Raw genomic sequence first — 127,062 nt, 5'->3', positions numbered from 1 at the left:
GCAGCCATGAAACAGTGGAGGGCCCCTCGGAGGCACAGAATTCTGCACACATCTAGCCTGAAGAGTTCCAGGGCATGTTTCCACCTATAAAAAAGGAGTTATTGTGAGATCGTTGGCTGTGAAACCAAGGGTGAACTGTCGCGGGGTGGAGAGGGAAGCATGGCCTGGAGAATAAAATTGTTATTAGGACGTAAACTAGGAACGTCCCTGTACAAATAGATTTCAGCTCTAACCCCACCCTGCCCCTGACTCCTAGGAGTGCCCAGGCCCAAAGTTCAAGGTCAGAGACATGCCCGGTAAGGGCTATACCAAACAGGATCGGACCCAGGAGAGTGGGCTTGGCCCCTACCAGTCCCGGAATCAGGCAAAAAGAGGTAAACAGAGTTGTAAAACCCTCCCTTAACACCAGGAAGTTTGGGAGCCAGTATCTAGCCGCAGAGATGGAGATGCCAACAAGCAGAGTACAGGAGGTGGGGGACTAGAAATGAAAGGAGAGAGCGAACAGGAAGAAGGAGCCGGCTAGGGTGTGTAAGGTAGGGAGCTGAGACACCTGAGGAAGAGCTCAGCTACCAGTAGCTAACTCAGCCCTTAAATTACACCATACACAGTGCCCAGATGTACATTTATTCCATTCATTCTTACAAGTCAGTGAGGCGGGCATGATCCATCTGGGAAGGCTAACCACATATGCTGGTTTGCCTGGGACAACCCCAGGAGACACCTGCTTCCCCAGAATGCATAATGGACAGCTCTGAGGTCAGTAACACCCAAAAGACATTGGGCCTGAGAGAAGGCAGATTAAGGGTGGAAAAGACACTGGAATAATGAGCTGATATCACCAGGAAGACAGCTGCTTGTGTCCCAGGGACTAGAGGGAAGGATAAAGTTGGATATAAAGGAGCCAAGGAAGTAGCTGAGCTCACTTGAGGCTACACGGGAGAAGTACATGGATGTGAGCAGGGGAAGGAAAGAACTGAGCACCAGGCCTCCAGGGGGCTTCCCAGGTGGCACTAGTGGTAAAGAAACTGCCTCCCAATGCGGGAGACATTGGAGACCTGGGTTTAACCCCTGGGTCGGGAAAACCCCCTGGAGGAGGGCTTGGCAACCCATTCCAGTATTCATGCCTGGAGAATCCCATGGACAGAGGAGCTTGACGGGCTATAGTCCGTGGTGTCGCAAAGAGTTGGACATGACTGAAGCGACTTAGCACACACACAGGCCTCCAGGGGTGCTATCCAGACCTCAGCTGTGTGGAATCGCTAGCTTTCCATTGCAGAGAGAGAGAGAAGCCAAGGAATAAGACTCATTACCACTCATTTTACATGCCCCTCCAGAGAAGATGTGTTTTTGTCCCTCGGGAGCTGGAACCCTCAGAAGGGCACAGAAATTATCCCCTGTCGGTGGTATGGCTCCCAAGCTGTTGGGGGCAGGGCCAGTCCTGAGACAGTCTTTGCCTTGTCCTAGTTCCTTCTTGGGAATTCAGCCTTAGATCCCTGTTCAAGGGGCCAGGATGGCAGTGGAGACACCCCGACCAGTGTTCCTCCCTTGCTCCCATCAGGGAGCTGACAGTCGTCTTCTCGCTTCCTTGCTTAGGGGGACTATGAAAGAGGATATTCCTTTCACTCACCTACACAAGCGTCCTACCCTTGGTTCACCTTCCTGTTATCTGGCCCCCCTCACACGCTACCTGCTCAAACCCGGCCGGGTGTGCGTAGCAGTATCTAAAGGAAATCAGGAGGGAAGGGATGAGCTATGTAGTCACACACTAAAGGAAAAGAGCCTTAGTTCTCACTGTGGGTAGTGATTAAACTAAATTAAAAAATTTTTTTAATAATTTTTAAAAACTGTATTTATTTATTTTTTAATTTCTGGCATATGAGGTCTTAGACCCTTGACTAGGGATCAAACCCATGCCCTCTACAGTGGGAGTATGAGTTTTAACCACTGGAACATCAGGAGATCCCATGGATAGACCTATAATTGGTCAAAAATGCTCACCATGACACTGTATTTAAAATGGATAACCACCAAGGACCTACTATATAGCACAGGGCACTCTGCTCAAGGTTATGTGGCAGCCTGGATGGGAAGGAGTCTGGGGGAGAATGGATACAGCTATATGTTATGGCTGAATCCCTTTGATGTCCACCTAAAACTATCACAACATTGTTAATCAGCTACACCCCAATACAAAATAATAATTTTTTAAAAAATGTTCACTTATAGTTTAGTATCGAGTGAGTGAAAGACGCTCAGTTGCGTCTTTGCAAGCCCATGGACTGTAGCCCACCGGGCTCCTCTGTCCGTGGGATTCTCCAAGCAAGAATACTGGAGTGGGTAGCCATTCCCCTGGTGCTGGCAGTTCATGGCCTTTTTGTCCATCAATCACCAGTTCCTATTGTTAGCAAGTTTCTTTGGCCATCCACAGAGCTTTTTGGGTGGTCAGTTTTTTTTTGGATCCTTCCAGATAGGGCAACGAGTGTCCTTTCTGGTACTTCAGAGGGACCCAGGGACCTGAATTCTTGAGAAAGTCTGTGAGAACAGACCATGAGGTAAAGCATCAGGCGGCAGAACCTTCGTGTTTCCCTGCACACACACAAGCATCATTATTCAAACACATTTTCCCCCTCCCACTTCTGTCTCACTAAGCAGAGAATAGCACAATTTTTGTGATAGAATCAAAGCCCAGGGTCTTGATTAATGGGGTAGGAGTTGAGATATTAGGAGAAATAGAGATTATTCAACATCTTAAAAATTCGTTTTCTTTTTCATTTGGCCACGCCCATGTAGGATCTTGGTTTCCCCACCAGGGATCAAACCCACACCCCCTGTGGTGGAAACACGCATTCTTAACCATGGGCCACAAGGGAAGTCCTCAAAGATTCTTTTTCACTTAGGCCTTTTTATTGAGAGGCCAAGTGTAGTGAAAAGAACACGGGCTTTGAGCAGAGCCACCTCTGTCTCAGCTGCTTCTCTGAACCTCAGTTCTCTCCTCTGTAAAATGTGGATAATAACATCTGTCTTGCAGGGGAGCTGTAAGAATTTAAAATTATGCATATAAAAAGTGTATGGCCATATTAAATAAGTTTGGTGGAACAATTATTATATGTGCATGAGCTTATATTTAGCATTAGGAACAGATACTGACTACAACTTTTAGAAACCAATGGCCATTATACATGTGGAAAAAATACAGGCACCAGAGGATCAGAGTCCTTAAAAAGTGTCGGTGGACAATGAGGTACCATCTCACGCTGGTCAGAATGGCTGCTATCAAAAAGTCTACAAACAATAAATGCTGGAGAGGGTGTGGAGAAAAAGTAACCCTCTTACACTGTTGGTGGGAATGCAAACTAGTACAGCCACTATGGAGAACAGTGTGGGATTCCTTAAAAAACTGGAAATAGAACTGCCACACAACCCAGCAATCCCACTGCTGGGTATACACACTGAGGAAACCAGAATTGAAAGAGACACGTGTACCCCAATGTTCATTGCAGCGCTGTTTATAATAGCCAGGACATGGAAGCAACCTAGATGTCCATCAGCAGACGAATGGATAAGAAAGCTGTGGTACATATACACAATGGAATATTACTCAGCTATTAAAAAGAATGCATTTTAATCAGTTCTATGAGGTGGATGAAACTGGAGCCTATTATACAGAGTGAAGTAAGTCAGAAAGAAAAACACCAATACAATATATTAATGCATATATATGGAATTTAGAAAGATGGTAATGATGACCCTATATGTGAGACAGCAAAAGAGACACAGATGTAAAGAACAGACTGTTGGACTCTGGGGGAGAAGGCGAGGGTGGGATGATTTGAGACAATAGCACTGAAACATGCATATTATAATATGTGAGACAGATCGCCAGTCCAGGTTTGATGCATGAGGCAGGGTGCTCAGGGCTGGTGCACTGGGATGACCCTGAGGGATGGGATGGGGAGGGAGGTGGGAGGGAGGGTCAGGATAGGGAACGCATGTACACCCATGGCTGATTCATGGGAATGTATGGCAAAAACCACCACAATATTGTAAAGTAATTAGCCTTCAATTAAAAAAAAAAGTTTTGGTGGATATAACAGAATAGATTCACCTGAAAAGTCTTTAATATCCTGTGAGTGTGTGTATAGGTATGAATGCATAGGCATGTGTGTATGTCTGTGAGTGTATACAACTTCACTCACCGAGTTACTGTAAGCATTATGATAACACACGTAGAATAATTGGGGGGGTAACAAGAATGGATTTATGGGTTGAGTCAAGTGTCATGAAAATGAAAGGTGCTGAAATCTTAAGAAGAGTTGCTTTTAAACTTCTTCCAGCCAATACAAAAAAAAATAGATAAACAAGGTGGCCGTGTATCCAAAAAGGTTTTGTTTCTCAATAAAAGACAATGTTTTGGGAACTTTCTTGCACTGTTGGTGGGAATGCAAATTGATATAGCTACTATGGATAACACTATGGAGTGCGCAAAAAAAAAAAAAAAAAAACCACTAGGAATAAAACTACCATATGACCTAACAATCCCACTACTGGGCATATGTTCTGAGGAAACCATAACTGAAAAAGACGCATGTACCCCAATGTTCACTGTAGCACTATATTGCTAAGACATGGATGTCCATTGACAGATGAATGGATAAAGAAGTTGTGGTACATATACACAATGAAATATTACTCAGCCATAAAAAGGAACACATTTGAGTCTGTTCTAATGGGGTAGATGAACCTAGAACCTATTATACAGGGTGAAGTAAGTCAGAAAGAGAAAAATATCATATATTAATGCATATATGAGCTTCCCAGGTGGCGCTAGTGGTGAAGAACCCGCCTGCCAATTGCAAGAGATACAGACAGTTTTGATCCCTGGGTCAGGAAGATCCCCTAGAGAAGGGCATGGCAACCCAGTCCAATATTCTTGCCTGGAGAATCCCAGGAACAAGGAGCCTAGTGGGCCAGAGTCTATAGGGTCACAAAGAGTCGGACACGACTGAAGCAACTCAGCACACATGGAATCTAGAAAGACGGTACTGATGGAACGAGCTGCAGGGCAGCAAGGGAGACACAGACGCAGAGCACAGGCTTGCAGACACGGTGGGGAAGTGGGACAAACTGAGAGAGCAGCACCGAAACATACACATTACCATATATAAAGTTAGACAGCCAGTGGAAAGCTGCTGTATGACACAGGGAGCTCAAACCTGGTGCTCTATGACAACCTAGAGGGGTGGGAGGGAGGTTCAAGAGGGAGGGGACATATGCATACCTATGGCTGATTCATGTTGATATATGGCAGAAACCAGCGCAATATTGTAAAGCAATTATTCTCCAATTTTAAAAAATTTACATTAAAAAAATTAAAAGAAATAAATCCAAAACATAAACAAATAAAAGACAATAGTTTGGAAGCTCTTGGCAAAGAAAGCTCCAGCATTGATAAGACTGGTGAAAGGGAGGGGCTTAAGTCTACTCAAGACTCAATGGCCTTAAGAATGGGCTTTTGAGACCACTAAGAGTGAAACACGGAGAAGGCAATGGCACCCCACTCCAGTCCTCTTGCCTGGAGAATCCCAGGGACGGGGGAGCCTGGTGGGCTGCTGTCTTTGGGGTCGCACAGAGTCAGACATGACTGAAGCGACTTAGCAGCAGCAGCAGCAGCAAGAGTAAAACAAGGCGAAAGCCCTGCTCTCACACCATCAACCAGTGGCAGCAGATATATATAAGGAGACAGACTGCAGGAGGGAGGGAGCAGATTGGGGAGGTGGTTAAATTATTATGGTCTCTCAGGACTTCCCTGGTGGTCCAGTAGATAAGAATCTGCCTGCCAACTAAGGGAACATGGATTCGATCCCTAGTCCAGGAACAGTCCACGTGCCGTGAGGCAACTAAACCTGTGTACCACGATTACTGAGCCCATGCTCTGGAGCCTGTGCTCCGCAACAAGAGACTCCAACACAATGAGAAGGCCATGCACCATGACGAAAAGCAGCTTCTGTTTGATGCAGCTAGAGAAAGCCTGTGTGCAGCAATGAAGACCCGGCACAGCAAAAGACAACTAACTAAATAAATAATTTAAAAAGTATTATGGCCTCCCAAAGTCACTTTATTCAAGGGAGAAAATAAAAAAGGAATATATAAAAGGCAGCCTCCCGGAGTCTGCTCACACAAGCTGAGGACAACTTTCAGTTGCTCTAGTATCTGAAAGTAACAATTCATTCCTTTATTCATTTAATCAACACTTTTTGAATGGCAGCTATGCGCCAGGCGTGCGGCTCTGTGCTGAGGATATACTGATGAGCAAGAGAGGCATGGTCCTAATCTCAAAGTCACAGTTGAATGGGACAGAGATGTGTAGAGATATAATTCCACCTCAGAGTCCTAGGAGAAGTTGTTGTTGTTTAGTTGCTAAGTTAAGTCCAACTTGTTTGTGACCCATGGACTGTAACCTGCCAGGCTCCTCTGTCCATGGAAATCTCCAGGCAAGAATACTAGAGTGAGTTGCCACTTCCTCCTCTAGGAATCTGCCCCACCCAGGGATCGAAGCCAGGTCTCCTGTGATGGCAGGCAGATTCTTTGCCACTGAGCCACGAGGGAAGCTCTAGGAGAAGGTACCACTTATACAGGTATGTTCATACTCCTAAGTATGAACATACTCCTAAGGTGGCACCGACAAAGGATCAAATAACTCTGGAAGAGCTGAGAGCATTCACGGTACCTCATATGAGAAGCAGATGTGAACTATAGCTGGGTGTGGGCCAAGTGGAGAAGAACAAAAAACTGGGACCTGCAGAGTGCCTGGACACCAGTGTGTGCAAAATGACAAAGCAGGAAAAAACGTGGTCTGTTCAAAAAATGGTGCATAAAAAATTCTGTTAGCTGGAGAGCACGCCTGCACAGTGAGGTGTTCCAGAGGTTACAACCACAGTCCCTTGTGGTGAAATAACCTTAAACGTCAGTGTTAATGGGCTGGGATCTTGTTCTTTGGATAGCTGGATGTAAAGAAAAGGTTTTCAAAAAGGATTGAGAGGTGATCAGATTTATGTTCTTAGAGGAGAAATGGCCATTTTTAAGGCCTGGTGGGCATCTGGTTTTTGGATCAAATGGAATAGACCCACTGCTCCCTATTGTACTTGGTGGTGGTGGTGATTTAGTCACCAAGTCGTGTCCGACTCTTGTGACGCCATGGACTATAGCCTGCCAGGCTCCTCTGTCCATGGGATTCTCTAGGCAAGAGTACTGGAGTGGGTTGCCATTTCCTTCTCCAGGGGATCTTCCCAACCCAGGAATCGAACCCAGGTCTCCTGCATTGCAGGCAGATTCTTTACCGACTGAACTACCAGGAGGAAGCCACGCCCATTGCTAAGTGCTAAAACCCCTGGGCATTAAACACACAGCACCATAAGAAAACTCTGAAAAAGTAGAGAGAAGAAGCAAGATTAGCTAGGAACCTCGAGATCTGGGAGAAGACAGAGCAGTGATTTGTCCAGGTTTCCTTTTATTCTGGACTGGGTACTGGAGAAGCCTGCAGTCCAGAAGCACAACAGCACAGACAGAAAAGAGAAGGAAAGGAAAAAGAAAAACACACCAAGAAAAGCTGGCTATTTAAGTAAAGGCTCAAGAAAAGGGTAGTCTGTGCAAACCAAGTGACAGTGGCAGTTGCTCAGTCGTGTCCGATTCTTTGGCCCTGTGGACTGTAGCCCACCAGGCTCCTCTGTCCACGAAGTTCTCTGGGCAAGAATCCTGGAGTGGGTTGCCATTCCCTTCTCCAAGGGAACTTCCCCACCCAGAGACTGAACCCAGGTCTCCTGTATTAAAGGTGGATTCTTTACTGTCTGAACCACCAGGAAAGCCCCCACATACTGTATGGTTCCATTTAAATAACATTCTCGAAATGACAACATTATAGAGGTAGCGAGGAAATGAATAGTGACCAGGGCTTAGGGATCGTGCAGGGGGGTAGGAAGGTGACTCTCTAGGAGTAACATGAGAGGGAGGTCTCTGTGGTGATGGAAGAGTTCCGCGTCTTGACGATGGTGGTGTTTACATGAATCAGCGCATGTGGAAACAGCAACATAGAACCATACATACTGGGTTGGCCCAAAAGTTTGTTTGGGTTTATCCGTACCATCTTACAATACATACTGTACTAATGCCAGGTTTCTGCTTTTAATATTGAGCTATAGTTATATTAAAAGGAATCATTGGGGGAAACTGGGTAAATTTCCTCCCTGAACTATTTTTGCAATTTCCTATGTGTGTGTGTGTGTGTGTGTGTATACATGAAAGTGAAAGATGCTCAGTCGTGTCCGACTCTTTGCGACCCCTTGGACTATAAAGTCCTTGGAATTCTCCAGGCCAGAATACTGCAGTGGGTAGCCTTTCCGTTCTCCAGGGGATCTTCCCAACCCAGGAATTGAACCCAGGTCTCCAGCACTGCAGGTGGATTCTTTACCAACCCCACAAGGGAAGTCCATATATAATTACTTTATAGAAAGTTTTGTAAAACATGAAAAAAAAAAAAAAAGCAACTCTGTCAACTTTTAAATTCTAGTAGTTCTCAGTTTGCTAATTCTAGAAATGGGATGGTATGACTGCCTTTTAAAAAAACTATATATATATTTATATATTTATTTGGCTATGTTAGGTCTTAGTTGTAAGCACACAGGATCTTTAGTTGTAGCATGGGGGGAATCTCAGTTCCCTGGCCAGGGGTTGAACCTGGGCCCCCTGCACTGGGAGCGTGGAGTCTTAGCCACTGGACCACCAGGGAAGTCCCATGAATTTACCTTTTAATATAAATCTTTTCTTTTGAGAATATGCTGTGGAGTGTCAAAGGTCAGCTGTCCATGCTAATTCAAGTTAACATTTAATTTTCCTTATTCATGATTTCAGAATTATTCCCTTGATTCCAAATGGTTCCAGCTCTGTTTTTACCTAACACTTATGTCTGTACCACTTCACAGCTAGGAGATTATACTCCTCCCCATTCCAAAGATGAGAAAATTTAAGCTTTTAGAAGAAAAAATGCATGTACTGAATCACATGATGATGGTGGTGGAAAGAGAAGATATCAACTGTTCCCCAGGCCACTCCGAATATATGGAGATCAGATCCCTTTGTTCTCAGCCCCTGGGGTGACGGTAGGATGCCTCCCTGCCTTCCACCGCTGCTCTCTTAAATCTATACTCGGGAATACAGTTTTACTGCATCATTGTGAAACAAGAGGAATGAAACAGGGAGAACAGGTTGGACAAAGGAAAATTGGAAGTTGGATTTAGAAATCAGAAGCATGTGACATCAAAGAACTATGATGCTTTTTGCAGACAAGAATTGGAAGGTCTTTTAGGGAAAAGTTTACTAGTAAGATTAAAGGAAGCCTGGATAAAGAAACTAGTCTCCTACAATAAAAACTGGAGACGTTTCTGCGACCTTTAGGTGCCCATGGCAGCAAAGGCAGGCCCCACATTTGGACAAACTCTCTTTATATCGCCTTTGGCCCAGAAATACCTTCATCCTACAGTTTCCCCAAAAAACTCTTTCCTACGGGAGTCAGATCCCTAGTTCCTAGCACACTGTTGGCATTCCTTGTAAAATATGTAAAGGACAGGCAGGAATTGTGCTTGAGATCGAAATTCCTGGGACAGTCCTAATCCTCGTGCTTCTGAGAAGCTCTTAGGTTACTTTCATCTTTTGGCTGCACCTTGCGGCATGTGGAATCTTCTTGCCCCAACCAGGGTTTGAACCCACAGCCTGTGTATTGGAATCTTGAAGTCTTAAGCACTGGACCACCAGGGAAATCCCAGAGAAACTCTTATTTTAAACCCCAAAATTGGGTTTGATTCTTCCCCTTTTCAGAATCAAATATCATCTATGTGCTCTCACCATATGCTAAAATGTGCTCTAGCAACTTCTATTGATTGAGCCCTGTTTCTAACCTTTTCCCCCACTTTCCTACTAATGACTTTGTGTAGGTCTTTCTAGTTTAGAATGACAGAGCTTCAGCTGGTTGTGGGGGGCGGATATGCCCACACATCTCTGGGAAAAAGAAAAAAAGTGAAACAGACAATTCATCAGTTTCTTTCAAAGTCTTTGTGTTACCTTGTCAAGTCCTTCAAATCTTAGGCTTCTCTGGTGGCTCAGCTGATAAAGTCACCTGGGAAGCCCAAAACACACACAGACACAGAAGCCTCAAAATTTAAAAATAAAATCAGGTTGAAAACAGATGAACTATGAATGAATATTCAGTCTGGTTAATTAACAAATATTTTAAAAGTCAAATATGAAACTCCTTATAAAAACTTCCAACAAAGCAATCTTAAGGATACCTGGATCATGAATTAACACTCTTACTGTACCTATATAAATAATTAGACACAATCCAATGAGACCAGCTTTAGGTTATGATCAAGAATAGTCTTTCTTTAGGGCTATTTTTGATCAAAGCATAGGAGGCTGTAGAAAAAAATGTTATGCTTCAGTGGAAAATTATATATTGTTTAGAGGACTCCCTTCAAGGTTATCTGATTTTAGCCTATCAGACCAGATCAGATCAGATCAGATCAGTCACTCAGTCATGTCCGACTCATTGCGACCCCATGAATCGCAGCACGCCAGGCCTCCCTGTCCATCACCAACTCCCGGAGTTCACTGAGACTCACGTCCATCGAGTCGGTGATGCCATCCAGCCATCTCATCCTCTGTCGTCCCTTTTTCCTCCTGCCCCCAATCCCTCCCAGCATCAGAGTCTTTTCCAATGAGTCAACTCTTCGCATGAGGTAGCCAAAGTACTGGAGTTTCAGCTTTAGCATCATTCCTTCCAAAGAAATCCCAGGGCTGATCTCCTTCAGAATGGACTGGTTGGATCTCCTTGCAGTCCAAGGGACTCGCAAGAGTCTTCTCCAACACCACAGTTCAAAAGCATCAGTTCTTCAGTGCTCAGCTTTCTTTATAGCCCAACTCTCACATCCATACATGACAACTGGAAAAACCATAGCTTTGACTAGATGGACCTCTGTTGGCAAAGTAATGTCTCTGCTTTTGAATATGCTATATAGGTTGGTCATAACTTTCCTTCCAAGGAGTAAGCGTCTTTTAATTTCATGGCTGCAGTCACCATCTGCAGTGATTTTGGAGCCCAGAAAAATAAAGTCTGACACTGTTTCCACTGTTTCCCCATCTATTTCACATGAAGTGATGGGACCAGATGCCATGATCCTCGTTTTCTGAATGTTAAGCTTTAAGCCCACTTTTTCACTCTCCACTTTCACTTTCATCAAGAGGCTTTTTAGTTCCTCTTCACTTTCTGCCATAAGGGTGGTGTCATCTGCATATCTGAGGTTATTGATATTTCTCCCGGCAATCTTGATTCCAGCTTGTGTTTCTTCCAGTCCAGCGTTTCTCATGATGTACTCTGCATATAAGTTAAATAAGCAGGGTGACAATATACAGTCTTGACGAACTCCTTTTCCTATTTGGAACCAGTCTGTTGTTCCACGTCCAGTTCTAACTGTTGCTTCCTGACCTGCATACAAATTTCTCAAGAGGCAGATCAGGTGCTCTGGTATTCCCATCTGCAAATTTTAAATAACTATTTAGAAAGAAATCAGGTTTGTCTCCAATTGAAATTTCACAACATTCTTTTATTCATATAAATATGAGTATTTTTTTTTCATTTACTTTTTCTTGGAACTAGTTACAACATCTGCTTATTTCCCTTGGACTTTCAATCTTTAACACATGCTCATTTTAATATCAACATGTTCATTTTATTATCTGTATAAGAGGCATAAGTTTACTTTTTCCTGAAAATTGTCTTTTAATGTATATAAACAATTACCATGTAAGGCAGAACAATATGTGCTACATAAAACTACAAGTACTGTACTATGATTGGGCATCCCAGGTGGCACTAGTGGTTAAGAACACGCCTCCTATGCAGGGGACATAAGTGACGTGCGTTCAGTCCCTGGGTTGGGAAGATCCCCTGGAGGAGGGCATGGCAGCCCACTCCAATATTCTTGCCTTGAGAAACCCATGGAAAGAGGAGACTGACATCTGTTGGATCATAAAAAAAGCAAGAGAGTTCCAGAAAAACATCTACTTCCGCTTTATTGACTATGCCAAAGCCTTTGACTGTGTGGATCACAACAAACTGTGAAAAATTCTTAAAGATACGGGAATACCAGTCCACCTGACCTGCCTCCTGAGAAATCTGTATGTAGATCAAGAAGCAACAGTTAAAACTGGACGTAGACCAACAGACTGGTTCCAAGTTGGGAAAGGAGTACGTCAAAGTTGTATATTGTCACCCTGCTTGTTTAACTTATATGCAGCGTATATCATGAGAAATGCTGAACTGGATGAAGCACAAGCTGGAATCAAGATTGCCTGGAGAAATATCAATAACCTCAGACATGCAGATGACACAACCATTATGGCAGAAAGTGAAGAAGAACTGAAGAGCCTCTTAAAGAAAGTTAAAGAGGAGAGTGAAAAAGTTGGCTTAAATATTCAGAAAACTAAGATCATGGCATCTGGTCCCATCACTTCATGGCAAATAGATGGGGAAACAATGGAAACAGTGACAGACTATTTTGGGGGGCTCCAAAATCACTGCAGATGGTGACTGCAGCCATGAAATTAAAAGACGCTTGCTCCTTGGAAGAAAAGTTATGACAGCCTAGACAGCATATTAAAAAGCAGAGACATTACTTTGCCAACAGAGGTCCATCTAGTCAAAGCTATGGTTTTTCCAGTTGTCATGTATGGATGTGAGAGTTGGGCTATAAAGAAAGCTGAGCACTGAAGAATTGATGCTTTTGAACTGTGGTGTTGGAGAAGACTCTTGCGAGTCCCTTGAACTGCAAGGAGATCCAACCAGTCCATCCTAAAGGAAATCAATCCTGAGTGTTCATTGGAAGGACTGATGCTGAAGCTGAAGCTTCAATACTTTGGCCACCTGATGCGAAGAACTGACTCATTGGAAAAGACCCTGGTGCTGGGAAAGATTGAAGGCAGGAGGAGAAGGGGATGACAGAGGATGAGATGGTTGCATGGCATCACTGACTTGATGGACATGAGTTTGATCAAGCTCCAGGAGTTGGTGATGGACAGGGAGGCCTGGTGTGCTACAGTCCATGGGGTTGCAAAGAGTCAGACACAACCGAGCGACTGAAATGAACTGAACTGAACTGAGAGAAAACAGACATGTTTTCATAGAGCAGGTGGTAGTAATAGGCTTCTCTGATGGTTCACCAGGTACAGAATCCACTGGCAATGCAGGAGACAGGGGTTCAATCCCTGGGTAAGGAAGATCCCCTGGAGAAAGAAATGGCAACCTACTCCAGTATTCTTACCTGAACTATCCCATGGAAAGAGGAGCCTGGCAGGTTATAGTCCATCGGGTCTCAAAAAGTCATACAAAACTAAGCATGCCTGTGGTAGTAATACTTGGCTTTAAGGGTGAGTAAAATTTTAAGACTGAGAACTGGAAGAATAAACAAAATGACTAGTAATCTTAAGGGGCTCTCCTGACCCAAATGTTATGAGTCAGCACCCAGCACCCTTGGGTCCCAAGGAAAGGCCAGAGTCAATCCTGTGAGATTCATGTAGCAGCAATTCCCAGTTTGGAAACAATATCAGGGAATCTCCCTGTATATCTGACCTGGCAAGGCTTACAGTCCCACTGCTCAGCTGATGAAAGACTCCTGGCAAGACCAGGAGTGTGAGGCATGATGTAACTGGGATAATCCGGTGAGAGTCAATAAGTTTAGACTTACTATAGACTTACCTTACTTACTGCAAACGCTACAGTATAATCCACTTAGACTATATTAGTCTCCTAGACTAACAACAAATACCTCCACAGTTTTCAGAAACCCATGTCTAGCTAAACCATACTTCCAATTGTATTGGCTCAAATTGCAATCACATTCTACTTCAAACCGTCTTTCCCCTTCGTCTTCTATCTCAGTCTCAACCTGTTTCTTGCCTTCTGTCTATGTGGTACCCCTCTCCCAGTCTCAGCTCTGTTTGTTTTTTTTTTTTTTTTTCTGTTGTTGTTGCTGTTTGTTATTTTAAATTATTTTTTATTAATTTTTATTTTATATTGGACTACAGCAAAGAGTCGGATACGACTGAGTGACTAAGCACGTAATTGATTTACAATGTTGTATTACTCTCAGGTTTACAGAAAAGTGATTCAGTTCAGTTCAGTTCAGTTCAGTCACTCAGTCGTGTCTGACTCTTTGCGACCCCATGAATCACAGCACGCCAGGCCTCCCTGTCCATCACCAACTCCCGGAGTTCACTCAGACTCACGTCCATTGAGTCAGTGATGCCATCCAGCCATCTCATCCTCTGTCGTCCCCTTCTACTCCTGCCCCCAATCATATACATATATTTATTCTTTTTCTAATTATTTTCCCGTTTAGGTTTTTACAGAACATTGAGCAGAGTTCTTTGTGCAATGCAGTAAGTCCTTGTTGGTTATCTATTTTAAATATAGTCTGCCTGTGTGGATGCTAAATCACTTCAGTCATGTCCAATTCTTTGCAACCCTATAACCTGTAGCCCACTAGGCTCCTCTGTCCATGGGATTCTCCAGGCAAGAATCCTGGTTTGGGTTGCCCTTTCCTCCTTCAGATCTTCCCAACCCAGGGATCGAACCCAAGTCTCTTACGTCTCCTGCATTAGCAGGCGGGTTCTTTACCACTAGCGCCACCTGGAAAGTCCCTAAATAGAGTACATCTGTCCTTTAAATTTCTTTTGTTTTACAAAAATTTTCTAGTTGTATTGCCATTGTTTTCTTCCTTTAAAATTTTTTTTTAATTTTATATTGGAGTATAGCCGATTAACAATGTTGTGATAGTTTCAGGTGGACAGCAAAGGGTCTCAGCCATACATATACACATATCCATTCTCCCCCAAACTCCTTTCCCATGTTTTTTGTCTTTTTACAGAGCAGGGGTCACAGGCAGAAAGGCCCTTGTCTACCATCCCTGACCCAAGTTACTGGTAAGAAAAGAACAAAGAGTTAACTTATGTGAAAAAAGACTCATGAGGCTGAACCCTTAGAGACTGAGCTGTGTGACAGTCAGGTTTTATGTGTAGGCTATAAAGTCTCAATAGTGACAGGAAGAGATGTGTTGTTAGTCAGCTCAATGGCAATTGCTTTGAACTCCTTAGAGAAAACACACAATCCATCTGGGGAAACAGGGTAAGACATGTTCCTCCTCCATCTGAACTGCAACTCAGTCTTGCCAGTGTGATAAGGTGGCCAAATCCTGTGAGAGGAGGTACCTGCAGTTCTAAGCTTGGAAGGATTTTAAGGTAGGCATAATCTTATCCTTTGGTTGAGCAATAAACAAGGCGTGCTAATTTGCAACTTAAACAGCACACCCATCCATTTGGCAACTGGGCAAACTCTCTTTCCTTGATTCTCCACCTCAAAAAAAAAAAAAAAATTGGCTTTAGTGGCTAGATGGCATCACTGACTCGGTGGACCTGAGTCTGAGTGAACTCCTGGAGTTGGTGATGGACAGGGAGGCCTGGCATGCTGCGATTCATGGGGTCGCAAAGAGTCAGACACGACTGAGCGACTGAACTGAACTGAAGCTCACAGGAGGATGGAACAATGAATACAAATACCCAAAAGCTTCCCTGGTGGCTCAGTTGGTAAAGAATCCACCTGAAATATGGGAGACTTGAGTTCAGTCCCTGGAGTGGTAAGAGCCCTTGGGGAAGGGAACAGCTACCCACTCCAGTATTCTGGCCTGGAGAATTCCATGGACTGTATAAGGAGTCGCAAAGAGTTGGACACAACTGAGCGACTTTCATTTCACTTCAAATAAAGGTAAATGTCATCATAACCCTGGGACTTAGAAAATCTTTTCTCTTCGGCATTAATACGAAAAGTCAAATGAAATGCCTGAACTATCCCATTGAATTCTCACAACTCTATGAAGTAAGTACTATTATTATTCCCATTTTGCAGATGATGAAATGGAGGCCCAGAGAATTCAAGTAACTTGCTTAAGGTCACAGCTGATAACGTGGTACAAGAATTGAACCTGTGACTGTGACCTTAACCACAGCCCAAACTATCCCACAGAAGTAGGGGCTATGAAGACAGAGCAAGAAAGAGATCTGACAACAAAAATCAGCCTCTAGCAGATCCTATTCAGAGGCAGGATAGAAATCTAAATGACTTTTCCCATCTCTGATTTGTAGCACATAAATACTCTTAGTCCCATTTTACCCTAAGATTTCAAAGCTTCTTTTACTAAATTACCATTTTGTTCTTTTTGTTATTTCTACCCTATTTCCTTTTGTAATTTTAAAAATTTCTACCCTATTTTCACTTTGCTGACAAAGGTCCATCTAGTCAAAGCCATGGTTTTCCCAGTAGTCATGTACAGACGTGACAGTTGGACCACAAAGAAGACTCAGCACTGAAAAATCGATGCTTTTGAACTCTGGTGTTGGAGAAGACTCTTGAGGGTTCCCTTGGACTTGCAAGGAGATCAAACCAATCAATCCTGAAGGAAATCAGTCCTGAATATTCATTGGAAGGACTGATGCTGAAGCTGAAACTCTTAATACTTTGGTCACCTGATGTGAAGAGCTGACTCACTGGAAAAGACCTTGATGCTGGGAAAGATTGAGGGCAGAAGAAGAAGGGTTTCATCAGAGGATGAGATGGTTAGATAGCATCACTGACTCAATGGACATGATTTTGAACAAATTCTGGGAGATGGTGGAGGACAGAGGAGCCTGGCGTGCTACAGTCCACGGGGTCACAAAGAGTGAGACACGACTTATCAACTGAACAACAACAACCCTATTTTTCATGGTCTTTCATCCCTGATTTTCCCAACTTTTATATGCCTGGGAATTTACCAAATAATAAAACCAAGTGACTGACTGCCCAGTCTTTCTTATAGAAAGACCATAAAATGGGAATTCCCTGGCAGTCCTGTGTTTAAGACTTTGCCTTCCAATGTAGGGGGTTTCAATCCCTGGTCAGGAAGCTAAAATCCCACATGCCTTTTGGCCAAGAAACCAAAATATAAAACAGAAGCAATATTGTAACAAATTCAATAAAGACTTAAAAAGGGTCCACATCAAAAAAAAATCTTAAAAAAAAAAGACCACAAAATGCTTCAGCCTCTAGGTTCTAATCACCACCTGAAAATAATGATCATGTCATAAGTCACACAACTATAAAAATTAATTTTTAAAAAGTCATGCAGCAAAACTAATACAATTATGTAAAGTTTAAAAATAAAATAAAATTAAAAAATAAAAAATAAAAAGTCATGCAACTAAGGGATATTACTTCCCTACCTAAACTTCCTATTATTGGGGAGGGCAATGGAAGGGGAAGGGGAAAGGGAAGGACATTTTATAAGGCTAACAAGTTTATTTTAGCCCCAAGTTTTTAAAATTACTTTTTAAAAATTATACAAAAATAGAGTGAATAGCATAATAAAACCTCAATATACCTGCCCCATGGGTTTTCCTGGTGGCTCAGATGGTAAAGCGTCTGTCTGCAATGCGGGAGACCTGGGTCCATGGAGTCACAAAGAGTTGGACATGACTGAGTGACTTCACTTTCACATACCTGCCCCTTAGACTCACTATTATCAAAGTGTTGCTGCACTTCATCTATATCTTTTGTCCCATTTTGCTGAATTATTCCAAAGCAAATCTCAAACATAATTTTATTTCATCCCTGTATACTTCAGTATCCATTCCTGTATAGGTATTTTCTTATATAACTATAATACTGCTGTTATCTTAAAAAAATGAATAGCTTAGACTATTCAAAATTGCTTCATACACATCTTTTTCAGACTCTTGTTTTGTTTTACATCAGGACCTAAGCAAGGTCCATACATTATATTTGAGGGTTGTAATCTCTGAATCTGTCTTGATGTAGAGCTACCTTCCCATTTTTCAAATTCAAGCCATTAACTTGTTGAAGAAATTGGGTCAATTTTCCTATAGAGTGGTCTCTCCTCTGGATATCTGCTTTCTCATGGTAGAATTCATTTCCCTCTCTCTCCCTATCTCCTATAAAGGGAATTCTCACCGTTTTCCTCTTTACATATTCTTTTCATCTAAACTAGAAAACACAGAAAATGATTTGAGACTGTTTTCTCAATTCTCCCAAGGAAAGTACACAGCTCGTGCCATTCTAAGTGTGTAACTAAAGTGAACTTGGGTCTTATTTGCCCGCCGGGGAGCAGAGCCCATTCACTAACACTGGGGTGTCATGAAGGAAATGACAGCATTTATTTGTAAGGTGCCAAGCAAAGAGTGCAGGGTAGCTGGTACTCAAAAGACCTGAATTCCCCAGTGGACTTCAGGGAATGATTTTCAAGACAACCTTAGGGGCGAAGGTTGCAGGGGGCGTGATCAGCTCATGGACTTTCTTCTGATTGGTTGGTGATGAGGTGGTAACAGGGTGATGTTTCAGGAATCTTTATCATCAATCGTCTGGTTCCAACCAGTCTGGGGTCTGTGTGCTCATGTTCAGCATTTAGTTACCAGCCTCCACCTGGGTGGGTGTGGGGTTCTAAGCCCCAGCAGAACAACTCAAAAATACATGTCAGGATTCCTGGAGGAACTAGGACTCTTACTGCTGAACTGGTTGACTGCTTTTCCTTTGATTCTGCGCTCCCTCACTTCCCTAATTAGCAACTGATTGAGCCTGCTCATTAGAACTCAGGGAAGTTTTAGTAGATGAAAACCTTTTTCTACAAGAAACAGGGGACACAGAGGGACTTTTGTGCCCGGGAGGGCACCACCGTCCACGGTTTCAATCCCCTTTTCTTTGATACTCTTCAGTTGTATCCAGTTCCCCTAGGGGACTAGAGGCAGGACAAGAAAGGGAATAACGTTTTAGATAAAGGGGTTAATCATAAATTCCGCCAGAGAACTCAGTTTTCGGGGGCCTTTGTTTCAATTGAAGGATTCCCTGGTGGCTCAGCTGGTAAAGAATCCGTCTGCAGTGCAGGAGACCTGGGTTCGATCCCTGGGTTGGGAAGATCCCCTGGAGAAGGGAAAGGCTACCCACTCCAGTATTCTGGCCTAGATAATTCTATGGACTGTATAGTCCATGGGGTCGCAAAGAGTTGGACACGACTGAGCAACTTACACACACACTGGTAGCTCAGACGGTAAAGCATCTGCCTGCAATGTGGGAGACCCGGGTTCGATCCCTGGGTCGGGAAGATTCCCCTGGAGAAGGAAATGGCAACCCACTCCGTACCCCTGCCTGGAAAATCCCATGGATGGAGGAGCCTGGTAGGCTATAGTCTATGGGGTCACAAAGAGTCAGACACGACTGAGCGGTTTCACTTTTCCTAGAGAAGGGAATGGCTACCCACTCCAGTCTTCTTGCCTGAAGAATTCCATGAACAGAGTGAAGAGAAGTTAATTTATTATACATAGTGGATTCCTTAGGGCAGTAGAACTTAAATTTCAGAACCCAAATGAAAAAGGTCTAAAGTCTTGATTATATTGTTTCAACTTTTTTTTTTTTTGGCAGAAATAAATACTTCATTGAAGGCACTGAATGCTTCATATTGAAGGTTATCAGGAGGTACAATGTCTATTCTCGCTTTTAGTGACAGGTGAAGATGAATTAATGGGTTCAGATGATGACAGTTAAGTAATAGTTTCATCCATTAATGATTGCCATAGATATTTTGAGGGAGGGGGAGGAACCTAAGACAAGAATTGAGTGAAACATTTACCAAAGGTGATCTCATCTTAGGGCCTGGACAGGATGATGACTCATGCAGCACATACACCACCAAACTGTCTTCATCAATCTTAATCAAAAGAAATCAATTTGACTTCTCCCCATCAGCACACCCAATAATAGTGGTCAGTAATACTGAGAGCAAGACTAGACACAAACCATTCATTTATACCCTAAGAGAGGCTTAAAAATAAAAATCAACATATTCAAAGTCTTTTACCTAGCAGAACGGGTACAGCTGGCCAGGAGAACATTTGCATTTATCTTCCTCTATAGTATTTTCCAGGCTTCCCTGGTAGCTCAGCTGGTAAAGAATCCACCCGCAGTGAAGGAGACCCTGGTTCAATTCCCGGGTCAGGAAGTTCCCCTGGAGAAGGGATAGGCTACCCACTCCAGTATTCTTGGGCTTCCCTGGTGGCTCAGATGGTAAAGAATCTGCTTGCAATGTGGGAGAACTAGGTTCGATCCCTGGGTTGGGGAGATCCCCTGGAGGAAGGCATGGCAACCCACTACAGCATTCTTGCCTGGAGAATTCCATGGACAGAGGTGCCTGGAGGGCTAGTGTCCATAAGGTCGCAGAGTCAGTCATGACTGAGTGACTAAACTCTGCACAGGATTTCCCTGGTGGCTCAGATGGTAAAGAATCTGCTTGCAATGTAGGAGACCCATATTTGATCCCTGGGTGGGGAAGATCCCCTGGAGAAGGAAGGTTGAACTGCCTAGGAAAATGTCACGCATCAGCTTTTTGACCGTTATTGCATGAAAACAAGTACATGAATATCCTCTGCAACTACCATAATCCTGGAATTGCCTCTATCACATACATATTCCGTCTCTTGGCCCGAATTCTCTAAGTTGATACAGGTCTCTCTGGGGAACAGCACACCTGAACCTGAGGTACTGAACCCCCCTTGCCGGACACACACCTGTAGTGTCCTACACCCTCCTGTCCTAGTCCACTATGACCCTACTGAACTTGCATTTACTCTGACAAGATTAATATTGGAGTCAGAGTTGAAGAGAGTGAACTTGTCTAACACTATCGTGCTATCTACAAGTAAAATGTACGAGTCCACGACTCGTCATGAAGAGCAAATGAAAATGGAGAATTAGTGAGGTCAAAGGTGTAAAACATAATTAATGAATTTGTAGAATGTTAGAGCTACAGGGGAGATTAAAGTTCACTTAGTATAACCCTCTTTACAGAAAACTGTAGCCCAGAGAAATTAAATTACTTGCCCTGAATTAGTCATAATTACAGAATGAAAAACAAAGTAACATGATCTCTGTAAGGACATCAAAAACATTAGGTAAGACTACTAATCATGTAGACGCATTTGGAATTTAAAAAATTCAAGTCTGTGTATTTATTTAACATTTACTGAGAGCTTGTTACGTGCCAGATACAGCATTGAACAAAAATCCGTGTCCATGGAGTATACAATCTAGTAAAGAAACTAAACATTAAGTAAACTATACAGTATGCCACACAGCTGTGGAGGAGGAAGTGGCAACCCACTCCAGCATTCTTGCCTGGAGAATCCCACGGGCAGAGAAGCCTGGCTGGCTACAGCCCATGGAGTCACAAGAGTCGGATACAACTTAGTGACTAAACCATACAGCTGTAAATATAATGAAGAAAAATAAAGCAGGGGAAGGGGAGGGGGGACCTAAGGGGAGCAGGTGGATAGGAGGGTCACATTTTAAAACAGGTGGTCAGGGGCTTCCCAGGTGGCACAGTGGAAAAGAATCTGCCTGCAAATGCAGGAGATACAGGAGACACAGGTTCAATCCCTGGGTCAGGATGATCCTCTTGAGAAGAAAATGACAACCTACTCCAATATTCTTGCCTAGACAATTCCATGGACAGAGGAGCTTGGCAGGCTACACAGTCCACGGAGTCACAAGAGTCAGACACAACTGGATGACTGAGCATACATGCATACACACACACACACACACACACACACACACAGAATGTCCTCTAATTGAAATATACTTGATAAGGTAATAAAGTGATCCAAAAAATTATCTGAGAAGTGTCTCCAGACAGAGAAAGAGCTAATAAAGAAGACTTGAAGCAAGAGTCCCTGGAATGTCCATACAAATACCAGGTCAATGAAGCTCAGCAGAACAAGCAAGGAGGAAAGCAGTGGGAGATAAACATTTCAGAAGTGGGGCCAGATTTTGTCTCTGTGTATGTGTGTGTGTGTGTGTTGTGTGTAGAGAGTGGGGGTCATGAGGTTTGGTTTTGGATGTGTTAAGTTTGGCTGCTGTATTGAGAAAGTACACAGGTACAAACAGAGATTATTTTGTTGCTGTTTAGTTGCCAAGTCATGTTTGACTCTTTTGTGACCCTTTGGTCTGTAACCCACCAGGCTCCTCTGTCCATAGGATTTTTCAGGCAAGTATACTGGAGTAGGTTGCCATTTCCTTCTCCAGGGGATCTTAACAGCCAAAGACTGAACCCGCATCTCTTTCATTGTAGGCAGATGCTTTACCACTGAGCCACCTGGGAAAAGATTACTTAGGAACTCTTAAGATAATCTATGAGATAGACGATGGTGGTATGGACCAGGCATCTCACAGCAGAAGTAATGTGAACTGGAAATGTATTTTGCAAAGCTGACACAATTTGCTGATGAAGTGAAGGATGAAAGAGACAGAGTGGGGAAATTCAATGATTTCTTCAAGGTTCTTGGTCTCAGTAACTAGACACATGGAATTGCTAATTAACCAATACGGGGAAGACTATATAAAGAGCAAATTGAGGGGAACCAATGATGAGGAAATGTGAAGTAGGCAGTTAAGGTTAAAAGTGTGGATTTTCAGAGAGAGATCTATGCCAGATATAGAAAAGTAGGAGTTATCAGTATATAGATAAGAGACCCATGGGACTAAAACAGATCACCCGGAGAGCAAGTGTACATAGTAAAGATGTCCAGGGACTGAGCCCTGGGATACTCTTAAAAGCTTTGGGGTTGTGGAAGCCAGGTATAAGATATTTCAATAAAAAATGGAGTGATCAATTGTGTTTAATTCTGATGGCAGGTCAAGATAAACTTTAAGAATGACCGTTGGATTTAGCAATGTGGAAGTCACTGATGGGTTTGAAAAGCCTCTTCACCAGAGAGGGAAAAGCAGATAAGTCTTACTACAATGTATTCCATGGACGGAGGAGCCTGGTGCAGACTACTGCCTATGGGGTTGCAAAGAGTCGGACACGACTGAGCGACTTCACTTTCACAATGTATTCAAGAGATAATGTGATGAGAAGAACAGGAACAACAGACATTAAAAATTAGTTCAGAAAGGTTACAAGACACAAGACTGAAAAATGAAAGTGAAAGTTCTCAGTCATGTCTGACTCTTTGTGAACTCATGAACTATAGAGTCCCCGGAATTCTCTAGACCAGAATACTGGAGTGGGTAGCCTTTCCCTTCTCCAGGGGATCTTCCCAACAAACCCAGAGATCAAACCCAGGTCTTTGACAATTCAGGCGGATTCTTTACCAGCTGAGCCACAAGGGAAGCCCAAGAATACTGGAGTGGGTAGCCTATCCCTTCTCCAGCAGATCTTCCCAACCAGGAATTAAAACAGTGTCTCCTGCACTGCAGGTGGATTCTTTACCAACTGAGCTATCATAATATACAAAATTCACCTGTATTTCTACACACTTATGATGCACAATGAGAAAATAAAATTAAGGAGATAATTCCATTTAAAATAGTATCAAAAAGAACAAAATATTTTGAAATAAATTTAACAGAAAAGTACACATTATATGCTCTGAAAATTATAAAACATTGTTGGAAGAAATGAATGGAATGACATCCCACGTTCATGAATCAAACTGATTTATAGATTCAATGTGACCCTTATCAAAACCTCAATTTTTGCAGGAAGGTGATCTTTAAATTTCATATAAAAATGCAATGGACTCAGTATAGCAAAATGATCTTTAAAAAGAAGAACAAAGATAGAAGCCTCATGCTTCTCAATTTTATAACTTGCTACAGTAATCAAAACAGACTACTTTGGTTTAAGTATAAATACATAGATTAATGGAATAGAAAAGAGATTTCAGAAATAAACCCTAATATTAATGGTCCATTGATTTTTGACAACAGTGTCGTATCAATTCAGTGGGGTGAATTAATAGTTTTTTGAACAAATGATGCTGGGACAACTAGATATCCTCATACAAAAGAATGAGGTTGGATGCCTATCTAACTCTATGCATAAATATTCCCAAAACAGATCATAGACCTCAGTGTAAAAGCTAAAACTACAAAACTCTTAAAAGAACACACAGGAGTAAATCTTTGTGAACTTGGATTGTGTGCACACGTGCTCAGTCACTTCGGTCGTGTCTGATTTTGCGGCCATATGGACTATAGCTCTCCAGGCTCCTGCCCATGGGCTACTCCAGGCAAGAATACTGAGGGGGTTGTCATTCCCTCCTCCAAGAGGTCACCCAGACCCAGGGACTGCATCCATATCTCTAGCACTGCAGGCAGCCTCTTTACCCACTGAGCCACCGGGGAAGCCCTGAACTTGGATTAGGCAATGACCAAAGCAACAAGAGAAAAAGTAGATGAATTGGACTTCCACAAAATTAAAAAATTTTGTCCTGCAAAGGAAACTATCAAAAAAGTGAAAAAACAATCCCCAGAACAGGAAATATTTACAAACCCTAAGTCTAATAAAGGACCTTATGCAGAATATATTAGCCATTCTCAGAACTCAATAATCAAAAGATAAATAACCCAATTAAAAATCAGAAAAATAAAGATGCTCACCATTGTTAGTCATCAGGAAAATCAAAATCACAATGAGATACCACTTCATACCCTTTAGGATGACTATAATCAGAGAGATAGATAAGGATAAGAGTTGGAGGATGTGAAGAAAATCTGAACCCTTATACACAATTGGTGTGAATGTAAAAATGATGCAGACGCTTTGTAGAAGTTTTCAGTTCCTTAAAATGTTCAACATTAGGCTACCATAGGACCCAGCAAATCCCCTTCAGGGTATATAGCCAAGAGAAATAAAAACACAGCAAAGCTTGTAAACAAATGTTCATAGCAGCATTATTCACAGTAGCTAATTAGTAGAAACATCCCAAATGTTCATCAACTGGGTAAATAAAATAGAGTATATCCAGAGTGGAATATTATTCAGCAATAAAAAGCAATGAATTACTGATACAAGCTACAACATACAGAAATCTTTAAAACATGATCCTAAATGAAAGACTCTAGTCACAAAAGACTATTTATTACATGACTCCTTTTAAATGGCAAGTCCAAAATAGGCAGATCTATAGAGACAGAAAGCGGGCTGGTGATTGGCTGAGAGAACGAGGAACAACTGTTAGTGGGTATGGGATTTTTCTTTTCTATACTAAAAAAATTTGATTATTGTTAAAAAAAAAAAACTATAAAATTTACAGTTGCAACCAATTTTTAAGTATACTTTTCAGTAGTGTATCTTAAGTGTATTTATATTCACACTTGTGAAAGAGACCTCTGGAACTTCTTCATCTTGCAAAACTGAAACTCTACTCATTACTAACCTTCCATTTCCTCCTGGCAACCACTACTCTGCTTTCCTTTTTTTAATTTTGGCCGTGCTGGGTCTTTATAGCAGCACGTGGGCTTTTTCTCTGGTTGCGGCATGCATACTTCTCTTGTTGAGGAGCACTGGCTCTAGAATGCGAGGGCTCAGCAGGTGCAGCCCACGGGCTTGGCTGCCCTACAGCATGTGGGATCTTAGTTCCCAACCAGGGACCGAAGCCGTGTTTAAAGCATTGGAAGGTGGATTCCCTCCACTGGACCACCAGGGAAGTCTCCATCACTGCTTTCTGTCCGCGTGGTTTTCATTATTCTCGGTTCCTAGAACGAGTGGAATCACACAGTATTTGTCTTTTTGTTCCTAGCTTACTTCACTTAGCACAATGTCCTTAAGGCTAATACAGGTTACACTACATGACAGGATTTCTTTCCTTTTTGGGGCTGAGGAGTATTCCATTGTATGTATATAGCACATTTTGTTTATCCACCCATCTGCTGATGGAAATTTAGGTTGCTTCCACCTCTTGCCACTATGAACATATCTGTTGAAGATTCTGCTTTCAATTATTTAGGATATATACCCCCAGTGGGATTGCTGGATCACCTGGGCATCTCCTTAGAGTGACAAGTGTTCTAAAATTTGATAGTGGTAATAGTTGTACAACCATAGAGTATAATAAAAACCACTGAATTGTACATTTCAAGTCAGTGAATCAAATGATATATGAATTATATCTCAACAAAGGTGTTAAAAAACACAACTCAGAAAGGCTAAAGCAAGGATTTAGTTGCATAAGGATTTTGACTGAACTGGATAATTAATCTGATTAAATAACCAGTCAATCTTGTCACACGAGTAATTCTGACACTTATTTTCAATGACCTGGCTAGATGTTTAGGTGTTTTCTGAGACATAACTTCAGTGCTTTTTCAACACTGACCATTAGAAGTAGGAAAAAGAAAATGTCAGTACCTCACCTTAATTCACAATATTAAAACTTTTCATATTGTGTCAAGAAACACTGTAAAGAAATAACAAATTCATACTAACTATAGCAATTTTTATTTCACCTGCTCTGTAGGTATGGCATTCACCAGATTTTTTATAGATAGGAAAACATAGGACTTTACTCTCTTTGACTTCAGATTCACTTTTTGAAATGTCACTCACAATTATTTCACATAAAAGATGCTCAAAAGGCAGAGGGTTTATTTGCCTTTTTTGCTATAAAAATTATAAAATTAAAAAGTCCTCTGTTCATCGTCACTGAATGGGGAAAGAGGTAATAAACTTAAAAACACGAGAGAAAAAATTTTGAGGAAAAAACGTACATCAAATTCAGATTGTTCTCATCTCTAACTGCTGTACACAACTAGAAAAGATAACAGCAATATAGATGGCCACTGGTGTTCAGAAATTCATTTCTGCATCTTCTCTTCTTCATCCAAACATTTTCAATTTTGTCAAGATTCAAGTGGTACAGTTATATAAAGATAATAAATCAGATAATCTCAAAGATTTCTAATAATATCTTCTGAGCAGAGCAGAGCAAAGTGAGAGAAAACTCACCAGCCTGAGTGATCATTTTTAAAACAATACGTACCAGATGGTTTACGGTAATGACACAAGTCTAGAAGCCAGTTTTCCATCTTGGTCCCAAGCACAGAGTGAAATAATGGTCATGATTTAATTAAAAAGATACCAATTGTGTGGGACAGTCTTTCTTTCCAAGTTACACATCTTATACACTTTGACAGTTTTTCCTAAAATAATCTCTTGGGGTAGATTTTAAGTAGGTTGAAATACTAATGGTTGATTTCAGATTCTTATTACAGGTTTTTCAAAGTCCGTCTATGTGCAGAAGCAAAATTATGAATGGCAACTCGAAGATCTGAGTTCCCCTCAGGGATGTCACAGGAGTTGATGACTGAATGGAGTGCCCGGGTATACGCTGCAAATAAAGATTAACATAGTGATCAATGAAGTAGGATTCTAAACATTTCTCCCAACCTCTTCCTATTAGTACTGCTTCTCTGCCTAGTCTTAAAGGCATTAACTTTAACAATCCATTGAATAAGTATTGAGTATTTACCACATGCCAAGTACTCTGTGATTACAGAAAAGATCATGAGAGGATGGACACAGAAATTAAATTACAGTGTACTATTTCCAAACCAGAGGCATATACAAAATGTCATCACAGCATGAAGTTCAAAACGAAAAAGAAACTAGGAGAGGATGAAAAAGATTCCCAGAAGTGGCAACATTCTAAAAAAAAGAATCGGTAACATTTAAGATGGTCTTGAAGGATTAATAGAAGTAAAGGAAAGAAGGCCTTCTAGGCAAAGAAATGAGTGTGTGGGGGTACAAGGATACATTTTTTATGTGGTGTGTACTGACAATAGCAGGTTCGATATGGCTGGAGTATGGCCTGGAGCCAGAGAGAAAACATGCCGGTTATGCGCTGTATTTTGTACTTCAGTGGTAAGTCCGACAGATCTGATGATAAGGGATGGCACAATCAGATGTGTGTTTTTAAAACATAATTCGCAGGACTGATAAGAAACTCATATCGCAGATGGAACATTAGGGATACAAACACCACCACCATTTTCGGTATTTGTATGAAGACTCTATAATCTCCACACTATGTATATCAATACATTTAAGAATGGACAGGAAACAGACATATTAGTGACAACAGGAAATGACTCCATTTCTTCTAGCTGGTATTCCTAACAGAGTTTATATTGGTCCTCATGTTTCTCAGTGACCCCTAGCAGAACTGGCAGTCTAATGTGGATATACACACATTATAAATAATATACAGATGGTAAGTCTTTGTTAGATAACATTCAAGAATTTGGATAACACGGTATTCAACTGGACAGAGGCCTAACTTAGATAGCTATAAACCTCTAATCTTCTTCATTTACAGGAGGACATGCAACCCTAGTCTCGTTACTATACAATGGGCTAGGACTATTTCCCCAGCATAAATGAAGACAAGAAGATAACATATCTCAAAGAGAAATATAACTCACTATAATTATTTTCATTGCCTCAGAGTTGTTTTGTAAAGGGGGGGTATAACAGTCTTTGATATATAATAAGCACTTAGTCAATAAATGCTAAATTTCTACTACAATCACTACTTTTACTCTTGTTATTTTTTATCTGCTACCAGGCCCCAACCATTCCTTAATGATACTTACCTTTGTGGTTTTTATAGAAAATACAATTGTTGGCACAGGTATCTGGATGAGCATCCCAAAAATCAGGACCACAGCAGCAGAGTGGAGGTAAAGTAATATTATATAGTTGCATTTTCTCCTGGATCTGGGCTCTTAAAGCTTCTACATATCTATAAAAATACAGTATGACCAAGCAAAGTGAACCACCAGGAAGAGAATGCGCATGAGTCCTTATTTTACTCCTAGCTCAAACTGTGAAACAATTTCTTATCACTGTGCCTCAACCCTTCCTCTGTATACTGAGAAGCAGTACAAGGAAAAATGCAGTGCTATTCCAGAGAGGTATTAGGCAATCAAGAAATCCGTTTACCTTCTGATGCACAGGGTGAGGGTTTGATCCCTGGTTGGTAAGCTAGGATCCCATAGGCCTCATGGCCAAAAACAGCCAAAGAACACAAAACAGAAACAATATTGTAACAAATTCAAGGACTTTAAAAAAGGGTCCACATAAAAAAAAAAAAAAAAGAAATGTGATGAAGTTCTGTGCCTCCTAAAACATAAGAAGACACAGTCAACTCATTTTAGGGAAAATGAGAAGCCCGACTTCCTAACAGGTCTCCTCCAGGGCCAAAATTTCATGCAGAACTTTCCAAAGTACCTTTGGTATTCTTTTTCTTTCTGCTGTTGTTTTTCTCTGGCTCCTTTTATTTCCTCAAGTTGTAGTTGGGCTAATATCTCACTCATCTTCTCCCCTGAACATGGCTCTTCATGGGATTTCATTCTTAATATCCTCTGTTCTTCAGCATAACGTTGCTGCTCTTTCTTTTTCTTAATTCTGAGGATAAAATCATAACATGGTTAGGAATTTCATCAAGTCATTATTTAGAATTAGCTTTTTGATCCAAATACCTCAAGAAATTCCCAGAAAGAGGGGAATCAGGAAATCAGTTTAACAACCCTAGAAAAGCCTCAAAACCCCCTGCTGGCTGATTTAAGTTTATCTTATTGCTCATTCTCTTGAATGGAAATGACCAATAGTTACTACTAAAAGAGTGTTCCTGGAAGAATTCTAACACAAGAACTTTCTGAGGTTAAAATTACAAGCAGACAGGACTTCAGCTTTTAGCTAAAATGGATTAACGGGGACTGGATTTGCCCTACCACCTTAAACAACCAAATAAATAAAACAACAAATCAACCCAGAAACCAACCAAACCAAAAACAAACAAACAAACAAAACAATGGTTTTCTAGACACTGGATATTCATGATGAAAGACAGTGATCCTTGACAGACGGAAAACAAATGAAGTGAGTCTTACAAGTGTCCAAGTTCACTGCCTTCAAAGTTTCCAGGCAGCAGCAGCACAGGGCAGGAGAGTTGAGGTGGAGCCTGATAGACTTTCTTTTTTTTTTTTTTTTTTTTCTGATAGACTTTCTGAGTTGGGGCGATGACGCTGAAAGTACAGGGACACAAAAGCAACTAGAGTACTTAAGACAGAAAACCCAGGGGCGAGAGCTGCTCAGAGAGAGAACCCCAGAGATCTAGGGGGTCTCCTAATACACAGCAGAGCACTGAGCATGTATGTGAGGACACGATCTGAGACCAAGGACAGAGCCATCCTAAAGAGGGACAGGGAACAGTGTCTTGTGCTCACACAGAATGGAGACTGTTCCCACCACTTAAGCCTTGAAACACTCATAATGTACAGGCACTGGGTAGAGTTTTCAGGAAGACTTTACCTCAGTAGTGGGGAATAACGGTTGTTCCAGACACAACCAACACTGTAAAAGCAAGGCCCCAAAATAACTTAAATAAAAGTGTTAGTCTGACTCTTTGTGACCCCAAGGACTGTAGCCCACAAAGCTCCTCTGTCCATGGGATTTTCCAGGCAAGAATCCTGGAGTGGGTTACCATTTCCTTCTGCATTCCTAAACAAAGCTCAGAAAAATTTTATAAGAATACAAAAATAACCAGTAACCAACCAATGAAGTAAATTCAATGTTGGATGTCTAATCAAAGATTACCAGGCATGCAAAGAGGCAGACAAATACAATTAATAATGAAGAGAGTAATCAACCACTCAAAATCAACCTAGAATAGACAGTGATTAGAATTAGCATAGAAGGAAATGAAAACAAGATAGAACAACTATTAACAGATCCTATACATTCAAAAAGTTTAGACATAAAGAAGACTGAGATCAACTTATCAAGATGAAAACTACAATTTCTGAAATAAAAAATACACTGGAGAATAATTCTGTATATTAAAGAAATAGAATTAATAATTAGTAACCTTCCAAAACAGAAAGCACCAGACCAAGATGGGCTCACCAAACAATTAAGGAAGAAATTACACCAAATCTCTTCAGTCTCTTTCAGTGGACAGAAACAGAAAGCATGCTTAACTCATTCTATGAGGTCAGCATTACTCTAAAATCAAAACCAGATAAAGATATTAGAAAGTATTACCAATATTTCTCATGAACAAGAGGCAAAAATCCTCAAAATATTAGCAAGTCAAATCTAAGAATGCACACATATATCACAATCAAAAGGAATTCAGGCCAATAATAAAAGGCTGGTTCAACATGAAAAAAATCAATTAATGTAATAGATCATATCAAAAGCTATATAGGAAAAATCACAATTCTATAAAAAGATATACAGAAAGCATTTGACAAAATCAAACACCATACAATCCAGCAGTACCCTTGGTATTTACACAACTTACACCCACACAAAACCTGCGCGTGGATGTTTGAAATAGTTTATTTGCCAAATGCTGGAAGAAAACCAAGATGTCCTTCAGTAGATGAACGGATAAATAAACTGTTGTACTTTCAAACAACAAAATATTATTCAGTACTAAAAAGAAATGAGCTATCAAGACATGAAGAGACATTCAATGTAAATGCCTATTACTAAGTGAAAGAAGCCAATCTCAAAAGGCTACATATTATATGATTCCAACCATATGACATTCTGGAAAGAGGAAAACAATGGAGACAGTGAGAGATCAGTGGTTGCCAGAAGCTGGGGTTGGAGAGAGAGAAAGAAGGTGAACAGGCAGAGCATAAAGGAGTTTTAGAGTAGTAAAACTATTCTCTATGATACTTAATGATGGATACAAGTCACTATACATTTGCCCAAACCCATAAATGTGCAACACCAAGAGTGAACCCTAATGTAAATTATACACTTCGGTTGATAATGATGTATCAATGCAGGCTTATCACGTGTTAACAGTTGTACCACACTGGTGGGGGATGTTGATAATGGGGGAGGCTCTGAATGTCAAGGGATAGTACATATGAACAATTGCTCTACCTTCCTCTCAATTTTGCCATGAACCTAAACTGCTCTATAAAAATAAATTCTTTATTTAAAAAAATACACTGGATGGGATTACTAGCAGGTTAAACACTGCAAAACTAAATCTGAAAGCATAATGATAGAAATATCCAAAATAAACCACAGCGAGAAAATCCAAAAATTTAAAAGGAACACAAAAAAGCAATGAATCCAATTAAAAATGGGTAAAGGACTGGAAGAGATATTTCTCCAAAGATGATCTATAAATGACCAACAAACATAAGAAAAGTTGCTCAACATCACGAATCTTCATTCAAATGCAAATCAAAATCTCAATGAGATTATCACCTCATACTATATTCACAACAATACGGATATGTTTATTTGTTTATTAACACTACTGAACTGTACACTTAAACGTGGTTACAATGGTAAATTATACATTATATGCTTTTACCATCAAAAGAAAAAACCGTGTCACATAAATAAATGAATAAATGAAGGGAAAAAAATGAAATCAAGTTGTTTTTAGACGTACAAAACCTGAAAGAATTCATCCCCAGTATGGGCATAACGCAGAGACAGTACAGGCTTGGTTCTAGACCACTGTAATAAAGGGAAGATTGAGATAAAGCAAGTCACATGAAGTTTTTGGTTTCCCAGTGCATATAAAATTCTGTTTACACTGTAGTCTTTTAAGTGTGTGATAACACAATGTACATGCCTTAATTTAAAACTAATTGGCATCAGCAGACTAGCTCAACACAGGGTTGCCACATACCTTCAATTTGTAAAAAGATGCAGTATCTACAAAGTACAGTGAGGCGCAGCACAGTAAAACAAGGCATGCCTGTATACCCACAACTGCAGGAAATGTTAAAGGTTATCTTTCAGACAAGAACAAAATGATACTTTAGGTAATATATATAAGATTCTTATTAGTTAAATCTCTTTTAAATAATAACAGACTTCTTGAACAAAAATAACAATGTATTTTATATGTAAAAGTAAAATGTATAACAATAGTATAAAGGTTGGATGAGAGAAATGGAAGTACACTACTCTAAGATTCTTATACTAAAATTTTTATATTATTTGTGAAGTAGTATAATATCATTTAAAGGTAGAGTGTGAAAAGTTAAGAGATATACAACTATAAATCCTAGTGTGTGCATGCTCAGTCTCTTCAGTTGTGTCCAGCTCTTTGCAACCCCATGGGTTAGAGCCTGCCAGGCTCCTCTATCCATGGAATTTCCTAGGCAAGATGGAGTGAGTTGCCATTTCCTACTCCATGGGATTGAATCTGAGTCTCATGCATGCACTAGCAGGTGGATTCTTTACCACTGAGCCACATGGGAAGCCCTATAAATTCTAGAACAACCAATAAAATAACAAAAATGTCATAGTTTACAGGCCAACAACGGAGATGCACTAGAATCATAAAAATATAAAAGTAATTCAAAAAAGGTATAAAAAGAGAAAAAAGAGAACTAAGAAGAAATGGGACAAACAGCAAGATAATATATCAAACCCTACCAATAATCACGTTAAAAGTAAATAGTCTAAACACCCAATTAAAAGGAAGAGATTGTCAGATTTGATAAAAATTGTAGGATTTGATTCAACAACACATTGCTGACAAGAAATGCACTTTAAATAGAAAGAAACAGATTAAAAATACAAGAAATGCGAAATATATGCTAGCACTAGTTAAAAGAAGTTTGGAATAACTATATTAATATCAGACAATGTAGATGTCAGAGCAAATAAACTATCAGAGATAAAGGTCATTTCATAATTATAGAGTCAATTAACTGAGAAGACATAACAATTCCAAACATTTATGTATCTAATAAAAGAGCTTCAAAATACATGAAGCAAAGGCTTATAGAACTGCAAAGAAGATACAATAAATCCACAGTTAAGGCAGAGATTTTTAATACCCTCTCTCAATTATTGACAGAAAAACCAGGCATAAACATGGCAAAGATATAGACTTGATCAACATCTTCATGAAATTAAAAGATGCTTGCTCCTTGTAAGAAAAGCAATGACAAACCTAGACAGTATATTAAAAAGCAGAGACATTACTTTGCCTACAAAGATCCATATAGTCAAAGCTATGGTTTTTCCAGTAGTCATGTATGGCTGTTAAGAGCTGGACAATAAAAAAAGCTCAGCACTGAAGAATTGATGCCTTTGAACTGTGTGCTGGAGAAGACTCTTGAGAGTCCCTTGGACAGCAAGGATATCAAATCAATCAATCCTAAAGGAAATCAACCCTGAATATTCATTAGAAGCACTGATGCTGTTGAGTATATTTTCAAGTGCTTATTAGCCATTTATATATTATTTCCTTAGGAGAAATGTCTATTTAAATCCTTTGTCTACTTTTTAATTGGGTTATCTTTTTATTACTGAGTTGTAAGAGTCCTTTTATATATTCTGACTACAAGTTTCTCATCAGATATATGATTTGCAAATAATTTCTCCCATCTTTAGAACACCTAAAGATGTTGTTTTTTTCACCTTCTTTATAGTTTTTAATTTTGATGAAGTCCAACTTATCAATCTTCTCTTTTACTGTTCATTGGACAATTGATTTTTGACAAATGCACTAAAGTATGCAGGGGAGAAAGAATAACTTCAGCAAGAGGATATCCATATACAAAAAAACCACTTCACACTACATGTGAAATGAACTCAGTCTGGATCACAGACTTAAATGTAAAACCTACAATGATAATCTTTCTAGAAGAAAACAACAACAAATTTTTGTGACCTTGAGTTAGGCAATGATTTCTTAACTATGACACCGAAAGTACAATCTCTTTAGTCATTTAAGAAATGTAAACTAAAACCACAATGAGGTACCACTACATACCTATTCAAATGGCTAAAATGAAAAAGACTGATCACACTTACGTGTTGGCAATGATGTAAGGGGACTTGAACTCTCTTACACGGCTGGTGGCAACATAAAGTGGTACAACTACTTTAGAAAACCATCGGACAGTTTCTTTAAAAACTGAAATATATACCTACCATGATGATCCAGTCCACTCTCAGGTATTCACCCAAGAGAAAAGGTAACAGATTTCCAAAGACTTGCACATAAATGTTCACTGCAGCTTTATCTGTATTAGCCCCAAACTGGAAGCAACCCAAATGTCCATCAACCTTTGAATGTATAAACAAATTGTGGTATATCCAAACAATGGAATACTATCTATAAGAAAAAGGAATAAACGCTTGATACCACCACAACAAAGACAAATCTTCAAAATAATTACTCTGAATAAAAGGAGGTAGGCCAGGACTTCCCTGGTGGTACAGTGATAAGAAGGAGTCTGCCTGCCAGTGCAGGGGACAGGGGTTCAATCCCTGGTCCAGGAAGATTCCAACTGCAGCAGAGCAACTAAACCCATGAGCCTATGCTCTAGAGCCTGTGAGATGCAACTACTGAGCCCCTGCACTGACAGCCTGTGCTGCACAGCAAGAGAAGCCACTACAATGAGAAGTCCGCATGCTGCAACTAGCGAGTAGGCCCCACTCTCCGCAACTAGAGAAGCCCATGCACAGCGATGATGACCCAGTGCAACCCCCACAAAATAAAATTGATTGATTTTTTAAAAAAGGAACTGGGCCAATCCCACTCCTAGGTATATATCCAGAGAAAATCATAATTGGAAAGGATGCATGCACTCTTGATGTTTATTGGAAATAGTCAGGACATGGAAGCAATTCAGATGTCCATTGACAGAGGAATGGATAAAGAAGATGTGATACATATATACAATGAAATATTACTCAACCATAAAAGGAACAGAATAGTGCCATTTGCAGAGATGTAGATGGATCTAGAGATTGTCACACAAAGTCAGTCAGAAAGAAAAAAACAAATATTGCATAATATTGCTTATATGTGGAATCTAGAAAAATGATAGAGATGAACTTATGTGCAAAGCAGAAATACAGTCACAGATATATAGAACAAATTTATGGCTACCAAGGCGGATGGGATGAATTGGGAGACTGGGACTGACACATATACACTACTATGTACTGAATAGATCACTAATGAGAACCTACTGTAGAGACAGGGAACCCTACTCAGTGCTCTGTGGCGACCTAAATGGGAGGGAAATCCATAAAAGAGGGGATATATATGCATATGTATGACTGATTCACTTTGATATATAGCAAGAAACTAACACAACATTGTAAAGCAACTACACTCCAATAAAATTTATTTAAAATAAAAGGAGCTGGGCACAAGAGTACATGTTGCAGAACTCCAGAAAATGCAAACTAATCTACAGTGACACAAAGCAAACAAGTAGTTGCCTGAGGAAGAGGGGGCTGTGCAGGTAAGAGGTACTACCAAGGGCATGAAGCAACTTTTGAGGATGACAGATATGTTCACTGTCTTGACTATGATAGTCATCTCATGTGTGTGTCTATGTATGTGTGAAATTTTATATGTGTAGTTTCAGTTCAGTTCAGTTCAGTCACTCAGTCATGTCCGACTCTTTGCGACCCCATGAATCGCAGCACGCCAGGCCTCCCTGTCCATCACCAACTCCCGGAGTTCACTCAGACTCACGTCCATCGAGTCAGTGATGCCATCCAGCCATCTCATCCTCTGTCGTCCCCTTCTCCTCCTGCCCCCAATCCCTCCCAGCATCAGAGTCTTTTCCAATGTAGTTTACTGAACATCAATTATACTTATTTTAAACAAAACACCTTCTAGCAGAGAGCAAAAAACACCTTCTAGTTGCACAATGAGAAAACTGCCAAAAAACCTAATTTAAGAGCTTTTGTTAAGAAATATAACTATTTGGGACTTCCCTCATGGTTCAGTGGTAAAGAATCTGCCTTGCAATGCAGAGAACACAGATTCAATCCCTGGTTGGCAAACTAAGATCCCACATGCCACCAAGCAACTAAGCCTGTGTGCGCACTGCAACTACTGAGCCGGTGCCACGAGAACCCGTGCACCCCAACGGAAGACCCTGCATGCCACAACTATGATCTGACACAGCCAAATAAGTAAATATTTTTTTAAAAAGCAATATAATTCAAGACTCGAACTTACAGATGTATGCTGATAAAGTCAGTTGCTAAAAATGACTTTGAAACAAATGAGCTGCTATTTTCTGAACAGTAGTATGAGGTCAATTCAAACACCTCTTCAATAAAGCATGGTCTGCTGAAAATTCTGGGCTTCCATCCATTTGTAGCAGCCTGTTTACTCCAGGCGAATTCTGGGCTTCCTTTGTTAGATTAATACAGGTATATACTAAAAACCAGGAAGCTGTCCTACAAAGGCTTAAAGATCAGGCACTGGAAAAGTACAAGAAACTTGATGTGCGACTAAGTTCATCCAGATTCTGTCACCTCCCGTAGAGGTGACAAGTCCACTCTAAACAAGGATTTTCTTATAACTGTTCGGCACACTTGCCATTCTCTCTTGAGCTGTAAGTCTACTAGGAGTATTCCTCAAACAGTCTAGAACATAAAAATAGCTTATATGGTATATTGTTGTTGTTCAGTTACTAAGTCATGTCTGACTCTTTGGGACCCCATGAACTGCAGCATGCCAGGATCCCCTGTCCTTCACTGTCTCCCACTGAGTTGGTGATGCTATCTAACCACTTCATCCTCTGCCATGCCCTTCTTCTCCTGCCCTCAATATTTCCCAGCATCAGGGTCTTTTCCAGTGAGTCAGCTCTTTGCATAAGGTGGCCAAAGTTTTGGAGCTTTAGCTTCAGCATCAGTCCTTCCAATGAATATTCAGGGTTGATTTCCTTTAGGATGGACTTAGGTTTGGACTTTAGGTTTGATTTCCTTGCTGTCCAATGGACACTACTCAAGAGTTTTCTCCACACCAGAGTTCAAAAGCATCAAGTCTTCAGCGCTCAGCCTTCTTTATGGTCCAACTCTCACATCTGTACATGACTACTGGAAAAAGCATAGTTTTGACTATACGGGCCTTTGTCGGCAAAGTGATATCTCTGCTTTTTAATACACTGCCTAGGTTTGTTGTCGGAGAAGGCAATGGCAAGCCACTCCAGTACTCTTGCCTTGAAAATCCCATGGATGGAGGAGCCTGGTAGGCTGCAGCCCATGGGGTCGCTACGAGTCAGATGCGACTGAGCGACTTCACTTTCACTTTTTACTTTCACACAATGGAGAAGGCAATGGCAACCCACTCCAGTGTTCTTGCCTGGAGAATCCCAGGGACAGCAGAGCCTGGTGGGCTGCCGTCTATGGGGTCACACAGAGTCGGACACGACTGAAGTGACTTAGCAGCAGCAGCAGCAGGTTTGTTGTAGCTTTTCTTTCAAAGAGCAAGTGTCTTTTAATTTCATGGCTTCAGTCACTGTCTGCAGTGATTTTGGAGCACAAGAAAATAAAATCTGTCACTGCTTCCACTTTTTCCCCATCTATTTGCCATAAAGTGATGGGACCGGATGTCATGTTAGGTTTTCAAATGATGCGTGTTAAGCCAGTTTTTTGACTTTCCTTTTTCACCCTCATTAAGAAGCTCTAAAGAGCTTCCTTCACTTTCTGGAAAGAGGAAAGAAGTTCCTCGTCACTTTCTGCCATTAGAGCAGTATCATCTCCATATCTGATTGTTGATATTTCTCCTGGCAATCTTGATTCCAGCTTGTGATTCATCCAGCCTGGCATTACGCATGATGTACTCTGCATAGAAGTTAAATAAGCAGAGTGATGATATATAGTCTTGTTGTATTCCTTTCCCAGTTTTGAACCAGTCAGTTGTTTCATGTCCAGTTCTAACTTCTGCTTCTTGACCCATATACAGGTTTCTCAGAAGACAGGTAGGTCTGGTAGTCCCATCTTTTTAAGAATTTTCCACAGTATGTTGTGATCCACACAGTTAAAGGCTTCAGTGTAGCCCAAGAAGCAACAGTACAAATTTCTCTGGAATTTCCTTGCCTTCTCCAACGAATACTGGCAATTTGATCTCTGATTCCTATGCCTTTTCTAAATCAGCTTATATCTGAAAGTTCTCAGTTCACCTACTGCTGAAGCCTAGCTTGAAGGATTTTGACCATGACCTTGGTAGCATGTAACGTGAGCACAACTGTACAGTGATTTGAACGTTCTTTGGCACTGCCCTTCTTTGGGACTGGAATGAAAACTGATCTCTTCCAGTCCTGTGGCCACTGCTGTGTTTTCCAAAGTTGCTGACATACTGAGTACAGCACTTTAACAGCATCATCGTCTAGGAAGATGCTAGGTAGGTTGCTTCCGTCCTCACTGTCGTGCCCATCCTTACATAAGGGTTTCTCCTGATCCCTCCAATTTTCTTGAAGAGATCTCTAGTTTTTCCCATTCTATTGTTTTCTTCTATTTCTTTGCATTGTTCATTTAAGAAGGACTTCTTATCTCTCCTTGCTATTCTCTGGAATTCTGCATTCAGTTGGGTATATCTTTTCCTTTCTCCCCTGCCTTTTGTGTTTCTTCTTTCCTCAGCTATTTGTAAAGCTCTTCAGACAACCGCTTTGTCTTCGTGCATTTCTTTTTTAGGTAATGGTTTTGGTCACTGTCTCCTGTACAGTGTTATGAACCTCCATCCACAGTTCTTCAGGCACTGTCTACCAGATCTTATCCCTTGAATCTATTTGATCCTCCACTGTACAATCATAAGGGATTGGTTTAGGTCATAGCTGAATGGCCTTGTGGTTTTTCCTACTTTCTTCAATTTAAGCCTGAATTTTGCAATAAGAAACTGATGATCTAAGTCACAGTCTGCTCCATGGCTTCTTTTTCTTAACTGTATAGAGCATCTCCATCTTTGGCTGCAAAGAATATAATCAATTTGATTTTGATATTGATGATCTGGGATAGCAACCCCTGGTGGCTCAGATGGTAAAGAATCTGCCTACAATGCAGGAGGCTCAGGTATGATCCCTAGGTTGGGAAGATTCCCTGGAGAAGAGCATGGCAACCCACTCCAGTATTCCTGCCTGGAGAATTCCATGGACAGAGGAACCTGGTGGGATACAGTCCATGGGGTCCCGCAGAGTCAAACATGACTGCATGGAGACCATCTGGTGATGTCTATGTGCAGAGTTATCTCTTGTGTTGATGGAAAAGGGTGTTTGCTATGACCAGTGTGTTCTCTTGACAAAACTGTTAGGCTTTGTCCTGCTTCATTTTGTACTCCAAGGCCAAACTTGCCTGTTACTTCAGGTATCTCTTGACTTCCTATCTTTGCATTCCAATCTCCTATGATGAAAAGGACATCTTTGTTTGGTATTAGTTCTAGAAGGTGTTGTAGGTCTTCACAGAACCCGGTCAACTTCAGCTTCTTTGGTTGGGGCATAGACTTGGATTACTGTGATACTGAATGGTTTACTCTGTAAATGAACCAAGGTCATTCTGGTGTTTTGGGGACTGCACTCAAGTCCTGCATTTTGTACTCTTTTGTTGACTATGAGGGCTACTCCATTTCTTCTAATGGATTCTTGCCCACAGTAGTAGATCTAATGGTCACCTGAATTCGCCCTTTCCTCTCCATTTTAGTTAACTGATTTCCAAGATGTTGATGTTCACTCTTGCCATCTCCTGCTTGACTATGTCCACTTTACCTTGATTGATGGTCCTAACATTCCAGGTTCTTATGCAATACCTTTCTTTACAACACTGGATTTTACTGCCACCACCAAACACATCTGTAACTGAGCATTGTTTCTGCTTTGGCCCAGTCGCTCCATTCTTTCTGGAGCTATTAGTAATTGTCCTTGGCTCTTCTCCAGTAGCATACTGGATACCTTCTGGCCTTGGGGGGCTCATCTTCCAGTGTCATATCTTTTTGCCTTTTCATACTGTTCATGGGGTTCTCGCAGCAAGAATACCAGCCATTCCTTCTTCCAGTGGACCACATTTTGTCAGAACTCTTCACTATGACCCGTCTGTCTTGGGTGGCCCTGTAATGGCATGGCTCATAGCTTCACTGCTTTACATAAGCCCCTTCACCATGACAAGGCTATGATCCATGAAGGGGATCACAATCAAACTCAAATGCAGTATAAAGTTGGAACAAGGTAGAAGTAAGAAATCTCAATACTCCAACTTGTGTAGAGAGATGTTTTATTCCTAGTAAGGATCAAGATATAAAGGCATATCAGGCAGTGTACTAGGAACATGAGAAAGGTAATGAGGAGAAGAGCCATGGCACACATACTTATTCACACCTGAATTTTCTTTTTTTGGCCATGCTGCACAGCATGCAAGATCTTACTTCCCTGACCAGGGATTGAACCCATGCTCACTACAGTAGATGTGCAGAGTCCTAACCCTGGACGACCAGGGAATTCCCCACAATTAACTTCAAAATATACATCAATTTGTTCTCTTAAAATAGAATGCATGATATAAGTAAGAGAATAAAAGGAAGAGGTTAAAAAAGTATAAAAGTTTAAATATGAGCCTAGGATCATAGGTGCCCTTCACCAAGGATCTATTTACATAAAGATCTTTTCCCAAAGAGAGCCAGTTTAAAAAAGTAAATGTTTTCAGGACATTCATATTTGATTAGTTCAGTAACTCCTGAGCTGGTGAAAAATGCAAATGTGAAAAGATTTTTTACAGATGAGAAATCGAACTGAGGTTTTCAATTGTTGCTGTTGTTTAGTTATGTCTGACTGTTTTGCAACCTGGTGGACTGTAGCCCACCAGGCTCCTCTGTCCCTGGCATTTCTCAGGTAAGAATACTAGAGTGGGTTGCCACCTCCTTCTCCAGGGCATCTTCCCCACCCAGGGATCAAATCCTCATTTCTTGCATTGGCAGGCGAATTCTTTACCACTGAGCCACCAGGGAAGCCTCAGGTTTTCAAGAATGAAACTTAAATGAAGCCAAGTGAATAATAACAGAACGGTTTAGTTACTGGTATAATTCTCCATAGGCTTCCCAGGTGGCAGTAGTGGTAAAGAACCTGACTGCCAACGCAGGAGACATGAGACGCTGGTTCGATCCCTGGGTCAGGAAGATCCCTTGGAAGAGGGCATGGCAACCCACTCCAGTATTCTTGCCTGGAGAATCCCATGGACAGAGGAGCCTGGCGGGCTACAATCCATAGGGTCACAAAGAATCAGACATGACTCAAGTGACTTAGTGCACACACACATAATTCTCTATACCATTTATTCTCTATACCTATAAACTAAGAGCTAAGGAAACATGTCAGCATTGTTTCTCAAACGTGGGTAACAGAAAAATACTCGAAATTGTTGGTAACAGGACAATTACTAGCAGTGATGGAATCAGCCCTTTCCCCTTCTTCCCCCTAGTTAGTCCTCTCCTCACAGTCAAACATCTTAAGAGTCTAGCCTTTTCCTCTCTGATCTCTTCTCCCCTCCAATGTGGCTTTTAAGACCCATCAATCACGCCACAAAACAACTCTCCCTAAGGTCATTGGTGGCCTACAGGTTAATCCATCTAGCATCTACATTCTCAACAGGGGCGACATTATACCCACGGCAGCAAAAATTGATTCAAGGGAGCAAAATATCTTAGATGTTAAAAGTTTGTGGCCCTCGAAAAGGTCATAGTACATAAGCAGAAATATACCATGTCTATTTCTTACTCTAGAAGAAGGCATTGTCCATTTCTTATTCTATGCCTTCTCCCTAGGTGACTTTTTGCATACCATCTGCTTCTGTGACCACCCCTATCATCTGTAACTCATTAAGCTCCAGCTCCAGCATAGACCATTCCTCTGAGATTTAAACCTATTTAACTGGCTGCCAGTTTGACATTCCACTTGAGTGTCTCAAAGGTATTTATCTGGGAAAAGGATCCACAGCTTTGGTTAGATTCTCAAGTTACGAACTGCTGCCACACAGGAGTTTCAGAAAGGATCGTAACAATAAAAAATGGCAAAATCAACTTAAAAAGTTGATGAAAACAATTACTTTATAAACCTCTCAAATGTCTTTAAAGCTTCTTACGTAAATACACTTTTTAGTTGATACACAATAGAAAATTAACTAGGTTGGAAATCAAGATGTCAACACATGGGTTTTTCCCAGGGCGCTGACGTGAGTATGATTACAGTGGTTCTCAACCCAGTGTCAAACTTTCAGTCAGAGAGAGGAAGAATAGAGAGAGAGGAAGAACAGAGAGAGAGGAAGAACAGAGAACTCTGCAAACTGATTTGTCAACTCGCTACACTGAATGTCTGCACAACAAGTAGATGGCAATATTTACATTTGGAAAGAATCCTGAAGAGAAAGCAGTATCATAGGTAAAGGGCAGTAAAAATACATTCTTAGAACTACAACAACTCAACATCTTGTTAATCATCTTTCATATAAGGTCACGCCACTAATCCTTTACAAAGTTAAATTTCGTAACAGATAGAGATCTAGAACTAAAATTGGCGACTTTTTGGCTCTATGAATTCATACTTCTTAAGCAATCACAGAAATCTGCCAACACTAACACTGTCAAATAAAGGGAACTCTGCATTCAAGAATAAGAAGTACCTTTATTTCAGGGGTTAAAAGAGGTGTCTGCTAGAAAAATAGCTTCTTAAGGAGATGAAAGAAATCTTCCTCTTCGGTACAACAGGATTAATGTCTAATCTAGCACAGTCTAAATCTCTGCCTGCCAATCCTGTTTTCCTGTTCAACCTTTTTCTCTCTTTCTTGATTCTGACAGTATTCTTCCTTAGTGATTTCTGAAATCATTACTAAAAATAACGTAATATTTCCTACTAGATGCTCCACTTGAATTTCCTTTAGGCACTTCAAATCCAATTTGCCCCAAACTAAACTTATCTTCTCCACCTCTACCTCCTTGCTGGAAAATCTGTTTCAAAGCAGCTCATTAGGTAAATCGGCTAAGGGTGGCCTAAGCCATAAACCTGGAACTTATCTTTGAATTCTCCTCTAGCAGTATCTTATCAATTCTATGTCTTTTGCTCTTAAAACTGCCTCCTCTTCACTGCCTCCCTGGCCCTGGCTTATAACTTATTGAAGTTACAGACTTCAAAGCAGTTAGGTGATGGAACTGAATAAATTGGGGATTGAATCCCAGTTCTGCCACTGTTAAGTATGATCTTTATCTTAGGCAACTTAGTTAACCTCTCTGGGGCTCATTTTCTCATCTGTAAAATAAAAAGGATAATTATCTCCTAACATCTAGTCTTAGCCATTTTACCCATTCCTCACAATGTGTCTAAGTGGCTCCTGTTTTCAGGATAAAATCCAAATTCCTTCTTATAACATACAAAGTTCTTTATGATCTTTCCTCATTTTATAAGGCTTACCTCTTGCCATTCTATTAGCTCCAATCACATCCAACTCAGAAGTGTTGTGTTCTTTCGTGTTCCTGCTTTTACAGTGTTGGTCCTTCTGCCTGGAGTTCCTGTCTACTCTTGGTGCACCGCTTCCAGCTGTGTTTCATACACTCTTCTGACCCTTCACAGCTCAGCCCAGGAAGTCTTCCCTGTACTGCTATACCGGGACCCCAATTTTGAGTTCAAAACAGTCTCTGTGCTCTCATACCTTCTTGTAATGTTTTCCTTCTACTGACATTAGAAGAAAGATTTTATTTTACTAATATTTTACTTGATATTTCTACATTTATGTTGATTAAAGAAATTAGTCTGTAATATTGCTATTTTTAATATCCAAGACAGGTTGATTTTAAGGTTATACTGGCTTCTATAATTATTTGGCAAGTATTCCTGTTTTCCATTCTCTGGAATATTTTATGTAAAACTTAGTGCTTAAATATTTGGCAACTAACATTTTTTGAGCATGTACCACATGCCAGATTCTACACTAAGTTCATTTGCCATGTTACCTCACTTAATCCTCACAGCAACTTTCTGAGGCATATATTCCTCTTATATCTGTTTTATAGAGAAGAAACTAGGGCTAATAGTAACTTTCCCAAAGTCACAAAGCTGGTGGGCAGCAGAGCTAGGACTTGAACACATATCTCCCCAGGTTCTTAATCACATGCTATATTGTCTTGTAATACTTAAACATATCACACTATAATTCTTCATTTATTTGCCTCTCCATTAGTCAGTAGAATCTATCTACTAAGATCCTTGAAGGATGGGATCATATCTTCCATATTTTGTATGCTTTAAATCTAGCATCATGTCTACCAATTAATATATGCTCAATAAATAGCTGCTAAATGAATAAATGAAGACATATCATTTGATTCTCATAACAACTGGGTGAGGTAAAGTGGTTACTATCAACTCCTATGTAGAAAGCAAGTATATGTTTACTTTAGAATGCTGCTAAAGTGGTTTTGTCTTTAAGTTAAAACAAATAACTCCCTTGCAAAGAAGGGCATACATTTCATTTCTTCAACAAGTAAAAAGCAAAAAATAATTTTATATTATTTTCAAACTGTCATTGACAACAGATTTAATGTTCTGATACCATCTGTAAGACAGAGACCTTCATATTTCTTCTGGGGTCAAGAGTATAAATCCAACAAGAAAAAGATTATCCAGTGAGAAAATGGCAATAAAACAAAAGCCTTAAGCAGAAAAGCTTTTAAAGAAGGTCAGCAGAATAGCTAAAGAAGAATTCCCCACTGACTACACCATGTGGTAGGCATGTCATAAGAAGATTTAAGGTAGACATAAACTACCCACAGCAGAGATGTCTTGGCTTCAATTAGATGAACTAAAATTTCTATTCTGTTTTGCCTGATGAGTCTGTAAAATGCTTATATATGGGCACCACAGAATTCAGATTTTTTTCTTTTTGATGGAGATCAGATCAAAATTATGGCAAAATGACTAAATTATAGTACGACAAATCTGGTCTAGATATAAGAATGGACTTCCTGAGAGCCAATGTCCTTAGATTCTGAAACTATAATCCAGGGAATTAAATAATTACAGTCCCAAAGAACATTAAGAACAGAAAAGATCCCTGAACTATTTAAACAGAATTCTGCATAAAGGCTACCCTTGGTAAATTCACGAGGATTTTCCAAGCCTCTCTCTTCTAATCCCAATCCAAAACACACATACACATACACTTTTCTACTGTAGCAGTTTTTGCCAAGTCGCTTTTAGGACAACAGTGTTATAACATGTCTCAAAGGGGAAAAAAATGTGAGAACAAAAACATGCCAAAGGAACTACTAAACACCTCACAGGAAAACCATTCTCACCAGTGGACTGCCACATAAAAATTTCAGAAGTCTTTGTAGTCTTTATAGCAAAAAAACCCCAAGACATTAATCTAGGCGGCCCTTTCTGCTTACGCTCCCAGAGTCAAACATATAAATAATAAAACGTTGAAATGCAGAAAGAACAGAAAAAAATTACTTATTTCCCCCAGTGAAAGACAATTCCTAAACACCTTGGAATGCTTAATTTAATCATTGTGTTCATCATCAGTGTTCTTGCAAAAAGCTTTGCTTCTGTTGGGTCCATGGCTTGGGAGAAGTTCAGGGGTAGTTAAGAAGCTGTCCTGGGGAAGAAGGCAGATGCTTGGGCAGAAGCCCTAAGGTCAGGGGCTAATAGGTGAAGCACTGCCCCTAATAGGTCACTAGGTCTTCTTATTCTAATTTCAAGTAAAATTTATGTTCACAAGAGAAATTAAGTCTATAAATGTTGCTTTCTTATAAAGTCCTTGTCAGGTTGGTACTAAGATTATGCTGGCCTCTACAATTATTTGGGAAGTAGTCACTATTTTCCATCCTCTAGAATAGCTTATATAAACCCTGGTGTTATTTTTTCCCTTAAATATTTGGGATCCCCTAATGCAGACATCAACCTAGACAGCATATTAAAAAGCAGAGACATTACTTTGCTAACAAAGGTCCATCTAGTCAAGGCTATGGTTTTTCCAGTGGTCATGTATGGATGTGAGAGTTGGACTGTGAAGAAAGCTGAGCACCGAAGAATTGATGCTTTTGAACTGTGGTGTTGGAGAAGACTCTTGAGAGTCCCTTGAACAGCAAGGAGATCCAACTAGTCCATTCTAAAGGAGATCAGTCCTGGGTGTTCTGTGGAAGGACTGAAGCTAAAGCTGAAACTCCAATATTTTGGCCACCTCATGAGAAGAGCTGACTCATTGGAAAAGACCCTGATGCTGGGAGGGATTGGGAGCAGGAGGAGAAGGGGACAACAGAGGATGAGATGGCTGGATGGCATCACCGACTCGATGGACATGAGTCTGAGTGAACTCTAGGAGTTGGTGATGGACAAGGAGGCCTAGTGTGCTGCAATTCACGGGGTCGCAGAGTTGGACACAACTGAGCGACTGAACTGAACTGAACTGAATGCAGACATCTGAGCCTGGATCTAAACGTTGAGTTTTTCTTTTTGGTAAAATTTTTTTCAAAAAGTGATTTAATTTGTTTACATTCCATAAGTGATTTTTTTTGTGGGGTTAGTCAGATTTCTATTTTTTCTTGCATTCATTTTGTTCTTTTTAAGAGTTTGTCTATTTCATCTAAGTGTTCAAATTTTCTAATGTCTTCTTATTAACATTTAATGCTTCTAGGCTCTGTAGTAATGGCTTCTTTTTTATTCCTAATATTGGTAAGTGATGCCTTCTTTCAAGTAACAGTTTTAATTCTTCCTTTCTGATTTAATGTCTTTTATTTATTTCTCTTGCCTAACTGCTCAGGCTAGGATTTCCTATACTATGTTGAATAGAAGTCGCAAGAATAGGCATTCTGATCCTAAAGAAAAGCTTTCAGCTTTTTACCATGGAGTATGATGTCAGCTATGGACTTGTCACATATGGCCTTTATTATGTCAAGATACATGTCCTCTATATTCGCTTTGTTGACAGCTTTTATCATGAATGAATGCTGAATTTTGCCAAGTGCTTTTTCTGCATCTGTTGAGACAATCACATGATCTTAATCATTCAGTATGTTAATCTGGTGTATCACATTGATTGATCTGTGGATGTGAACCACACTTGCATCTCTAGAATAAATTCCACTTGACCTTGGTGTGCAGTAGTTCCTTAGAAAAATGAACATCCTCTTACCATATTATTTAGCAAGTGTACTCCTCATTATTTACCCGAAGGAGCTGAAAATTTATGCCCACACAAAACCTACACATGGATGTTTAAAGCAGTTTTATTATAACTGCCAAATCTTGGGGGAAAAAATAAGATATCCTTCAGGAAGTGAATGGACAAATAAACTGTAGTATGCTGCTGCTGCTGCTGCTAAGTCACTTCAGTTGTGTCCGACTCTGTGCGACCCCACAGACGGCAGCCCACCAGGCTCCCCCATCCCAGGGATTCTCTAGGCAAGAACACTGGAGTGGGCTGCCATTTCCTTCTCCAATGCATGAAAGTGAAAAGTAAAAGTAAAGTCGCTCAGTCATCTGACCCTCAGCGACGCCATGGACTGCAGCCTTCCAGGCTCCTCCGTTCATGGGATTTTCCAGGCAAGAGTACTGGAGTGGGTTGCCATTGCCTTCTCCAAAACTGTAGTATATCCAGATATGAGAGTATTATTTGTCCATATGTAAAATAGGATTATGATGTGTCAGTGTAGGTTTATGAGTTGTAACAAATTCACCACTATGGTACAGGATACTGACAGTGGAGGAAGCGTCCATGTGTAGGGGTAAGAAGTAAATGGGAACTTTCTGGACTTTGTTTAATTGTGCCATGAATCTAAAACTATTTCAAAAAAATAAGCCTATTAAAAAAATATAACTCTTAACCATCTTTTAATATTGCAACCCAGATCAAAAATAGCTGTTTCCACTAAGGATAAGAAGGTAAAACCACTGTCTGACTCTAAAATCTAGCTTCCAAAATGATCTTAACTGGTAATTTACAACTCACACTGAGGATCAAAGAACTTACTTTTCAATTTTCTTCTTATGTTCTTTTTGCCTTTGTTGTTCTTTCACTTGTTCTCTTTCAATATCCATGAAAAGTCGTCTATACCTCAGATACTGCTTTTGACGCTAAAGAAGAGAAGTAAAAATTTTTAAGACTCTGCTCTCAGAGACTTTCCAAGAAAGGAAATATCCTTAATAATAGCTCAGTATGTTGCTGCTGCTGCTAAATCGCTTCAGTCGTGTCCGACTCTGTGCGACCCCAGAGACAACAGCCCACCAGGCTCCTGTGTCCATGGATTTTCCAGGCAAGAGTACTGGAGTGGGGTGCCATTGCCTTCTCCGGCTCAATATGTTAGGACACAACAAATTGCTTCCAATCTCACATATACTGATGTCCAAAAGCCATTACCACTACATACCTCTTTCTTGTCTTCCTCTTGACTTACTCCAGACTGAAGTGCCAGGGGAGTTTGAAATTCAGTGTTCAATCTTGATTGATACTCATCACCAACCTGTTAGGAAGTCCAGTCACACAAAGTGACAAAACTGCCAAAAGCGAGACCTATGCACATTTTTGATAATTTTATCTACTAATTCTTTCCTTCTGCAATCTTGAGCTCAACTAGATTAAAAAAGTTAAAAAAATATATATATATAAAAGAATAAAATTTTAAGAAAGAATAAAAGGCATTAAACAAAAACAAAAGACTCATGTCAAAGATATGGATGAATTCATGACAAATCAAAATGTACAGAAGCCTTCTAAAATGGTCACTTGAAATCATTCTATTATGACTGTGTGCTTGGGATCGAATATAGGATATAAAATTAGATCTCTTACTATCTCATATCTATAATAATTTTCAATTTGTACACATTCTTGATGGTGTGAATTTAGAGAATAAAAGCTTGAAAGAAAAGATTATAGCAATCAGCTGTCATGGCAGGGAAGAAACTAGAACTTATTTTCTTCCAAAATACTAGGAAAGCCTGTTGACATAACTTAGTATACTTACTTTCACATTATATGGCTCAAATTATGATCTCTAACTTTTAGAAATACAAATTTTAAATTACTTTGATCTTTTTAGCTTAAAAGTTATTTATCGAAAAAAAAGTTATTTATCTGTCAGCAAAGTTGCAAGATACAAGATCAGTATGCAAAAATCAATTACATTTTTATGTACTTGCAACAAACAATTTGAAAATGAAATTAAAGGTAAAATCCATATAATATACCATCAAAACATACCTTATGAATAAATTTAATAAAAGAAATATAAATTATACACTGAAACCTACAAACCATGTTAAAAGAAATAAAAGATCTAATTGAGTGAAAAGACATCTCTTGTTCATGAATCAGAAGACTTAATACTGTTAAGATGGCAAATGAGTCAACAGATTTAATGCAGTCTGCATCAACATTTAAGTTGATGGGACTTCCCTGGCAGTCCAGTGGTTAATATTTCACCTTCTAGACTTCCCTGCTGGCCCAGTGGTTAAGACTCCACCTGCCAAAGCAGGGGACATGAGTCTGATCCTTGGTCTAGGAATATTCCACATGCCGCAGGCAACTAAGCCCACGCGCCACAACTACTCAGCCCACGCTCTAGAGCCTGTGTGTCACAACTGCCGAAGCCTGCACACCTAGAGCTAGGGCTCTGCAACAAGAGAAGCCACGGCAATGAAAAGCCTGTACACCACAACTAGACAAAGCCTTCCTGCAGCACTGAAGACTCACCTTCCAATGTAGGAGATGGGGGTTCGATCCCTGTTCAGGGAGCTAAGATCTCACAGGGCTTGCAGCACAAAAACCAAAGCATAAGACAGAAGCAATATTGAAAAAAAAAAAAAAACCTCAATAAAGACTTCAAAAATGGTCCACATTAAAAAAAAATTCAGTTTACTTCTCTGTAGAAGTTGACAAGGTAATCCTTAAATTCATACGAGTGAGTCACTCAGTCGTGTCCAACTCTTTGCAACCCCGTAGACTATACAGTCCATGGAATGCTCCAGGCCACAATACTGGAGTGGGTAGCCTTTCCCTTCTCCAGGGGATCTTTCCAACCCAGGGATCAAACCCAGGTCTCCCGCATTGTAGCCAGATTCTTTACCAGCTGAGCTTTACCCAGAATAGCTGAGATGATCTTGAAACAGAGAACAAAGTTGGAGAACTCACTCTTTTCAATTAAAAACTTATTACAAAGCTACACTAATCAACACAGTGTGGTACTAGCATAAGGACCCACAGATCAGTGGACAGAACTGGCAGTTCAGAAATAAACTCATATTTACAATCAACTGGTTTTTGACAAGAGTGATGAGAATTCAGTGGGTAAGAAGAGTCTTTTCAACAAATGATGTTGGGTCACCCTGGATACCCACATGCAGAAGAGTGAAACTGGACCCCTACCCAACACCATATACGAAGATTAATGCAAAGTGGATCACAGACCTGAATGCAAGAGATGTAAGATTCTTAGAGAAATACAAAGGAGTATTAGGTGATGGTTTCTTAGATATGACATCAAAAGCACAAGCCACAAAAAAGTAAATAATGTGGACTTCATCAAAATTAAAAATTTCTGTGCTGCAAAAGAAACCACTGACAAAGTGAAAAGACAACCCACAGGATAGGAGAAAACATTTGCAAATCACAAAATAAATAAGGGTACTATGTGTAGAATATATTAAGAACTCACATAAGTTAATAATCAAAAGACAAATAATCCAATTAGAAACTGGGCAGAAGATTTAATAGTTTTCTAAATAAAATACACATATGGCCAATAAGCACATGAAAAGATGCTCATCATTAATCATCAAGAAAATGTAAACCAAAACCACAATGAGCTATCATTGCACACCCATTAAGAGAGCTATAATTAAAAAGACAAAAGACAATTACAAGTGTTCATGAGGACGCGGAAAAACAGAAACCTCGTAATACTGCAGGTAAGAATGAACAGCACTGCGCCACTTTGGAAACCAGTTTGGCAGTTCCTCCCCAGAGGTTAAGCATATGGATACCAGAAGTCTCAGCAATCTCCCTCCTACTTATACACCCAAGGAAGATGGAAACACATATCACAGAAAAACATATGAACGAATGTTCACAGCAGCACTATTCACTATTAACAGTCAAGAAGTAGAAACAATCCAAATGCCTATTAACGGAAGAATGGATAAATAAAATATGCTACATGCATACAATGGAATATTATCCAACGAACAGGAATGAAGCATTGCTACATGCTACAGGGTCTACGAACTTGGAAAACATTATGCTAAGTTAAAGAACTCAGTGATAAAAGGCCATTCTATGGTCCCTTTTATATAAAATATCCAGAATAGGCAAATCTAGAGAGATTTAAAAGTAGACTAGTGGTTGCCTAGGGCTGGGGTTGGAGGTAAGGGACAAAAGAGAATGAGTGGTTGCTAAAGGGTATATGACTTCTGGGCAGTGATTAAATATTCTAGAAGTGACTATGGCAAAGTTTGCACAACATTCTGAATATAGTAAAAACAGTGAATTGTACATTTTCAATGGGTTGTATACCTGTATGGTATACAAAGCAGCTAGGCTTCATTATTTGTCTACTCCTTATTTGTGAATTTGCCTATTCACCAAGATGTATTTGTTATCATAGAATTAATGCTTGCAGTGCTTGTGGTCACCTCCAGACATGAACAGTGCTGGGAAAAATCTGAGTCATCAGATGGACATGTTGTCAGCTAAGGTCAAACACTGTGATGCTCTGCCTTCTTGTTTCAGCCTGCATACCGTAAACAGTATCCTTTCAAAATGTACACTGAGTCCAAAGCTTTTTGCATTTTTGTGCTTTTTTTGTTATTGTGCTATTTAAAACACCCCTCAAGCACTGTGCTCAGGTACTAACTAGTGTTTTTAGCATAAAAAGGTTGTGATGGGCCTTATGGAGAAAATACATCTATTAGATAAGCTTCATTCAGCCATGAGCTATAGTGCCATTGGCCCTGAGTCCAATGTTAATGGATCAACAATACATATTAATAAGGTGTCTAAACAGAAATTCACACAAAACAGTTAAGCAATGGTTCAGTATTGACTAAAATTCAGTTGCAGTATTTATGGCAAGTTTATAGAACATAACTATTATGAGTAAAGAGAACTGACTACATACCTCAATAAAGTTTGTTTGTTACAGATAAAATCTAAAAACAATATGTAGCAAAAGGTTAATGGTGGCTATCTCTGTAATTTGGGGTCTTTTATCCTTTGTATTTACTTTTTGCTGTAATAAAAATGAAATCATTTTTTCTGCTTTCATAAAAGTAATATAGGACTTCCCCAGTGGTCCAGTGGTTAAGAATCCACCTGCCAATGCAGGAGACACAGGTTTGATCCTTGGTCCAGGAAGATTCCACATGCTATGGAGCAGCTAAGCCCGTGAGTCTCAACCCCTGAAGCCCATGCCCCTAGACCCTGTGTGCCGCAACAAGAGAAGCCACCGCAATGAGAAGCCAGCACACCACAGCTCCAGAGAGCCTGCATGCAGCAACAAAGACCCAGTACAGCCAAAAATAAGTATAGGAAAAAACACCTTTTTTTGTTAAGAAAAATTGGACTTCCAGCACTGGTCAAGGAGTAAGCCCGTTCTGAGCCTCTAGCTCTCTCTCACTGATTCTAAGTATAAATTGTAGGAAATGTGGCTCTAAGTATCTGCAGAGTATATGGGTAGGGTACCCTGAAGAGGGGTGAGTTTGAATGCTACTCAACACTCCATAATAACCTAAATGGGAAAAAGAATCTAAAAAAGCATGCAGATATGTTCATGCATGACTGAGTCACTGTGCTGTACACCTGAAACTAATACAACATTGTAAATCAGCTATAAACCAAGAAAAATTAATTAAAAAAAAAAAGAGTGAGTTAGAAAAGTGGATTCCTTAATTCTGTGTATGAAATGGCACACACCCCAGCATCATCCCTGAGCTGTGCTGCCTGGGATGGACTTAATGGAGTATAAAGAAGGCTCTGAGAACTGAACTAACATTGGAGCTGCTGTTCACAGAAGATGAGAGAGAACTCGGAGCCTGAACTTAACCAGGTCAACTGTCTGCTAGAACAAAAAAAGGAATGTTCTTCAGAGGATTTTAACAAGAATATAATGTTCAAAATTGGACCCAGAAGAAAACATGGAAAGTGAATCCAGAATATGGATCCAAAGAAAGACAACTCTGGGATGAGACATTCCTGGTGGTACAGTGGATAAGACTTCACGCTCCCAATGCAGGAGGCCTGGGTTAGATACCTGGTCAGGGAACTAAGATCTCATGTGCCACACAGTCAAAAAAAAAAAAAGGACAATTCTTCCCCTGAGATTAGTAGAAACAGGGAAGAATGGCAAAAGAGTAAATGGTCAAGCAAGTTATTGAATGATGGCCCCTTTTTTAATGAAAGTCAGAGAGTATAGGGTTACAGAAAGAACTTTATGGAGTATTTAAGGTTTGGAATTATCAGTGTGGGCCATGTGTGAGGGAGCTAACAAGTAGCAACTAAGAAAAACGCTAAGCAGCACTGGGGATCTAGTTGTGACTGTAAAACCCTAAGTATGAATGTGTATAATTGTATCTATACCATTCAAGAGGGTTTTCTTTACAATAAACCTGGATTATTCGGGAGTCTGAAAGGTCAAAGGACTGATCTAGGATTTTCGGGGCTGGTGTGACAGAAGGACAAGAAGAGATTCTGACTATTAAAGTGGCACCCTGAATCAAACAGTCAGGATTAGGTACCCCTCTTCTTGCGCAGTTAATGGCCTATCCATTCTCTACCACTAATTACGTTGCTTCATAATTATTGCTTATTTGAAATTTGGGTGCTAAGTCTTATTCACAGCTATATCTTTAATATTTAAAATGTAAACAATGGCTAACATCAAACTGGTGCTCAATAAACGTTTGACTGACTGACCAATTCTTTCTAAACAAATTTAGCAAGAGACAAGCAGGTACTAGGCACCATGCTAAAGGCTGTCCACACTCCAGTAAACAAAACAGGTATGCTATTTCTCTTCATAAAGCTTACAGACTACTGGAAAACATGGAAATAAGTAATTACCAACTGTCTTGTGTATGGAGAAGGAAACAAACAGAATGCAGGGACAGAGGAAAAACACAAAAGGGGAGGAGGCCTAATCTTGATAAGGTGGTCATCAGAGCAGAAGTTGAAGTTGAAATCTAAAGGATGAGAAGGGACCAGCTTCGCAAAGAAAAAAAGAGAAGACTCTCAAAAAGAGGGAAAAAATAGGCAAAGGACAGCAAGTAGAAAGGGCTTGCAGAATATAGAAGTGGTGATGCAGAATAAAACACAACAGCCTTCCCTTAGACCAACCTTAGAGACCCAAACCAAAAATAATAAAGAAGCTGCAGTTTAGTCTGAAAAGCTCAGCCCAAGTGCTTCTTTCTGCCTTTCTTCCTCCTTTTCTTTCTGCTCTCTTAAAAGGACCAAGGGAAAATTTCTCTTTATCTCTTTCATATATTCTAACAATGCTGGTTGCCTGAAGGCTCTGTTTCTAAAATAACAAAAAACACGAGTTAGAAATTATGCAGACAGTGTAAAATTCTGATGGGAATAAACTAGACTTCAGTCATAGGGAAATCTCAGTAGGCCAGAGTACCATGACACTTTCTTGGAAAACATAACCCTAACAAGTTCCAGCCTAAATGTCTTAGTGATCCTGCCTTATGCTCTACCAGGTTCCTGATGGGGATCTAGTCCTGGCTGTTGGGTGCAAGAGTCTCCTGACCCCGACCCTTCAGAAACCACTTACTTCTTTCCTTCTCATAAAAGAAGAGATACCAAAAATACACGTTTTATAAGAGAATACACATGTAAAAAATACAATTTTTCCAATAGGTAACAAGTGTTTCTGACAATACCCTAGCCTTCAGGGAGTAATCTTAGGTCAGAACAGGTTTCACACATCATGAAATAAACCAAGAATCTGCTTTTTGCTCAGCCTTACTGTTCCCAGCTCAGTAGGTACCTATGACCCTATCTAAATTCCACTGCTCACACTCCACAGTCTGCTCTACCTGTTTTCTGCTGGAAGCCTCTCTCTGCTGCTTGGGCGCAAGATGGTGATGCCCATCCAGAAGCAACTCTTCCTGCCATCTTTCAGCTGTTCCAACACATGGTTGCTGTATGGAGCATAAGCTCTAAAAGATACAAAAGCGTTCACCAAATTGCATAAGCAATGACATGATGTTGGTAAAAACACTTTAGGCTGCAGTGATAGCCCTGATGTAATCTAAACATGTCAGAAGAGTCTGATGCATTAGGGCATGAAAGCAGACACTACTCTTCTTGCCACTGCTATGGATCTTAACTGTATCTGCGAAGCAATCCTAAGTTTCTCTACTGGTAAAACAAGGAATAATGGCATTGATCTCCCAGGGTTATTTTGAGAGTTTAATGAGACAAAGGATACAAAGTTCTAGAACCATTGTGGCTATGGTAAATGTTTAATGAATTTAAGCTGTTATTCATAATGATACTAATAACATTACTAATACTATTAATAAGAGATAACACTATCATTGCTTGCTGGCAGCATAGCTCTGGCAAGTCCGTATCAAACTCTCACTAATTGACTTTCTGCTGCTTACTCTTCACTATACTAAGCTCTACCTTCTCTCTGGCAGAAACTGGATCCTGAATTTCATGAATGACACATTCACAGTGCTCCAGAAATAGCTCCTCTCTCCATCTCTCATCTGTCACATTATGTGAGGCCTGCCCATAGTTCCTGTGCTAAAAGAAAAGAAACCTTGAACAACTGTCCAAAAAGCAGCATCAGGCCAGGGCCCTAGCGAAAGCTTCAGTGAAGAGGCCAGAACGAGTCTCAACAGGGCAGAACAGTCACAGAACAAGAGGGCATTATACCTTTGCCCATTGTTATTGACCTTAACACTAAACCCCTGAAGCAGTTATGACTTTGCCCTGCCAATCTGGAATTCAAACCTAAGGAATCTACTGTAACTTACTCCCCACTATATTCTGTTCTACTTACTCTCTGGGAAAGGCTAGGTCTTGAACACTGGGTGAGACATACCAACCACACTCCAGAAGCAATTCCTCTTCCAAGCTCTGATTTCTTGAAACACGAGGGTTGCATAATACACTTGCTCTAAAAGAACAACAAAATACAAAACTAATTGAGCAAAAATTATAGGTTATTATTTAATAACCTATTAAATAATAATAGTAGTTTAATAATAGTACTGTACACTTCAGTGACAACCCAAAATAATGATACTAGGGGAGGATAATTTAACAGGTGTGTGCATGCATGTATTTAATATAAAATTTCCAAACATACATCAAAGTAGAAAAAAAAATAGTATAAGGAACCTAAAGATACCCATCACCCAGCAATTAGCAACATCATGTTTTTTCATATATCTTTTCTCCCACATTTTTCCTAGAGTATTTGAAAGCAAATCCTAGATTATTCTGGCTTTTTCTTTTTCTTTTTTTGCATGGGGTAACACTTTATTCAACAACACATTTAGAATAAGATAAGGCAACAAGAAAATATCTTTATAGAGTTGCCAACATTTTCTCAGGTAAAGCCAGGAAACAAGCTTGTGTTATTTCCCTTAAGCACGCCTACTCAATGTCCCTGATAATTCCATGCACAAACAATAGAAGTGGTGAAGTCTGGGAAGTTTTGAGTGGCAAACAGCTTGTTTTGTTCTTCATCATAATTGGTCTGCAAACTGGATGTCTGGCTTTGGTATACTGCTTCAGCTGCCCAAGAGTAGGATTCCTTCAATGTATAGAAGACTAAATGTTCAAAGCCAAATTTACTGAAGGACTTGAGTTTACCAAGAACTATTTACTGACAACCAATCAATATTATACAAGTAAAATCTACCTCTTATTTGGCCCAAATGACAGACGTATGCTTTGTCACCTGGACTCTCTTTAGATCTGACACATTTTGAAATAACTGAAGACATCATACTCTTAGCCTAATGCCAGAAGCTTTAATTCTATGCAGCCTACATACAAGCTAGCTTGACAAGCTCTAGCCCAAATCTTAAGTAATCTCAGTTCAGTTCAGTTCAGTCGCTCAGTCATGTCCGACTCTTTGCAACCCCATGGTCTGCAGCACGCCAGGTCTCCCTGTCCATCGCCAACTCCCGGAGTTTATTCAAACTCATGTCCATTGAGTCGGTGATGCCATTCAACCATCTCATCCTCTGTCATCCCCTTCTCCTCCTGCCTTCAATCTTGCCCAGCACCAGGGTCTTTTCAAATGAGTCAGCTCTTCAAATCAGGTGGCCAAAGTGTTGGAGTTTCAGCTTCAGCAGCAGTCCTTCTAATGAATATTCAGGACTGATTTCCTTCAGGATGGACTGGTTGGATCTCCTTGTAGTCCAAGGGACTCTCAAGTCTTCTCCAACACCACAGTTCAAAAGCATCAATTCTTCGGTGCTCCGCTTTCTTTGTAGTCCAACTCTCACATCCATACATGACTACTGGAAAAAACATAGCTTTGACTAGATGGACCTTTGCTGGTAAAGTAATATATCTGCTCTTTAATATGCTGTCTAGGTTGGTCATAACTTTTCTTCCAAGGAGCAAGTCTTTTAATTTCATGGCTACAGTCACCATCTGCAGTTACTTTTTTAGAAAGTAGACAGAGTTCCCACTGTCTTCTGCTCTACCTGCTCTCTGGGGGGAGGGGGCTGGTCTTACATTTTAGGTTGAACATACTGATGACACCCCAGAGTCAATTCATCTTTCTTCTCACATTAGAGATGACAGTTGCTTCAGAAATACGTTTAAAAGAAACAACAAAAACAGAAAAGAAATCGTCTAACCAGGGCAACATGCTAACCTTAACACTCCGAGCTTCAGTGAGAACGCAAGGGAAATGGTACCACATGAGGGTATTCTGATACATTTTAGTTTGAACAGGGATGTTAAACTTTTAACCCAACTCTATAGATCTTACTTTTTAATCCTGAAACATTCATAGAACAGTCTAACAACCTCCTCATAATTTAAGTAATTTAGAATCTGCTAATTCCCCTACATTGTTCATGTAAGAGCAGTATACCTGTGGGAACAATGCCTCACCAAAAGTTATAGCATAATCTTAATAAACTAAAATAGTCTCCTGGAGTAGGGCTAAGTGGCACGTAGGGTGTGCCCTGAATGGAGTTCGTCGACAATGTAACGATTCTGGGCGACCCTGGGACAGGCCTTACAGGGTGAGAATGTGGGTCCCGGGGGCGGGAATTCCCTCTCGGCTGAGGCTTTCAGCCTTTACCCGCGCTGGGCAATTTTGCGTTTTGAATTCCGTAGTGGCGAGGTGGAAGGACATCCCGGCAGAGAACTGTCGTGGCTTGTATGACTTCCATCCGCAAATGAAGCCCGATGTGGGATTTGGGAAACCATCCTCGCGCCTGTACAAGTCCCGCTCTGAGACCAAGCGGTACGTAACCAGTCCGAGAGTGGCTGAGACCGTGGTGCGCATGCTGCGAGGAAAACGAAAAGCTGGCCAGCTAATCCTGGAGTGTAATCCAGGTCCTGGAGTACTCACCCGAGCATTGCTTGAAAGTGGTGCCAGAGTGATCGCCCTTGAAAGTGACAAAAATTTTATTCCAGATTTGAAGTCCCAGTGTGAATGGAAGACTAGAAGTGATCTATTGTGACTTCTTTAAACTGGACCCTAGAAATTGTGGCACAGTGACCCCTCCCGTTATGACTTCAGATATGCTTTTTCAGTCTTTGGGAGTGAAAGCACATCCTTGGAAAAAAGGTTTCCCTTTAAAAGTAGTTGGGATCTTACCAGTTAAAACTGAGAGAAACACACTTTGGAAAATTTTACATGACCTGTATTCCTGTTCTTCTGTTTATAAATATGGACGAGCAGAACTAAATTTGTTTATTTCTGAAAAGGAATGCTGGAAACTAATGGCAAATCCCCAAACTCCAGGCTTATATCAGTCATTAAGTGTGCTCGGTCAAACAGCTTGTGGGATCAAGGTCCTGTGTACAGAGCCTTTCTCATCATTTGACACGTATACTGTAAAGGGACAGCTGGAAAAGCAAAGGCATAGGGTCACTGAGTCCAATTGATGCAGTGCATATATTGAAGCAAATAAAAAACATAAGGATGTGAGAGTAGTAGATATGTATCCTAAAGACTTTCAGCACCTTTTTGAAACCATAGAATGTTTGAAAGATGATACCTTTAAGTGGCTATATGATGAATTCATGGAGGATACACTCTCATAGTGAAGTGGACTGCTAAGACATTAACTGGAGCTGTCTATTGTTTTGGAAATTATGACACAAATGAAAAAGAACTGAGTTTGAAAAGCTCACATCCTTTCAGAAGATAACTGTTCTTGTTTTGCACAACTAGGCAGATCATTCCTTCTGCCACTGATAATGGTGTATTGGATAAAACAGTGGTTGCTATTTTATTCAAATGAATGAAATGAAAACGTCTGTTAATGAGGATTTAATCAAATTGGATTTGTTTTGTTTTAAATTCCTGTCTGTTGTAAGCAAACTGGTAGTTATAGGGTATTACTAAGTGAAATTTAGTTTTAGAAATTCTTTTGGCCTTAATATCGTACGCTGTATTTAAATTTTCCATTTTCGCTGTCGATTTTTATATCCTCCTGGGGGAGCAGAAGAGTGTACAGAAACGTGGAACGTAAACTGATTTAATAGGTTTGTTTTACTTTTCAGTTTATTGAAATGTATTATCAAGTACTGTACAGTTATTTAAATTTTAATATGGTTTAAACTTTTTTAGAAATTAAAATATTTTAAGTAATAGGAAAAAAAAGTCTGATTCCACAATAAGAATACAAGTATGATTTATCAGCCTTCTGAATGACAGAACTGCTTTGATTGATACAGTTCACTAAACAAGGGTCTGATTCTATATTTCACATTACCAGTTGTTGGAAATGTGTAAAATCCAGTTACTTTATTTTCCATCTATCTCTCTTCTTTTTTTGCAGGATGGGGAGTAGGGGCACACCTCAGAGCACGTGAGATCCTAGTTCCCCAATCAAGGACTGACTTGCACCCCCTGCAGTGGAAGTGCAGGGTCTTCACCACTAGAATAGTGCTGTCACTCAGTCGTGTCCGACTCTGTGACCTCATGGACTACAGCCCGCCAGGCTCCTGTGTGCATGGGTTTTTCCAGGCAAGAACACTGGAGAGGGTTGCTATTTCCTCCGCCAGGGGATCTTCCCAACCCAGGGATAGGACCCAGAACTCTCGCATTGCAGGCAGACTCTTTAAGGTCTGAGCCACAACAGAAGCCCACTGGACTGCCAGGGAAGTCCCCCATCTATATCTTTTTGATTGAGCTCTACCTGATCTCTGATAGAGGCCTGGTACTGAAGTTTAGAAGGCAGATATTGATAACTTGCCAGAGAAAAGTCTTTTCTCCCTTTCTCATTCATATCACAATATGTCTCCTTGAAGCATACCTTCTCAAAGACAAAAAAAAAAACCATAAATTGTCAATTGTTCAATAGGAGTAACATGAAATAATAGAAATAATAGTCCAGGCTTTATTAGGAACCTTACAATAATTTTTTCAACTCCAGATGATGTGAAACAATATGGAATAAAACACAAACCACACTTCCTGAAATCTCTCTGAGAACAATCTTGAAAAGTTCCAAACTAAGCCCAAATAATGCAATTCCTCATGTTCTCTCCTTTTTCTGTTCTACCTTGCCACTGATGAAGGCCTCATCTTCACGCCTGTGTAAAAGATCCTGACAGATATCCACAGGAAACACCTCTCCCTGACTCCTACCTATCAACATTGAGACTGCTGGCTTCAAATCTGCTTTCTAAAAAAGAACAAATATAAATAGCAGTTGTTCAGTTAAGAAACACAAGGTAATCAATAATACTTTAGGTTGCAGTGAGAATTCAGAAGTTAACTGAGGCCATCATCTTAAGAGAATAAGTTAATACACTATACTCTATGCCACATAAGCCTAGCCACAGCCCTAAGTAATTTACTTCCTGTTGATCCCTTTCTTTTCCTCTTAGTCTAATCAATCTCTGCTGGAGGGCTGGCCTTGGGACCTGGGTTAAAAATACTGTTGGACACTTGCGGTCTACTCTTTTTTCCCATCTTTCAGCTCTCAAAACAGACAATAGCTGCGAGAAATACTTCACCTAACGAAGAAAGTTTTTTTAAAAAGTAAATTGTCCAGACAGGGGTAATATGCTGCTGCTAAGAATTTTAACACTTAATAAGAATGCTGGACATGTGAGAAATCAATCAGGCAAGTTATTTCTTCCCCAACTATGACTCTCTAAATCAGCTGCAATAGTTCTTGCAAATCCCACTATAAGCCTTAACATGCTTATTTCTTTTTGTTGTATCTTCTTTCCATTTTATTTTACCTGATTGCTGGGTAGAAAATCCTGGTCCTGACATTTGGGTTGAATATTCTGGTCTTTGGGGAGAATGTGCTGATCTGTGGGTAGAAAAGTCTGATTTTGGAGTGGAAAATCTTGCACTTCCAAGGCAATATCCCCATCTTCTAGTCCAACAGTCTGGTCTTTCAGCATACCACTCTTAGTTTTTGTCTTAATGGCCTGGGCTTTGGGCTCAACAGTGTGGCCTTCCAGGTCAATATGCTGGGTACTGCGTCTCAGCTCACAGCGCTGGGCTTCCCACTCAACATCGAGGACACTTGTCAAATCCCCCTGAGCTTCTGGAAGATAATCCTGGGCTTCTGGCAAAACGTCCTGATGTAACTGCTTTACTTCTTCCTCTTCTATCACATCAAATAGTGGGGTTTTGAACTGTACTTTCTAAAAGTGAACAGGAACATTGAATATAGAATGCCAAGTAGCAGTAACACTCAGGTTTTCTGTGAGATTCCTAAAATAATCTTAAAAGGATATGGTAGTCAAACAAATTACTAAGATAAAATGCAAAATTACAGTCTTTGCTCAACAGAACCTGAATCTACAATCCCAAACCAGGCACAAGAATACCAACAGCTCAAGTTCAAATCATAATTACTTTCATTTCTATTATACCATCTCCCTTCCCTCTGCTTTACCTGAACTCTGGTGAAAGGTATATATTTGTCTTCAGGAAAGAGAGCCTCCTGGTCCCCCCAAGACAAATGCTTTTTCCCTTTCTTATCTATCGTAACAGATGAAGATTCCTCAGGTTCCTAAAGAACATACAAACAAAAATGGAAAAACAAACAAATGTATCTATTACAGGTAGAAACAAGAATGCATGTAAAAGAATTAAGCTAGAATTCTTCCTCACACTATATATAAAAAAAACTCCAAATGGATTATAAGAGCTAAAATTATAAAATTCTTAGAACACGTAGAATTAAGCAATGGTTTAATAGATCCTACACCATAGCACAAGCAGCAAAAGAAAAACAGATAAATTAGACACCAAAACTAAAAATTTTGTGCTAAAAAATGATAGCATTAAAAAAGTGAAATGAATATTTACATTGATGGCAATGTTGATGCAATTTCATTGTTATGTTGATGGAATGTCAGTCTTGTAAATATGGTTTTAGAAACATAAATTTTTTATTGTTTTAAAAAGATTTGTATTTTGGTAATTTTCTTTTGATGAATTGGTGGCGAGTTGTTTGAGGGCCTTTAAACTACTTACAAAATGGTGGGATTTTTTTGTATAGTGGATAAAATGAGTAATTGAAAATGTGTCCATAGAAATCAAAGGTAAGTGGGGTCTTTGTGAGTTGAGGAGTAGTTTTAATATAGAAAGATATATTTACAAATGAGTCTAAAATTTCAAAAGAATTGGATTAAAATCTATTATGAGAATAAAGCAGTGACATGGTTAATTTGGAACTTTTGTTCTTACACCAATAAAGGAAGGGACCCCAATAAAGAGGCTTCTCGCACACATACACACAAAAAAATGAAACAACAACCCAGAGAATGGGAGAAAATACTTGCAAATCATGTAACTTCAGGGATTTGCATTCAGAATATATAAAGAATTCTTGTTATTGTTTATTCACTAAATAGAGTCCGACTCTTTTTGCAACCCCCTGGACTGTAGCCCGCCAGGCTCCTCTGTCCATGGGATTTCCCAGGCAAGAATACTGGAGTGGGTTGCCATTTCCTTCTCCAGGGGATCTTCCCAACTCAGAGATCAAAGCTGTGTCTCCTGCATTGCAGGTGGATCCCTTATTGCCGAGCCACAGGGAAGCCCAAAGAATTCTTACAACTTGATAATAAAAAGACAATCCAACTTAAAAATGGTACTGCATCTGAACACAGATTTTTCTTCAAGAGAGATAAACAAACAGGCAATAAGCACATGAAAAGATACTCAAGATCATTAGTCATCAGGAAAATACAAATTAAAAGTATGGTGAAATGCCACTCCAAACCTACTTAGGAGGCTATAAAAAGATGGGCAACAACAACGATTGAAGAGGATGTGGAGAAACTGGAAACCTCATATATTGCTAATGGAAAACAGCTTGACAGTTCCTCAAAATATTAGGCAAAGAGTTACCATGTGACCCAGAAATTCCATAACTAGAGAAACGAATGTTCACACAAATACATGTAACTGCTTACAGCACAATTATGCATAAAAGCTAAGTGGAAAAAATCCAAATGTCTATTAACTGATGAATGGATATACCAAGTGTAATATACTGATGTACTGATACATGCTACAAGGTGGATAAACTCTGAATACATTAAGCAAAGTAAAAGAAGTCAGTCACAAAAGCCCCATTTTATACTATTCCATTCATATGACACACACATTTACATGAAATGCCCAGAATAAGCAAATCTACAGAGACAGAAAGTAGCTTAGTGGTTGTTTAGTACTGGGGAGAGAAACAGGAAGGGACTAGAGAGTGACAGTTAATGGGTTCAGTGTTTCTTTTAGGGATAATGAGAATCTTCTAAATTAGATTGTGGTGATGGCTGCACATGGCACCCCACTCCAGTATTCTTGCCTGTAAAATCCCATGGACAGAGAAGCCTGTTAGGTTACAGTCCATGGGATTGCAAAGAGTCAGACATGACTGAGCGACTTCACATGATGGTTGCACAATCCTGTGAATATACCAAAAACCACTGAAGAGTACACTTTAGGTAGACTGTGTGGTATGGGAATTATAGCTCAATAAAACCATTAGAAAAAAATTATTGGATATTATAATCCCAGTACTTAATTCCATCTTGTATGGTTAGTTATAACAGGGCATCTTTTTTCCCCTCTACTCTTTATATTTACCTACCTGATCATCCATAAATTTCTGGTAATCTGCAGGAGTTAAAAGACCTTGATGGACCTCCAAGGGCAGTTCTCCTCTTACGCCTATATTTATTCTGGTAAATGATGGCTTCCTACAAACTGCTTTCTGCAAAAAAGAAAAATTAATACAAATACAAATGGTCTAGAGAAAGCAATATGCTCATAACACTAAGTTGAGTTTTTGTGAAATATCTGATACAATCTTACCAGTTTATGGTAATCTAATACAGAATAGAGAGTTCTATTTCAAGTATACTAACAAATCATTTACATAACAAACGTAAGGAGTGAAATAAGATAGTAGAATACTTTAACTTTCTTTGCAATTTGCCCTATCCTAGCCAGTAACAACTTTAGAATGCTTATAATTTTGTCTTGGTGATCTAACAGTGGGCAAACAAACCTATCTTCTACGTGTATCTCTAAATCTAGAACAACGGTAACAACCAGACAGATTCTAATGTCAGTAAAAATAAGTCTAACAAGCAAATGAAACCAGAGCTCAACTGGGTTATAGGCTGTTCTCCTTTCTGACCAGCAGATTCCTCCTGCTCACAACTGAGTGGGTAGAACTGTTCAGATTTAAAGCAAAGACTACATACTCGATAAGAAAAATTTCGCTGTCAATTATATGGCATAGATTTGTTTGTGGTACTTTATCTGAAATAGCACATTCATTATTTGAAAGCAAGCAGCTAGACCAGAGTTCATCATTATCATAATGAACTACACTTAAATGGCACCTTTGACGTATAAAACTGGTTTATACAAGGATGTTATATAAGACTTAACCTCCTCCCTTCTACTGGATAATTATTTCAGTCAGACCTAGGAACAGTACTCTTTTTGGAAAGACACCAATTGAAAGGTTATAAAGTATCAGTCTCTAGGATCTGGTCATCCTTCTTTTTCTGGTTTAAATAAACTGGGTCCAACCATCTCCTTTTAGCAGTACCAGGAAGTCAGTCTTATGGACCAAAACTACAGTACTGCCGAATCTGTGGAAGAGGTATGAAAATTGTCAAGAAACCAAGTCAAGAATTTAGTTACAAACGAAACTGTGTCTTGAGTCACAACAATGCAATCCTAGAGGTAAGCACACTTAATGCATCCAAGATGGAACGCCATATTCGGCACACCCATGCCTACTTGCTTTTCACATTTCACCATGTGTGCCAGTCACTTAGCCGTGTCCAGCTGTTTGTGACCACATGAACTGTAGCCCACCAGGCTCCTCTGTCCACAGGATTCTCCAGGCAAGAATACTGCAGTGGATTGCCACTTTCCTTCTCCAGGGATCTTCCTGACCCAGTGATCAAACCCAGGTCTCTTGCATTACAGGCACATTCTTTACTATCTGAGCTACAGGGAAGTCCATATTTAACTATAAGTTTCTTAATTATCACTACAGAGGAAGTATTCTACTAACTACAAACATAGAGGCATGTCTTTGATGGTTGCTGGTTGCACTGAGATACTCAAGGAAAAAATACAAAAATAAAATATAAACATATATGTAATCTAGGAAAATGTAAAAAAAAAAAAAAAATACCAATTAGGTAGGAAAACTGAGAGAGAACTAAACAAGAGACAGCTGATAAAGGTACCAAAAGAGAGTAAAAAAAGACTGATTAATAAACCATTTTATCGATGCTGCCTATCAAAACTTCCAAAATTAAGTAAACACAGGGAAATATACGGGTTTAGGATCCAAATTTATGAATGTGGAAATAAGGAGACACCAAAACAATGTGATTTTATAAGCATGGCTTTAAATATTCTTTTAACTCTAACTTAATATTTAGGTTCCAATTCGATCTAACTTTATTCTATAGCTTTTCTCACTGAAATCACAGTCTTTATTTTCACTATGGTAAAATATATACCAGGAAAAATATATACCAGGACGTCCAGAAAGTTATTCTATATTTTGAAACAAAAAATTTCTTTCTGGACTTCCCTGGTGGTCTAGTGGTTAACACTCCATGCTTCTCCTGCAGAAGGCACAGGTTCAATTCCTGGTCAGGGAAGTTCCTCTTGCTGTTTGGTATGGTGAAAAAAAAAAAAAAAATCCAAAAAACCAAGAGAATTTCCTTTTTTTAAAAAAATGCCATTGACCTCTTCCTTCCTGATTAAAATTTAAAATATATACATTATGGAAAATTTCTATGATTAAAAAAAAATAAAAAAAAATCACTTGTAATAACACTACCCAGAAATCATCAGCATGAACCTCTTGGTTCATTTCTTTTCAGGTCTTTGTCTATGCATATAGCGTTCTCTCCCCATCTCAATATTTTGCCTTACACTTATCATTGGAAATAATATTCTGTATTTATGTGCTTGTTTAAGAATATGCTTCCCTACTAGCACAGGAGCTCCTTGAGGGATCTTTTCATTGCTGTTAAGTTCTGCTTCTAGAACAATGCCTGGCAACTACATATAGTCCATAAATACTTATTGGGTGAATTTTTTAAATTGAGCTTATACTATATCTAATTTATATCCTACTTTTTCCACTTACCTTTATATCACAAACACTTTCCCAAGGCTTCAAATATCCTTTGAAAGCATGATATTTTTGATAACAGCTATATATGGATATATTATGTTTGTAGACCACTCCCTACTATTGGAAAATTAAGGTCATTTCCAATTATTTTTCAGTTCTAAATAATGCTGAGGTATAAATTAATCTTTATCCTATTTTTTACCTGTATTTTTAGAAACAACTCATGAGAACTTAGGTTACCTCCTGGGTGGGAAAGCTTTTCTTTCTATCATCTGGAAACTCCGGTGCATCTTTCTGATTCACAGTTTTAAATGATGCCAGCCGGTGACGTGCTTGTTTCATGCTTTGACTAAGCTGCCAAGGAAAAGGGAAAAAAAGAAAACAAAAACAGGCTAAAGTCTTAATACCAGATTCACTAAGTGTTCCAACAGGAAAACAGGCCCCTATTATTAAAAAATGCCAGACCTGAGACCAGAGGATTACCTGCAAAGAAGACTTTCTGATGTGCTGATAAGCTTTTACAACATGGTTTTATTATTCTAAGAGACTGCATTTCATAACTTGATTTAAGTGCTGTTACTCAAATCATTTTTTAATAATGTATGCTTTATATTAAGTAAGTACACAAAAATATTAGAACCTAAAGATCTGAATTTGGAAATGCTTCAGCAGATATTCTTTACCTTTTATCTATCTTCTTAATAAAGAGTTATTTCTTCAGCTGGTCCTTGCATGCCTGATCACTTTTATCACTCCTACTTCCCTAAAATTGTTTTTTCTTATTTACACGGGCTCCTTTTTCACTTGTAACATTTGAAGACTGTACTTACTTGTCTTTTCTCAAATGTCTCTTCTTCCAGGAAGCCTTCCTACATTAATTTAGAACACAAACTCAAACATCTCAACAGAACCAATTTGTTTCAAGTACTCTAGACAACAATTAGTAATAAATATTAATATCAAATGTTAATTTTGTGTTTATTCCGTATTTCTACCTAGCAATTTCAGTAAGTACCTACTTTGATTTCTTTTTCAGAGAAGCACTGCCTATTTTATATTTCACATATTTGCACAGAATGTTCCTTTAAGGAAAATCCAGGAAAGTGTATCCTTATACAATTCAGTGAAATTATGGCAAAGCCAGGACCAATTTCAACCCATCCAGTGAAAGTTTAATGACATCATTTCTTCCTTAAAGGGAAATAATGATTACGGTTTACAGATATAAATAACAAATATTTTATGGTATTTACTAATAGTGACTAGAGATGAAAATTCTCTCTTGTTACCAATCCAGTTTCCTTACAGCATATTACCTCTGTTTTGACCTTGCTTCTAAGAAGGTCTATACCTCTAGCCAGAGAAACCAGCTTGAAACATTATACTTTATTCTATTAAAAGGAGGACTTTTAAATTTAGTTAGAGTAGAGTAGCTGGGCTTCCTTGGTGGCTCAGATGGTAAAGCATCTGCCTGCAGTGTGGGAGACCTAGGTTCAATCCCTGGGTTGGGAAGATCCCCTGGAGAAGGAAATGGCAACCCACTCCAGTACTCTTGCCTGGAAAATTCCATGGACTAAGAAGCCTGGTGGGCTACAGTCCATGGGGTTGCAAAGAGTCGGACACGACTGAGCGACTTCACCATAGAGTAGCTAAATTTAGTTAGTAGAGTAGCTAAAGGGGTCAGTCCAGTTCAGTCGCTCAGTCGTGTCCAACTCTTTGCGACCCCGTGAATTGCAGCACGCCAGGCCTCCCTGTCCATCACCAACTCCCCAAGATAGAGTTAATTACAATGCAAAAAGACACAGTATATTTGCAGTTGAAGTTACAAAAAAATACAGAGCCATGAACATGCCTGCTTTAACTCATTGTCAGGTATGGCAGACATCACTGCCCTGTGTAATGGGACCAAGGATGCAAAATACTTGGTGTGACAGATTTAAAATAAGAGTTACGTAGTCTTCATTTTCCATCAAGTCCAACCTCTATTAGAATCGCAGACTGATTTTAGTCCCTTAAGCAGGATATTTCAGCTGGTCCAGCAATTGGACTATATCTAACATTCAGTTTCTCTGTCATTAAATCAACCCAAAAGCCCTTTCAATGACCTGCTATTAGGATGTAGTATGCTGAGTAACAGTCACCCAAAGATATCAAGGGGCTTCCCAAGTGGCATCAATGGTAAAAGAACCCATCTGCTAATGCAGGATGTACAAGAGATGTGGGTTTGATTCCGCAATCAGGAAGACCCCCTGGAGAAGAGTGTGGCAACCCACCCAGTATTTTTGCCTGGAGAATACCACAGACAGAGGAGCCTGGCAGGCTATAGTCCATGGTGTCCCAAAGAGTTGGACACAACTGAAGCAACTTAGCACGCACACAAAGGTATCAGGTCTTAATTCCTTAGACTTGTAATTGTTACTTTATAAGGAAAAAGGGCCTTTGCACATGTGATTAAGTTGAGGATCTTGAGACGAGATAATCGTGGATTATCTAGACCAACACTAAAAGCCATCACAAGTGGTTTTTATAAAACAGATAGAGGAAAACTAGACATACAGAAAAGATGATATGAAGATGGAGCCAAAGACTGGTTTGATGTGGCCAAAAGCAAAGGAATGCCAGCAGACACCAAAAGCTTGAAGAGTCAAAGAACAAATTTTCCCTAGAATCTGTGGAAGGAGCATATCCTTGCAGACACCTTGATTTTGGCTCAGTGAAACTGATTTTGGACTTCTGGTCTCCACAACTGTGAGAGAAAAAGTTTTTGTCATTTTAAGCCACTAAGTTTGTGGGCTTACAAATCCCCCTATTTGTTAAATGTTCATTTTACATAATTTATGTAAAATGAACATGCATACAAAGAGGCTAAAGGAGTTTTAAGTATGCCAAAGTTTTGGAGCTGTGATGATGAGAATACCAGTTAGTAGTAGAAAAGTAAGTAAAAAGAGTGAACACATGTAGAGACAGGGTGACCAGCTGTCCCAGTTTGCCTGGAACTGTCCCAAAGGAGTTAGTGCTTTGGACACTGTCTCACTGTCTAGTTCTCAGTGACATCTAGTGGATAGAAAGTGCAACAGAAACAGTAAGATTTAAAAAAAAAAAAAAAAATTGAGCTTCTATTGTCACAGATTGCATAAGCACAAGTTTATAGGCTTAGAGTAGTTTAAGTCACTGAATATTCCTCAATAGCTCACCTTCTTTAAAGAAAAAAACAGGGTTGGGACTTCCCTGGTGGTCTAATGGTTAGGACTCCTTGCTTCTACAGCAAACAGCATGGATTTGATCCCTGGTCAGGGAACAAGAAGATCCCACAAGCCCCAAGGCCCAGCCCAAAAAGAAAAAAAAAAAAAACAGGGTATAAAAACTTTAATATTCTAGACTTTTTACTGTTCCTATCTTAAAATTCTTTTTAATTTACCAATTCAACTCAGTTTACCAGTTCAAAATATACAGCTCAATTCCACCTCCTCCAAGAATTCTTCCCTAACTATTTCTTTAGAATTAAAACATTTTTGAACTTCCACTGCACAGATTTATCACCAAATGCAGCAAATTTCCATATTATTAACCAACAGATTAGGAGTCTGTTAGCTTTGAATCTCGGAGAAGGCAATGGCACCCCACTCCAGTACTCTTGCCTGGAAAATTGCATGGACGGAGGAGCCTGGTGGGCTGCAGTCCATGGGTTCGCTAAGAGTCAGACACGACTGAGCGACTTCACTTTCACTTTTCACTTTCATGCATTGGAGAAGGAAATGGCAACCCACTCCAGTGTTATTGCCTGGAGAATCCCAGGGATGGGGAGCCTGGTGGGCTGCTATCTATAGGGTCGCACAGAGTCAGACACGACTGAAGCGACTTAGCAGCAGCAGCTTTGTACCTCTACTTGGAAATGTAAACCCATGAAAGGTCCTATTTCACATATCATTAGTATCCCCACAGTGCCTAACAAACACAGTATATTCAAATATCTGTGGACTGATGGGTCCTATTTAAGTATTATACAGATGAAGTACACGCCTCACTACAATGAGATTTATAGCTACCAGCACCATGAAAGCAAGGGCTGTGTCTGTCTTGGTCAATGTTTTATCCTTTGTACTTTATGCAGTGTCTGGCTCAATAAATACTGGCTTGGTAAATTGTTCATAATATTTAAAAGAAAATAAAAAATGATCACTACAAGCCAAACAATAACAACAAAAAGTCATAGTCTGGGAAAGAGAAAAAAATCTTTTTAAAAAGTATTTCAACACACATGTACTTATAAAGCTTTCTCTATTTATCCTAACAGCACAAAAAGATTTGCTTTATATTTATGACCAAGCATATTAGCATCACACAACTTTTATTTTCACATAATCATAACTTTCCACATTTTTTTTCTCCTCTTACTAACCCTTTGGATTACATTTTAAAAGGATAAGATAGGAGAAGGAAATGCCAACCCACTCCAGTATTCTTGCCTGGAAAAGTCCATGGACAGGAGTCTGGCGGGCTGCAGTCTATGGGGTTACATGACTGAGCACATACGCATGAGGAGGGTGGAGGGAGATGAGTTGGTAGCAATAAACTTGTAGAACTAAATAAAATGAAATAAAATAAAATGATAAGATGAAAGATTATTCCCACAACCAAGGTGAAGAACGTGACCAACTGAACAAAAGCCAAGGTACAGTAAGCAGGGTGGGGGTGCTGATTAGATGGCATCGAGTGACTTGAGTGGATGGAGCTACTCATGGTGGTTAATTTTTAAATATTAGGTATACAAAGTCAATCAGTGAAAAATTATATTAAAAATGTGTGAGTATGTCAATTTAGAGTTCACTTATTATTACTTGACTTATAGATCAATTTATTGTGATAATCAGACTGAGGGACAGAAAAAAGAAACAAAAACAGTCATTGAAATTCCCATATATGTACTGAACCTTTGTGGAATAGAGGTTAGGAATCACTTTTGTCCATATGCTATAAACTGAGAGTCACTTACCCATAACAACTTAAGTATAATTGGAAAATCTACATTCTTTGACTTAAAGCTTTTTTTCCTAAGTTTTGAACTCGAATACTTTGGTATCATAAGTGTCCAATCAATAAATATAAATTGTTGTTGCTGTTGTTCAGTCACTAAGTCATGTCCAACTCTTTGCAATCCCACGGACTATAGCACGCAGGCTTCCCTGTCCTTCACAATCTCCTGGAGTCTGCTGAAACTCATGTCCATTGACTCGGTGATGCTATCCAACCATCTCATCCTCTATCTCCCCCTTCTCTTCCTGCCCTCAACCTTTCCCAACCATCAGGGTCTTTTCCAATGAGTTGGCTCTTCACATCAGGTGGCCAAAGTAGTGGAGCTTCAGCTTCAGCATCAGTCCTTCCACTGAATATTCAGGGTTGATTTCATTTAGGATTGTCTGATTTGATCCTCTTGCTGTCCAAAGGACTCTTATATAACTTTAAATATATATTAAAAATAAACATCATCCCATTAATCTTCACTTTACAAAGGTAAAAAAAGGGGGGGACGTGATAAAAATCCAAGTTGATGTGACACCTAATCTCTACATCATAGGCCAGGTATGTCATATATCTAAAAAAAAGAAAAAAACCAGAGACATAAATAAAATGAATATGTACTTACAGCCTGGGCTTGTTGTTGGAACAGTTCACTCTGATTCTCTCGGTCTTCTATTCCACCCTCAAGCATCTGGGGAGGAGGCAATCTGGCCCTTCCAATAGCAGCATTCAAATTGCTTGGAAAAACGCTGGTTCTTTTAGGAGTTAAGTGTGCTGGATCTGAAGAGTACATGGCTATAGAGCCTTCTTTCTCTGCCTACACGAAAGAAGAAAGAATGAGATTCTCTACTGAGAATGATTCCCCCCAGCCCAGTATAATCAACTAATATCCTCAAGCAGCCCAAAAGTCTTAAAACCGGGGTTGGTGAGAGGGATGGGAAATTTTAGTTGGCAAAGAAACTCACATTTACCAGGTACCTACTGGGTGCTAATAATCTACATTATCTAATTCTCAAAACAACACTGTGGGACAAGTATTATATCCCCACTTCACAGATAAAGAAACCATGCTGAGAGAATTTAAGCACTTGGCCCAAGGTCACATAGCTGCTGCAGCTGCTAAGTCGCTTCAGTCCTATCCGACTCTGTGTGACCCCATAGACAGCAGCCCACCAGGCTCCCCCGTCCCTGGGATTCTCCAGGCAAGAACACTGGGGTGGGTTGCCATTTCCTTCTCCAATGCATGAAAGTGAAAAGTGAAAGTCAAGTCGCTCAGTCGTGTCCAACTCCCAGCAACCTCATGGACTGCAGCCCACCAGGCTCCTCCATCCATGGGATTTTCCAGGCAAGAGTACCGGAGTGGGTTGCCATTGCCTTCTCCGAAGGTCACGTAGCTAGTAGGGAGCAAAGCCAGAATTCAAACCCCAGCCCAAACTCTGACATTATTTATTACTATTTGGTGAAAGCAAAAGAGGTAGTCAGAACAACACAGGAAAACAGAAACAACAGGTTCTCTGCCTACAAATCTACTGCCCTCACTAGGTAATCAGATTATACAAAGCCTGGGCTCAAAAAAGGTGATGCTGTTATTGCCTAATAGCATTTCCCATAACAAACACATGTCCCATCCAATCTTTACTCAGGCTCACTTTTGAACTTACAGCTTCATAAGACAGCTGAAGTTGTTGCTTTTTTCTCAGCCTAATTTGCTGATTTACTCGGCTTCTGACTTGTCTCTGAAAACGCTTCAGAGCTTCTTGCTTCTTTCTTAGCTGCTCCTTCAGTTCTTCTTCAATTATATATGCTGAAGTCTTTAAAGATGAAAGATAGAAAATAAATTTACTGTCCCACTAGTTTTGCCTACTGTAAACACAAAGTGGTCAGGATACAGTCCCAAAAAAATAATTCAGTTCTATAATCCCAAATTCCCTGTACAATAAAGAAGTCACAGTAGTTCAGAGCTGATAATCTAGACATAGCTGTGCTGTGCTTAGTCGCTATGTCATGTCTGAGTCTTTGCAACCCCATGGACTATAGCCCACCAGGGTCCTTTGTCCATGGGGATTATCCAGGTAAGAACACTGGAGTGGGCTGCCATGCCCTCCTCCAGGGGATCTTCCCAAACCAGGGACTGAACCCAGGTCTCCTGCATTGCAGGCAGATTCTTTACCATCTGAGTCACCAGGGAAGCTCAAGTGAATACCAAGAACTTAAACCAAATCACAAACTAAAACTTAGAATCTGTGAGCACAAAAATCAAATCTTAATTTTTCATGTACTGAGAACTAAAAGTTTCTTCATTCTCAATGAACCAGTTCAAACCTATCTTATGTTTCCGTTTCTAAAGTCAGTAAAATGGTCCACATATACCAGATTGCTCAATTTCCCTGGTGGCTCAGATGGTAAAGAATCCGCCTACAATGCAGGAGACCTGGGTTCAATTCCTGGATTGGGAAGATTCCCTGAAGAAGGGAGTGGCTACCCACTCCAACATTCTTGCCTGGAGAATCCCATGGACAGAGGAGCCTAGCAGGCTACAGTCCATGGGGTCCCAAGAGTCAGACATGACTTAGCGACTACACCACCGCCACCACCCACCACCTCTCATTCTTACATTGAGTACAATGATTCTTAACTCCCTATTAGCTTATGAATGCTTTGAGGATAGGAAATGATTTTCATTCTCCTTTGTTTCCCCTACTGTAATGGAGCCTAGAATACAAAGGTACTCAGTATTTATATAATGCTTAATTCCAAAACAATCTGGAACATTTTATTACATTTGAGTCCTTGATCATTGTTCGCTTCCTCTAAGTGCTCTGAATAGCAAAGAATGAAAATAACAGTAGTCACCATGATTACAGATCTATTAGCATAAACACTTTAACTCACATCACTGAATCCTCAAAACTAGCTCCAATACTAGGTTTTCTTATCTCTTACATGACAGATGAGGAAACGGGCTCAGAAACATTCATTTTTAGTAGCAGCCAAAGATCCTACAGCTGACAAGTAGCAAAGCTAGAACGTTCTCTGACTCCAACACTTATGTCCTATACTGTATTGCTCTTCTCTAAACTATGTTTCTCTTCCATACTGCTAAGTCGCTTCAGTCATGTACGACCCTGTGCGGCCCCAGAGACGGCAGCCCACCAGGCTGCCCCATCCCTGGGATTCTCCAGGCAAGAACACTGGAGTGGGTTGTCATTTCCTTCTCCAATACATGAAAGTGAAAAGTGAAAGTGAAGTCATAAGGAATCTCCAAATTAAATAAACCCATCATACCTCCTGTCTATCCCTACTTCTAACAGTGATACCAAATTCTAATTCTGAGGGGTGCCTCAAATTATTTCACAGTCTCTAAATTCTCAAAATCAAGTGAATTTAAATTCCAGTTAAAATTATATGAGTTCCAAGAAATCTGTCCCATAAACTATTCTAGAACATATGTACCAGAGAGTAGAATGTACAAGGATCAATGAACAATTAGGTAACACAATTCCAAAGGAGATAGTCTGGACAAGTGACTCAAGTTAACTCAAGACCAGACAAACTGAAGCCACCGGCGCCTCTTTCCTTAACTCCCATTGTGTGTCTGCCCTCTTTTGCCCTCACCTTGAGATTACCAAACATTTTCCTGAAGTGCATGACTGGTTCCAAATTGTGGCTTTCAAGTGTACACCAAAGATTAAGAGTGTACCACATTTTAGAAACAACTAAACATCTTTGTATGATAATTTAATTAACAACTACATATTTGTTCAATAACCGTAAAGCAAAAACATAACTATTTATGACGGAATACAAATGGCAACCCCAGACTGCTTATCCGAGCACAAGGAATTAGGGAAGGCTAATAAAAAGAAAGATGGGAGAAGAAACCCCACCACATAGGCATCAAACTGACACTCACAGCTGCCGGGACTTCTGAACTATCTGGCGGGGCAGGCTCCACCCAGGCCCCGACGGGTACTATAGCCTGGTTCCTCTCAGCCAGCACTGCCAACACGTTCTTGCTCTTCAAGGGGTTTAAAGCCAGGGGCAACTTTGTGGTATTTCGAGGCTTCTTGAGGGGCGCCATACTTCTTGGCATCTATGACTCCTGGTTAGGAGAGAGGAAAAGCTCAACATCTTCAAATGACCGCCTTAAAAACTCAATTCCCTAACACCTGTGCCACAGACTTCTGAAAATGAGTGAAGCCTTGCAGGAGACCCTAGTCTGACAAAGATTCTGGCGAAGGAAGGAAGGGGGGAAAGAAGGGGAAAGGGAAGATACAAAAGAAGTGTTATAAAGGAAGGAAATGTTTCAAGATCGCCCTCGAAAAGCAACACGGAGGAGAGCGTGGGACAAATAAGAACCTGACTGAGAAGGAAACTGTGCCATGGGTGGCCCAGCGACATGGGAAAGGAAGGAAAGAGCGTAGCAGCGGGAGGGCGATGGGACTGGGAGGGTGCGGGGTGGGAACCTGGGTCTGAAGCCGAAAGTTCAAATAATTGGTATCCGGTTATGGGGACAGCGCTGAACGCCGGGGAGTCCCGGACCAGAGAAAATCCTGTTTCTCAGGCCTCGGGGTCACACTCTGGCTGAGACTGCACCGGCCTAGTAGTATCGATCGCAGCTGGCCACAACTCAAGCTAACGTGGATACTAAGGTAACTACCGCCAGTAAACCGCCGCTTCGGAGAAGGCCGCGCCGCGCTGTCCCGCCCCGCCCCTCGGCGGCCTCGTAGCCGCCTCTACCGGGCTTGCGTCATCTCCCGGGGACTGGGAAAGCGTGAGGGGCGGAGTTTAGCGCTCCAGATGTGCGTCACCTCCGCTTCGTCTCGCTGAGGGGGTGGGACTTGTGAATGCTAGTGGAATGGGTGCGGCCTGGGTGGGTCCACCCGGCGGCTGGGAAACCGGCCATCAGAAATGTGGGTCCGCCGGCGGTGCCTCGAATATCCCAGCGCCGGGGACGTCCGGCATCTTCAGGAAAAGGAGTACGTTGGGCTGAAAAGCTGGTTGACTGAGCGTGTTGTTGCTAAGTCGTGTCTGACTCTTTTGCGATCTCATGGACTGTAGCCCGCAAGGCTCCTCTGTCCGTGGGATTCCCTAGGCAAGAGTACTGGAGTGGGTTGACATTTTCTTCTCCAGTGATCTTCCCGACAGGGGGGATCGGACCGGGTATCCTCCTTGGCAGGCGGCTTCTTTACCACTGAGCCATCAGAGAAGCCCATAACTGAGCTGGCCAGGGGCCTAATTGAAGGAAGCACAGGAAAAGGATGGGCGAAGGCGGGCCTGGCAGGGCTTCCTTGAGGAATGAACTAAGCCAGCAGCTCAGACCATAAAGAATCTGCCTGTAATGCAAGAGACCAAGCTTCAATCCCTTCGGGAAGATCCCTTGGAGAAGGAAATGGCACCCACTCCAGTATTCTTGCCTGGAAAGTCCCATGGACAGAGGAACCTGGCGGCCTACAGTCCATGGGGTCCCAAAGAGTTGGACACGACTCAGCAACTAATACTTTCAAGCCACTTGTAAATCATGCTGATCCTTTGTACACCTCCTTACATTAGTAGTGCTATTTCATACATGTTCTTATGCATAAGTATGGTAGCCTCCTGAGTGGTCTCCCTGTCTGCTCCAAGCTTTAGTATAACCCAGGGACACTTCATTATCCCTGTGAGATACCCATTCATTCTTTTGTGTAACTTATAATTGAGAGATTTTTATATACCTACTGTTTTAGGCACTGGAAATGTATAGTAGTGAACAAAACAGATAAATATCCCTTGTTCATGGAAGTGACGATGAGAAATAACAAAACAGACTCATGAATAAGCAAACAAATGTGTCTGGGTGATGAGCATTGTAAATTAAAAGCTGAGATCAGATCAGGTCAGATCAGTCACTCAGTCGTGTCTGACTCTTTGCGACCCCATGAATCGCAGCACGCCAGGCCTCCCTGTCCATCACCAACTCCCGGAATTCACTCAGACTCACGTCCATCGAGTCAGTGATGCCATCCAGCCATCTCATCCTCTGTCGTCCCCTTCTCCTCTTGTCCCCAATCCCTCCCAGCATCAGAGTCTTTTCCAGTGAGTCAACTCTTAGCGTGAGGTGGCCAAAGTACTGGAGTTTCAGCTTTAGCATCATTCCTTCCAAAGAAATCCCAGGGCTGATCTCCTTCAGAATGGACTGGTTGGATCTCCTTGCAGTCCAAGGGACTCTCAAGAGTCTTCTCCAACACCACAGTTCAAAAGCATCAATTCTTCGGCGCTCAGCCTTCTTCACAGTCCAACTCTCACATCCATACATGACCACAGGAAAAACCATAGCCTTGACTAGACGAACCTTTGTTGGCAAAGTAATGTCTCTGCTTTTGGATATGCTATCTAAGTTGGTCATAACTTTCCTTCCAAGGAGTACGCGTCTTTTAATTTCATGGCTGCAGTCACCATCTACAGTGATTTTGGAGCCCAGAAAAATAGTCTGATACTGTTTCCACTGTTTCCCCATCTATTTCCCATGAAGTGATGGGACCGGATGCCATGATCTTCGTTTTCTGAATGTTGAGCTTTAAGCCAACTTTTTCACTCTCCACTTTCACTTTCATCAAGAGGCTTTTGAGTTCCTCTTCACCTTCTGCCATAAGGGTGATGTCATCTGCATATCTGAGGTTATTGATATTTCTGCCAGCAGTCTTGATTCCAGCTTGTGTTTCTTCCAGTCCAGCGTTTCTCATGATGTACTCTGCATATAAGTTAAATAAACAGGGTGACAATATACAGCCTTGATGAACTCCTTTTCCTATTTGGAACCAGTCTGTTGTTCCATATCCAGTTCTAACTGTTGCTTCCTGACCTGCATACAAATTTCTCAAGAGGCAGATCAGGTGGTCTGGTATTCCCATCTCTTTCAGAATTTTCCACAGTTTGTTGTGATCCACACAGTCAAAGGCTTTGGCATAGTCAATAAAGCTGAGGATGAGGATAAAAAGTGTGTCAGAGGGTAGAGGTGATGGAATTTTAGATAGGATGACCAGAGAAGGCTTCACTGAGATAATTTTGAGCAAAGACTCCAATACAAATTTCCATGGACTAGTGGAACAAGCCGATTTTCACTGGAGAGCTTTCTAAAAGTTCCAGGCAAAGTGAACAGCAGGTACAATCGCTCCAGAGTGAGTGCCTACCTGCCTGGCTGAGAACCTGAGCCCTGGGGCTTCCTCACATTAAACAGGCTGGGAAGAAGAGGGGAATGCAAAGAGATTGGAAGGATCAGCCAGTAAGCCTAGGAAGAAAACCAGGGGTGTGTAATACCTTGAAGAAAATGTTTTATTAAAGAGGAATTTGACCTGTGTTAAATTCTGATAGGTCAAATAAGAGGATGACTGAAATTTACCTGTTGGATTGAACAACATGGAGGTCATAGATAACTTTTTTGAGAGCAGTGTTTTGGGGGTAGCTTGAGATCAAAAGGCTCCGTTGGGTAGACCTAGAGAGGGAGGAAAAAGTGGAGACAGCCATTTTAGACAACTCTTACAATGAGTTGAATTGTAAAGTGACACAGAGAAAATGTGTATCTGAAAGATAGGATCATAGGATTCTTTTCTTTAATATTGCAGTCCATGTGTACTGTTGATGCAAACTATGCAGTAAACAAAAGAAAACTGACAATGCAGGAGAGAGATGGGGGGATTTTTGTATCTGTGTCCTTAAGTGGGTAAGAGGGAACAGGATGTAATGAACAAGAGGGAGTGGATCTAGTGAACAGTTGGAGGGATTGGCCTTAGATAGCAGGAGAGAGAGTTCATTGTAACACTAGCAGTGAAATAGAATATATACTGGTAATTGGCTAATGTGGCAGCGGGAGCTTGTGGAAGTTCTTTTCTGTTTCCTCTGTAAAGTAGTATTTTTGTTAGCTGACTCTTATAAGCCCCACCTCCTGGTATTCACACCGTGTGTAGCCCCCTTTCACACTGTACGCACTGTGTCGAATTGTTCTGTGTGACCAACAGTATATGACATGTCACTAGAAATTAGGTTATAAAAAAATGCTGTGTTTCTCTCCACCATGTACTCTCATTCTCTCCATCTCTTACTCTTGCTGTGATTCTCACTCGTTCCCAACGTTTGCTCTGGGGGAAGCCATTTATGTCATGAGAAGTCATATAAAAAGAACCCCGTGGCAGTGAACTGAAGGCTCTTGCCAACAGCCTGGTGAGTGATCTCAGAAGTGGATCCTCCAGCCCCAGTCAAGTCTTCAGAGACTGTGGTCTTGACCAGCAACTTGACTGCAATCTCATAAGAGACCCTGAGCTAGAGTATCCAGCCAGAAACTTTGTGAGATAATATATGTTGTTTCAAGATGCTAGATACTGAGGTAACTGGTTACAAACTATTTGTAATAACTATTACAAATAGAAAGCAAGTTCATCAATGAATAAAATAGAAAAAGATGCTGGACATTTGAAAAGGTATAAAATAGTTGTCCAGAAGAGTAGAAGTATGAACTAGAAACATGTACAGTTGCCAGATGGTGTTAAGGACCCATGTGAGGTTCATGATTATGAATTTAAAGTGAGACTAGTCAGCATGTTTGAGGCTTTTCCTTCAGTTGCGTGGTTACAGGCATAATCATAGGTGGGGGTTTTAATTTTAACCAGGGTTGAGGTTTTACTAAACTATTACTCACAAGCAAGAAAGGTGCAAGAGAGTTAAAGATGAGTGCAAAGGAGTAATTAAATGACTGACCATGGAATTGAAACTTCCCTGGTGGCTCAGATGGCAAAGAATCCGCTTGCAATGTGGGAGACCTGAGTTCAATCCCTGGGTAGGGAAGCTCCCCTGAAGGAGGGCAGGGCAAACTGCTCCAGTATTCTTGCCTGAGAATCCCGATGGACAGCAGAGCCTAGAAGGCTACAGTCCATGGGATTGCAAAGAGTCAGACATGACTGCGTGATTAAAAATCATCTTACCTACTTGTCACCCTTTCCCATATTTGTTTTGTGTGCTTAGTCGCTCACTCATGTCCGACTCTTTGCGATCCCATTGGCTGTAGCCCGTCAGGCTCCTCTGTCCATAGAAATCTCCAGGCAAGAATACTGGAGTGGATTGCCATTCCCTTCTCCAGGGGAATTTCCCAATCCAGGGTTCGAACTCGGGTCTCTTGCATTGCATGCAAATTCTTTACCATATGAGCCACCAGGGAAGCTACTAAGTAGATAAGGGACCTGGTAAAGTTGTCAGGATCAAGACCTTGTAGGGTCCAGTGGTGGGTCTAAGGTTTGTTAAAACGAGATGCACCGAAAAAATAAGAGGTGGTTGAGGGACTTCCCTGGTGGTCCAATGGCTAAGATTCCCAGCTCCCAGTGTAGGGGGCCCAGGTTCCATCCCTGGTCAGGGAACTAGGTCCCACATGCCATAACTAAGAGTTCGTGGGTTGCAACTAAAGATCTCACATGCCACCACAAAGACCTGATGCAGCCAAATAAATAAATAAATACCTATTTTTAAAAATAGGTGGTGATCTCAAGATGCTTGAAACCACAATATTGGTACTGTCAAAGTCTATAGTATGACTAAGGGAGAGAGTGCTGAAGTAGAAGAACAAAATTGCTGCAGAAGAAGGGGTCAGAGAAATGAGAGTAAGAGCACTGAATGGATTATTCCTGAGGCTATTGAAATCACCAAGATCCATGACCAGAATAGTGTTGGTGAGAGCCAGGAGCAACAGTCTTCAGGGAATTCCAGGAAAAGACCTGGAGGTTGGTGAATGAGTGTAGCTGGCAAATTAGTGCATGGCATAGCCTAACATCGGAGTCAAAGCGAAGGGCGAAGCAGAGAAAAAGGAGCTCCCTTTTTATAAATAATAGAATTAAAAAACAAATGGTTTCTAGATAGCACTGAGTAATCAAGTAACAAGAAGGAAACCCAACATTGTAGGGCAATTATCCTCCAATTTTAAAAAGTAGTGTAAATTTTTTATAATTAATTTTAAAAAAAGAAAGAAAAAAAAAAAAGAAAACACACCCCACATCCACCCAGGGTGGTGAGAAACAGAAAACAGCTACTGCTGGAGAGGGCCAGAGGAAGATGGATTTGTGCACCTCTACACACACACACACACACACCCCAACACTAGGAAGATGTGTTATCAGGTAGCTCCTCTAACCTGCTCACTCAGGTTTGTGCCTCCCACTAGCTTCTGTGCCAGTGGCTTCTTATAAATCTATATTCTTATATTTCCAGAGAGATCTCATCTTGAACCCAGCTCCCATTTGCTGACGTTTTCACAAGGCTTATCTTTCGTGGCCAGAGTTAGTTTCTCTGCAAGGGAACTGTTTGCTTGGAAATGCCTGTCTTCTTCAAGAACTTAAAAGAACAGGTGCTGCTGGCACCAGAGTGTTTCAGCCCTGCTTCAATCACTGCTCCTCGGGGGGATGCTCTCTGATGTGTGTGGCTGGGGCATCCCTAGCCATCAGCACACAGAGCCCGAGTCACTGGGTCCTTGGCAGGGGTCCACCCCACACAGAACTATGAAATGTGCTGCTTGGTTGCCACTAATCTGTTTGTGGTTGACTGACCCTCCCCCCGACCTGTAACACACTGGAAAATATGGTCACCTGTTCGTCCCAAGGGTCTATCCCAAGGAGAACCTTTCCTTAAGTGGGAAAATGGCCTGTTCCCCCCTCTAAGGACCTGGATGCTCGACTGCTGTGTAGTCACCCATTTCCACTCTCGTCCCCACACTTGAGCAGGATTTCCTAGGGTTAGCATCCAATGTTCTGGGCTGTTTCCTCCAAGTCTTCTCTGTTCCTCCTCCTCTTTGCCTACCTCTTGATGCCCAAAACTCAACTCCTCTGTACACTGGTGCTGAATTAAATCTTGGACAGAGTTTTGGGGGAAGCAGAAAAGAGTAGCTTGATTGCTTTGCCAGACAAAGGGGGCCACAGTGGGCTAATGCCCTCAAAACCGTGTGTCCCCACTTGGGGAAGACAGTGACAAGTTTAATAGTAAATGTCAGCTCCTGACTTTCTTCTGATGGGTTGGTGGGGAGCTAAGTAGGTGTCAACATCATCAGCCTTCAGGTCCAACTGGTCTGGGGTCAACATGCGTAAGGGGAGCATACCATAACTTCTCCCACCTGGAAGGGGTTTCCATATCTACAAAGTACCTCAAAGATATTGTTGTGTGTATCCTTTGATGGGGAAACAGGACCTTGCCCCAAGGCTGCTTTTGACTGTTTCTACTTGGTCTTGCGTCCCCTCCCTTCCCTAATTAACAACTGTTTGAATTTGCCCATTGGAACTCAGGGAAGGTCATGAAGGTTGAATGAAGGCTGTTTCCTGGGATCAAGGAAATGGGAGACACAGAAAGGCTCTGTGCTCAGGAGCCCCACAAGGCCCTGCTTGGTATCAATCTCAAAATAACCTTTCTAACTGAAATCATCGGCAAGGGTCCTTCTGCTTGTTTGTGCCAACCAAGTTTTTTACAAGCAGCGTTTCCTTCTAAATGGCATCAATTACAGATTGTTCTGATTAAGCCCGCTTGTCTCAAGAGCATCTGCTGTACTCATCTTTGCAAAAAATTCTCTAAATTTATCAAAGATGAAGAAGCATTTTCCCCTTTCTCTTCGTAGGTGATTAAAAAAAATATTAACACAAGAACTTCATTGTCCTCCATATTACCAAATACTCATCTCACATGGACATAGAGATGGGCTTCCCAGATCCCAAATCAAGGAAGGACTTGATGGCCCAGCTTCTGAGAGCGTTGTAACCCCTTGAGCTGTCGGCTCCTTAAGGAACATCAGCTTCAGAGAGCAGCCTTGCTCTCTCTCTGAGGAGACTCATCCCAAGATCGATGGGTCTGGGGATGTAAAGACAAGGTGGTTTTTGTCTATTATTATTATTATTTAAACTTTTTATTTTGGATTGAGGTATAGCTGATTACCAATGTTGTGATGGTTTCGGGTGAACAGCAAAGGGACTCAGCCATGCATATACGTGTATACACCCTCCCCAGAACTCCCCTCCCATCCAGGCTGCCACATAACATTGAGCGGAGTTCCCTGTGCTATACAATAGGTCCATACTGGTTGTCCATTTTAAATATAGCAGTGTGGACATGCCCATCCTAGACTTCCTAACTATCCCTTCCCCGCAGCAACCCTAAATTTGTTTCCTAAGTCTGTGAGTCTCTTTTTGTTTGTAAGTAAGTTCATTTGTATCATTTCTATTTCCATTCCACATATAAGTGATGTCATATGATATTTTCCTCTTCTGTCTGACTTGCTTCACTCAGTATGACAATCTCTAGGTCCATCCATGTTGCTGCAAATGGCATTAATCTCATTCTTTTTAGTGGCTGAGTAATATGCCATTGTGTATATATGTACCACATCTTCTTTATCCATTCCTCTGTCAATGGACACTAGATTGCTTCCATGTCTTGGCTATTGTAAACACTACTGAAATGAATATTGGGACGCATATATCCTTTTCGATCATGTTTTTCTCTGGATACATAAGGTGTGGGTGTTTCTGCCTAACTTCGAGCAATTCCGATGAGCCATCATTTCAGCTTCAGAGCTCCCCATGGACTTGGCTGAGGCTGTCCAGCCTGAATCACAGTTCAATCGATCCCTCTGCCTCCTCCTATTTCCTCCTCCTCCCTTCAACAGGTGTCAATATCCAGTCCCTGATAAAATCCTGAACTTGAAACTTCGTTTCAGAGTCTGCTTCCTGGAGAACCTAACTACAACCCCCTCTGAGTGTTGTTAGGCCTCAGGGACCAAGGCACGAACAGCTTTCAGGCCATGTTACTCCCAGTGTAAAATCCATAGATAGTCCTTGTGTGTATGTGCTAAGTTGCTTCAGTCTTGTCCAACTCTTTGCAACCCTATGGACTGTAGCCCCGCCACTCCTCTGTCCATGGGATTCTCCAGGCTAGAATACTAGAGTGGGGGATCTTCCCAACCCAGGGATCAAACCCCCATCTCTTATGCCTCCTGAATCAGCAGACATGTATGTTCTTTATCACTAGCATCATCATTATTCTTTTCTTGTTCATCAAAGAGACTGGCAACATTTCAAAAAGATCGTCTAACCACAATTTAAAGTCCTTCCTATTCGCTGTTGTCACTTTTGAGCCTGTGGATTAAGGTTACCCCACCTCTAGACTGTGAGCGAATGTGAGCCAATAAAGTCCCTTATCATGAATGCCAGTTTGCATTAGGTTTTATGTTGTTTGTAACATAGATAGCCCCTAGGTGAGCAAAATAGAGGGAGGCTATTGGTAAAGGTAAGAGAATGGAGTGGATAAGCAGAAAGATTCAGAGCTACCTACAAAAATTGGTTCCAGTGTATGAGCGCTGCAATTCTAGACCTATGTGGCTTCGCCTCTGATGGAAACTTCCTTGGGATGGCTATTTGTAGTTAAAGAAGCTTCACTAAGATGAGAGACTTCACCTTAACACAAAGCCAGTTTGGGTCAAAATGATTTTATCTGTCAGTAAATTGTTGCCTATATTATTCACCATATTTTGACTTTTTCAGAAAATGTACTCCTAAATACTAGTGGTTAAGAACCCACCTGCCAATGCAGGAGACATAAGAGACCGCAGGTTTGATCCCTGGGTCGGGAAGATCCCCTGGAAGAGGGCATGGCAATCCACTCTAGTATTCTGGCCTGGAAAATCCCATGGACAGAGGAGCCTGGCAGCCTACAGTCCATAGAGTTACAAAGAGTCGGACAAGACTGAAGTGACTTAACACCAAAATACAAAAATTGCAATCTTAAAATATACTTTTAAAAGTATATTGAAGGGTCTAAAAACAATTTCAAAAGAGGAATTTCAAGAATCTTTTATAGGGAACTTCCCTGGCTGTCGAGTGCTTAAGACGCCAAGCTTCCAATGCAGGGGGCCTAGGTTCTATCCCTGGTCAGGGAACTAGATCCTACAACTAAACTAAAAAATTCTGCATACTGCAACAAAGATCGAGGATCTTGAGTGCCACAACTAAGATCAGGCACAGTCAAATAAATAAATATATAAAGAAAAGAAACCTTGTCTCTCCCTACATTGAATCCCATGTATCATAAATTCATTGTCTTAAGTGTCCTCAGAGTCACCACGGGGGACTCAATCATTCTCTTGCTAAATCTTTTTTTTTTTTTTTTAAGTTACTGTTGGTTGCCTTTATCCTTCCTTGTCTCATACCTTGTCTCAGAGACATCCTTTTTTCTACCCACTTTTTACTTCTGGGCTTGACTGAAAGCAATCTCTTTCAGGAGTGTAGGGTGTGAACACTAGAACAAGAAGCATGGGCTAAGTATACTCTATGTTGACATAACCTGTGTGACTTTGAGCCAGTTTCTTAACTTCTCTGAGCTTCCTGTCCCTCCTTGGGAAAAAAAATTCTTGCCACACAGAGTTGTTAGAATAAGACAATATTCTAAGAGACAGTTTGGCAGAGGAATGGAAACAATCATTAGTTTTTAAGCTAGGAAAAGTTGGGGATCCTTTAATCTTTTTAAAGAAGCAGTGCTATTCTAGATAAACAAATGTGTAATCCCCCTTTGTTTGGGGTGTTTTTTTGTTTTGTTTTTTTTTTAAGTTTTAATTAGCCCAAGGAAAGGAACATACCAATGGTAAACTATTTTCCCCTCAAATCCTCAGTTTATGCTGCATGCTTCAGTTTCTTCGTCCCTTTCCGTAGTAAAGAACCTTAAAGTCACTGCGATCTTCCTGTGGGTATTTATACTTTTAGATAAAAAGTACCTTTAAGTAGCAGTGCGGGAGAAGGCTTGCAAATGTCCCTTTGTCCCATTGTCAATTTGTGTGCCTTTATCACTGTTCTAATTTTGCACAAGTACCCATGTAAAAAGTGTACCTTTTTCCAAACTTGTAAATAAAAATAACCTTAAAAAAAAAAAAAAAAAAGACAAACTGTAAGGGCAGCAGAGCTGTATTATCAATGGCATTGTAGATTTATTAATAGATGCCACTTTCCCAGGTAGGGTTAAATACCTCCGCAAGGATTGTGTTTTCTGTTACTTTCGAACCGGTCCCCTTCCCCACATCCCACTCCTCTTACTAAAGTCTGGAACACGGAGTGCCTTTCACACAGTAGGCAGTTGACTTCCATTAATGAGCCTCCCTCTCTGGGAGGAGGGCAGGGAAGGGAGGATGGGAGCAAACACTTTCCTGGATACCATTGGTGGGAGGACACCATTTGAGCATCTAGGAGAGAAACAAGGAAGCCTTTGACGAATTGAGGGTAATCTGTGGCTTCCCCATGATTTTTCAACCTCCTTTTGTTTGAGCGCTGAAACTTTGTTGTTGTTGCTTAGTCCGCTCAGTCATATCTGACTCTTATGACCCCATGGACTGCAGCCCACCAGGCTCTTCTGTCCATGGGATTTCTCAAGCAAAAATGCTGGAGTGGATTGCTGTTTCCTTCTCCAGGGGATCTTCCTGAAGCTTTACATAAACAGAAATCCAGGGATGTTTTCTAGAACGTCCTTGCCACATCTCAAATAGACCAGTGAAAGCTGGATCTCTCCATGCTGTAATGCCAGTGAATTGCTCCTCTTTGTTCCTCTGGAGAGTTGCTGAATAGGGCACGTTCATCAGCTGTGGACACAAGCCTGAGTTCCTCTCAGCTTCTGAGGGGGCAGGAATTCTATTCAGAAATCAAATATTGACTCTCAGCATAAAACACTTGGATGCTTTTCAGTATTCCAGTTTGGAACTGGGAGCTCCTCCTCCCAGCCTTATGGAAATCTACCCCAGGACCCCATGCTCTCCCAGAATCACACATTTCTCCTAATAAGTCCCATGTCTTTTTGAGACACCCCATCTCTGCAGAGGGCTCCCCTGGGGGCACAGACAGTAAAGAATCTACCCACAATGCAGGAGAACTGGGTTCAATCTCTGGGTCGGGAAGATCCCCTGGAGAAGGAAATGGCAACCCCTACCCCAGTATTCTTGCCTGGAGAATCCTGTGCACAGAGAAAACTGGCGGGCTATAGTCCATGGAGTCACAAAGAGTCAAGCACGACTGAGCGACTAACACACACACACATCCCTATAGGATGCTTTTCTTTTTTTTTTTTTTTAATAGGATGCTTTTCTTCCGGGTTAATCCTCATAGTTACAGACATCTGCAGGCAGCAAAACCAACCTGCAGTATGCAGGCCCCAGGAAGGGCAAGGGAGTTTTTGACACCCACCCGCCCTATCTCCATTTCTTTTTGATGTTTCTCAGAAGCAAGCCAGAGTTGGAGAGCTTTAAAAAGAAATAGGAGAAGAAAAAAAAAGTCCTTGGGGAGGGCCGTTCCTCACTGTCCAGGCCCATAGAAAGCTTGTTTTGTTCCAGAGAGAGCTGGCCAGCTAATCTGTCTCTTGTTCCGTGGTTGCTGGAGCAGCGGGGCGCTGCCTCCTCCCCACACAAAGCCTCACACAAATTCTTCATTTCCCAGGCAACGTGCCTCAGCTCCACAGACTCTCCGGTCCTCCTACTCCCTCCACTCTGGCAAATTGAACTGATGGTAGGGACAACCCTGGCACCATTCACATAGAGGTTTATGGAAGCAAGAATCAAAAATAGCTTCAGCCAGAAGAGAGAGCACCAGGAGTGGGCAGAGAGGTCCACCTTACGTCCTGGGAGCAAAGGTTAGACCAGGAGGTGGACTTCCGACTGATGACTCAGAGAGGTGGTCAGAAGCCTGAACTTTGTTGGTGACCAACTTGCGTTTCTAATCCAAGTTCTTTTTTTTTTTTAATTGGATGATTATTGCTTTACAATGCTATGGTCTCTGCCATGCATCAATATGTATCAGTCATAATTATATACATAGCTCCTTGCTCTTGAGCCTCCCACCACCATTCCACCCTTCTAGGTCATCACAGGGTGCCAGGCTAGGTCCCCCATGTTATACAGCAGCTTCCCACTAGCTCTCTATTTTACACATGACAGTGTATAAATGGCAATGCTACTTTCTCAAGTTGTCCTGCCCTAAGGAACTGGCAACCCACTCCAGTATTCTTGCCTGGGAAATCCCATGGACAGAGGAGCCTGGTCAAGGGGCTGGGGGGAGGCACGCTATAGTCCATGGGGTTGCAAAAGGGACTTAGCAACTAAACAAAACAACTGCCACTTAGTAACAACTGCCACTATATGACCTGACTTCTTGAAGTTTTAGTCTTTCTTGTCTGTAAAATAGGGTGATGATATCTACTGAGAAGAAGATACTGGGAGGATTAAATGAACAAATAGATATAAAGTGCCTGACAGGAAGAATAGCTTACACACATACATTGAGAGCAGTTAGAGAAGGGGAGAAGGCTTGGATGGTATGCCTCTCTGAGAGGGTCACCCAGAAGTCTGGGGAATTAATTTCTCCTTACCCATCAGAAGCAGCCCTCAGCCCAGATCTGATGGCAGGTGGTGGATAAACATTACAGTGGATAAATGCTCCTTGGGTGTGATAACTCTGGGGCTTGTTCTTCATTATTTCCCACAGGATTAAGCTCTAGCTGCCCGCAGTAGTAATCTGCTTGATGTGCAGGCTTCCCTGGCTTCCTTCACTTTGCCTGTCTCATTCCCCCGATATCCTACCTGGTTTTCTGGGATCAATTTTCAAATAAAATATCCATATTTAACTTAAAAAAAATTAACTTCCCTATACTGGGTCTTAGTTGTGGCATGTGGAATCTAGTTCCCTGACCAGGGATCAAACCTGGGTCTCCTGCATTGGGCATGCAGAGTCTTAGCCACTGGACCACCAAGGAAGGCCCTTGAAATTTAACTTCTTGACTCAGTGTTTGCCTGTGGGGGAGGCTAAGATACCGATATTTCTCCACATTTCTGACGGCTACGTTCTCAGGACCATCGCTGACTCAGAACTTCTGCTTCAGCTGATTTAATCAGTTCAGAGATCATTTCACTGTTCTATATGTGCCGCGTCCTACCCACAGTGGTGATCCGGACCAGGAACTCAGTCCTTGGTCTCAGTATATAAACACACACACACACACACCTGTATTAGTTTTCTATGCTGCGTAACAAACTGCCACAAATTTAGCAGCTTAAAATAACATACATTAATTTTTTTAGTTTCTGTGGGTCAGGTACAGCTTAGCTGGGTTTTCTGCTCAAGGTTTCATCAGACTTCAATTAAGATGTTGGCTGGTCTGCGTTCCCTTCTGAAGCTCAAAGTCCTCTCCCAAGCTCATATAGTCATTGGAATAATTTGGTTACTTGCAGCTGTGGGACTGAGGTTCCTATTTTCTTGCCAACTATTAGCTGAGGGTAGCTCTTGGCTACTAGAGGCCCCTAGCATTCCCTTGCCATTAGGCTGTTTCACAACAAGGAAGTTGACTTCTTCAAAGTCAGCAAAACCATCTGTCTCTAATGTGCTAAGTCAGAGGCTTAGATAACATAACCTAATCAAGGGAGTGGCTGTTCCATCACCTTTGCCATATTTATTAGCTAGAAGCACACACACACATACTCCAATTGTGTATAGCAAACTTTTCTGAGAGTTTTGATGAAGACAGAGGAGAAAGAGTTTTATAGTATAACAATGTAAGCTTTTCTTTTTTAAATGTATTTTATTTTGTTATTGTATTAATTTATTTGGCTACGCTGGATCTTAGTTGTCTCCTGTAGGATGTTTAGTTGCAGCATGTGGGATCTAGTTTCCTGATCAGAGATCGAATCTGGGCACCTTTCATTAGGAGCATGAAGTCTTAGCCACAGGGCCACCAGGAAAGTCCCCAAACTGTTCTTCAATTTTCTTCAGCTCCCCACCCCTGGTTGCTCCCTCCCCCCACCTCATTCTTTGATTCTCCCTCTCTGCTCTTTCTCCATCCCCAAATTCCTGTCTGTTTCTGTTACACAGCAGTTTATCTTTTTATGCCTTGACTCCCTAGGCTTAAGACCTTGCATTCCATTCCATGTGGCATATCCAGATATTTTTCTTGCTAAAGACAAGAAGAAGTGTCTTCTCTGCAAGAAGAATTTAGGTGCCATTTGTTAAAGTTTTGTTTTTTTTTTCATTCTGCTACCAAAGATTAATTACAAGTTAGTGGAGGAGACAGAAATGACTCAATTAATAGTAGGAAATGAATGAGGGAAGGAGGGGGAAGACACTAACTATAAAATCACCAGTGATGTTACGGTATTAGTAAGGACTGAACCCACTAGCAGTAACAGTGCCAGAGCATTCTTCCTGGATCCTGGAAACAAAAAAATAAAAAAATAAAACAGGCCAAGTAGGTGGGGACATTCCTAAATCTAATGGTAGGGTTATTAAAATTGGTGCTTATTTATACATGATTTGTGTGTATGTGTGTGTGTTTTATCTCTTCTTGCCTGTACTGTTAAGTAACTATAGGAGTCCCAGATCTGCTGTTAAATAGCAGGTTAACTCTGGGAAAATTCCTTAACATCTCTGTCCCTTAATCCCTCATCTGAGAAATGAAGACGTGAGACAAGGTCCTCCTAAGTGTCTCTTGCAGTGTGTAAGTCTGTCGCTCTGTGATTGTTCTGCCACTCCTGCTAGACCTTCAGTTCTTCAAGGACAGAGATCATTTTATAAATTCCCCAGTCAGCTTGATTTTTTTCTCCGCAATTCACAGAGGTCTGTATAAGGTGGTGACTCAGTCGAAAACAGTGCCTCCCATTCTAGAGAACGGAACACTTCTGAGTTTAAGCCAGCAGGGAGGAGTGTGTGTGTGTGTGTGTGTTGGGGGAGGGTTCTATTCCAAGCTGCAGGACCGCTGGTTGCTCAGGACAGGGCCTGAGAACAGCAGGCCAGGGCCGCCATGAGTGTGGGGTGGAGGGTGGCAGGGACGGGGTAGGGTCAGAATCCTAGAGTAAGTGCCGAATAAGAGTGGCCTGAAGCCACCGTGGGCAACAGAAGGGCCAGAGGACTGGGTTGAGCAGCTCAGGAGAGGAAGATGCCCATGGAAATGCGTCTGCTCAAGTGCTCAGAGGAGGAAGGGGCATGGGCCTTGGCTGCCATCAGTCAAGAGGTGTGTCTCCACCATTGTTTAACAGCCACGTTATGCAGCTCTCAGAACTGGGTCCTGGGAGGAGACCCATAAGAATAAAGAGCTACAGCCCGGGCCCTGAAGAGGTCTCCCAGGCTAATGAGGAGGTGGCCACAGTAATCATATTTTCTGATCCCAAAGAGGGACATGCTGATTGACCAGTACAAATACACTTTCAAAGTTAAAGACATGTAATATTTATAATCAGGATATCCCTACCAATAAAACACAAAACCTCAGCCTGACTCATCAACAATTAGCTGGAACAGACACACCCACAGGGAAAAACCCAGGGGATGCCCGGGAGGTTAAAACAGGGCAGGTGGGAGGTTAAAACAAGGTCAGCCAGGGCAAGTGAGATCACCGACACGTGTCGTGTACGAGACCAAGTTGACTGGGCTGTTACCTATGTCTCTGTGACCCAGTTGCCTAGTAGATCAGTGGCCGCGCTCAAAGTGCGTTCCAGTTATTTCTGGGAATTCACCAAGGAATGCCTCCTGTGTGTTCACACCCTGCTTTGTTCTCTGCAGTTGCTATTTGGTGCCCTCCTCGCTGTCACTCCTCCGGTCCAGCCCCCCCCACGCACAGCTGCCCCTTACTCCACCCAGCTCCCCCACCCCCACAGGTTCTCTCCCATTCAGTGTTCAGCAACTGTCTGCTGAGTACCTACTATGTGCCCCAGCCTGTATAACACAGTAGGGCTTCAGAGGCTGATGACACTGTCCTTCTGTGTTCTTGAGGAGAGAAGAGCCCAGAAGCAGATGATATGAGGTTCTGTAGGGCTGTGTGTGTGTGTGTGTCAGTCGTTCAGTCATGTCTGGCTCTTTGTGACCCTATAGATTGTAGCCTACCAGGCTCCTCTGCCCACGGGATTTCTCAGGCAAGAATACTGCAGTGGGTTACCATTTTCTCCTCCAGGTACGTTCCCGACCCAGTGATCAAACCCGTGTCTCCGTAGCTTAGCCTCTGCTTGGATCAATCAGTCTTTTCAGTTTCCACCCCCAACCCAGCTCCTTTCTGAGAAGGTTTAGGGTGAGCGTAGCTGTGATCTTGGCGAAGCAACAGTGAGTGGTTTCGTGAAGTGAGATCTTAATTCCTTGCCCAGGAATTGAACCTGGGTAGCCTGGATGAGAACCAGGAATCCTAGCCACCAGACCAGCAAGGGCTACAGGCTAGAAGCTATTTTTTCCTGGATCTTTGCCCCCACTGGAAAATGTATTTATCACGGAGGCAGGTACAAAGTTTATTATTAGAGACACAGCACAACAACAAGTTGGAGAGCACACAGAGAAACGGTTTGATTAGTTAAGACAGAAACAAGATGGAGATGCACACCAGAGAGGAACGGTGTGGGCATCCCCTCTGGTGAGGAGGAGTGAAGTAAAGAGGCGGGCGGTTAAGTCATTTATATCAGGCAGTTCTTCTGGGTCTTTGTCTTCCTTCAGGCCAATTAGCCGGTTTATTTTTCTACACCTGACCTACCCTGGGACACTCCCCTGGGTGTGCATGCTGCCCTCAGCCAAGATGGATCTCCAAGTGAAGGCTTCTGGGAGGAGCAAGACTCATTACGGCCTGGCATTATCTCTTGACTTTTGACCCACAAAGAGCCTTTGGGTGCATTTGTAGTGTCTCCCTTGTCCCAAAAGAAGGGGACACGGAGATCCCTTCATCATTTATTAAAACAGGGTTTTGCCTCTCTTTGTCCTTGCCACGACTATTACCTTGACTATTGCTGTGGCTATTACCTTACGGTGTTTATAAAAGACAAACATTTGCTATTTACCCTGTTTCTTTTGTTGCTTCCATTTCGGAGGGCAAACAGGAGACTGACTGTAAATGCCTTAACTGGAGCCCACCTATCTCTTGTCTCATGAAATGCTTAAGAGCTGTAAGTATCCAGCCTGAAGCCCACTTCTTTGTGCCCCATGAAATGCGGATAGGAGGCCAGTTGTCAATGTCTAGCCTGGAGCCCATCTGTCTCCTACAGCAGCTGGTGGGGCCTAGGACTCCTTGTGACAGCAGAGGAGACAGTGCCTGGCGACCTGTGTGGCTTTCAGGACTCCCACTGGTCTCTGCTCGAGTCTCGGTTGCTCCCTGGTCTGAGGGGCAGTTGGTGGCCTGGCCTTGCGTACCCAGTGCGGCCCCTTCCTCCCTGTTCTGCCTTCTGATGGTTCTTTCTCTCCAGCACCTCTGGGTCCCCTCAGGAAGCGTGTAGCTCTTTGGGGACACTCGTGTATTCTGTGTGGGGGTAAGGAGCCTGAGGTTCACCCCTGGGGTGAGGACTGGGGGGAGAACTTATTTCCTGCTTCTGTCTTCTGTCACAGTTCTCTTTCCATAATCCTTCAGGCTGAAAACAGCAGACTTCAGGCTTTCTATTTCCTGAACATCATATCCTTTTGTGCTAAGTTGCTTCAGTCTAGTCTGACTGTTTGTGACCCCATGGACCCCATGTAGTTTGCCAGGCTCCTCTGTCCATGGGATTCTTCAGGCAAGAATACTGGAGTGAGTTGCCATGCCCTCCTCCAGGGAACCTTCCCAACCCAGGGATGGAGCCTGCATCTCATGTCTCCTGCATTGGCAGGAGAGTTCTTTACCACTGAGCCACCTGGGAGCCCCTCATATCCTTTTACCTCAGACAATAAGCCTCCAGGTCTAATCATCACAAGCAAAAGAGGCCATTTCTACACTATAGAAGAACACTATGATGCGGTCCACAGCCTGTTCTCCATGATACATCAAAGGAACAGATAAAAGAAATTAAAATATCCTTTAGTTCCTTACAAAGACTGGCTTTCAAGCCTTTCATCTTGCTACTGACTCTAAAATACTATTTTAACTGTCAGAAGCTGAATATTGCCTCTCTCTTTTTCATTGTATTCCTACTGAAACTCCACTAACTCTACCAGAGGCAGAGAAGTGCCATAAGCTGTCTAGGAAGAAGTTGCAATCATAGAGATACAAAAGGAAAAAAAAAAAATCTCACTTATGCATTTCAGAATATTTTTTGGAGTTCCTCTGTGATGTTCAAAACCAATGCTGTCCACCTCTTTTCCCCCATCCTTCAGCTCAGATGGACCATGCACTAAATCTTCAGTTCTAGAAACCTGACTTGATACTGCTGCTGCTAAGTCGCTTCAGTCGTGTCTGACTCTGTGCGACCCCATAGATGGCAGCCTACCAGGCTCCTCTGTCTCTGGGATTCTCCAGGCAAGAATACTGGAGTGAGTTGCCATTTCCTTAACCAATGCATGAAAGTGAAAAGTGAAAGTGAAGTCGCTCAGTCATGTCCGACTCTTAGCAACCCCATGGACGGATTTTCCAGGCAAGAGTACTGGAGTGGGGTGCCATTGCCTTCTCTGACTTGATATTATGTATGAAATAGATAATTAATGAGAACCTACTGTATAGCACAAGGAACCCTACTCAATGCTCTATGGTGACCTAGATGGAAAGGAAATCCCCAAAAGAGGAGATATATGTATACATGTCAGTGATTCTCTTTGCTGTACAATAAAAACTAACACAGCATTGTGAAGCCGCTATACTCTGATAAAAATTAAAAAAAAATAAATAAACCTGGCTTACACAGGCTTTCTCTAGTATGTAAAAAGAATACTTTGAAAGATAACTTCCACACTTATAAAATTACTACCAGAGTTCCAGTGTTAGAGACAGCTAAAGAGAAGGAGTTGTAAACTTTGGTCTCACCAAGATATAAAAATCCCTAAAGGAATTAGAAGAGGAATTTAAATTTAAATTTAAATTCCTAAAGGAATTGAAACTTTTCTTTTAAGTTTAAAATATCAGCTCTCTAGGGCTTCTCACTTTCATGCACTGGAGAAGGAAATGGCAACCCACCCCAGTGTTCTTGCCTGGAGAATCCCAGGGACGGGGGAGCCTGGTGGGCTGCCGTCTATGGGGTCGCACAGAGTCGGACACGACTGAAGCGACTTAGCAGCAGCAGCAGCAGCAGGGCTTCTCAGGTGTTGCTGGTGGTAAAGAACCCGCCCGCCAATGCAGGAGACTCAAGAGATGCGGGTTCGATCCCTGAGTCTGGAAGATCCCCTGGAGGAAGGCATAGCAACCCACTCTAGTATTCTTGCCTAGAGAATCCCATGGACAGAGGAGCCTGGCAGGCTACAGTCCATAGCGTTGCGAAGAGTCAGACACAACTGAAGTGACTGAGATGCACACACACACACATACACATATCACCTCTCCAACAAGGAATGTTCTAGGCACTCCACTGTACTAAATCTTCATCAATCCTCTCAACAGTTTCTACAAGGAAGCTACTGCCCCCCCACCCCGTTTATAGATGTGAAATTGGAGAATTAACAAGGTTAAATGGCTGTCTGCCCCAGATCACACAGTCAGCAAGCAAGCATTCCACTGGCGACCCGCAGGAGAAGCTGTGGATGTGGTAATGGGGGGTCAGGGCAGTGCTGGGGTGCTTTTCTTCATCACACCTCAAGACTTGAGGAGACGGCTGGGCTGCAGCTGGTGGCTGAACCCCAGGCTCTTGGGGTATTACCATCATCTTTGCCCTGACATGTTCTAGAAAATGGACTGGAGGCTGGGGATTAAGCAGAGTAGCTACTGGAAAAAGATCCCCAGGATCTACAAGATTCTATGCTAGGAGCGAGAAGCCCAAACTTGACAGCTATGATAATAATACAATTCAAGCCATTTTCCAATCTTCTTGTTGTGGGGTAGAAGAGGGGTTTTCTGTGTCTTCAGCCATTTCTGAAATCTCTCATTCCAAGCTTTCAAAAGACTCCTCTCCCTGCCTTTTCAGAGTTTATTGGAGGTGTGTCCCTGGCGTGTACCCTCCCTCGCAGGAACGAGGAGCAAGAGGTGGAGACAGGGCTTTGCAGGGACACACAAGGTCCCTCCCTGAGCCCAAATTCTCATCTCCCCCTGGCAGTGGGGTTCAGCTCAGGCAGGTGAAGAAACTGCTGGGACCCCTCAGACTGGAAGCTGTGCTGGAGATGGTCTTCCAAGCAGATACCCTCTTCCCAACCCGGGATGCAGGGCTTTGAAACCAGAAAACGCCAGGTCTGAAAGAGAGGAAAGAACAAGTCCAGCAACACACAGAGCTCTGTGTATTCAGAGGGAACTTGGCAGGGTTGTGTCCGGGCAGAGAAACTCCGAGTGGTACAAAGGGACGTGCCCAGAGTGGAGAAATCATGCTAATTGTCTGCACCAGAGCTGGAGAACGCCACCCAAAATGAAGAGAGAAAGGGAAGCCCCGTCCAGAGCCTTCAGTGCGCTGCGCCTCGCTCCTTTTGTCTACCTGCTTCTGATCCAGACAGGTAGGAGAACCAGAGGGCAGGACAGGGTCTGCAGGAGGGGCCTGGGGCTTTCAAAGGACAGGGAGGGGGGAGCTGAGGGCCAGAACGCCTCTGGGGCGGGAGGAGGGGAGAATGCCCAGCCACCGTGGGAAGCAGCTCAGTGAATTCAGGCATTCGTGTTGAATGTATTTCTTCATTCTGTGTGCCTCCTGCCTGGCCCCTGCCCCCCAGCCCCCAAAGCCTGCATGACTTTGGAGCTCCCACGGCATTCAGTACATTAGATGGAGGGCAACGAGCCATTGCTTATGGGACGTCTTGTTGGCGTGGGCCAGTCAGGCATCCTTTATAATCCCCAGTCGGGATTATGGTGGGGCTTGGAGGGGTGGGGAAATCTTGGTTTTGTGCCTCCTCAACCCCACACCCTGGCTTCTCTGGGTGTAAAACAGCAAGGGAGATGAAAGAAGCTTTGGAGATAATGAGTCTCCTGGCTTGGGACTGTAACACCAACCTATCCGTAACTCAGGCACGCCACAGACAAACCTGTCTTCTGTACTTCCCCCTACCAACTTCTTGGAGAAATGATCTGATTTTCAATACATGTGCTTATGTGCGCACACACACGTGGGGTTCTCAGGTGGCTCAGTGATAAGAATCCCCCTGCCAAGGCAGGAGACGCAAGAGACTCAGGTTTGATCCCTGGGTCAGAAAGAGCCCCTGGAGTAGGAAATGGCAACCCACTTCAGTATTCTTGCCTGGAAAATTCCATAGACAGAGGAGACAGGCGGGCTACAGTCCATGGGGTCACTAAGAGTCAGATACGACTGAGTGATTGAGCACACGCACAACCATTCCAGAGAGCCTAGGAATTTACAGTTTCATTGGGCAAATAGATGCAGAAATCATTTTAATAAAAGCAGAGACTACTATGAGTCAGAGAGACAGAGAGAGGTCACCTACACCATCAGGAAGCTGGTGCTGGTAGTACAGGATACGAGTAGGGGAATATGAGGGGAAGTTACTTGGGAGTGTCTGCACTGAATTTTAAAGGATGAGAAAAACAGGTAGGTGTGGGAGTGAGCATTATAGTTAGGAAAATGGGCCAAGGTCACAGCTTGAAATGGTATTGCCTGTTAGGAGCAGCCCAGTCAGTCACTCCTTCTGGAGAGGAAAGAGTGAATGGAGTTAGGCGAGATATGTAAACCTTGCTAAGGAAATTGGGAGATAATTTGCAAACAATGGGGGCCGGGGGAGCGCAAGGAATGGTTTTCAGTCTGGGAACCGGCAGGGCCAGGAGGCGTTGGAGCAAAACTGGAGGCAAGATAGGAAAGGAAGCCTGTATCCATTTGGTAGAACCACAAACTGGATGACTTCAACAACAGAAGCGTGGTGTTTCACAGTTCCAGAGGGTAAAATTTCAAGATCAAGGTGGCGGGAAGGCTGTACGCCCTCCAAAAGTGCTAGGCAGGGTTCTACTCTAGGCCTCTCTGCTATCTTTGGGTAGTTCCTTGGCTGTGACAGGTTAACTTTAATCTTTACATGGCGTTCTCCCTGTGCTTGTGTGTATATACGTATTTCTTCTTTTTATAAGGACACCAGTCATCTTGGATTGGGCTTCCGTGGTGGCTCAGACAGTAAAGAATCTGCCTGCAGTGCAGGAGACCTGGGTTCAATCCCTGGGTTGGGAAGATCCCTTAGAGAAGGAAATGGCCTTCCACTCCAGTATTCATGCCTGGAAAATTCCATTGACAGAGGAGCCTGATGAACTACAGTCCATGGGGTCGCAAAGAGTCAGACACAACTTTCGCTTTCATCTTAGATTGGGGGCCCACTCCCTCCAGTATTAGCTTGTTACCTTGACAATGACCCCAGTGCCAAATAAGGTCACATTCTGAGATAGGGCTTCCCAAGTGGCTCAGTGGTAAAGAATCCACTTGCCAATGCAGGAGACATAAGAGATGTTGGTTTGATCCCTGAGTCGGGAAGATCCCCTGGAGCAGAAAATGGCAACCCACTCCAGTATTCTTGCCTGAAGAATCCCATGGACAGAGGAGCCTGGCAGGCTACAGTCCACAGGGTCGCCAAGAGTCAGACACATTTGAAGTGACTGAGCACACACACACTGAAATACTTGGGATTAGGACTTCAAGACATAAATTATAGGGGCACAAGTCAACCCATAACGAAGCTACTGCAATAGTTCAAGAGAGAAATGAACCAGGCTGGAATTAGAATAAAGAGGGAGGGAGGGAAGGATATTGAGATAATATTTTGGAGGGAAAATCAGGACCTAGTGATTGGTAGGAAGTTAAAGAATCTAGGGAAGGAGGTAGGGTTTCTGTGTGAAACATTAAGTTAAAAAATGGGGCAAGATTGGGAGATATAATGATTAGTGTTACTCATGTTGAGGTTGAAATGGCTGTAAGACATTTGTGGGGAAATGTTGAACCTAAACCTGGAGGGTTAGGAAGAGGTATTTGGAAGCTGTCAGCTAAGAGGTGAGACTTAAGACAGTGAGAATAAAGAAATACATGAGCTGAAAATGGAACAGTGAGGAACCCCAAGACTTTTTTTAAAACCAATGCAAACTTTTTTAAATGTTTTATCTTTTTGTGTTGGAGTATACCCAGTTAACAATGTTGTGATAGCTTTCAGTGAAGGGATTCAGCCATACATATACATGTATCCATTCTCCCACAAACTCCCCTTCCATCCAGGCTACCACATATCATTGAGCAGAATTTCCTGTGCTATGCAGTAGATCCTTGTTGGTTACCCATTTTGAATATAGCAGTGTGTACATGTCGATCAAACTCCCTAACTATCCCTTCCCCCCAGCAAGCATAAGTTCGTTCTGTAAGTCTGGGTGAATCTGAGGAATCCCAAGATTTGCAGAGGAAAACAGAGAACAAAAGCCCATTGAGGAGGTGCGTAACAATCAGAGAGACAGAGGGAGATCTTGAAGACTGTGGAGTCCAGAAAGTGAAGGGAGTTGGGATATTCTCAGAGTCGACATCAAAGGTACCAAGGAACCTGGTGTAATAAGGACCTAAAAGAGCCCATCTGATGTGGCCATAAAGAAGTTACCATTAGCCTTAATGAGAGCAGTGTCAGTGGAAATTACAATGAATGGAGGAAATGGGAACTGACGGTATGGAGGCAGTGAACCGGGACTAGGAAATGTACAATGACGTGTACAAATCAGAGGTGTCCCTAAGCTCTTTCAGGTCATCATATGGTAAAGAAAAACATTATGGAAGGATCTTGTCAGTCACTGTGATTAGGCAGAAACAAAAGGAACTTCTGTGAGAGACAATGGAACTGAGTATTATTTAACAAGGGGCTTCCCTGGTGGTTCAATGGTTAAGACTCCGTGCTTCTGCTGCAGGGGGCACAGGTTCAATCCCAGGACCACGAACTAAAATCCCACATGCTGCATGGTCAAAAAAAAAAAGTATAACAAAAAATTCTAAATATAAACTATGCTAATATTAGTTACAAACTAAGATAGGTAAGAGGTCAATGTGGGATCTGGCCATTGTACTGCTGTGGATTCAAAAGCAATAAAGGCTGAGATTCTATGAGGAATTTCTGCCATCCTCAATCTATTAGGAAAATGTCAGCTTCTGTGACAAATAAATTCCAACATTTAAGTTCTCCTGGCATTAACCCTGGAGTAGTCAGTACCATTTCAAGCAAGGCCTGGTATGAACAAAGACTGCTCCATGAGGTTTTCCAGAGACCAAGCTCATGGAGCTCTATCAACTTTCACATGTGTTTCCAATGGTCAGTCTGAGATTTATCTCTATTTCTTTTAGATAGAGGATTAAGGGGGAAAAAAAAAAGGAAGGAGTACACCAGCCTATAAGTGGAATCTACCACTTTTACTAGTACTATTGGGTAGAAATCAGTAGTGACACAGCCATAATTAACCGCAAGGGAGGCTGGGAGATATAGCTTTAAGGCTGGCATTAAAAGGGTGGCCTGGACCATATGACTCTGGCTCCCAGAGATCTGCCTTAATCCCTTGCCATTAAGGAAATCAATCCTAAATATTCATAGGAAGGACTGATGCTGAAGTTGAAACTCCGATACTTTGACTGCCTGATGCAAAGAGCCGACTCATTGGAAAAGACCCTGATGGCTGGGAAAAATCGAGAGCAGGATAAGGGGGGCAACAGAGGATGGGATGGTTGGATGGCATCATCAACTCAGTGGACATGAGTTTGAGCAAGCTCCAAGAGTTGGTGATGGACAGGGAAGCCTGGCCTGCTGCAGACCATAGGGTTGCAGAGAGTCGGACAAGACTGAGCGACTGAACAGCAACAATACTCCCTTGTGGCAGCAACCACCTTACTTGCCTCAGGCAAGTAGCACTTAGTCCTTGGTGCTCTGAACCTAATATGAACTAAAGAGGCTTCCCTAAATCCATCACAGCCCTATTCCTGGAACATTCAAACACAGCTTTTCTAGAGGCTAGGATACTAATTTACAATCATAAACACAACATGCCATACATCTAGATAATCTGATGTGCAAGATGTTACTCTCTGGGATCCTAGAGCCAGTCTGTCCTCTAGGCTCCCATTAGGAAGAAGTCCCTTGCCTAGGTTCCACCCTCTGAGTTTTAAGATCACCTTCCATATTGTAGGTGCTGTATTTTTTTAAAATTGCAATTGAAAATTATATACAGGAACATGCAATTTTGCATAAGGATACAGTTTTATGTAACTTTTTTTTTCTTTAGCCATGGACTTTATTGTTTGAATATTTGCAATTATTATTCTATACACAAATGTTAATTTCTTACAAAACTCTATATTCCATATTGCTAGGTCACTTCACTCTTCATTTTATGTCACATTTCCATCAAGAACTATTTCCCCAAATCACCATCTGCCTGATTGTGTGTTGTTGTTGTTCAGTTGCTAAGTTGTGTACGACTCTGCGATGCCAGACACTAGTCCACCAGGCTCATCTGTCCATGAGATTTTCCAGGCAAGAATACTGGAGTGGGTTGCCATTTCCTTCTCCATTTATGGAACCTTTAAAAAGTGAATAAATCCATTTAATTAGCCCCCAAGGTCATGGAAAAGAATATTTCAGTACTGAGAAGCGATATAGTACCTCCACACTGTATTGTTACTATTGCCTTCCCCCCAGGGTCACAGTGGTGTACTAATTTCTAATACAGATTAATTTTGTGTGTCTTTGAACTTCATAAAAGTGGAATTATATCTATGCATTCTTTTAAGCCTGGTTTCTTTCACAGAACACCAAATTTGTAAGATTCATGCATGTTGTTGTTGAAATTGTAACTTGTTTGATCTCAGTGGTATATAGTATTCCATAGTATAAATATACCAAAATATGTTTACCTATTCAATTTTGATAGACACTTTGGTTGTTAACAGTTTGGGCCTTTATGAACAGAGTAGTTAAAAACATTCTAGTAGATGTCTTTTGGTGAACAGATATACCCAGGAGTAGAATTTGCCGAGTAAAGTATATACACTTAGGCTTAGTAGACATAGCCAGAGTCTTTAGAAGTGGTTGTATCAAGCTACATTCCCACCAGCCCTGACTGAGAGTTCCAGATGTTCGTTCCATATATTCACCAATAACTGAATCTTCTCTTTTTCATTTTAGCTATCCTAGTATGAGGCGGCATTAAATTATGGTTTTAAATTGCAAATCTATGATGATGAGTGCAGTTGTGTCTTTTTCATATACTTATTAGCTATTTGAAAATCCTTTTATGTGAAATACCTGATCCAAATCTTTTGCCTATTTTCTTTTGAGTTTCCTGGATTTTTTTTTAAAGTGGTAATTTGTAGGAGTTTAAAATAGATATATCGGATACGAGTCATTTATAGGAGATATGTATTACAAGTATCTCCCACTGTGCGTGTGTGTGTGTGCCAAATCGCTTCAGTCATGTCAACTCTGTGCGACCCTATGGATTGTAGCCCACCAATCTCCTCTGTCCATGGGATTCTCCAGGCAAGAACACTGAATTGGGTTGCTATACCCTCCTCCAGGGGATCTTCCCGACCCAGGGATCAAACCCATATCTCTTTTGTCTCCTGCGCTGGCAGGCAGATTCTTTACAGCTAGTGCCACCTGGGAAGGCCATCTCCCACTGTACAGCTTGCCTTTCACTCTCTTAATGGTGTCTCTTGATGAACAGAAGCTCGTAATTTTATTGTCCACTGTATCATTTTCATCTTTTACGGGTACCACCTTTGTGTCCTCAAGTCACAAAGATATTCTCCTATGTTTTCTTTTTAAAACATTGTTTTACCTTTCACATTTAGATCTACAATCTACCTAGATTGGTATTTGTGTGAGATGTGAGGTAAGGACCAAAATTCATTTTTATTCCAACATGGCCCAGCACTATCTATTTAAAAAAATCCTTTCTGCACTTGACTGCATGTCACCTGTGGTTCAGTGGTTAGGACTCCAGGTTTCCACTGCAGGTATCATGGGTTCAGTCTCCGGTTGGGGAACTAAGATCCCACAACCCTCACACCAAAAATAAAAAGTCAGGCTATCATGTTTAAGTCTGTTTTTGGACTCTTCATTCTGTTCTGTTGCTAACACTTGTCTATTGTAGTGCCAAGGATAAATCTCTTGGGATTTTGATCAGTATTGTATTAAATTTATAAGCCAGCTTTGGAGAATTGACAGCTTAACATTAATGATTACTCCTATCCAAAGCACAGTGTATCTCTGTGTGCTATCTTTATACTTATTAGCTAGATACACGTTACTGAACATTTGCTTTCCTTACAGGGTAGGAAAAAAGCTACCCTTCTCTTCCTGGATCCCAAGGGCCTTCTTCACAGTTTCTGTGTCCTGATTTTGCCTTATATTCCTGAGTGATTGACACTTAAAATGAGTTCACACTCTTGTAGGCCTTAACATAGTAACAAGAGAAAACTCTAACACAGTCACCCCAACAGTGAAGCTCCTCTACAATAGGGGCAGGGGAGGGGTGTTATTTTCTCAGAGCATTTAATATTCATTATTATTAATTCATTCAGAATAATAAAAATGAAAAGCAGAAAGTAATATTTTTTGCTTTTAGAAAACTATGGTGTATGGGACTTTCCCCAGCAGTCCAGTGGTTAAGACTCTGCCTTCCAATGCAGGGGATGTGGATTCAATTCCTGGCTGGGGAACTAAGGCCCCACGTACTGTGGAGTGCAGCCAAAAAGAAAAAGAAAACCATGCTGTGTGCTGCCTTTGGGTTATTGTATGCAGTTCTGGTCACCACACCTCAAAAAAGAAATAATAGAGTTGGAGAAAGCCCAAATAAGGGTATCTATGCTAGCCCAAGGGAAGGAGGGACTTCCTATAGAGACAGATCCAAATAAAACAAAAAGCCTTTCAGTTAAAAAGGGACATACCTGCAGTCCAGGGTATCAGAGTGTGTGGATTATGTGTAATATGTTTCACAGTATCTCATGAATGCTTTTGAGATGGTTAGACAGCATCACTGACTCAATGGACATGAGTCTGAGTAAACTCTGGGAGATAATGAAGGGCAGGGAAGGACATGGACTGACTTGCAGCAGTCCATGGGGTCACAAAGAGTCGGACACAACTTGGTGACTGAACAACATTTGGCTGCACCGGGTCTTAGTTGCAGCACATGAAATCTTTAGTTGCCACCTGCAAACTCTTAGCTGTGACATGCGAACTCTTCGTTGCATGCGAACTCTTAGCTGTGGCGTGGGATCTAGTTCCCTGTGCTGTGCTGTGCTGTGCTTAGTTGCTAAGTCATGTCTGACTCTTTGCAACACCATGGACTGTAGCCCTCCAGGCTTCTTTGTCCATGGGATTCTCCAGGCAAGAATACTGGAGTGAGTTACCATGCCTTCCTCCAGGCGATCTTCCTGACCCAGGGATCAAAGCCAGGCCCCCTGTATTGGGAGAGAGGAGTCTTAGCCATTGGACCACCAGGGAAACCCCTCTCACTGATATGTTTAAAAGGTAAATTTAAGGCAAATACTGGTAATAGAAAACCTTTGCCCACCAAAAAGGGCACATAAAAATGAACAGATGATGGCTTAAGAAAGTGGCTATTAAGGGTCCCCAAGGCTACTGGCAGGTACATTCTTATACGTTAGAGCTTGACATTCTTTGATGTCACAGTAGTTTAAATCCTGGTTGACGAGGGCCACCTCCCTGATCCAGTGTGGCCATTTAAGTTGGCAGGGACATCTTGCAGCGAGGTCAATTTCCTTCTGTTCGGCCTCCAGCGGGAACAGAGACTTTTCTACCTAACGATGCTTTCGAGACTTGAGGACAATGATTAAGTTAATCGTTTCTCAAGGTTGAAGAGTTTTAGTTCCTTTTATTTGCACCATTAGCCATTTCCTCGCTCCTATGTCCTTCCTTGGCTCCTGTCCTAGTTCTCTGTGTCCCTTGAAAGTTGTGGGACCCTGACCTTAAAACCAACTCCAATCTTGGCTAGATTTTGGGAAACAGTGTTTGCTCAGCAGAAAATGCTCTTTGTCAGCTTCTGGGAAAGACTGCTCCCTGCACTTCTGAACATGCCTACATACACCGCTATGACTCGGGCGCGACTCGTGCACAGACACGGGGAAGGCACCCACCAAGAGGAGGGTGAGGCCCAGGGTGATCCACATGCAGTAACTTCTCCAATGGTTTTATCCAGAAGAATCAAGTTTATTTTTTGTTTTTTAAATATTTATTTATTTCACTGTGCCAGGTCTTAGTTGGCAGGCAGGATCTAGTTCCTCAACCAGGGCTGGAACCCAGGCCTCCTGCATTGGGAGTGGGAGATCTTAGCCACTGGACCACCAGGGAAGTCCCCAGAAGGACCAAATTTACACTGGTAGAAAGAGGGACTTCCCTGGCAGTTCAGGGTTGGGACTCCATGCTTCCACTGCAGAGGACCCTGGTTCAATCCCTGGTCAGGGAACTAAGATCCCGCATGTTGCATGATGCAGCAAAAATAAATAAACAAATTGGTAGAAAGAGCAAACTTGAAGGGAGCAAGACATCCCAAAAGCACTACCAGGACCTTATATGTGATGAGACAGAGTAGACACAGGGGAAACTCAAGGGAGAGTCCAAGAAGAGAGAAGCAGGGAGGGGAATCCATTCCACTTTTCCTTGGGGCTGGGACTGTCATAGACCAGCCTCCTGGAAAGAGGAAATGAGAACCGAGGAGCTTGGGGTTGCTAAACCCCAGGGTGGCTCTGCATACATCACCCTCATGTGCTGATCCCACTGCTTCAGATTGGGTTCTGAGAAGGGGGGTAGATGTTCCCATCCTGGCCCTTAGTGAAGCTCACTGATTTTTTTCAGAGCCACTTCAAGTCACCTACACCAAACCCTGTTGGCCTGTTCAGGGAAGTATGAAAGCTTGTGTTTCTAAGTCAAACCAAGCCTGGGACCTAGCACCTGCTAGGCAGGAAATCCCATCTATATAATCCCAGAAACCAAGAGCTGGAGAAATCTTAAGGATCATGAGGTCAATCAGATTTCAGTCTGATGCACAGAGCCAAAGAAAATTCACTAGCGACACCCCGAGATCCTGGGAAGGATAGGACTCAGGTCTTCACCACCTCTTTGACTAAATCAAGTGAGCTAGAACTAAATTTCATTCCTTTTCAATTTATATAGGGTTTTAAATACCTTTAATAAGAAAATTTGAAAATACTTGGTTTTGTCCATTCTAACTCCCCCCACTGTTGAGACTCCCCTCAATGACAAGTATATAGTATTCATGAATATGGTGGCTTTCATCATTGCAATAGTGTCTTCTACACCTAAGGTTTTTTTAATTATAACATTCTTGACAGATGATGATAGAATGTCAGGATTGAAATGTCAGGTTGCAGATTATCTGGTTCTGCTACTGCTGCTGCTGCTAAGTAGCTTCAGTCGTGTCCGACTCTGTGCGACCCCATAGACGGCAGCCCACTAGGCTCCTCTGTCCCTGGGATTCTCCAGGCAAGAATACTGGAGTGGGTTGCCATTTCCTTCTCCAGTGCATGAAAGTGAAAAGTGAAAGTGAAGTCGCTCAGTTGTGCCCGACTCTTAGTGATCCCATGGACTGCAGCCCACCAGGCTCCTCTGTCCATGGGATACCTCATTATTCAGAGGAGAAAATGAAAGCACAGGGAGGGGAATGAACATTCAATTGGCCTTTCCTTGATTACTTCTAAAGATGAGGAGCTTACTACGTAACAAAGCACTTGTTCCCAAAATGGGTTGGATATGTTTAATAAATTAAATTTGCTTCAATCTGCACAACTAACCTTTTAGTTTCATTGCCTTTTGGCTTGGAAAAAGGAAGAACTGTTAGGAAGTGAAGAGCCCAGAGTGGTGAGGCATGGAGAGACCAGAGGACTCAGAAATGAGAATGAGGTAAGGAGCCAGGGCCTGACATCGCCTTCTCTCTGTGGGCTTCTGTTCACAGAGCCCCTGGAAAGTGTGAACATCACCAGCCCAGTGCGCCTGATCCATGGCACGGTGGGGAAGGCCGCCCTGCTCTCTGTGCAGTATAGCAGCACCAGCAGCGACAAGCCCGTGGTCAAGTGGCAGCTGAAACGGGACAAGCCAGTGACCGTGGTTCAGTCCATCGGCACAGAGGTCATTGGCACCCTGCGGCCTGACTATCGAGACCGCATCCGCCTCTTCGAAAACGGCTCCCTGCTTCTCAGCGACCTGCAACTGGCCGACGAGGGCACCTACGAGGTCGAGATCTCCATCACTGATGACACTTTCACTGGGGAGAAGACCATCAACCTCACTGTAGATGGTAAAGTCTTGGGCAGGGAAGGAGCGGGGGTACCAGCAGCTGGGGTGGGGGGCAGGGTCCACCCAGTACCCTAGCTAGACCCCAGGAAAACCCACACAAGAGCCACTGGGGAGCAGAGAGTGAGCCAACTGGACCTTGGAGACTGGCAGCTAGACCACAGCTAACATGTATAGGGTAGTTACTATGAGCCAGAAATGATTGTAAGTTTTTGCCTATATTGACTCATTTAATGCTTATAATAATCTAGGGATAGTTAACATCATTGGCTCTGTTTCAAGAGATGAGAAAACTGAGGCACAAGGAGGTTGAATAATTTGACCAACTCTACTCAACTAATAAGTGAGAGTCAATATCGGAACCTATTTGGGGCTTCCCCTGTGTCTCAGCAGTAAAGAATCCACCTGCAATGCAGGAGCCTCAGGAGACCTGGGTTCAATCCCTGGGTCAGGAAGATCTCCTGGAGAAGGAAATGGCAACCCACTCCAGTACTCTTGCCTGGAGAATCCCACGGACAGAGGAGCCTGGCAGGCTAGAGTCCATGGGGTTGCAAGGATTCTGACACGACTTAGCAACTTAGAATGCACAGACCTGAACTTAGCCCATTGAAAATATTTTCCAGGCTGATCAGCTTAAGACATCTCAGAAAGGTATTTGGGAAGAAAGGAAGGGAAGGTCCAGAAGGGCAGGGACCATGGCTGTCTTATTCTGCATTGTACCCCCTGTGCTCAATTAGGTCCTCAATAAATAGTGGGTAAATAAATGAATAAATGGATGGATGGATGTATAGGTGGGTGGGTGGGTGGTGGTAAAGAGCTATACTGAGACCTCTGAAGACCACAGATCAGCTGGAAGGCGGGCAGTTAAGGGGAGGGGAGATGCTTTTTGGCCCCTGGCTCACAGGCTCCCCCACCCCCGGGCTCAGTGCCCATTTCAAGGCCGCAGGTCTTAGTAGCATCAACCACGGTGCTGGAGCTCAGTGAGGCCTTCACCCTGAACTGCTCGCACGAGAACGGCACCAAACCCAGCTACACCTGGCTGAAGGACGGCAAGCCCCTCCTCAATGACTCTCGGATGCTCCTGTCTCCAGACCAAAAGGTGCTTACCATCACGCGCGTGCTCATGGAGGACGACGACCTGTACAGCTGTGTGGTGGAAAACCCCATCAGCCAGGGCCGCAGCCCGCCCGTCAAGATCACCGTGTACCGTGAGTCTCCCGCCGCCCTCCCTCGGGACTCACAACCCTGAGAGGCAGGTGCCCACGAGAGGCTGAGGACATCCCAGACAGAGTACCACCACCAGGGAGAGAGGCGGACTGGGCCAGGTCTCCCTGGAGAACAGCCATCGGTGGGAGTGAGCTCCAGGGAAAGTCCACCACTGGTCAGCCCTGCTGCCTGGGGCTCCTTTTCTCTTCTTTCAGCCCCAGGGAGCTCTCTCCTCCCCACACCCACTGCTCACCTTGAAGTCTCTCCCACCTCTCTGCCTCCCTCTCTCCCTAGGAAGAAGCTCCCTCTACATCATCTTGTCCACAGGAGGCATCTTCCTCCTTGTGACCTTGGTGACTGTCTGCGCCTGCTGGAAACCCTCCAAAAAGTCTGGGTAACTCTCCAAGTTCCCCTCTCCCTGAGTATCTGAATCCTTCCACCCACCCTAGCCCCGAGCTCCGTTCTTTCCTTAGTCTCTCTCTCTCTCTTTTAAAATTATTTATTTATTTGTATTTATTTTTGGCTGTGCTGGGTCTTCATTGCTGCACATGGGCTTTCCCTAGTTGCAGTGAGTCGGGAGATACTCTCCAGTTTCATTGGGTGGGCTTCTCTTTGTGGTGACTTCTCTGGTTGCAGAGCGTGGGCTCTAGGGGGCAGGGGCTTCGGTAGTTGCAGCACATTGACTCAGTAGCTGTGGCACACGGGCTTAGTTGCCCCAAGGCATGTGGGATCTTCCCAGACCAGGGTTCGAAATCGTGTCCCCCGCATTGCAAGGCAGATTCTTAACCATTCACTGGACCACCACTAAGCTCCTCTTGGTCTCTTTATTTATTTAAAAAAAAAAAACAACTTTTTTTTAATGAGAATCATTTTTAAAGTCTTTTTTGAACTTGTTACAATATTGCTTCTGTTTTATGTTTTGGTTTTTTGGCTGTAAGGCATGTGGGGTCTTAGCTCTCCAACCAGGGATCAAACCTACACCCTCTGCATTCGAAGGCGAAGTCTTAACCATCATACCACCAAGGAAGTCCCCTCTTCTTAGACTCTTTAAATGCCTTTCCTCCCAGGCCAAAACTTCCCAGGAGATCCATTTTACCATTGCATGCATTGTATATGGAATTACATCCTGTGCTCAAAACCCCAACAATCCCAGCATTGTTAATAATGGTTTCACTTGCACTTCACCTTCTGTGAGCCAGGCACTGTGTTTGTGGTTAGCACACTACCTTTCAGTGTGATTATCTTAGGGTGATTCTCTGCAGTTTACAGATACTGACTCGGGACTCAGATGAGTTAAATGACTTGCCAGGGCCAGACTCAGGCTGCAAACCTAGATGGGATATACCCCATTCCACCACACCCAGCCCATCTTCCTATTACACAGCCTCATTTATGGCCATCAGATACTGCCCCACTGTGTCCCCACGCCCAGAACTTCTGCTCACACTCAGCAGCTGTGTTCACCAGGTGCTGGGTTGATTTGCAGGAAGAAGAGGAAGCTGGAGAAACAAAACTCCATGGAGTATATGGATCAGAGTGATGACCGCCTGAAACCAGAAGGTGAGCTCCCAGCCACCCACTCACCCATCCCATCGTCACTCAGAGCAGTGGGCTGCTGGGAAAAGGCAGATCTGGGCGACAAGGAAGCCAGCTCTGCAGGGCCCCTTCCTCCACCAACTGCACGAAGACTGCAGAGCAGGGAGAGGAGCAGCCAAGGTAGGATCCCAGGGATGACAGATCCTTTGGTAGAGGTTGTGGCGGGACCCAACTGGCCGCTGGGAAGCAAGGAGTATAGGTGCTGGCTGGTGGAAAGGGTTCTGGACCTGCGCCAGCCACCCCCTTCTTTGCCCCGTGCAGCAGACACCCTCCCCCGAAGCGGAGAGCAGGAACGGAAGAACCCCATGGCACTCTACATCCTGAAAGACAAGGTAAGCAGCTCCGGGCTAAGTGCCCCACAAACACCCCATCAGTCCCTGCCACGTTCTGGTGCTACAGTAGCCCCGCTATGCTGACATCCCTTTCTAGGACTCAGAATAACCCTGAGAAATATTTCTGTCATCCCCACTTTAGAGATGACAAAAATAGGGTAAAAATCATTTTACCCTATTTTATTATTTTTGTCTAATAAAATAGGGTAAAATGACTTGTTCAGAATCAAACAAATGAATCGGTGGCAGTGTCTGTCTGTGCGTTAGTTGCTCAGTTGTGTTCTTTGCAACTTTATGGACTGTAGCCTGCCAGGCTCCTCTGTCCATGAAATTCTCCAGGCAAGAATACCCGAGTGGGTTACCATTTCCTTCTCCAGTTGGTGGCAGTACCCAGATCTCTGGACATGGGCTTTGGGTGACTTTCCAGCTATTCAACGACCAACTCTGTCCCACACTGTCCAAGCCAGGTGGAAAGCAGAAAATAAGTGGTCAAAGCCCTCAGTTTAATGCATTTCAACGTTTAATGAGCACCTATTATGTGCCAGGCACCATGCTAAGTGTTCTTCAGTTCAGTTCAGTCATTCAGTCATGCCTGACTCTTTGCAACCCCATGGACTGCAGCACGCCAGGCTTCCCTGGCCATCACCAACTCCTGGAGCTTGCTCAATCTCATGTCCATCGAGTTGATGATGCCATCCAACCATCTCATCCTCTGGCATCCCCTTCTCCTCCTGCCTTCAATCTTTCACAGCATCAGGGTCTTTCCCAATGAGTCAATTCTTTGCATCAGGTGGCCAAAGTATTGGAGTTTCAGCTTCAGCATCAGTTCTTCCAATGAATATTCAGGACTGATTTCCTTTAGGATAGACTGGTTGTCTCTCCTTGCAGTCCAAGTGACTCTCAAGAGTCTTCTCCAACACCACAGTTCAAAAGCATCAATTCTTCAGCGCTCAGCTTTCTTTATAGTCCAACTCTCACAACCATACATGACTACTGGAAAAACCACTGCTTTGTGTCCTATGTTGCAAGAGAAACCAGACCTAGGTCTGCAGCCTTCCAAGAGATGAGAGTGTGAAGGGGACTGTGTCTCTTTCACCTCGGTATTCCTAAGGCCCTGGAACACCGGGCGTGCTCCCAGCCCAGGCCAGCTGTCCCCTGACCCCTCCTGGCAACTGTCCTTGCAGGACTCCCCGGAGCCGGAGGAAAACCCCGCCCCGGAGCCTCGGAGCGCGGTGGAGCCCGGCCCGCCGGGCTACTCCGTGTCCCCGGCCGTGCCGGGCCGGTCGCCCGGGCTACCCATCCGCTCCGCCCGCCGCTACCCGCGCTCCCCAGCGCGCTCCCCCGCCACCGGCCGGACGCACTCGTCGCCGCCCCGGGCCCCCGGCTCGCCTGGCCGCTCGCGCAGCGCCTCGCGCACACTGCGGACTGCGGGCGTGCACCTGATCCGAGAGCAAGACGAGGCGGGGCCGGTGGAGATCAGCGCTTGAGCCTCCTGGCGTCCTCCGGAGGCGCCGGCACACCGAGGCCCGCGTCCAGGGGAGGGCGGGGCAGCGGGGCTGCGGCCCGCGAGGGGCGAGGGATTAGGAGAGGTCCTGCCGGGCGAGAGGATAGGACGCGGGGACCACTGTGAGCCTGCGGAGTCCGGGGATGAGGCGGGAATGGCGGAGGGTGGACCGGATTGTGAAATCAGGGTGCGTTTGCTCCCTGATCACTGGCTGTGTTATCAGTGGGTGTGGGTTGTGCCCTCTTAGGACCACATAGATTATTAAATTTACGGCCCAATCCCCGGAGAGGCTTATGGAAACTAACATCAGTAACCTAACCCCAATGACTATCCTGTGTCCTTCCTAGGGCGCATTTATGCTTCCCACCCACCCTCTCCCCTTGCTCTCCAGGAACGAACTCCTGGTTCCTGGGGAACTTTCTCGGCAAGTCCAGATTAGAGAGGCCACTTGCCTCAAAGGTACAACTGTTCTGAACTAAGGGGGAGCCCAGAAATTCACTGTGAAGACAGGACCTTGGGGCACCCTTCTCAGGCATCTGGGACCTGGGTACCTACCAGTTGGCCAGGGAGGAGTTCAAGGGCATTTCTTTGCCACCCTCCCCCCCACAACCCGGGTCTAGCCAGAGCAAAGGATTCAAGCCTCCCAGGCTTGGCTTCCTCCCAAAGACCCCCTCAGCAGCGTGCCCAGCATTCCTTTCATCTCTAGTCCCTAGAGAAGGGGCTCCTCACTCATTCCCAGACCCAGAAAGCTAAATCAAGTGAGGATCTGTCTTTTGACCCCTCCTATCTACTGGTTCTCCCTGGCTTTGCATGAAATAAGCCTTTCAAACAATCATTGTCCCTGGGAAAGGTTGTCGAGCTTCCTGTAGGTTTAGGAAGACGAAGTTCGATTCTCCCCAGAAATAGTGGAAGGAGGAAGACGCTTATTGCTCTCCCCGCCCACCACTGCGTCTTAGAGGCCGGATGGAACGCTTGTCTCTGGCCTCTCACCTGCCTTGCTCCCAGGTGTGCAGGGCCCAGGAGACAGGCCAGGGCAAGTGCCCTAATTACACAAACCTGCAGAGTATGGAGAGATTGGTCCACTGTGTAGCTAGGCCATGCCCGTGCTGCCACCACTTCTTGCACAGTTTGTAGGAAAGACAGTCATCTACCTTGTGAAGAGAGAGAGCGATTAAAATGACGCAAAAGAAAAAAGCCCTCTGTGTGTGCTGACCTCTCTTCCCTGATGCCTCTAGTGCATCTCTGGTCTCTCCTCAGCTTCCTGAGCTCCAGCTGGGATCCTGCACCATCCCACAGAGGAACTCCCTCCCAAGGTCCCAGTTCCCCACCACTCTATGTGGGACAAGTTTTGTCCCAGCCCAAGGGCAGCAGCATTTCTAGTTGACTCCCCACCATAACCTGCAGGTCGTGGTCCTCCCAGCTCCCTGCCCCTATGCATTTCTCCAGGCTCATCTGCGCAGGTGTGCCTTTGCAGCTCTGCTTCCTCACCCCAGAACTGGTCCCCTCACTTCCCCAGGTGCCTGATCTAGGAGACGATGCATGTGGGACGGGGCGGCAGAGGGGGACACCCACACACCCCCACCCAAGTTGCTCAGGCAGGTGGAAGATGCAAGATGCGGTCTCAGACAGGTACATCCCAGTCAACCTGGAGAGGCAAGGGTGAAGATTAAGGTGAGATGAGGGCAGGGTGTACTCTAATCCCCAATGCTGCATCCCTGAGGGGCCGGCTTCCCAGGCTCAAGTCAAATCTGCCTTAAATGGGGGGAGGGGGTGGAGCAAGGAAGTGGTTTTGTTTTTGTTTTGTTTTGATCTTCATCTTTGTATTACTGGCATCTAGCAGAGTGCCTAGCACATTCTGGATGCTCAATAAACTTTTGATGAAATGAAGTGATAACTTTGTTTCACTTAATCAAGGAGAACAAACAAATTGCCTAAAAATACCAGTCGTTTCCCTTTTCTCTTTTCTTCCCATCTTCCTTCATCATCCCTCACCTTCTCTGGAAATCCCAAATTGTTGATTCCAAAATCATCACACACTCATTCATTCATTCTGATGTTCTTTCTTTTATTCAGTAAACATGTCTTCATGGACCATAAAGTGTGCTAGAAGCTGGGAGACAGTGTTACTATGCCATGACATACCAAAGAGACAGTCTCATGGAGGAACACAGATAATAAACAGATTAGCATAATACAGTGTGGAAAACGCAACGACAGAAGTAGATACAAGGTGCTCTAGAAGCATGTAAAAGCAGCATCTAACCCAGATTAGGGGTTTTCAGCAAAGGTGTCTTGGAGAAGAACAAGCCTGAACTTAGTCTTAGAAAGATTGGTTAATCGGGTGGAGGAAAGAAAAGGATGGAAGGACACATATTCCAGACAGGAGCAGCATGTAAAAAATGCTTAGTAAGTAGAATCCTTACTTCTTAGCACTCATAAACTGTGGATCAACCAATGGCAAATGTTTCAACTGGGCTTCCCTGGTGGCTCGGATGGTAAAGAATCCACCTACAATGCAGGAGACCTGGGTTCAATCCCTGGGTTGGGAAGATCCCCTAGAGGAGAGCATGGCAACCCATTCCAGTATTCTTGCCTGGAGAATTCCATGGACAGAGGAGCCTGGCAGGCCACAGTCCATGTGGTCACAAAGAGTCAGACACAACTGAGCAACTAAGCACAGCACACATTTATATTAGCACCGACAAAGACCAGACTTGTGCCAGTGGCAAGTGCAGGAGCTGAACCTGAGACTCCTGGATTACGTGGGTATTGGCCTCCAGTTGGTAGCATCCCAGGCTCCCAAAATAAAAACGAAAATCCTCTCTGAAGAAAACCATCTCCTTAAATGTTCAGAGACTAAGACCAATCAAAGATGAGTTGACAAGGAAAGGACATCAAACACAGAAGGAAACGAATCACCAAGAATGAAAGTCAGCAAATGTAAGAAGCAATGTATTTAGACCGCCAAGGTCTTCGAATATTGAAATTATCATACATAAAACATAAAATAATTATGAAATGCTTGAAGGAATAAAAGACACTGTTATAAAAAATGAACAAGCAACAAGACACTATCAAAAGTGATCAAGTTTTAAAAGGAACAAATAGAACTTTTATAAACAAAAATATGACTTATTGAAATAAAAATGTAAACAAAAGAGGTTAAATGCATTAAATACAGCTGAAGAGAGTTAGTTTATCTGAAAAAATTATCCAGAATAGGACACAGACAGACAAGGAAAGGAAATACATGAGAAAAAGAGATTAAGGCTCAGGTCATGTAGAACAAGGGCTTCCCTGGTGGCTCAGACAGTAAAGCATCTGCCTGCAGTGTGGGAGACCCGGGTTCAATCCCTGGGTTGGGAAGATCTCCTGGAGAAAGAAATGGCAACCCACTCCAGTACTGTTGTCTGGATAATTCCATGGACGGAGGATCCTGGCAGGCTACAGTCCATGGGGTCACAAAGAGTCGGACACGACTGAGCGACTTCACTTTCACTTTCACTTTTCTTTCATGTAGAATGAAAAGGTCTAACATTTCATCAAGAGTTCAAAGGGGAGAACAGAGAGATGGAGTAGAGGCAGTATTTTGAGAGTTCAGTTCAGTTCAGTTTAGTCGCTCAGTCGTGTCAGACTCTTTGCAACCCCATGAACCTCAGTACACCAGGCCTCCTCGTCCATCACCAACCGCCAGAGTCCACCCAAACTCGTGTCCATTGAGTTGGTGATGCCATCCCACTATCTCATCCTCTGTCGTTCCCTTCTCCTCCTGCCCTCAATCTTTCCCAGCATCAGGGTCTTTTCAAATGAGTCAGGTAATGACTGAAATTTTTGTAGAACTCATGACAAACATAAATATACACATTCAAGAAGGTTAACACACAAGATACTTGTAAAGGTTTCCATACCTAAAATGTAGTAAAACCAGAGTCTACCAAAGAAAAAGAGACAATCTTGTTGATGGAAAAAAATGTACAGCGTGAGAGTTGTGAGTTAAGTTTTATTTGGGGCAAAATAACTATAGCCTAGGAGACAGCATTCAGATAGCCCTGAGAATGCTGCAGAGGCGATGGGGAAGGTGAGTGTAATATGATTTTAGTGAAGCCGGGATACCTGCAGTCAGGCATACATTTTGGTGGAGGCTTGCTGCTAGTCATGAAGAGCAGATGTCCCTGTTAATGATTTTAATGCTTTTCTAGAAGATACGAGGAGATGCAAGAATTGAGCTCATAGGGACTTCCCTAATGGTCCAGTGGTTAAAGATCCATGTTGCAAAGCAGGGGACGCAGGTTCAACCTCTGGCCTGGGATCTAAGATCCCACATGCAGTGCAGCAACTAGAGCCACAGCTACCAAACCCTGGACACTCTCGAGCCCACATGCCACCGCTAGAGAGCCCATGAGCTGCAAAGACCCCTGTGCCACAGTGAAGACCCGACACAGCCAAATCAATAAATAATTTTTTTTAAGATAAAGAATTAGGCTCATAAAATCTTCTCCTGAAAATATCTATTGAAAGACCTGTTCTGCCAAATTTTTCCCAGAACACAGAGTGCCTCATTCCTGATCTTCACCCTGAACTCCTCTCAGAGGAGTGTTGGTTTAGCAGCCTCAGTGACTCATGACTGCATCCTTGTAGAGGTAGACGGCAAGTGCCAATTTATAGTTGGCAATCTTAATGGCTGTCAGAGGGAAAAAGGTCTTACACATTTAGACAATAATAAAAGAAAACATTAGAAAGTGAACAATATCTTCAAAATGACGGTTAAAAATAGCTATTAACCTAGAATATTGTACCTACCACCGCAGTCTTCCAAATATGAGGGTAAAATATATTATCAGATGGAGTTTACCATCAACACTAAAAGAACTCCTAAAGACACATCTTAGGAAAAAAGAAAATTATTCCAAAAGACAGGCTTGAGATGAAGAAAGAATAGTGACCAAAGAAATTAGTAAAAATGTTGACAAATTAAATAATATCTTATAAAATGAAAATAATATCTATTTGTGGCTTTCAAAACCTTATAAATAATATACAGGAAAATAATAGGATGTAAATCAGGAAGCGAGTTATCAGAATTAAATTATTCCAAAGTCTTTAAATTATTTTTAGAGGAAAAGGTGGTTAAAATATTGATTTCAGATTTTATTGAGTATTCAAGGGAACATTATCAGAGTAGCTGCAAAAAGAAGAAAATAAGAGAATTGGTATAAGTTCCATAATAATAGATTAGGAAACAAACACAAAATCAATTTCTTTTAAAGTCAAGAGAAGAAAAAAAAAGAAGCATAGAAAAATGGGAGAATAGACAGTGAAAAAAAAATAAGACGATAGAAACACAGCTAAATTATAGATTATAAATAAATTATAAATGGCCTGAATTAGTTAAAATGCAACCTGATGGACAGCATTTTTTAATCCAGCTATAATGTTGACTTCCCTGGTGGCTCAGACGGTAAAATCGTCTGCTTACAACGCGAGAGACCCAGGTTCAATCCCTGCGTTGGGAAGATCCCCTGGAGAAGGAAATGGCAACCCACTCCAGTACTCTTGCCTGGAAAATCCCATGGATAGAGGAGCCTTGTAGGCTACAGTCCTTGGGGTCGCAAAGAGTCGGACACGACTGAGTGACTTCACTAGTCATAATGTTGTTTAAATGATACACCTCCCAAAAGAAAAGTTGAAAGTGCAGTGCTGCAAAAAGATGTGCCAGGCAGATAGTAAGCCAAAGGAAGTGGGGATAGCTAGTAATAAAAGATAAATGGACTTAGGACCAAAAGTCTCATTATAGTAGGATGTCCCCACATCAAGTTTGCTGAGACAGTCCTGGCTTACTCCTGTTAAACAGATGTCTCCTTTGTTATTAGGAATAAATGGGGTACTTTGAATTTGAGTACAAATAGTTTACTTCAGGAGACTTCAATAGAGGAGTAAAGAAATGGATCGGCAAAGAGATCAAAACCAATAAGGGATATGTTATCAAACCAGTTAATACTGTGGAGCTCAATGCTTCTGGGAGCCCTGGGAGATGGCGTTAAACAGATTTGAGGATAGTCCCCACTGAGAGACAAGGAAACTGGGGTGTCAATCCAGCGAATCCCTATCCATCATTAGTTTAGGACTTCTTCTATGACCTTAATTCCTGGTACTCCCAGCCTGACTTTCATGTATCCCAATATGTTCCCCAAACAGAATTGCAGGTATGCACACAAAATAGCTTTCAGTGTAGAGGGAAACTCTCGTGAATTGTAAGTGAAGCCTCAATAGTGTTTGTAGCTGCATAATATCAAAAGGTTTGTTTTCACCAAAAACAAACACTAAAATTGAGTTATGTGCATCTAATTAATTAATTTCAAACCGTATGAAATAAGAGACTTCCCTGGTGGTCCAGTGGTTAAGACTCTGTTCTTCCAATGCAGGGGGCCTGGGTTTGATCCCTGGTAAGGGAACTAGATCCCACATGCTGCATGGCCAAAAATATATATATATATATGAAGTAAAAATTGATACTGTTACAGAGAGAAATTTACCAATCTATTTTTGCAGTGGAAGATCTCAAAGCATCTCTTCAATTAGCAATTGGTAAAACAGACTTGAAAAGATAGTAAAGATTTGCAAGATTTCAGTAGTTTAATACACGTTTGTTTTGAAAATATATAAAGATCTATGCCAATTAAAGAATATATAGTCTTCTGAAGAATAAACAAAATGTTCTCCAAATATTGACCATGTGCATTGACTAGGGCATAAATCTCAATAAATTTTGGAGGGTTGTTATCACATAGATAACAAAAGAACACTTCTTAATAACTCATGTGTTAAAGAAGAAATTATTATAGAAATTTTAAAACTTAAATCTGCATCAAACTTTGAAACTCCTAGAAGGGACCTCTTTGGTAGTCCAATGACTATGACTTCTCACTTCCACTGCAAGTTTCAGTCCCTGGTCGAGGAACTAAGATCCTGCATGCTGGATGGAGTGGCCAAAAAAAAAAACATAACCTCTTAGAAGATAACAGAACACTTAGATGACCCTGGATATAGCAATGCTTAAGATACATCACCAAAGGCACAATCCATGGAAGACATGATTATAAGCTGGAATTCACTAAAATGAAAAACTCCTGCTTTCTGAAAGACAGTGTCAACCGAACAAGAAGATAAGCCACTGACTGGAAGAAAATTTTGCAAAAGACATATCTGATGAAATATAAAAAACAAAATGCTATTAACAAGTATATACAAAGTTAATATATACAATAATATACCCAATATATACAAAATTAAAATTCAACAATAAGAAAACAGACAACCTGATTAAAAAATGGACAAAAGATCTGAACAGATACCTCACCAAAGAAGGTATATAGATAGCTAGTAAAGACATGAAAAGATGCTCCATCTCATATGTCTCCAGGGAAATGCAATTTAAAACAACAATTATTTTAAAAAAAACAACACTGTACAAATATTAGAGTGGCCAAAATCCAAACCTCTGACAACACCAAATGTGATAAGGATACAGAACAATAATTCTGATTTCTTGTTGGTGGGAATACAAAATGGTACACACACTTTGAAAAAAGTGTGGCAGTTTTAAACAAAAGTAAATATATTCTTACCATGTGCTTAGTCACTCAGTTGTGTCCAACTCTTTGTGACCCCATGGACTGTAGCCCTCCAGGCTCCTCTGTCCATGGGATTTCCCAAGCAAGAATACTGGAGTGGGTTGCCATTTCCTTCTCCAGGGGATCTTTCCAACACAGGGTTCGAACTAGTGTCTCTGCTGTCTCCTGCATTGCAGGTGAATTCTTTACCCACTGAGCCATCAGGAAAGCCCTATTCTTACCATATGATCAAGCAACTGCACTCCTTGGTATTTACCCAAATGAGCTGAAAACATGTCCACACAGAAACCTGCACACAGATGCTTATAGCAGCTTTATTCATGATTGCTAAGACTTGGAAGCAACCAAGATGTCCTTTAGTAGGTGACTAGGTAAAGAAACGGTGGTACTCAATTCAGTTTTAAAATATTAAAGAAAAAATTTTATATCATCTCAAAACAAAACAACAACAAAACACTAGCAAGCTTAAGAAACCATCACAGGCAAGAAGAACCTAAAGAGACAGATGACTAAGTGTAATGTGGAATCTTAGATAGGAGCCTGGAATACGAAAGGGACATTAGGTAAAAACTAAGGAAATCTGAATAAAGTATGGACTTAGTTAATAAAAAAAAAAAAGAAAGAAGCTATGGTACTAATCATCTAGGAAATGCAAATCAAAACCACAATGAGCTATGACCTCATATCAATGAGAAGGACTACCAGCAAAAGAGAAAAAAAAAGAAGACGCATGTGTTGATGAGAGAGTGGAGAAAAAGGGGAACCCCAGTGCACCATTGATGGGAATGCAAATTGGCACAACCACTCTGAAAATATGTGTGGAACTTCTTTTTAAAATTAAAACTAGAATTATCATATGATCTAGCAATCCCACTTCTGGGTATATATCCAAAAGAATTGAAATCTAGATGTCTAGAGATATCTGCACCCCCATGTTCATTTCAGTCTTCTTCACAATAGCCAAGATATGGAAACACCTAGGTTTCTATATTCATGCATCAGGGGATAAATAGATAAAGAAAATATGGTATACACATGCCCTGGAATATTATCCAGCAGTGAAAAAGAAGGAAATTTTCCTGTTTGTGACAACTTGGATGGACCTTGAGGGCATTATGCTAAGTGAAATACATCAGATGTAGAAAGATGAACATCGCACAATATTACTTATATATAGAACTTTTAAAACGCAAACTCAGAGAAGCAGAAAGTAGAGTGGTATTTACCAGGGTTGAGGGTTAGGGGAACAGGAGATATTGGTCAAACAGTACAAACTTCCACTTGTAAGATCAACAAGTTTGGGGATCCTATATACAACAAAATTTGAATCAGAAAAAAGAAATTAAAATCCCCCTACAAAGCAAACATTAGCTCAAATGCTCTTATAAGTAGGTCCTCCCAGTTGTTCAAGGAACAGATAATTTCTACGTTATACAAACTCTTCCAGAAAATAAACAGAGTGAATACTCTTTAACTCGTTATATGATACTGCTGAAACCCTGATAACAAAATGAGACAAGGAAAGTATGAGAAAAAAATTGATGAGCCAGTCTCATAAAGATACATACAAAATATCCTAAACAAATGTAAGCAAAGGAATCTAGGAATGTGTTAAAAAGGGATGTATATATCATGACCAAACTATATTTATGCCAGGAATGCAAGAATAATTTAAAATTGGAAAGTTCCTAAATGATACCTACAACATTAATAGATTAAAGGAGACAAACTAGATACCTGAGAAAACATTTGGGGAACTTAATAATGATAAAAGCATTACCAAACTAGAAATAAAAAACTTCTAAAACCTGATAAATAATGCCTAAAAAAAAACCCAACAGCAAACCTCATTCTTAATTGTGAAACACTAGATATATTCCTTTTAAAATTAAGAGGTTAAACAAAGATACTCATATTCACTCCTGGTTGCAACATTGTACTGGTAAAATAAGAAAAAGAAACCAAAATGCATAAAGAGATGAGAAATTTAAAAACCAAAAATTCATTTAGATTACAAAATTTTCTATATAGAAATTTGAAAGGAATCTACAAACTACTAGACGTAATGTCACAATGTCTCATTTCTTTACTGCTCTGTAGCAAGCCAGTCCAACATGGAATGACCTAAAAGAATAACCACTTTATTCTATCCCAGTTCTTTGTGTCAGCGGGTAGGGCTGGACCCAGCTCGGCAATTCACTTGCAGGTGCCGCATGACGTCATTTATGTGTCTGTATCCTCTGGCATCTTGAACTGCAGCTGGAGCCTAAGATGGCCTCGCTCACAAGTCTAGTGATTGATACTTACAGCTGGCTAGCAGGTTTAGGCATCAGCTAGAAGAGCTCATTTTTACTCTGTGGGGGTAAATTGAGCTTCTTCATATGATCGTCTCAGGGCAATGTTTCAAGAACAGAAGCTGCAAGACCTTTTGAGGCTTAGAGCTGGAAGTTCCACATATCACTTCCACTATATTCTGTTGGTCAAAGTGACTCACAAGGTCAGCCTAACTCCAAGGTGTTGGGGAAAAGATTCTGCTTCCTTATGGGAGGGACAACTAGTATTGCAAAGGGACAAGCATACAGGTTGGTAGAGATTCTTGCATCTATCTTTGCTAATAATCTCAACAGGAGGTCTAACAATTTGGCTAAGAATACTTTGAACAAAATATGTGCAATACCTATATAGAGCAAGTTATGAAGCTTTATTAAAAGACATTAAAGAAAAGCCAAGCAGGGACTTCCCTGATGATCCAGTGGTTAAGAATCTGCCCACAATGCAGGGGATGCAGGTTCAATCCCTGGTCAGGGAACTAAGATCCCACAAGCAATGGAGCCCCTAAGCCAGCGCCACAAATAGAGGGTCTGAGGGCCACAACTAGAGAGGGTGAGTGCCACAGCAGAAGATCCACGTGTCACAACTAAGACCTGATGCAGCAAAATAAATAAATATTTTTTAAAAATAATTTTAAAAAATAAAGAAGAATCAAATAAATTAACAGGTGTACAGGTCCGTCTAGTCAAGGCTATGGTTTTTCCTGTGGTCATGTATGGATGTGAGAGTTGGACTGTGAAGAAAGCTGAGCGCCGAAGAATTGATGCTTTTGAACTGTGGTGTTGGAGAAGATTCTTGAGAGTCCCTTGGCCTGCAAGGAAATCCAGCCAGTCCATTCTAAAGGAGATTAGTCCTGGGATTTCTTTGGAGGGAATGATGCTAAAGCTGAAACTCCAGTACTTTGGCCACCTCATGAGAAGAGTTGACTCATTGGAAAAGACTCTGATGCTGGGAGGGATTGGGGGTAGGAAGAGAAGGGGACAACAGAGGATGAGATGGCTGGATGGCATCACCGACTTGATGGATGTGAGTTTGAGTGAACTCCAGGAGTTGGTGATGGACAGGGAGGCCTGGTGTGCTGCAATTCATGAGGTCGCACACAGTCAGACACGACTGAGTGACTGAACTGAACTGAAGTTCATGAATAGGAAGACTTAATGTTATAAAATGTCAGTTTTTCCTGACAATTCAGTTTAAAGTCCACAAAGTTTTCAAGGACTTGATAAGCTAACGGTGCAAGGATAGGCAAGACAGCTTTGAAAAGTAACTGGGGAAGATTCACTCTGCTGCTGCTACTAAGTTGCTTCAGTCATGTCCGACTCTGTGCGACCCCATAGACGGCAGCCCACCAGGCTCCTCTGTCCCTGGGGTTCTCCAGGCAAGAATACTGGAGTGGGTTGCCATATCCTTCTCCAATGCATGAAAGCGAAAAGTGAAAGTGAAGTCTACCAGATAGCAAAACATTATACACCTCTAGTAACTGAGATAGCATGGGATTCATGCAGAATTAGACAAATAGACCAATGAAACAAGCTATACATGTATATATGGGTATTTGATGTGTGATCAAGGAATAATTGCAGGTCACTGGGACTAAGCAATAAGTCATGCTGGGATAATTGGTTACCACCTGGAAAACAAAAAAAGTATATCCTTACCTCAAGCCCTAAAAAATAATCAATTCATGATAGATCCAAGACTTAAAAGTAAAATTTGAATATGTTTAGAAGAACCAATGGGAGAATATTTCCTTATTTTAGTATAGAGAAAAATTTCTTCAAAAATAGAAAAAAATGCACTAAACATAAAAACAAATATTAATAAATATATCTATGAAAAATTAAGAACATCTATTACAGCATAAAGAAAGAGAAAATATGAGGCCAAACTTGTTCTCTCAACATCTCTAATTCACAGAGAATTATTTCTCTGAAAAATGAGCAATAGATAGAAATAAATACTTTTCAGGTGAAAAACACAAATGGTGGATAACACTTGAAAAGATGCTTAGCTTCATTATTTAATCAGGAAAATGCAAATTAAGATGACAATAAAACATTATTTTGTGTCCTAGATTGTCAAAAACTAAGAAATCCACCAACTATTATGAAGATGTGACTTTAATGACATTGGGGCAATCAACTGATTTGGAAAACAATTTGTCATTAACATCTGAAATTGAAATTTGTATGCCCTAAGACAGACCCAGAAATTCAACAACTAGGTTTAGGTATTCTGTAAAGAAAATCTTAATGATACTGGGAGACATACAAAATAAAGATTCAGAGCAGTAATGTTTATAATACAAGAGGAAGAAAAAGAACCATTTGATATACTACATAGTAAGGAAATTATTAAAGACATTCTGCTGCAAAGAATCATTGAATTGTCCTAGATCTCCAAAAGCAACCAATTTAGACCAAAGCTCCGCTTCCTATTACCCAGTCAAAACCCAAATCTTATAACAGGTTCTGAAACCTTCTTACTAGAGCTTCCCAGGTGGCCCAGTGGTAAAGAATCTGCCTGCCTAGCAGGAGTCACAGGTTCGATCTCTGGGTTGGGCAGATCCCCTGAAGAAAGAACCGGCAACCCACTCCAGTATTCTTGCCTGGGAAATCCCATGGACAGAGGAGCCTGGTGGGCTACAGTCCATGGGGTCACAGAATCAGACTTGACTTAGCACAAATGCACCTTCTTACTGAGGCACCCCATGCTATGCATGCCCTTAGCTGCAAAGAGTAAGAATCCCAACATGTTAACAACGAGTGTGTTCCTGGTGGTCACTTCTTTAGCTAGGTTGGTGGTGGGGGTGCGGAGTTAGGCATTGACAAGCTGAAGACAAAGTACAATAACTGGTCTGGTCTCTTTTTCTTCTTGGACACATGAGCAGACAAATAGTGACATCAACAGCCTTTGAAATCTCCACTTGGTCCAATCTCCAATGTGTGATCTAGATGTGACTCACAGACGCTGGTGCTAAGGAAGCCAAGAAACTGTGGAGTTGAGAGTATTAGACGTGATTTCCACATGGACACTGAAATTGCCCAGGAATGAGGGGACAGAAGCTCAGCCAGTGAAATGATGTCTGGGCAACTTCCCCTTCAGCTAAGAGGAGATCATTCCTGTCTTCTCTTTTGTCTCAACTTCCCTCCAACCTTTGGCATCTTGGAACAGAGGAAGATTTGGAAATTGGGACCAAACTCACACAAAGAGGGAAACAAACTAAAAACAAGAAGGCAGAAAGGGTAGGATCTCACGGCCAAAGAGAGTGTCCTAGGTGGTGGGAGCTGTGGTTCTAGTGGTCAGCGAGGGGCTGTACCCTTTCCAGAACACTCAAGGGCTGGTTTATACGTGGACCTAGCGTTTTCATAGCACCGCTGTCCTCCAACCTCATACAGAAAATTTACAGATGAAAGTAGGGCTCAGAGATGTTATATGACTTATTCAAGGTCCCTCTGCCAGTAAGAGGTGGAACCAGGACTGCAACATCCAATCCCACCTGAATTAGTACCATTTACCCCACCAGCCTGGTCAGCAGGAGCCCTGGCTTCATTTCCAGAAAACACAGACGAAGCCAGAGAAGCCAGGAGCCAGAGGTAGGAAGAAATGCCCTCTGGAGGGTCCTTATAAAGAGCACCTTACAATCCCTCTCCTCTCTCTTCCCTCTTACAAGCAATCAAAGAGTTAAAAAAAACACAAAACTCTAAGACCAGGGGGTAAGGAAGATACTGTTTAAAGT

The 127,062-nt window shown here is 41.9% G+C and overlaps 2 protein-coding genes and 1 pseudogene across 28 annotated transcripts; 2 read left to right on the top strand and 1 right to left on the bottom strand.

Annotated features, from left to right (window-relative positions):
- Positions 1–26,407: 26,407 nt before the first annotated feature.
- Positions 26,408–77,400, bottom strand: CCDC15 (coiled-coil domain containing 15). Of its 24 annotated transcripts, none has more exons than XM_025286340.3 (17): positions 77,253–77,400; positions 76,506–76,694; positions 74,254–74,403; positions 73,218–73,409; positions 67,814–67,927; positions 65,045–65,167; positions 62,843–62,959; positions 62,175–62,588; positions 61,121–61,240; positions 56,821–56,895; positions 56,397–56,519; positions 55,802–55,924; positions 49,138–49,230; positions 48,741–48,844; positions 29,217–29,393; positions 28,580–28,728; positions 26,408–27,315 (listed from the first exon to the last, which is right to left on the bottom strand). In XM_025286340.3, the coding sequence occupies exons 2-17, from the start codon at positions 76,683–76,685 to the stop codon at positions 27,194–27,196; spliced, it is 2,376 nt and encodes a 791-aa protein (XP_025142125.2). In that variant the 5' UTR covers positions 76,686–76,694; positions 77,253–77,400; the 3' UTR covers positions 26,408–27,193. The 24 variants fall into 24 exon arrangements, 23 of the variants coding, with proteins under 23 accessions (XP_025142125.2, XP_025142123.2, XP_044799465.2 ...); XM_025286338.3 differs by lacking the exon at positions 77,253–77,400 and adding an exon at positions 77,059–77,200; XM_044943530.2 differs by lacking the exon at positions 77,253–77,400 and adding an exon at positions 77,059–77,200 and having other exon boundaries at positions 61,178–61,240.
- On the top strand, positions 58,997–60,020 carry LOC102392523 (annotated as a pseudogene).
- On the top strand, positions 77,110–115,248 carry HEPACAM (hepatic and glial cell adhesion molecule). 4 transcript variants are annotated; one of them, XM_025286358.2, is made up of 8 exons: positions 77,110–77,244; positions 97,431–97,947; positions 108,386–108,727; positions 109,650–109,931; positions 110,224–110,323; positions 111,416–111,489; positions 111,790–111,857; positions 113,042–115,248. In XM_025286358.2, exons 2-8 carry the CDS (start codon positions 97,863–97,865, stop codon positions 113,342–113,344), a joined length of 1,254 nt encoding a protein of 417 aa, XP_025142143.2. In that variant the 5' UTR covers positions 77,110–77,244; positions 97,431–97,862; the 3' UTR covers positions 113,345–115,248. The 4 variants fall into 4 exon arrangements, with proteins under 4 accessions (XP_025142143.2, XP_025142142.2, XP_025142141.2 ...); XM_025286357.2 differs by having other exon boundaries at positions 111,787–111,857; XM_025286356.2 differs by having other exon boundaries at positions 111,416–111,645.
- Positions 115,249–127,062: the final 11,814 nt, after the last annotated feature.

This window comes from Bubalus bubalis, chromosome 5, assembly GCF_019923935.1.
Source record: "Bubalus bubalis isolate 160015118507 breed Murrah chromosome 5, NDDB_SH_1, whole genome shotgun sequence".
Classification (NCBI taxonomy): domain Eukaryota; kingdom Metazoa; phylum Chordata; class Mammalia; order Artiodactyla; family Bovidae; genus Bubalus; species Bubalus bubalis.
This window is presented reverse-complemented; position numbering and strand designations above follow the sequence as displayed.

What these genes read in the sequence shown, in the direction of transcription:
- HEPACAM (XM_025286355.2), top strand. Translation starts at nt 97,863, where the DNA reads ATGAAGAGAGAAAGGGAAGCCCCGTCCAGAGCCTTCAGTGCGCTGCGC. An exon ending in CGTCAAGATCACCGTGTACC is followed by an intron (nt 109,932 to 110,223) that starts GTGAGTCTCCCG and finishes CTCTCTCCCTAG; the next exon opens with GAAGAAGCTCCCTCTACATC. An exon ending in AAACCCTCCAAAAAGTCTGG is followed by an intron (nt 110,324 to 111,415) that starts GTAACTCTCCAA and finishes GTTGATTTGCAG; the next exon opens with GAAGAAGAGGAAGCTGGAGA.
- CCDC15 (XM_025286340.3), bottom strand. Translation starts at nt 76,685, where the DNA reads ATGCCAAGAAGTATGGCGCCCCTCAAGAAGCCTCGAAATACCACAAAG. An exon ending in AGGCTTCCAGCAGAAAACAG is followed by an intron (nt 49,231 to 55,801) that starts GTAGAGCAGACT and finishes ACTTCCTAACAG; the next exon opens with GTTGGTGATGAGTATCAATC. An exon ending in TTTCTATAAAAACCACAAAG is followed by an intron (nt 27,316 to 28,579) that starts GTAAGTATCATT and finishes CTTTATTTGCAG; the next exon opens with CGTATACCCGGGCACTCCAT.